This window comes from Lepisma saccharinum, chromosome 9, assembly GCF_977018435.1.
Source record: "Lepisma saccharinum chromosome 9, izLepSacc3.1, whole genome shotgun sequence".
Classification (NCBI taxonomy): domain Eukaryota; kingdom Metazoa; phylum Arthropoda; class Insecta; order Zygentoma; family Lepismatidae; genus Lepisma; species Lepisma saccharinum.
In genome coordinates, this window is record NC_139237.1 from 53493698 (window position 1) to 53637876 (window position 144179).

Sequence of the window (144179 nt, forward strand, 5' to 3'; positions counted from 1 at the left end):
GAATTAGTGTCAAAACTAAGCCAGCAAATCAAGTTTCTTAAAAAATAAAATTAATGTATATATTTCCGAAACTTGAGGGGTGGAATTAATTTTGTTTGCTAGTCGAGAAGTTTTCGTCAAACTCTATCCAACAAACCCATAATTATCATCCTAGCTCAATTAGGAGCCAAGAAAATTAATGTCTTAGAAAACGTCTTAAGATATTTGTCTTAAGAAAATTTTCTTGACAGACCGGAAGTAACATCTTGACAGACCGGAAGTCGACTTTCTTAATGATTAAGATATTTGTCTTAAAGACATTTTATAAGACGTTGAGTATCTCGACCCCTATGGGATCTAGAACCATGTAACTTTGGTCTATGTATATACTAGTGCTTTTCCAACATGTTTACCCACCTTAGAACCTTCACAGATAAAAAAAGTAAAGTTTCCCCTGTGAACATGTGTAAATTTAAACTCCAACCCACCAACATTTCCATTATCATATTGATTTCTTACCTTCCCAAAGCTTTTTTAGCACTCCATTCACACACCTCCACTGTAGACCTCATGGTAAGTGTATTGGGCAATAAAATTCAGTCAGTTTTTTTATTTGCACATAGCTGTTTTTTTGCTTATTTTTCTCCGTTTTTAGAGATATTCGATATTTCAAGTGACCAAAAAAAAAACAATAACAGAGCCATCTGTGGGCAAATGTTGGAACTCGATGAATGCTTGAGGGAGACAAGTCATTTTTTTCAGTACGTCAACATTTTAAACTTTTTTTTGCCACTGAATGGGTTAGGTGACTTGCAACGACGAAGACCTTCTAGCAATACGAACTTAGCTTATGCTGGCGTAATTCGCTAAAATATCTTTCAATTTGCATATTTCTCATAACGCCGTATCTTGTTCTATTAGACCTCTTCAAGAAAATTGCCAATTAGTGAAAATTAATTGAGCAACAACAGGAAAAGAGGTGCTAATAGGGGCAAGCATACAGTGATATGAGAATATACAAATGGTCGGTTTCTTCGATTCAGAGAGATGGATCGAATTGAAACTGGGATATTTTGCATTTTATTTATATGGTAGCTAAAAAACAGAGATATTGATTGGCTAATAATTTATACGTGGTGTTTTCTGATTGGTTTAAGTAAGCAAGATTTTTATTGGCTCTATAAATCTATATAAGTCAGAGCACAGTGTTGATTTCTCACCTCTGCTGGATCGGCAGAGTAACCGACATCGTGGGGGATAGAACCTGAACGGGCTCCACCAAAGTATAGGAGACTAGAAGCATATAATTTGGCGGAAAAACCGAAGTAAGGTTATAGAGTTTTCATAGGGAATAGTATTATCAGGTTGAATTTTAAGTTGGTGATATCCCATTAAATTTTAGATAAAAATTTTAAATTTTATATAAATAACATATCTGAAATTTCTATCGTTTGTTTGCTCATATTTTAAAGCATATATATAAAAAATGGAATCACCTACCTGTTTTACTCGTAAGAATGATAAGATTGAATGTGTCACTTGTGGGAAACTAATTTCAAAGAATAATTTATCGATACATAAGACAAGGTGTAACGGAGCAAATCGTTTGTTACCTTCTAAAACCTGTGCTCAATGTGGAAAAGAAATTAGCATTCCAAATCTAAGTAGACATTTGAAATTTGCAAACCATCGACCGGAAAAGGAACATTGAAAAGAAAAATTGATTATTCTGAAGCTGAAGCTTCTGCTCCAAAACAAATTGAATTAAATAATAAATATACACCAGTTAGGTCTGCATTTAATGGTCGACTTCAGGATTTATCATTTACGTCGGAAGCAGGCCGTGACATTCCTAGTTTCTTGCGTGAAGTGAAAACTTTTGTACTGAATACTTTGAAAAGTAATCTTGAAAATAATTCCATAAAAGTATACGTTGATTTATGTTCCGAATATGAGAAAGTCGATGGTACAACACACGTTTTTTTATCATCGTACCAAAAACCAGTCTCTTTATTTGGCAGATGTTGAAAATTTGGACGTCAAATGAGTTGATTATGAAACATGACACTTTCGAGGCTAAGGGGTCGGGATGGTCTTTATGTGGTAGTCCTCATACATTAACCGTTTACGTGAACAAATTCATGCCTTTTCTGCATCGAGTTACGTCCCTCTACCACCGAACATTCAAAGCAAGAAAGCAGTGTTAAATATTCAAAATAATGACTCAAGATGCTTTCTTTGGTGCATCTTGGCAGCTCTGTATCCTGTTCATTGGAAAAATCATCCAGAGCAAGTTTATCATTACAAGCAGTACGAGGCAGAGTTTGAAAATGTAATGTCTAGCATTGAATACCCCGTGGCAAAGTTCGAGTCGCGCGCACGAGATTCTGATGGAAAACGCATTGCTATTAATGTATATTCTTATACGTCAGAAAAACATCTTGTGCATCCCATCAGGATAAATGATATCAACGATAATAATGCTCATATAATTAAACTTCTTTTAATTTCAAACAACAATATTCACCATTACTGCCTTATTCGTTCACTATCACGACTAATCAGAAGTCAAGCAACGAAGTATGCAAATCACATCGAGGTTTGTCCAAGCTGTTTGACCACGTTTAATGATCGAAGAGAATTCAATCACCAAATATATACCGCACGGCAAATTGCTATTGAAAAACGTGTCGAACATGAAATATATTGCGGTGACAACAAACCAGTTGGAATGTTGATGCCCAAAAAGAACGAAGTCGAAGAATTCAAAATGTACAAGGCTTTGTTTGAACATCCAGCCATTATCGTCGCAGATTTTGAATAATTTCTGAAGCCACTGTCCTCCTGCAAACCAAATCCAGAAATTTCCTCCACAACGCCATACCAGCTTCATGAACCAAATAGTTTTGGTTACATTGTCGTACGACAAGATGAAATAAATATACCGTGGACCGAATGTTATCGAACACTTTTTTGAAAAGCTGGAAGAGGAGGTTGAGAAAATTGGCAGCTTCTTGCAAATATCCAAACCGATGAATTTGTTGACATCAGAGGAACAAAAATATTTGATGAAACTGTCGAGTGTCCAGTGTGCAATCAATACTTCACAAACGAGAATCGTAAAGTGTTTCACCATTCGCACACAGACGGTCGTTTCATCAGCGGAATCTGTAATGCTTGCAACCTCAAAATTCAAAGGCCCAATTTTGTCCCCATATTTTTTCATAATGGATCGAATTACGATTTTCATCTCTTAATTGGCAAACTTGGATATGACACACACAAAAAAGATATTCTTGCTCAAAATGAAGAACGATACATTTCTATAAGTAAGAAAGTTAAGATTTCGGGGACAAATGAAACCATAGAAATGAGGTTTCTTGACTCGTTCAGATTTCTCTCTGCACGTTTGGACGCTCTAGCAAGTAAACTTTGTGACGAACAATTCAAAATTACGAAAGCTAGTTTTCCCAACATAGATATAAAACTGATGAGAAGTAAAGAGATTTATCCGTATGAATATGTAAACAATGAATCTAAATTTAATGACGACACTCTCCCTCCTCAAAAAGAATTCTTCAGTCAACTGAGAAAAACAGGAATTACGGACATTTAATACGAACATGCACAACTGATGTGGGATAAACTAGAATGTAAAACATTCGGAGATTATCACAACGCATACTTGAAATTAGACGTAACAATACTTGCGGATGTTTTTCAAGCATTCAGGAAAACATCATTGTCTATTTACTAATTGGACCCTGCGCACTTCTTCAGCCTCCCAGGATTAGAGAGGGATCGAGGTGGGATGGTACAATGTGCACAGACATGCAGAAGCCAACAACATGCACATGGAAGAAAAATTTGATGCGAATAAACCATCGAATTAATTTTTTTCATCGAAGTTAATAATCTCTATGATATGCTATGGTACAGAAACTTCCTTATGGAGGTTTCGAAGGGATAGAACGAACTTCCATAAATATTATTGATTTTGACGATTGTGAATTTGGTATTTTTGCAGAAGTGGATATTGAATTTCCAGACAATTTGCATGATATTTTTTCCGATTTACCACCGGCACCCGAACTTAAATGTCCACCTAATTTTAATCAACGCAAGCTTTTATTAACTTTGGAGAAAAAAGAAAGACACGTTCTCCATTACAAAAGTCTAAAGTTTTTGTTTGAGATGGGTGTTAAAGTATTGGATATTAGAAGAGTCCTCAGGTTTAAACATTCCGAGTGGCTCAAACCATACATTGAAACAAACACACAACAGAGAACAGTTGCCACTTCCGATTTAGACAAAGATTTTTTTCAAATTGATGAACAATGGGGTATATGGCAAGACAATGGAGAACGTGAGAAATCGCGTGGACGTGAGATTGGTTTCAGATGAAGATAAATGCAGTAAGTGGGTGGCTAATCCTAGATTTAAATCACGAAAAATTTACAACGAGAATCTGTCACTTTTCAATCTAGATATAAAAGTAATAAAATTCCGAAAACCAATTTATGTGGGAACAAGAGTTTTAGATTTATCGAAACTTCACATGTTGTAATTTCACTACAATGTTATGCAACCTTTCTACAACGATAGCATTTCATTACTTTACATTTACACCGACAGTTTTATTTATAGCATTAAAACATCCAATCTATATGAAGATGTAAAAAATCCGTCCTTGCTTGATTATTATGATACTTCTTCCTACTTTCAACCGAACAGATTTGGAATTCCATCTAGTAACAAAAAAGTTCTAGGTAAATTAAAAAAAGAGTGTAACGGTGACATCATTCTCGAGTTTGTAGGTTTGAGTTCCAAAATGTATACATTAAGAACTGAGAGCAGCATCACGAAGAAAGCTAAAGGTGTTGGTAAAAATACTGTACAAAACAAGCTTTCATTTCAAAACTATATTGATTGTCTGAAGACATTGAAACCGGAGCTACGATTGGAAAAAAGAATCCAAAGAGTAGACCATGTGATTACAACAAACAAAGTTAGGAAAGTAGCATTAGATCCGCATAATGATAAAATATGTGTTTTTCTTGTGGGATCTACACGTTGCCTTGGGGGCACTATCGTTTAGATAGTAGTAAGAAATGCATACAATGCACTTAAAGAAAAAACATCGTACACATACAAAAAAATCAATTATTATATCATACAAAAAAACATTTATTTTTTACATGCAACTAACCTTACGGCTGGCAATATTTCTATCAACACAAGCCTATGAACCTGTTTGGCTTCAGGAAGCAAGCTATGGAGGTACCCATCCAAACTGCACCATCATTATCACCTCTGAACTTGGTCCTGTTGCCCTCCCTACTATCTAAACTCAACGGTTTGCTCATTATTCATCTCAACAGCATCCTGACCCAGTACGACGATGACGTGCACAAAACTTTCTATGTATTCAACAAGAACTTGAATTACTACCAGTTCCTCATCTCTGACAAACGTAAGTTCAACATGATTCCAGAGAACAAAGGGGAGGCCAAGGTTTCCTCAGGCAAGAACATCTATCGCATCAAGCATGATAGGATGGACAGCACCACTACGTACGATGTATCTGCTGGCGATCGCCTGTACGTGGAGCTGTTGGACGACTACGATAAACTCATCTTTCTTTTTATAGAGATGAAAATCACTTACCCTATAATAAATAACCATAGCAACAATGCCTAATGACATCTTTGGTCACACCAAGCGCGATGATCACGGCGACGAGCTACTCATGCTTGACGTCAGGGTGAAGAAGCTGAGAAGCGACCTGCAAGCTCTGCAGTCCACGCTCAACTCTAGCCTCCAGACCGAGATAGCCAGCCTGCAGTCTCAGTGCCTGGACCCCGTACTCAAAATTGACGCCGAGCTTAAATCGCTGCTGCAAAAATATACCGACTTTGCGTCAATAGACAACCTCGAGAACCTGGCACTGAGTATAGTATAGAACCTGACCCCTGCAAAAGCCTATCACCAATTTTTCTCGCTGGTAAACTTCAGTTCGTCAAGATTTCCTACTGGTCTTTGCCTCACGCAACCCACTACCCAACCATGACCGTGACGAACATCGGTGACGAGCCTAAAATAAGAGGAATGGAGTTGGTCGATTTCACCCACCCCGAAACTCGCGAGACTGCCTATGCCGAAGATGCCACTCAAATTATTGACATAGAAATAGGAGACAAACTGTACATAGAAAACCCAGCATTGTCTGCAGCCAGAAATGCCATCCAAGCTATATTTTAATTTTTGCGCAATGTCTAGGCAGGCTATTGTGAACGAGCTGCACAAACCTGCACGACGAAATTATAAACGATTGGCGGTAGTAACTAAAAGCATAGACGACTTCTGGCAAGTTGACCTTGTGGAAATGAGCAGTGGCAACTTAAAAAATTTACATAATATCAACAAGGGATACAAGTATCTTCTCACCGTTATAGACACATTTTCAAAATTTGCATGGGCTTTACCCCTCAAGGCAAAAACAGGAACCTGTGTAGTGGAAGCATTCAAAACTATTTTCGATAAAAGTGGCAGGCGACCTCGATTTCTTCAAACAAACAACGGAAAAGAATTCTACAACTCTGTCTTTCGGCAATTTATTCAAAAACAAAATATTCAACATTACTCCACCTTTAGTCACATCAAAGTGGAACGTTTCAACCGAACTCTCAAAACACGCATGTGGAAACGATTCACGCTTCAGGGGAATTACAAGTGGCTCGAGATGCTTCCGGAACTTGTTAACAGCTATAATGACAGTTTGCATCGCACGATAAACATGAAACCAGCTGACGTCAACAAATCTGACGAGCAGCGTTTAATTTCTATGGTTTATTGTCCAAAGTACAAATTTACAAGCAAGAAACCGAAATACAAAATTGGAGAACAGGTGAGAATCAGTAAATTTAAGCGTGCGTTTGAAAAAGCCTTCACTAAAAATTGGAGTGCGGAACTTTTCACCGTAGTTCGAGTTTTACCCGGAAACCGTCATAGGTATATAATAGAAGATAATCGCAACGAAATTCTGAAAGGAAGAATTTAAGAAGAGGAACTTTATAAAACAAAATACCCCGACACCTATCTTATTGAAAAAGTATTACGTAGAAAAGGTGACAAACTGTTGGTGAAATGGCTGGGAGTCGAGGAAAAAAGTTGGACAGACGCAAACGAGGTGACTGTGTAACAGGTGCTTGAGATGTGATACGGCGACTGACAAATTTTCCATCGGAACGTCAGGATAGGAAAAATGGCGAGCTTCTACCCGACAACATTCGTTGCCTCATTGTTGGACCTTCTGGATGTGGAAAAACAACGTTACTTATTGATAATTTTCTTCTTGCACCCAACTGGTTAAACTGGAAGAACAGACACCTGTATGTTTTCTTTAAAAGTTTGGAGCAACTGAAGTATCGCCAGCTGTCGAAACTGTACGAGGGACTAGGCATAGCTATATTTGCTTCTGAAGTGATACCAGTAGACTGCTGTCTCGAAAATTCGGTGGTAGTTTTTGACGATGTGATCCTGGAGAACCAGAACGAAATTTGCAATTTTTTTACTCAGGGTCGGCACAAAGGCATGGACTGCTTCTACCTTGCTTAGCCTTTTTACAAAATCCCCAAGCAACTACTCCGAGGTTTGTTTCGTCAAGACTACACCAATTTAAAACACGCTTACGATGATTATGTAGGTGGGGACATAAACTACAATCAGTTTTGCAAATTTTGCTCTTCATGCTGGAACCAAGATGATTTCGGATTTGTCACAATAGACATAACGAGGATACCCAATAACGGAAAATACAGAAACAAAATTAATAATTTTCTAAACGTTGCAACGTTACAAGAAACGTCTTGACCTATTATAAATAACTACATACAAAAAAAATGAAACGCGAACTTGCAAACGACAACCTGAAGCTGCGTAACTACCTGGCAAAACGGTTTAAGGGTTGGAAATCCGAGAATCGTGGAATTTACGAAGATAAAAGCGTCAGAACCAACCTATCATGGATGCCATCAGTGGACTTGGTAAAGAAATGAAAGATGTCACCGAGCAAAACAAAGAATTAATCAACGAGCTTGTGCCACTTACTGCTCGAAATTATACCATACCTACACCGATATCCAGCATTGACACTACTCCGTTCGAACTTGCTCCGGCTCCGAGACGTCAGGCCCTAGGCAGTACCTTTTCGGACAAGTTAGTCGAGCTGGGTCCGTTGGCGAGGGATTACCTAAGCACCGGGAAATTCGAAAAAGATGAGGTATTCGGATCGTACCCGACCAAGGAACATAACGAGGGTGTGGTTTGGAAGATTGGAAAGTCAAAAGTCACGTTGGAGGGCGGCGATGTAAAAGTTAATTTGGGCGAGAAGAACAGCTGGGCCAGGTATCCTGGCACGTTGGGACTGTGGGAACTTATCACTAAGAAGCAACGTAAAGATTATACAGACGAGGATTACCAAAGTTACACAGAAATTTTGATCATGACGGACACACTGTACCAAAACAACGATGCAACGCAGAATCGCGTGAAATCTAGCAGTGGCGAAAAGTACAGGAACCTCATCAAGCCAATATGAACCCAGATCAAGACTGGCAGCGGTGTCAAACTCTACAACACCTTGCCCAAGGAGTTTGTTTGGATAGACGACGTAAGGAAGCTTGTACATCGATTGCTGGTTATCGCAGGCGAAGAAAATGCAGGCAATCGCAACTTCCACAACGAGAAGGTGGGCATCATAGACATGATTAGCACCAAGCTTGCCAACTTCATTGTCAACGACAACAAAGGTATAGGTTACCTTATTAAAATCATCAACACCCTGCGTCCCAAAATTCTGAAATGTAGCCGAGGGTCGAGGTTTGGTGAACGATATTATCAACAAGCTACCCTTCGAGATGCACCTGCCAGGTTACCAGTACTGCGGTCCGGGTACGAAACTCGAAAAGCGACTGGAAAGAGGAGACAAGGGAGTGAACAGACTGGACGCAGCATGCAAGGACCACGAAATTTCCTACAATGCTCACACCGATCTTGACGAACGTCATGATGCTGAGAGAAAGATGGAGCATGTGGCTTAAGGGAGAATCGTCAGCAGAGTTGCCTCGCTAGGTAAATGGGTTGCCGCATTGGGTACGACCATCGCCATGAACACAAGACGAAAATTAGGGTGGGGATTGTAACTAAATAACCCTTGTGAAAAAAAGCAACTTGTATAACCAACCTACCATCACTTCATTGCATTAGGCAAAGCAGACATTTTTTCTTACGCTCTCACGATATATAAATAACATACTATCACCATGAAGCCCAAAGGTGTCGTTTACCAAATACCCTACGCAAACTTCAAGTCTCTCGGAACATTAGATGGAATGCTCACCAAAAAGCAGCGCGGGAAAGAAACATTCCTGCTTGGCAAAAGGTCATGGGATGAAATTGCTGCTCAGCATTCCTCAGTTGAGGAGGTTACAAGGTTCGCGAAAGCAGCAGAAGACTGGAGGTTTCATATCCAGCATCCCGGCTATCTTGGTAGCTTTGGGTGCTGTAGGCAGCTTGGCAGGAGGCAGTGCCGCCATTGCCAAGACCGTCATCGATGGAAAAAAGAACAAGGCCGAGTTAGAAGAGCAGAAACGCCACAACCTGGCTATGGAGAAGAAGGGGAAAGGTGTGAGCAAAAAGCGAAAAAACAACCTCGAAGCTTTGAAAAAGTTAAAAAAAAAAGAAGAGTCCCTGTCCAACTTCGATATTGAATCTTTGATCGAATCGTTGGGGATCAAGCACTTCAGGGTCGTTTTCATGTCTGATTCTCTACCCTTTGTTGTGAAGAAAAAAGAGAAAATCCAGGTACACATTGGATATGCTACCTCAAAGCCAACAACAACAAATCATTTGTTTTCGATTCATTCGGAGGCATGCCACCTGCTGGGTTGGTAAAGTATCTCAGTGTTGTCAACCTCTACTACAATGACGAACGCATCCTGGGTTTCAGCGATGTGAACTGTGGCCATCTCAGCGTTTCCATGCTTGTCTTCCTCTCGCAATTAAATAACCCAACAATCGAGGATTTCCAGAAAGCATTGAGGCACTTGAAGCACTATGGGAGTATTCCATCTCACAAGCGAGACTTCGCATCTGAAACTCGCATTGCATGACGATATCATCTATCCTAAATCTATTGCTCTTCGTGCTTTCTACAGCATGTACCTGATACCTAATGTGACGGTACACAACAATACCATCAAAATTGGCAGAAAAAAAAATCAGCATCACCCCTAGCCAGTACAATCTGTCTACCTTGCAGGCTCAATTGCCAAGAAGTGTACTGCTGTTGCAAAATTCTGTAACTCACAGGGTGGAATTCGTGTCTGCCACGGAAACCGTAGACCTGGGTACCATCGGAGAGCTTTTGGGATTCGAGAACATCACAAAGCTCGAACCTGGCATCAAGCACATCGGTGCTAACATTTATAAATTTCTAGCCATCGAGACTCTGAACATACATTGCAATGTGGCAGAAGGTATGATCACCAAATCCTAGGACGGCATCCCAGGGAGTCACAAGCAGACAAGTATTATCGCTACGTTTAAACCAAACTCTGAGTTCATGGAGCCAATTATTTACACACCCTCCCCACCGATATACTTTCATGTATCTCGTAATCGCATAGACAACATAGAATTGGCAATTACCAACGAGAAGGGAGAGGTGGTTGATTTTGCAGGAGCCACGACCACTGCCGTCGTGGTGATTCACATATAATAAATAACCATTATGAAGCAAATCGAAAGTTACGAGTTGCAGTCCTTCCCACCCAATCGTCGCATGTTTGCCAACCTCAATGAAGCGAATCGAGAGATAGAATACGACGTGGACGTCGGGGGCGGGTTCATTCACCCTCACAGAGCTGATTTGTATATCAAGTTTGATGTTGTGAAGAGAGACAACGGGGAAGCATTCCTTGCCAATGCAAATTTAAGACTTGTAGATAATTTTGTGTCGTACCTGTTCTCGCAGGTGGAAGTTAGAAAGCATGGCACCGTCATCGATAGGGTTGACTACCCCGGGATTACCTCTACAGCTGTGGGAACACTGAAACTCTCCAAGACCGATGCAGCATACTACCAGACAGAGGGATTCGAAGCAAGTACAAAAATCAAAACTCAAAGTCACACAGTACTGTTTCCCATGCGCCTGCTTCCTGGCTTCTTCTCCGACTAAACAGAGATTATGTGGAAGGGTGGTTTGCGCGTCACTTTTCGCAGAAGCGCCAACGACAACGATGCGCTGATGTGTTACAGCACCTTGAGTGCAGACGGTTCAGCTCTTCCCAACGCACTACCCGATCCTGCCAAGTGCATCATCCAGTCCATGGAGCTGCGCATGCCCGTAGTGGAATACGAAACTAACTACGCTCTCAAGTACAAGGCAGACATTTTGAAGTACCCATCCAATTTTACGGTTACCAGTGCGTGCAGAAACCTGCTTCCGGCAACCATTTTGAATTTGACGTGATCACACAGTAAATTATTTATTGACCTTTAGAATGTATACATTCATAACTTTATCATACATTTCATTGGATCACTACATTTTCACTACATCTCATTATAATATAATACTTTTTGAAACACATATACATATCTAAAGGGGGGAAACCTCCCGAAGTAGCCCTCCTCCACCCGCGTACTTTCGAGGGTATGCTCTTAATGTCCTGGTACCTTTAAATAAACCAGGACGTCAGTTTCCTGAATTTAAACGGTTCCCCCGCCTTTTTATCCTACTTCTTCTCGTCTTTATTTTCATACATAAAATACAAGTACAAAAAAAGAAAATGAAAATACGTGGAGATTCTATACATAGCTACATTTAATAATTTTTAGTTTGTATTATTTTAATAGACCGTTCTGGTGACCGGAACAAGTCTTAAAGATTTCTTGTAAATTTACTGTGCATTTGTATGATTGGTAATTAATTAAACTTGTTAATAGTAGTTATGGATTAATTTATGTTAGTTTATTGGTTAGTTTTAGTTATCGTACAGATAGTACGATAGGAAATGCTATCTACAGGAGGGACAACCATTCTGGTATCCAGAACTGTTTCAAGCTTGAGGGGAGAGTATGATGGGGTGAGAGTTTAGATTGGGGTGAATGATTGCTTGGATTAGTCTGCACGGACGCAAGTTCCCTGTCTGGTTTCCAGATCAGGCTTTATTGTAGTGTGTGGGGAGAATTTGCTATTTGGATAAAGTTAAATGCTGGGCTAGTTCATTAATTTAGTGGATGTCGATTCCTAATATACACTTTTGTAAGAGGTTATGTAGTTTCTTATTTATCTCGCCATTGTTGCATTTATGTGTTGAGGACACACGCCCGATAAAATACCGGCGTCAGCACTCCGTGTCAACTTGATTATGCGACACGAAGCTGACTCTGCATTCCACGCGAGCGACAGTGGCCGTGCGAGGTTCAATGTCCGTGCTGACTGGGGCTGCTATGAGATCTCAGAATGAAATCACAGCCGCAAAATTTAACGTGAATCAGTAATATAGGGTACTAAGTTTTGATAGCATGCTAATTATGCGGAAACTGTAATTGTTAGATATGTAATAGATAAATAAATATGACATAAAATACGCAAATAATTATATGTAGACTTGATAATAATAATAACAATAATAAAAATTAAAAAAGGGAAAAGATAAACAAACTTTTATATTAGATTATATTAATTAATAATAAGTATATAAATGTATGTTCATGGTTTTTACTACACTTACATTGTTAAGAAATTAATTAAATTTAATTTGTTTGTGTTTTCGAAATTTCCTTGTATATTAAGTCTCTTTGGTGCCTACTGGATTCCAGCATATTCCAGGTCTAGCAATTTTCAAGTTAAATTTCTAAGAGTTTATGGTCCCTCATATTGGATGTATTATTAAAGAAAATTTAGTCACGATTTAATGTGGGGTTCTGATATTACTTTTAAAGTTTTTTTTCGTTATTATGCTATTGTATTATTTTATCCCTAGAGATGGTTTTTAGGTCATTTTCATCTTCGACGACTTCTCTCCGGGCAACCTTCATGCCTCTCCCCAGGCTGATTGGACGGGCGTAACCCTCTCCTAGCGGCGGCTCCTCTTCTCCCAGTGGACACTCTGAAGTTTCTCCTTCGGGTTGACTCTTCCGGTGCCGACTCCTCTTCTTCCTCTGGTATCTGCTTCCGACGCGATTGTGACGGTCTCCGGGGAGGGGGTGTGGGGACTTGGTTTCGTATCCTGCTGCTTCTGCGGGGCTCCTGTTGAGGAGGGGGGGCTGGTGGGCACCGGGTTTCCGGTTCCATCAGGTACCTCCGCAACTCGATATTGGACACTAAGTCTGCGAGGTCGCATAACTTCTTTACATGTTCGCTCCTTATCAGTTCGAAGATGTTGTTATTTGGCAGGTCTCTTCTGGCCGATATTATCTGTTCATCAGAGGCGGGGCAGGAAAAAACTCTATGTTCTGGCGTGTCTCTTTCCATCCGGCAGTCTCGGTATACGTCGGTTTCCCTTTTACCTATTTTTGTGAGGTAACTTCCGTATGGTCCGTGCCCTGTTAGAAGATGTATCAGTCCTCTGGATGGCGTGACTTCCCTGTTAAAAACTTTCTCCTGCGTGCAGGGGAGGAAGTTATACAGTCTTCTACCCTTCTCGCACTCGTCCCATTCTCGCTGCCAGTCTCGATGAATCTTCGCCTTGATCTCCTGGACGGTGGGGAGGAATTCTCCCATTTGTTCGGTTATCTCCCTCTCGTTCCCACGTTTGAAGTGATAAGTCATTGCCCTCAGCTTAATTTGATAATCAATTGGCAAAGTTTGCATCATGACAAACAGCGCTTCCGACGAAGTAGTTTTAAAAGCCCCGGTAACTCTGAGAATTACTTTCCTGTAAGATGATCTTAGCTTACAAACGTACGTTATTTTATGCAATGACGACGAGGCCCACGCCGATGCCCCGTAAGTGATGACTGAAAAGTAGATGGACACTAGATAAGTTTTAATAACTGACGGAGGAAGTCTGTAGCTGTTGGATGCAATGGTAGCTATTTTGTTCATGAGAGCTTCCCCTTTGGAGGTTATGTTCTCAATGTGGCTTTTGAAAAGTAACCTTCTTCCAGCGTCACTCCCAAGTATTTAATCTCAGTTACCCTTTTTATTGATTTGCCTTTAATTCTTATTAATGGATTCCGATGTTGGTTAAATTTTCCTTTCAAAACTATGTATTTGGTATTTGTATCCGATAATTTTAATTTAGCTTTATCACACCATTGTGTCAATTTTTGTAACGCGGTGGTAGTATTTTTCTCAATTTCTGCTCTTGAGTTTCCTGTGGTGATAATTATCAGATGATCGGCGTAGGCTATGCACTTAACTACTTCCAGTGTTTCTTGCAAGGTCTTGATGCAAGGTTCGAAGTTTACGTTCCATAGATGGGGTCCCAAAACGGAACCCTGCGGGCAACCCTTTGTCATTGTTTTAGCGATATCTTGGTCCGGAATATGTAGGGTGACTTTTCTATCCCTGAAATAGTCCTCCAGAATTCTATACAGGGTGCCAGGGCATTTCATTTATCTGAGAGTACAGAGTAAGTGAGGCCACCACAGATTATCAAACGCCCCAGTTATAAGTTATATCCGCCACTGTTGCCACCACGTATTTGTTTTCGTTCGAAGCGACCGTGTTTAATAAAGTATTTACTGCATCCTCCGTGCGTCTCCCTTTTGTGAAGCCGTATTGGAGTCCTGTATTTGGTTTCAAAGCAAGGAATTCTAATAATCTTTTTGTTATCATTTTTTCAAAAACCTTTCCCAGAACATTTATGAGACAGATTGGGCGGTACGATCTCGACTGCGTTTCGTCGCGATCAGCATCCTTTTGTATTATAATAACGTTAGCCTCCTTCCAGGGCGTGGGAAATTTTTGAACTTCCAAGCATCTGTTAAAAAAGGACGTTAGGTTTGGAATGAGCTTCTGCGCCGCCATCTGGATTATTTCTGCTGGAATATTATCCGGACCCGGCGATTTTTTTCTTTTCAACGTCATTATCTGGAGAGCTACTTCTTCCTCCGCGAAAGGCAGAATTGGATCATTGTTGTAAGTCTCCTGGAGTTTCAATCTTGTATTTGTGTGGTAGTCGTCCTCATTCTCCATTGCATCGTCCGGCAGGAGTCCATGCAGTAATTGTTCTGCCGTTTCTCGCAAATCCATTGTGTGTGTTCCATCTTCCTTCTCTAGTGTTGAGAGAGCTTTTCCTAATTTAATTTTGCCAGATGCGATTTTATACGGCAGTCCCCATTTATCAATTGTTAATTTGTTTGTAACGAAATTTTTCCAGTGTTCACATTTGTAGGATCTTAGTTCATTTTCATATTTTTTTTGGCCGCCCTGTATAATTCCAAGTTTTTAATTGTCATTTCATTAATGTTTGTTTTTTGATAAATTTTCCGTGTTTTTCTCATGAATGCTCTGAGCTTAGTTAGCTTTTTGTTCCACGGCTTGTTGTTATGTTTAATCTGTTTTCTAGGGGTTGCAATTTCTATTGCGTTTTGTATCGTTTCTGTCACCACTCTTGCCCATTCGTTTATCGTTTTCGTGGAGTCCGCCTGTTGGGGGAGGTGTATTGATTCAATTAAAAGTTGTTGATTTGTTCTTCCCCAGTCATATCTTATTTTTGGTGATCTTTCTTCTTCCGTTGAATTTTTGGATATTTTAAAAGTAATCACATTGTGATCGCTAGTAGTTTTCATGTCATTCACTTTCCATTCTTTTACTTTTCCCAGTAATCTATTGCTGGACAAAGTTACGTCGATGTTACTGGATGCCCCCGCCCTGCCTCTATAAGTTGGAGGATTGTCTGGTAGATTCTCCACAAACAGATTATTTCCTGACACGAATTCCTTCACCAGCTCCCCGTTGGGATTCGTCTCACGCCCGTGCCACCACGGGGAGGAGGAATTCGCATCCATTGTTATTAGGAGACTTTTGTTGTTATAGACGTTGCACGCGTCGCCCATTTTTTCCAGAAACTGTTCGATATTATGGCTATATTGGTAATAGCAATTTATAATTATGAATGATAAATTTTCCAAGGATAATTCTACACAGTTAATGTGACTGGTAGAAAATTTAGCGATTTTAATTGGTACAATCTCTCTGTTTTGAATAACTATTGCAGATTTGGCATTTTGATGATGCATTATAATTCTCGCCCCTATCTGTGCAGATGGAATTTTGTTTTTAAAAATATATGGTTCCTGCAAGGCAAGAATATCCAGTTTTTTGTTTTTAGCGAAGTCAAAAATTTCCGCGGTTGACAGTTTTGCCCCCATTAGGTTTGCCTGTGCAACGCTTACGTACCTTTCCATTAAGGGTGTCTCGCTATCTGAAAGCACTGCGGCCATTCTGTTCTTGGGAGAAACACCACCCTCCCGTGAGCCCTCGCGAAGTCTGAGTAAATTTCGTTTATATCCAGGGAGACGCCTCGGCGAGCAAAAACTTTTTCCAGCAATGATGATAATTCCTCCGTTTCAGTAGGAATATTGTTAGACTTAAGAGTTATCATGTCGACCGCTTCCGGGTACGGGAAGGTGATAGATTTTCCCTTTTCGTGCTTATTTCTAATCAAAATCCTCAAAGCCGTGACCAAATTTTCTTTTTCCTCGAGCCTGCTTAGTCTCAGCGCTTCTTGAAAGTTGTAGATTTTTGCTGGATTTATTTTACATTTCTCTTCCACGACCAGACCCGAAGGCGGTTCAGCACTCGCCGGAGAGAATGGCGGATGAAGAGTCTGCGGTTTACTGAAATTACTATACTTGATCTCCGGATGAAAGGCACGGGCGTTCGGATTTAATTTTCGTCGTTTTCTTCTCTGACATATTAGTGTAAGTGGGGCCTGCGTCGCTCACTCCTGGATGTTGATCTCTCTCTGTGCTTGTTACTATTATTTCCTCTTGTATTCCACTTTCAATTTCGTTTTCAATTTCGTTATTGAGCGGGAAGAGTGGTTTGGGAACTACTGGGTATCTAAAGAGTCTTTCATTAGGAGGCGATTCTGGGGGGGGGGTTACAAAGGGGTTGTGCAGAGTTATGCCATCAGGTAAATAGGTAAAAACACTTGGGGGAAGGTTGGGTATTTTTGAGCTAAGTAGAGGCTGTGATGGTTGTACTGGTGCTTTAATGTGGTTCGAATCTAGATATATGGCGGACGAGATCGGTTGTGTGTAGTTTCGTGCGGAATTTCACCTCCACATTTCTCTGGCAAAAACTAATATCTGATTTTGTGCTATGAACTAAATTGTAGCCAGAGCCCCACTGACTCATGTGAGCAACAAACTCTCTCAAATTGGAGGCGGGGAACCACAAAAAGAAGCTGTTTTACAATTACGAGACATCGCATTTTCCCGAGGAACACTCTTCTCAAGCGGTGACCACGATCTTCCGACTCAGTGTTGCTACCTTCGGACGAGAATGACCTCCAAGAAGAAAAACAGCAGCAGCCTGGACAAGAGATGCAGCCTCTTGGAGGCAACTATCAGCAAGTTGGACTCCAAAGTGTCGGAAGCTTTGAAGTCCTTGCCACCTCCTCAGTCCACGGAAAAAACGGCCACAGCAGAGACAACTCCAAGCAGCACCATCTTGGAATTCCTCCAACAAGATATAAAGGAGCTTAAAGGCCAGATACTGGAGCTGCGTTCGGACATGAACAGCTTTCACAACAGAATGCTGTCTCAGGAGGAAGCAATAGACGCCGCTGAGCAGTACAGTAGAAGAAACTGCCTCCTCCTCCACGGCATCTCGGAAACGCCAGCCGAAGATACGATGAAGGTTGTCATGGACACTTTGTCCACGAAACTTGCCATCAGTGTCGGTGCCTCCGATGTGGATCGCCTGCACAGGTTGGGCCCCAAACGTACTCGTACGTCGGCCGAAGTTGTACAGCAGGGGCACCGTCCGATCATCGTGAAGTTCCTGAGATACCAAACTCGGGAGCACGTGTGGAGAGCCAAGAGGAAACTCAAAGGAAGCGGCCTCCTGATAACAGAATCCCTGACGGCAACGAGGCAGCAACTTCTCCACCGTGCCAAGGAGACGTTTGGGGTGAGGAGCTGCTGGACGTCCGATGGCCGGATCATCATCCAGGGCAGCAACGGCAGGACAAGCATCAACACAGCTCGCGAGTTCGAATCTCTCCTACAGCGCTAAGGTGAAGCAGCAAACTGCAACGACGGAAGCGAATGTACTGGATCTCTGAGTTTATGTACTGTGTTTGCATCCGTGTGTTCTTCTGTGTTTTCGTACTTAAGTGTATGTGTTTATGTGTGTGTGTGTATTTTAATCATATTTCAAGTGTTTATGTCGAGTGTGTGTGCGTTCATGTCAAATCTGTGCAAGTGTTAAAAGTAACATGGGGGTGTTCTCTAGTTTATTTTGGTCATCCACTTCAATACATGCAGCAAGAGAATCCTGGTTTCAGTACTGGTAAGTCCAATAACATATCTTATTTTCACTCCCGGACCAGCCTAGTTGTTTTTGTAACTATTTTAAAGAGATGGCAACACTAAGCCCAACCACGGCCTATTTTATGAAGCTATGCCAAATGGAAGTCGAGTCCAGCGCCCAACCCTCTGCCGACCCTCCCTCGCTTTCTCTTCCCAATTCCCACCCTGCTGTAACGGTACTAAAGGAGGAGCTATCCAAACACCCAAGGGCATTCCACCCAGCGCACGTCAACTGTCAGAGTCTTTTGTCCCATTACGACGAATTCCTAACTATTTTTGCCCCTCTTTCTTGTGATGCAATTCTAGTGTCGGAGAGCTGGCTTGTTTCATCGATCCCAGATCACCTGGTCAGCATGCAGGGATACAGGCTTTATCGTTGCGACAGGATAAACAAAAGAGGCGGAGGCTGTGCAATATATGTAAAAGAAAACATTCCCGTTAAAATCCTCTCTCGTTCGCAAGGAGAATACTCGAGTAGTTCGGAATATTTGATCCTTGAGCTAAATGTAAACAACCAAAAAATCCTCCTCAGCGGAGTGTATCGACCCCCGAAAACTGATTTTGAAAATTTCGAAAAAGAAATATCTAATTTTTTACCGATATACGAAAATTGTATTATCCTTGGTGACGTAAATTTCGACCTCTTGACCTCCAAACCGGAAGTACGAAATTACAAAGACACCATATCGTCTCTCAACCTATCAGCCTGTTCGTTAAAAGCCACACATCGTTCTCATCAAAGTGAAACGCTTATTGACCATATATTAACAACCAACCCACAAAAAATTCTAAATTTCGGACAATTTCCAGTCCCAGGCATATCGAAGCACGATCTTATTTTTCTTTCCTATTCTCTGAAAACATATAAATATAAACCAAAAGTAATCTCCTTCAGAGATTTTAAACGGCTTGATATTCGAGCCTGAATATTGAAGCAGGAAACATGCCATGGCACCTCGTGTCCTCTTTTCAAACAGTTGACGAGAAAGTGAATCTCTTAAACTCCCTCATCCTTCATATTTACAACAAGCACGCGCCCGTGAAAAGAAAAAGAGTTTCGAGACCTCCCAGCCCGTGGATCACCCCCGAGATTCTGCAGCTGATGTCCCGTAGGGATGCAGCTTACAGGCGGTATAAGTCCACACTCAAAGCAAACCTGGAATCAGTACACGATTATTTCGAAGAATACCGCATTCTTCGGAATCGGTGCACCCAGGAAATACGAAAGAGAAAGTTTTGCTTTGCGGGGCAACTATTAAACTACAGATCGCAGCCGAAATCGCTGTGGAATAAACTTAAAATGTTCGGCGTTGGGAAAAAATATGATAGTAATGAAATTGTTGGCATCTCCACAGAAGAACTAAATGGCCACTTCCAAAACGTATCAGGTATAAATCCTGAAATTAAGAAAAGTACAATCGACTCCATAAGTGTTCATAAAAGCAACAACAACAATAGTTTCGATTTCTCTTTTATAACGCATGAAAAGGTCCAAACTACAATTAATAAAATCAAATCCAATGCAACCGGAGCAGACGAAATTTCTATTAACATGTTAAAGTATATCGCTACCCACATCTCACCCGCAATTGCAGATATTTTCAACACATCCCTGTACACTGGCACATTCCCAAGCATTTGGAAACTCGCTCACATACGCCCCCTGGCTAAAAGCACCAACCCAGTAAGAGCTGAAGATTTTCGACCGATCAGTATTCTCCCAACTTTGTCAAAAATATTTGAAAACATCGTTCACGAGCAAATTTTTAACTATGTGCAGTCGAAAAAATTGTTAAACCCCTTCCAGTCCGGTTTCCGCCCACATCACAGCACCAGCACAGCGCTCATTAAAGTGGTGGATGATGTAAGGTCGGCGATGGATAAGAGATATTTGACAATGCTAGTTCTCCTCGATTACAGCAAAGCCTTCCAAACCGTAGACCACGATATCCTTCTGGCGAAATTGTCATTTTATTTCAACTTTTCCCAACCCGCTGTTGACTGGGCTCGCTCATATTTAGCAGTCAGACAGCAACGCACATTCGTTTCTGACAATAAGTCGTCGTGGCTGCCGACGAATTGCGGTGTACCCCAAGGTAGCGTCCTGTCTCCGCTGCTGTTCTCCATGTACGTAAATGATATATCTGGAAACTTTCAATCAACAAATTACCATCTGTACGCTGATGACGTCCAATGTTATTTGTCGTTCCCTAAAACAAGCATCAATATGGCCATCAAAGCCCTAAACGATGATATTATGAACGTCTGCAAGTGGTCTCAGGCAAACGGTCTGCGAGTAAATGCTGAGAAAACGAAATGTATTTTAATTGGCTCACGTCAGCTCATTTCCACAACAGAGAAGTCCTCCATCCCTGACATTCTTGTCGAAGGAAACCCCATTTCGTTGTCACTTTCGGTCAAAGATCTGGGAGTCGTTGTGGACGAAAACCTCACCTGGAGTGACATGTGAAGGCCATATGTAAAAAATCCTACGCAGCATTACACTCGCTGTACCGCCTTAAAAATATTTTACCACAAGAAGTAAAAAAAAACACTCGTGGAGTCCTTAGTTCTGTCTCATATAGACTACTGCGACTTGACATATATTGACCTCAACGGTGAACTAGCAAGACGTCTACAGCGAATACAAAATGCATGTGTGCGCTACATTTATAATATCAAATTTTTTGACCACCTGACCCCGGCTTTCAAGGACCTAGGCTGGTTCGACCTTTCCACTCGCCGTCGCTTTCACGCTCTTACAGCGCTCTACAAAATAGTAAACTCACGAGAGCCGTCCTACCTACTTTCTCGATTTCAACCCCTAAGTTCAGCACACACCTTTGCCACCCGTTCGAGAGACAACTCTCTGCTGGCCATCCCCTCCCACAAGACAACGTGTTATGGAAATTCCTTAACGGTCACTGTTACCAGAGCGTGGAACGACCTCCCCAACGACATAAGAAACTCTTCTTCTCTTCTCCAATTCAAATCAAAATTAACAAATCATCTTCTGGAGTCAACTTACCAGAACTGAAAACAGGGAAATAAAATTAAACCTTCATGTAAACTGGTAGGACCAACACCCACCGACTTTTTCTGTCATTTGAGTATGTTTGTTGTGTGTGTGTTTATGTTTTACGTGTTTTTTTTTTTTACTTTTCTTAGTGTGTATGTATTTTTGTCTTTATTTTTTATGTTTTTTGCGTCTTTCTCTTTTATTTTTTCTTGTGTTTTTCTTTTTTTTGGTATCTCAATGTTCTTAGTTTTTTATAGATTTCATTTCTTGGTATCTTAAATATTTAGTTTTTTATATATTTAACATAGAGTTTTAGCTATAAAAATAAATTTATAAAATGTAATGTAGAGATGGTTAAGTGGAAGAAAAGGCTTGTGCCTTAACTTCGCCATCCAAAACAAGGAATAAATAAATAAATAAATAAATAATTAAATATTTTGTTCTTTAATATGAAGTTTATGGTTCTTTCATTTCCCTGCGTCGTGAAGGCAGAAGATTCTATATGTTCGAAAAACGTTTCTGGTAGTTTTATGTTTTGATAATTGTCCATTTTATTCTTCTCAATTTTGGCTAGCAGTAGCTTAATTTCCTTTATTTTCCTTTCCCTGTAAGCTGCCGCTCTAGCCGCGTCACGGCGAAGACGGCTGGGAGTTTTCCTATTTTTGTTTTTCTTTGTCGTTCTAAAATTCACAGTCGATTTACAATCCATAATCTGTCCTCTCTATTAACCTTTGTAACTGTAACTTGTAAGTGGGGCAGTCCTTGCCATTACATTTTTTTTCTTTTCATGCAAGGAATGCATATCTTTGTACCATCTTTTTTAGGACATTGCTCCTCCTTAGAATGGCTTTCCAGGCCACACTGGGCGCAGATTTCCTTTCCTTTACAAAACCGGCTCAAATGTCCATAGTCGCAACATTTATTACACTTTGGGACGACAATGTAATCTTTAAGGGATAAGGACAGGAATGCGACGAAGATTTTTTCATTTTTCAAAAGGATTTTTCTTAAATCTGGAGCCACCTCGAAAACACAGTGGCAGGTTGCCCTATTTCGTGGACCAGTCTAGAACTTCAAGTGAAACTTTTTAATGAACTCCTCCCAGGTCATCTTGTCTTTTAAGTTTAATAAATATATCTCCTCGTACAGATCAGTTTCTTCCTTTTGTGCAGGGACTTCGTACAGTATTAATAGTGGGTTCCTTTTTTTGGGGAGCTCTGCCCTGATTTTATGTTTGGCTAGTTCCCCATGGTTAATTATTTTGTCCGCCTCCTCTTTTGTATCTGTCTCCACAATCAGCATTTTGTTTGTTTTTCTCATTTCTTTAATCCTTATCCCGTCTCTGATGGGATTTATCACTTTTGTGAATGTTTCTTGAACCTTTTTTGCATCTTTATTTCTGTTCTCATCTGAAATGAAGACAGTGTATTTCAAATTTTGAACAGTTTTTTTTTTAATTTGAGCTGCCCTTCCTGTTTGCACGATAGCTGGTGACGCCGCTGTTTGTGCGTAGGATGGTTTAGCGTTACCTTCTGTCTTTGCTGCACTTTGAAGTAAGTCGCAGGCGGTTTTTAACGATTTGTTTTCAGCCACCGTCTCTTGATGAACCTGACCCATTTTGGCTACTATTTCGAGGATTGTTGATTTATTTTCATGAGGAATGTTTCTATCTTAGCTATAATGGTATTTAATTCGAGGGACAGCTTGATAAACAAGCCCAGTTGGATATCAGCTGTATCTGGAATATTATCCATTGCAACGTTCATTTTATCTTGACCAGCAGGAGCACCAACACTTGGGGAAGGGGGAGGGGTCTGGGAGCCGTCACGCCTCACAAAGTTTTTTCTCTTCCTGGGATCCTCTAGAGTTTCTGGGGATCGTTTCCTTTTATCGTTCATCGCATTACACACGAGTAAGTTCAAACCGGATCGGTCCGAAACCGGACCTCCTATTACAAACGAGGGAGTGTCATCCTGTTGTGATTTCTGACTTTGGGATGTTTGATGCTTCGAGCCCCCTTCTTGGGGCATTTGCAGTTTTTTCACTTTAGTGAAATTCAGAATTTATCGTCCTGGTTCAATAAACCGTATAGCATAACAGCACGCGGCTGTTTTGCTGACTGTTCAAAGTGCTTCGCGTTAGCTTCCTCGAACGTGGGAAGATATGGAGGGCAGTTCACATAAGTAAAAAGTGTGTAAAAACACAGTACTTACCAGAATTCTCTGGGAGAGTATCCCTCCACTCTTCACCAACACACCAACACTCACACACACTCACATATACTCATTCCCAGTACACTTAAACGCATAAGTAGCCGTTATCTCGGAACGAAAAGGCGCAGAAACGCGGAGGTCGCGCACGTACGTCTGCTTTCCTTCGCGTCACTCTCGGAAATATTGACCACACAGTTTAACAGCATCCGGTACTATATGCCAGAGTTTGTGGTCTTGCTCTTCCAGACAGGGAAGGACAACAACCAAGAAAAATATTCGAGCCAGTTCGACAACTGCAAGATCAAGAACATCTATCTAAAAAATGGCAGGAACGAGATAATCTAGCGTGAGAACTACAACCTGAACATTACAAACAACGACTACCTGAAACTGTATGAGGCATACACAACTTACAAGAGAGTGACCTCCGGCAATGTGGACGTGTACTACAACCCCAATGAGTCCATAGCTCGCAGACCCATGTTCGTCATTAACACATCGAAGAGAAAGCAGGTGGTTGTTAACGATCGTACCAACATCAACATTGTGTGCGAGTTCCATGACGCCTTGCCTGCCCATACTCTATGCATCGTCATTCTTATTGCAGAGAAAACTTTTGTGTGATGTCAAGAATGAAAGAGTGACTGAACAGTTTTAGATACAAGAAAAGAAATTGGATAAATCTATAAAAATTACACTGACCTTAGATCCAAACATTCTTCACATATAAAAGAAAATCACTATACTATACAAATTTATGGCAATACTGAGTAGTGACAACTTCTATTTGTAGGTTAGCTTCGCCTGTGAAATATCATATGGTTAAATTTTAGGGGAGTAAGTTGGCAACACTGCGAGCCCCCACTGTGACCTCCAAAACTAGTGGGGCATTGAACCCATTGTAAAAAGGCCACGACATACATCGTAAAAAGGGGCTCACACATCATAAAAAATACATCGTAGCCGTTTACGCTGAGGACCCCCACCTACAAAAAAAATAAGGCCCCCAAATACATCGTAGACGTTTACGTTGAGGGCCCCACCTATAAAAATAAGGCCCCAAAATAAGATTGATCAAAAAATAGGGCTAGAACATCGTCAAATGCTATAAAATCAACAAAAAATACATCGTAGCCGTTTACGCTGAGAGCCCACCTACAAGAATAACAGAAACAACCGTTTTACACTTTGTAGATTATTTTAACCCGTAAAAGACTGTAAAAAAGTGAATAGGTTAAGTTATATCACGTAAGATCATGGCATACCTACAAAGATGAGGCTCCAAAATGAGATTGAGCAAAAAAGAGGGTTAGAACATCGTCGAACGCAATAAAATCCATAAAAAAATCATCAAAATATGCACAACTGAGGTTAAATACTAGGCATACCACAAGGATTGCGTAGAAACAATAGGTTTACACTACTATTATGTTACGGTGGCCCAGGCTCCACCTTGTCAAAGGATTCATGCTGTAGGATATCAACCCCAAAAAAATGAAAAATGAAAAATCCTTCAGTGCCGTTTATGTGCTCCGAAACGTTGGTATTTTAAAATTAACACAGTGGTTAAAAGTCCAAAAAGTAAGAAAGAATAACAAAGTATGGTGTCAACAGCATGGGCCTGTTGCAGTTCCTCCCCTAGTCTCCCACACATTCCTTATCATAGCGAGAATGGACGAGATTGATACTTCTTTATCGCCTGAACTGCTTTATCGCAGCAGTTCAGCTTACTCCTTATTTCCGATACATTCTTCAATGAAATACCTAACTCAACAACATAATTTAGATTTCACAATTTCTGGAAAAGTATACTTACCCGACAGTTCACAGGATCTTTAAAGAATATTATCTGTAGGTTTGTGAATCCTGAAATTCTGTCAAAGTACCAAAGCTCTCTGTTCCTTACTGCAGGTGTTTCAGATCTGAAAACAACATTACATAATGTGAAATTTTTCAAACAAAAATACCTTGTTTACTTATCTAATGAAAATCTCTACTTTGCAGTGGGGTTGGAAGTTAATTTCAGTTACACACAATGACACTATAGGATTATTCCATGATTTTGTGACACTTGCATTGATTTTCATGTTAACGGAACCATATCATGTTATATTTCATTGTAAAGCTTAAATTCTGCAATTTTTTAATATGGCAAATGTGTTCTATTCAAGATTGGAATATTGGACACTTGAGTTGCATCTTTTTTTTAAAATCAGGCAGAGACAATAAATACTTGTTTGGTACAAATTGAGCAATTAAAAGGGGAAAATGTAACCCTAAAAAATAATTGAAGGATACTCAGGATCAACTAGATGAATTAGATCAGTGTGGTCGCCGCAATACATAAGAAATATACGGTGTTCCTGAACAAATGAATGAAAATACGACGGAAGTAGTAAAAACTATTGGGTGAGCATTCGATATGGAAATCAAGGATGAAATGATTGACTGTTGTCATAGGTTGCGCAAACCCTCTAATCAATCTTCCAGTGGAATACTTGTAAAATTTGTAAGGCGAATGGACAAGGATGTATTTCTGCAGAGGAGGAAAGTAAAAATAAATTTAAATGCTGTTCGTCTAGGTTATACAAAAAATGAAACAATTTACGTTAACCAAAGCCTCACATCGTACCAAAAGCGCATTCTTGGGCAGGCAAGGAGAGTTAAAAATGAAAAAAAAAAACTATGCGCATTTGGTTGACCATGCGGGAGCTATTAAGTTAAGGAAGAAAAAGGATGACACCAACATTATATTATTGAAATCACTCGAAGATGTTACTCAATTAATATAATGGAAAAATGTAATGAACTATCTGTTTACTACCAGAATGTTAGAGTGTTATATACATAAACTATAGTCTAGTATATACCTCGAAAATTATGATGTAATTATACTAACGGAAACTTGGCTAAATGTAGGTGTATATGATGGAGAGTTCATAGATAAATGGTACAATGATTATCGTCAAGATTGGGTCAATATGGAAGGGCGAGGTGTCTTGATTGCTGTAGTAAACAAATATTCTGTTGAGGAATTTAAAATGAGTATAGAATATATTGAAATAATATGTATCAAACTTATATTTGAATATACAAGATACTTTTTATAACAGTATATTTCCAACCAAAATCACCAATTAAGAAGTATCAGGATTTTTTAGAATTTGTTAAGGGGGGTTGTTAACCGGCATAGCTTCCAAATAATTATTTTCGGTGATTTTAATATTACCACAATAATAGATGATCAATTTGATTTATTGGAAGGTGGACCTATAAGTACCTACCTCCCTTACTAGCTTTTTATCAATGGGCAATCTCAAATCAGTTAATCACGTAAAAATAAAAAAGGGAAAACCCTTGATTTATTGTTGAAAAATGTAAGGGATAGCATGGCTCTTATTAGAAATATACACTCGTTGCTTGAGGAAGACCATCGCCATCCATCACTACTTATCCAGGTCTTTGTAAACAAAAAAAATATGTGTGTTAAATCAAATCCAGTCATTCTATGCAATTATGCAAGGGCAACTTTCTAAAATATGTATAAACACTTGCGAAATTCAAAATGGGACAACGTGGCACCTTACAAGAATCCCAATGAAGCCTTAGACTATTTTTACAAGGTAATTAATGGTGTTATAAAAATATATGAACCGAAAATATCAATATGTAAAAAACGTTCTTATCCATGGTGGTTCACATCAGATATATAAAGAAAGTTAAAAGAATAATAAACATACAGAATAAAGATGAAATATTCACATTATTATCAAACTAAATTTACTGAATTACATAAAAAACTAAAAAGCATGATATATATAGCACATAAAACATATGTAACAGAAATAGAGAACAATTTAATAAACAACACTAAAACTTTTTGGAATTTTATAAGAAACAAAAAAAAATCAAATGCGAAACTAGCTCATATAATGTACAAGGGTAATAGAGGCTTGCAACGGTATTGGGAGGGGGTCACGAGTTCAAACTTCAGACGATTTCTGTTAATCTGCTAAGCAAAATACCAGATATAGGGCTATAATGTTGACTTGTAGGTAAGAATTAGAAGGTGTACTTGAAAACGAAACATTACGGAGACAGGATGTTCTCGTCGGTTTGGAATGCAGACCTTACAAATTCCATTACTTGTCTCATCCGTGGAAAGGTACCAGCCTGACAGACGGATATGAATCGACAGGTATTGGAATTTGTATAGCGAAGCAACCGAACCGATCTGAGAAGATCGGAAGGGAATTTCGAGATCAGTTTTGGATTTGGTTTTGGTGTGTGAACATCGAGGAAGACAGCGCAGGTATGTACCTGGATGACGGAGGCGTCACTCCGAACATAGAATGGTCTGAGCCTTGTTACTACACCTCTCGCTAGTACATTTTCTTACTTACACCCCGGTAATAAAATAATGAAATAAGGGAAGGAGGAAATATGATTGGAGGCACCGGCCTTTTTTGTAACATTTAGTTGTAGGTGCGAGTTCTTTATAGGAAATATGTGCTTCAGAACGCGGGTTAGGAATGCTAAGGAAAAATGAACACGAATTATAGTTATCTTTAACGAGGATTCAACAGCTGGCGGAACAAACGGTTCCGATTTCACCGTCTCGTCCCGTCACCAGGGCAAGGTCGCGATACATACAGCAATTTTCCACCAACACTGCACATTCCACGGACTGCGTTGCCATTATTCCTTCCACCGTTGTCAACAATACTGAAGTCATGGCATTGAACATACCAAATTTTATTCAACCTGAAAAGTTTTCAGGGGCAAAACCCTTAGAAGTTGATCAATTTTTCACAACTTTTGAAAATATGGCGGATGCATTAACTTGGATCCCTGCAAAAAGAAAAGATTTCTTGCCTTTATTCCTCACTGGAATCGCTTTAGATTTAATAACGGGAATAAAATCTCAACCAGATTATGCAAATAAGGAGTATCAAACGCTAAAAAGAGAAATTACCAACACTTTTAGGGACATTGGTCAACCTCTCCTGGTTGAGGATTTCTTAAAGGAACAAGTCCAACAAATTCAGGAAACCCCGCAAGCTTACATATTGCGTAAGCATGCCTTGATTCAGAAATATCTCCCCCAAGCATCCGTGGATCATGTAATTTATTACATTGTGAGGGGACTGCGTACGCAGTACCTTCAAGTAGCTACCGACAAGAATTTTAATTCGGTGAATGAACTTCTACGGTTCATCAACAACTTGCAAAGAAAACAAACCCTTTTGGAAGAGCAAGCGTACAGAGAAGCTAGGGAATTAGCGGCGCTTAAATATACTCAAGGTCTAGTTGCATCAACAAATCAGATAGGATTGCAAAACATAGTAACCCAACCTCCCATAAAAGAACCTCAAACTAGCTCAAATAATCAACAGGAAATAAACAGACAACTGCAAACAGAAAAAAACTTTGTAACACAAGATCAATTAAAAGATTTGGAAATTAAAATGAATGAACTCCAAATTAATCATTTTCAGAATAGTCCACAAACGTTCAGAAATAGATCACAGCCTACTAGAACTAATAATAGATGTCCTGCACGCCAAAGATATAACGGTAGGAATAGTTCACATTCCCAAAGAAGTAACAATTTTTATAGATCAAATAATTCAAACAATGATTACCAACGTGGGAACAGGGGACGTTCAAATTACCATAGAGGAGGTTATAGGCCATTCCAGGGACAACACCCTCAACAAGCTCAGAGATGGCAACCCTGCCAAAACTGTTGCCCTCAAAGTGAACAAAATACAGCCCAGCAATATAATCAAAAGTATATTACAATCAGACAGGTTCATCGGAACAACAATCACCTAATGCCTCTTTAAACTATTGAAACCCTATGAACGTGGGAACGGTCGTCAGGGGAAAAGTTCGCATACAGTTCCCATAATTAAACAGAATAATCTTAGTTTTCTAGAAGCAACAGTAAATAGGAAACCTTGTAAAGTACTTGTAGACATAGGTGCAAATTGTAGTATAATAAATGACAACTTCGTTCCAACAAATGCAAAAAGAATAAACATAAATTCAACCATAGCAGGAATAAGTGGAAATTCCATAACTGTCAGACAAATTGCCTTCATACGATTCCGAATCGGTGGGAAATTTTACTGTCACCCGTTAAAGAATAGCTAATACAAAATTCCAGTATGCAATTTTGGGCACAGATTTTTTAAATCTACAGAAAGCAAACATATCGTTAGGAGATAATACGATCTCATTGCAGAGATTAGGGTATTCACCAAAATGGCAATTTTTCAGTGACGAAAACAAAGTACACACCATTCCTGATCAAATATCTCAAATGCTAGATTTAAATCAAAGTTCAACATTTGTAGCAAAACATAAAATAACATTAAAACCGAAATCCTCAACTTATGTAAAACTAGGGCTAGAAAACATCCAGATTGGGACTAAATATAACACATTTGAACCGAATAAAGAATTGTTGGACTCATTAGATGTTTTAGCACCTTATGCATTAGTTAATGAAGAAGAACCCCACATTTTGCTAAGAAACACAAAAAATCATCCGTTATTAATACAGAAAAACACCCCAATTGGTTCAGCAGGAAGTAACCAAATAATTTCTGAAATTTATGTCACTAACGTCAATGCGAATGCAAATAGTGGTCATAAAGTACATCATTCATTCGAGCAAGGTGACGAAAATTTAGACCAGGAAACCTTGAAACGACTCACTAAACATAGGAAATTTTATGACGTTAAACAAATTGATAGAAATCCAGAACTAACAGAAGACCAAAAGCTCAAAATTCAAAATTTAATTTACAATTATGCGGATATGATGTATTGGAATCCTGAGTGCTTTTCTAAAACAAACGCAATGGAAGCACACATAGATGTTGCTGAACGTGTTCCTCCATTTGCTAGGCAAATTCCCATACCCATAAATTTAAGGGAAAAAATGAAAAATGAAATAGCAAGACTTCAAGAACAACAGATCATTGAACCTTGTAAAAACTCACCATTTCGTCATCGCATATTCTTAGTTAAGAAACCAAATGGAACCTACAGACTAGTTTCAGACTTTTCAGAAATTAATAAAGTGATACACAATGTTTCATATCCCACTCCAGATTGCAATGACATTTTAGCACGTCTTGCGGGTAAATTTTTTTACACTACACTGGACATGGCTCAAGCTTATTTTCAAATTCCAATATCAGAAGAATCACGTTCAGTTAGCAGCTTCGCAATTCCAGGTTGTGGCTCATTTCGTTATCAATGTTTACCTATGGGCATGAAGACATCCAGTAGTTTTATGAATAGACTAATGGGCATTGTATTTAGTGGTCTTCCCGACAATCAAGTTGCCACCTATTTAGATGATTTGTGCATAGCAACTTCCACTTTTGAAGAGAATTTCTCCCTAATTCAACAAATATTTGATAGGATTAGGAAAGCAAACATGACGGTTGGAATAAAGAAGTGTACGTTCGCATTTTCAGAAACCATCGTTTTGGGGCATCTTCTTTCTGCGAAAGGGATGAAAATTTCCGACAAAATCATTAATTCAATCAAGAATTTTCCAACACCTAGCAATAAGAAACACGTGAAGAGCTTCTTAGCACTTTGTTCTTACATTAGGAAATATGTGTCCGGATTCTCATTTTTAGCGGATAACATATATAAACTTTTGAAAAAGAACGTTCCGTTCACGTGGACAGAGCAGGACCAGAAAGAGTTCGATGTACTAAAGGATAATATTCTCAGTTCTCCCGTTCTCAAACCGTATTCTCAAAACAAGAAGACCTACCTCATCACCGATGCGTCTACAGTTGGCCTCGCAGCCAGTATTTGGCAAGATTCGGAAGACGGAAGCTCACGCCACCCAGTTGCCTTCGCGAGCCGCAGATTAACCGACACAGAGAAGAAGAAATCGATATTTGAACTAGAATTTCTCGCAGTGGTCTATGGAGTAAAAGCGTTTAGATATTATTTGCTAAACAGTCATTTTACTTTAATAACTGATAATCACTCCATATCATATTTACGACAAGCATCAAATTTGACAGGTCCGCTGGCACGTAGAGCACTGGAACTACAGCAGTTTTCCTTCGATGTGAAACATGTCAAGTCATCAGAAAATGCCCTTGTAGACATTTTAAGCCGCTATCCAGCAGAGGAAGTTCCTGCCGACAGTGAAGACAACCCTGAACTAATTTTCCACCTAGAGGACGAAAACTTCAGCATTCGACATCATCAAGAAGACCATCCATTATTGGGCCCTATCATTAAAGTCATCAACGACGATCCGATGCAAGATCCAGGAGTAGTACGAGCAGCACAGTATTACGTCATCAAAGACAACAAACTGTACAGACGTCATCGATACAACAAGACAGAGGAACTTCTCTTGTGCATTCCACACAAATTAAAAGATGAAATTTTCGAGAAGATTCATTGCAGTGAATACAATGCAGCTCATGCTTCACCATCTTCCACGTTTGAAAATTTCAGGAAAAGATTTTACTTCCCAGGATTAAAACGATGGGTGTACATGAAATCAAAAAGTTGCCTCGAATGCCAGATGTCGAAGAGAGATTTCGGACTAAAGAAGCTCACCCTTCAGACTTCCGAACCGATCGCCACCCCAGCCAGGAAGTGGGTCATCGACACGTGCGGTCCACTGCAGGCCACAGCCAACCACGGACATCGCTACGTTCTCATCTGCGTTGATCAAGCGACCAGGTACATGGTAACAACATCGATACCTTCAGTTGACGCCGAAACGATTGCCAATGCATTAATGGAACAGATCATTTTGCGATTTGGTGTGCCAGCCAACATTTACGCTCGATCGTGCACCAGCGCACACTTCAAAAATCATGGAACAATTGAGTCAAATATTGAACGTCAGACTCAGATTCGCAAACACAGATTTCCACGAAACAGTGAGACTCACTGAAAGACATATTCAGAAATTAAAGCAAAGGCTGAGACCGTATGTAATGAAAAAATGTGCACAGTGGTATCTGTATCTCTCAGCCATAACGTTTGCGATAAATTCAGAAGTACACACAGGAACAAGATGTTCTCCACATTACCTTATGTAAGGATACGAACCAAAGAATGCAATGGATTCATTGCTAGGAATAGATCCAAATTCGTTGCAGCACTCTAACAAGGAACGCCTAGACATATTGCAAGCGATGCGTGAACAAGCACAGGAAAATCTCCAGAAGAAATTCAAAACACAGAGAAAGTACTCAGACCAACACACACGACATGTTGAATTTCAACCTGGACAAAAAGTGCTAATTTTAGACACAGTACCGGGGACGGCGACAGGGGTGGGCACGGGTGGGCAAGCGCCCACCCAAAAATTCCTGTGCCCACCCGATTGCCCACCCAATCAAATTCAATAAGTAAGTACATATACTTGGGGATATATGAATGATTCAATAAATGAGTGTATTCTGGTGTTCATAACATGTATATTTTACTTGTGAATATTATCTATGCTGAAATGTTCACATAATATCAACCCATAAAAAGCAAATTTTGTCATTAGAAAGTGAAAGTAATTACTAGAGCTATTGAAACAAAAACTGGGATCAAATGAATACTTCCATGATTAAAAGCAGCTAGTAGGCTTAGGAGGCTCAAAATTATGCAGGGTATGATCAAGATTAGATCAGAATTTAGGGTGAACTTGAGGACTGCAGCTCCGGGCCTCCACATACGTATATATATATCCCGGCCTGGCTATGGTTAAAATAATCTCCAAATAAACAAATAAAAAAATCATCTTAGCGTTACTTCCTCCGGAACACAATAAATTATTTCGACTTTTTAATTATTATTAGAATAATTTAATCACGAAGACTTAGATGGGCAGGCCATGTGACGTGAATGACAGGGGAGAGAATAGTTTACAGGATTCTTGTTGGGAAACCTGATGGTAAGAGACCAGTAGGAAGGCCAAGACGAGGATGGAAGGATAACGTTGAGATGGACCTAAAAGAAATAGGTAAGGATAGGAAGGATTAGATTGATGTTGCCCCGAATAGGAACAGATGGAAGGTTTGTGTTGTTGCAGCCATAAACCTTCGGGTTTAAGTATGCTAGAGAGTATAATAAAAAAACAGTAATGTAAAGTGCTCCCCTGTGCTTTGCACCACGCCATGAAGTCGTATAGGGGGTGTAGACTTAGGGCCCCTTAATTTCTTGATTTCGGCCGAAGCTGGAGGTGATGTGTTCAGAGTATAATATAGTTTTAATTAGCTCTGCACTGAAATTCCAGAAGTGTCCCTTTTTTATTTCATTACAATTTTTATATACCTGTCATCTTCAAATATTAATATGGTATGCGAAATATCAATTTTATATTCGTTCTACTAATAAGTAGGAATCACAATAATCACTATAATACCAAAGAAAATAAATTTTAATAAACCAGTTATGTATGGAAAAAGCTACAGAATTATTCAATTGCTAATGAGTGGCTTATCCTATTTAGAAATCCTCGTTCCACACATAAATTTTGCCACATGAATCAGCCGAAAATGTCAACAGAATCTCTAGATGCAGCTGAAGTAAATAAAAAAAAAAGTTATGTCACGATGCATCCAGAAGACGACTTTGTTAAGTTTGTTTTTAAACCCACTTTTATGCTCAGATAGGCTAATCGGGACTAAGCCTACAGTTTAACGTGTAGTCCGAACCAGTGTGCATTGTGCCTCCATCAGAGAAGGGGGGAGTCGAACACAGGACCTCTTCATTTTTAATGCTACAGCGTTATGCCATTGGGGAATAAATATACAGAAAGAACTCGCACCAAACGTGTCATTTTATCACCACAGAAGATGCGTCCATTTTAAGAGGGTGATTGCCTGAGACAAATATTTGAGACTTTCGAAAAACAATGTCATTGTTCACGTAATTAGCTGCCTTGATCCACTAATGAAACGCTGTGCAATTGAAACTACCACCTCAACTTTCTAAGAGGTATAAACTAATGAAACTCCATTGATTTGTTTTATTTGAAGTAATTTTTCTGCTAATTTTGATAATGACGACGATAAGGTTCAATGGTGATTAGATGAAAGTAACGAAGGGGCGAAAACAAACACACGCTGACACTCAAGATACAAACCCTCATAAATTATTACTTTGACAGTGGTTCCTGGCGCCAGGAACTCGTTGCCCTGAAAGAATCAAGTTTCCAGGGTATGCTGCACAGGATAGAGGTTGATATTGTAGTGTGTTCGAAATGGTCATGCCATACAACCCAAGACATCTATGAAAAATAGATGAATTATTACTGGTACGGTGATCAACTTCAATGAATTCCTTGTGTCCTAAATCATTTTGTTACCTCAAAAAATATGTTCATGTAACCATACGTGTATTGTTTCTCCCGCATTAGTAACGTGACTGTTCAAAAAACGAATAACAACTTAGCTAATAATCTCTTCAATTCTGAACAGATTTTTCAATCTTACTTGTTTATTACTTATGACTGATATTTTGTCAAAATAGTCTTTCATTAGCCTATAAATACTTCATGGACAAGGAACAAAGAATTGGTTTTCCGCGTGTGTTTTAAATCATTCCTAATGAGACGTTTATTTTAATCCACACATTCAGTGGCGGTGATTAGGAGGAGCGGGAAGTAGGGGATGCAGTTCCCCCCGCCTCTTTTTGCCCCCGCACTATGGTCTCTTTATGCTAAGCCTTTTCTACCAAGAAAAACTGTTGGCACCCCTTCGCCGCTAGTACAAACATTCAGATAGATTTGTCAAACCTTGAATGCTAAGAAATGTGACCCCCAAGGAGTAAGAAAACTCTTTCAGTCAAAAACCCATACGATGAAAATACTATGCTCAGGAACATGCATTTAAATTACGAAGAACTTCACGATTGTGCCTTGTATTTGCAACACAAGCTTAAACCTAATTCACATTTATTTCACTGTATTATTATCCATGAAGGAATGTGATTAGAATGTATGGCTGCGCATGGGTAAACACCCTTGAAATAATTGTGTCCATCAGAGACAAAGCGAAAGGAAATGGAACAAGATGCGAGAATAGACTAGAAAATAATAAAGAGGAAAACAAGAAAAGGAAAGGAAAAAGAAGTAAGAGGAAAATCGGGAGTGTAAGAGAGAGGAGATACATACGTAACGTATATACTATATATAGTCTTACATTTATACTGCCCACCCTAATCTATCAATATGGAGCTTCTGCCCACCCGGTCGAAACTTTCTGGCGCCGCCTCTGCAGTATCGAAAAGAAATGTACCTAAGCACTTCGCAAATTACTTCAAAATACATGGTACAGTTATTGGTTGTTGTTGATTTGTTGTTTTAAGTCCACTTTATGCACAGTAAGGCTAATTGGGACTGGACCTACAGTTTAAAGTGGGATCCGAACCACTTGTGCCTCCACCGGGCATCGAACCCGGGACCCCTTGATTACAAGGCGACGACGGGTACAGTTATTGATATGGAAAATGCCAAAAGCGTACGAATAAGCTACAAGGACGGCTTAGGAAAGGATAAAATCGACACATTTTCCATAACAAGAGTCAAACCCTTCTTCGAAGAAAAGGAGAAAATACAACAAGAAAATGATAACATCGACGAAATGTCTGCAGAACAGTCAGAAACCGAAGAGACAGAAGTCAAAGGGACATAATTCCACAGAAAGTCCAATGGGACAGAACGTTGTCATTCCATTATTTCATTGTCATCGTCGCGATTAGTCAAAGGGGAAGAAAGTCGACGCTACAAAACAAGCAGTCCAATCGAAGAATCCATGTGTAATTAAAACCTAAAAGCATTTATTTTGTTAAATCTTATCAAAATATACAGGAACTGTCCTCTTCCAAAAATAGAATTTCGTGATAACCACGCCAAACTGTCCTTCGTTCAATAAACTGGTTTCTTTTCATGAAAATTGCAACACTCGCCTCCTCGACTTGGAAGAGAGCGATATCAACAAAACACATACATCTCCTATTACAGCGGCCAAGGAACGAAGTAGCGTGACGTCATCCTGAAAGTGACATTAAACGAACAACAAGCAACTAGCAGAAGTGACAGAGGTTTCGCATGTAAGCAGTTTCTTCAAAACTCACATCATCTGCATTCGAAGATTACAGTGAAACACGATTATGCAAGAAACTTATATAATAGAGACATTAGAACATTAAGAGAATAACGAGAATTAAGATATTCAGTGTAAATTCTCTACAACAATATACATACGTATATTGCAGAGTATAACTCCTATTATAATTTAAATGAAATAGTGCACAAGTTATATGTATGTATGAATTTACGCTCGCAATAATAATAATTCACTTAAGTTTAATGATGCTAGGGACAGGTTTTATCTTCATAGATAGCCATTTAAGTATAGTGCGCACTTGAGCGTATCTGATATCCCTTAGTACACAATTTCTGGAATTCTCGTAAATCCATATATATAACGAATTCCTCATAATACATATGAGTGAGAACAGTAAATGAATTAATTTTCATAAATATTGATATTTCTTGTGTTTCATTGCAATAATAATCATAATAATAATAATGCACTGCCCTTCGAAACTGCGTCTCATACAGCAACAGCGATATCTTTAATAATTGTAGGGACTATCTTATTTTTATTAATTACGGCATGTTTTGTTCGTAAAATTAAATCCTGTTTTTGTTGTCGTCCCCTTGCACAACAAACAACCAGTCGACAAAAACCTAACCCTCAAGCTCGCAGTATAAATGTCACAAATGAAGAACAAATAATTCCTGTAAGAATAGCACAAAATAGACATATCAGACCATCAACGGCACCACCCCCTATTCCTTCTTCTTCCAAAGCGCTGGCTAAACCATCTTGTATCGATATCCCATCACATCACTTTGACAGTATCTGTTAAGGCACATCACCACCGACTTGCACTTAGCCAATGGATTAGACACCCTGTCCAGCAGGCAGACAGTGAACTTCTAAAGCCGCCCTACATTTGGCTGAGTACATGTCGATTGGTGTATGTCCAATTACTACATTCCTATCCTTATTTTCTCTTTCTCCTTCCTTTCAATGGCTCAGACCACCTATAACAGGTACCTACAAAACAAGAGCATCGTCGACGATCGACAGAAGAAAACTCGAGGACCAACGCCGCCACATTGTCTTCCACCTTCTACAGAATACAACTCCAGATTTAAATAAAATTTTGGAGCAACCCCCCCAGATTTTGATGGACGATGGACTTGCCGTATTGGAGAATAGAAAGATGAAAGACAAGTCAAGAAGAATGTTCCCGGAGGCTACACTTTGTTTGGACAGGACAAAGAAGGAACAGCATCCATTGATTGTGTGTCTATTACATTCAAATTGATACTGCTAAGATAGGACAATGCATCCAAGTTGCGGAAGTTGAAGAAGTGTAAGAGGTTTCTCACCTAGGACAACATGTGATTCTTCCACTGTGATCTGATTCCCAGCTTACAACACCTTAGCATAGCAGGCAAGTATTTCACGAACTTGGAAATCCTTCCCAGCAGGACCGATTAGTAGCATTACATGTTCCAAATATCAATTCACCAGAGCATCCCAGCTGCCCAGGATGTCATCAATCATTACAAGTTGCAACAAGGTGTGAAAATGAAGAAGTTCGAAGAACTGGAAACGCCAAGTTCACCACTTCAATCCCTATTGAAGTCCCAATAGACTACATGAAGTACAGGAACTAGGTTCGTCTCAATTGTGCTACGAAGTCAGATACATTTCTTTGCATGGACAAACGTGAACAGTTCAGAACACGGGAAATCGAAATGATACTGATCTGCAATCATTGCGTGAATTCTTTTAGAAGAAACTGGTACCCTCAAGATGATAAAACAACGTGATTAAGTGAAAATATACACAATGATACGAAATAATGTCGTATTGAACCCTTAAGGTTTGCACACAATGTGTTTAAACAGTGAACATTCTCTAAGTGATTACATAGTGTCATTATGGCATACATTGTAAACTATGCCTTATCAAAAGTGAATATTATTTCATTCAGATTTGTAAATAATTATAAACTTTGGTTCCAGGATTTGACTATTTGGGTATTATAGTGTATAGTGCATCATGATTTACGTTTTCATTGGCGATGCAAAGAACACCAGTGATAAAGTAATATTAAAATAATCAATTTAAGGGACAAAAAACAATAATGTACTTGGGGAGTAAAGTGTCTCAGCCGAGGTCTGCGCCATTTGGTGTGGTTGCCGGTTGACTTAGGTCAGGCGCCACTCGCCCCGGCGAGCCCTCTGGAGGCAGGGATAGATCCTCTTTTAGACTGCACTTCTACCCTGAAGATATGAGTGACGCTAGCTCTCGAAAGCTTGGAATTATTTCCACAACTCACCTGATCGATAGCCCGAGAGAATCGTTTCGTCATTCGTCGCCAGGAAACCTTCAAGTCTTATTTTTGTCATTTTCAAGTTCTTCAGGTGACAGCCATTCATAGGAGCCAACGGAGAGAGCTTGCGTCATCACAGAGCAGTACAGGTTGTTCATCTCTGTGTAAAATATACAGGGTGGCGCACGAAATGATACCCCATTTGTTTTTAGTGTAAAAACTTTAGTAAGCAACATTTTTTTTAAAAAAATACATTGCAGTGAACATAGCAATGTGGAAAAATGTTTCAATGCAAAACATGCTCAATGTGACCACCATTGCACTGCACAACTAAAGTCAAACGAACAGTTAGGTTATTGATCACCCTCCGACACATGTCCTCTGTAATTTCAGTGAAAGCTTGCGTAATTAATGTTCTCAAATCCATGAGATTTTCTGGATGTTTTGGAAAAATCCTTTCCTTCATGAATCCCCACAGGAAATAGTAACAGGGATTAAGGTCTGGACTATTGGGAGGCCAATACTGACCACCATTAAAGCTTTCTGGAAACCTGTTTGAAATTACGCGGAAGTTGAAGATCTCGTGCAAGAAATCCAAGACCACATTGGCAGTATGCGGTCTTGCACCATCCTGCATAAACCATTGTGTGTTAAATGGAAAATCCTTCACAAGAAGCTGAAGAAAAAATTGATTACGAAGCATGTCCAGGTAACGCTCACTGTTAACATTTTCATCGAAAAATAATGGTCCAATGAGTCCATGCGTTGAAATAGCGGCCTACACTGTAATCCTGGGAGAATGGCTTTCCTTTTGATGGAGCACTTGCGGATTGTTGGTAGCCCATAATCGCATATTTTGTCTATTCACCACTCCGTCCAAGTGAAAGTGAGCCTCATCCGAAAACCACGTATTGTTGATAACATCCATATGTCCCTCAGCCCTTACAGCGAATACCAGTCTCCGCTGAATCTTTTCTGGTGTCAGTTTCTGCACAACTGTTATTTTATAGGGGTACAGGTGAAGATCATTTGAGAATTCTTTGCAGAGAGCGTCTCGATATACCCAGTTGGGTAGCTACTTTTCTACAGGACTTACTGGGGCTTCTTTGCATAGCGACCCGTACACTTTCGATGTTTTCCGGCGTACGGACACTATTCACTCGCGGCCATTTCGGTTCCAGTAATGTCCCTTGAACCCGCAATTGTTCATGTAGTATGTGAATTGTTCTCTTGCTTTGAGCCCAACGTGTGTTGAATTGGGCGCGGAAACGTCTCTGTGCACCAACAATGCTTTTGTTTTCCTCGAATAACAACACTATTTGTGCACGATGTTCTGGCGTGAGCCTTCCTTTGTCAGCCATGCCGCTACACTGGACTGCTAGCGCCACGGTGAAGATTCAGTGAACTACAGCCTCTGGCAGTAAATCTCCATGGATTAAGATTTCCTAGGAAAAAATATTTTAAAATTAATACATAAATATTAATTTCATTCAAAAAGTAAATGGGGTATCATTTCGTGCGCCACCCTGTACATTTCCTGGGATTGCCGGGGTCGTAGTGGGGTATGTAGAGGTTGTTCGTTCTGTATGTCGGAGTGGGCACTGGACAACACCTCGATTGGTAGCTTCGAGAAACATATATTTATTGAGCGATGTCCAACACAAGGCCGACCTCAGTTTGAGTATACAACAACATGGCCTGCCAGGATAAACCCATAAACCCGGCGTCGTGTACATGTACACGAGATCCAGCTCATATATGCCAAAGCAACGTTTCCGATAAGCCTCGAACACGTCGGCTAGCAAGGTGGTGCCCAACGTCAGATGCTGATCGTGATACTGGGCCATGTTTTTAAATTCCAAGACACGCCACACCTCACGAGCATGGGCATAGTGCTCCTCGCTACATTCGCGTTCATGGAATCGTCTGTCTGTCTGTCGCGATGGCAGCTGCGTGTCGTCAAACCTGGCAAAGGTGTCCAGGTACTTGTAAAGTTAAACACCTTTGCACCTCAACAGGGGTAGACGATCAGTGCCAAAATACTCCCTTGTGTATACAAGGTCGTCGTCTACCAGTTGGTCGACCAACGTGGCCAAGCTGCTGGATAGACACTGGTAGGAGTCGAGAACCCTGAGAGTGGCACGTGATCCATCATCGAATCGTATGTTTTTTCTCGATGCAGATATACTTCTCCCTGGTGCGGGGTATAATATTGATGTTCCCTCTTCGTATCCAAGCTCCAATATAAACAAGTGTGTGTGTTATACGTAGATTTGCATATTGTGGAAAAACGTGGGTTTGCTGATCTTCAGGTTGCAGTCATCGAAAAGGGGGCCGACGTAATTACCTGTGTAATGGTTGTGGTGGCAAACCTTCCTTAACCCGCGTGAACCATTAAAGGCCCTCCCCCACACTGTTCGCAATGTGTAGCCTCCTGTTCTGGCGCGAGTTGTCTCATCGGCTCCTCACTGCGTAATAGCGGGGCGAGACCCTTCATCCAGTCGCGAAGGCTTTCGATGTACAGTTTGGGGGCACCTTGCCTTGATAAAAGTATACACTGTAGATCTGGTTTGTATATGGATTCACCAGCTTCATCGCAAAACTACATGAAGCATGCTCGGACACATAGGTGGTATTCTGTTTTTGTGAATCAGGCAGACAGCAGGAAATAGGACAGGCCAGCGTTTCGAAGTCGGCATAGATCACAAAAGGGTGTTGCCCCAAGGCTGGGAAGCTATTAAACTTGGTGATCGAGAGGTGAGGAAACTTGTTGGTTGCAGCGGGATACCCATTGCAGTGTTTAATATGGTCCTACAATTGCTCTTTACTCTTCTTCATGCCTCGCCCGTCAAATGTCGTGAGGCAACGATCGCATATTTCTATTCTGTGGCCATGTGCTGTAACCTGCCTCGCAACCAGGTGAGCCAGATCCTGTATGAGGTAATAGTGCTGCTTATTTCGCATTTTCACGTGCAGCAAACGAATGATATGAGCATTGGGAAGAGGTGGGTGGTGTCTCAGCACATAGACGTTACACTGGTCACTTTTTTTCGTAACCGTAGACATGAACTGCTATGCAATGCCCCTTGTTCTGCTTGTATTGCCGTTCAAATTTGTCGATATCTGCTAGACCCATGGGATATTGGATACCCCTTATCGCCTTTTTAAACTCAGCGATATATTCAGGGCGCTGGTAATGACTTACGTGGTATTTATGGTTTTCAGCAGGATGGAAATGAGCAATCATGCACAAGAGAAAACACTTCTTATCGGCATTCCGGATATTCACCACAGTATTTCTGTTTGCCAGTTTCTTAGGCAGTTCCGTTTAACCCCTCGCACCAAATAGGAGATATTTTGCCATTTTGACACGAAGCTCGTGATTGTGACCGCAGAGGGACCACCCGGACCCGCACCCTTGGAACTCCTGTTGTTTTGCTTAAAGGGCTTGGGCTACATCGCTATAAATGTCATCCACTGGTGAGATGGAGAGCCTTGACACTGGTTTGGTGGTATAGCTCTCTGTAGAATTTTGACTTCTCTCTCGCTGAAAGTACGGAAGGTTTGGTTAATGTAAAAGCCGATGGATGGTACAATGCAGGTATTACGTCACTCAGTAGACCGATATCAGTGTAGGTATTCTGAATCACTTCACTCCAATTCCAGGTGGCACACGTTTAGCTCCTAGTCAAACCGGACACCCGACGTGATGGAAGGGTTCCACATGGGATTGAAATTAGTCGCACTTTTAATTTCTTTAGTAGATAAATTGCTTAACACTGTTTTGTTTAGTTTTTTGTACAATTAGTATTATAACATTGATTTTACTTGATGAGCTCTTACCCGAGTGATAGTCAATTCAGACAAATGGGGGGAAATCAACACAGAAATGATCACCGATAGTGCCTTATCCAATAAAGTACAATGTGGATTGATAATGATAGCCTCTAAAATAAACAGCAGAGAGAGAGAGAGAGAGAGAGTCAATTGTTATTTATAAACAATTTGATTATCATTGTTACATAAATTATCATGATGCTTAAATAAAGCATTAATCAATTATTGTGGAAGTTTACTGTAATTACTCTGTAACAGTTTATATATATATATATATATTTCCTTATTATTGTTGCAATACATTTATTAAACTTGATAAATAAACTGTCCAAAATTATCAAGTGCATTTCATATTTGATGAAAATAATTAATATACTTGTTAACTTAGTAACACGTATCTTTAGTATACCAGTTACGCTTCTTCATAGTTATCTTTCACCTGTATTTTCGGAAGGGTATTATGCATTCCAATTAAAACAAAAAATTTAAGATGATATTTCCGAACCAGATCAAGAAAGAAGGGGCTACACAAGTCAGAGCATGGTTCGATGTGACTAAGTCAAGTAATATTCGTTATTATAATTATAAACACTGGTATAAGAAGAATGTAAGAGTTTCATAGAAGTAATCCATTTGTTACGGTAAGTCAGATAGGGGCTCCTGATTGGCAACCCGGGATACGACCTCAAATGTCGTCCACATTTCAAAGACCGTTTCCAGTTGGTGAAGATCCATTAGATTTCACTTGCTTAGAGTGGTAGAACACAACAAGTAGAATGATACAATAAGTGATACTCAAGTGAAAACTGTAACTGATCTAATTGATCTTGGGCAGGATAATGCGAGTAGTACGCCTCTGATTATTAATCGTGAAGGTGATGCATGAGGAAATATGCCGTGTGTATTTGAAGGAAATGCATTGCAAAAGGTGTTCAAATAAAATCGCTTATGACACAGTGAATAATATGACACAGAAATAAATCTTCCGCTAATGCATAATCTAAACGCCAGGTCTTTTTTTGTATTTCTCTTTAAATTCCAACAAATTACTGAATTGAAAATCTATTTCCATTGCGTAATGTACTGGTTGCAGTAATGCCGAAGGTAATCATCAATTGTTAGAAATTTGGTTACAATTAATAATGAAGGAAACACTTGGGGTAACATGGTTGATTACATGTTAGATAAATATGTAAAATCATTAGGTAGGAATGAGTTGCTCGAAGAATTCGTACTTTGTAAGCAAAATGAAGATGAGGATGCACTTCAATTTTTGAAGGACAGGAAATGTGCTGCCCAACTGTTGCGCGTCGACTGGAACGAGCCGGAATTTGTTAGATTATTAGTAGACAGATTGGTTACTGAAAAATTCTTGTTTACTGAAACTTCAAATTCGTTGAGTATACTTAAGTTAAGATTAGAAAAGTTGCAATGTCATCAGTATGTGAAACGTGATATTTTTTGAAAAGAAAAATATAAGATAGTACAAAAATGTTCAGTTTCTCAGTAAAGTATCCTTTGGTAAGACACCAGTTTCGTCAAGATTTAATGATCCCAGGAAAGAAAATGTTTGGCGATATTACAATAAAACGTTGAATTCAGCTTTACCAGTAGTGAAAAGAACAGATTACAATAGTCAAGATGTAATTGCAGTATTCGCTGATTGTGAAATCAATAATAAGCATGTCAGTGCATGTTAGATACGGGAAGTATTTAAAATTTGATTAACAAACGTTTGTATAATGAACTGTGACAAGAAAGTAATATAAAAGAGAGATTTCAAGAAGTGACAATAACATTGGGTGCAGGACGTAGCTTAAAATTGAAGAAAGTACTAGTTGATTTAAGTATGAAACTGTGTAACATGTCTGGTCCATTAGTGCATTTGTCTGTGAAGGCTTACCTATTGACATTATTATAGGAGTTCAGTTAATTAAGGATAGACAATTTTTATTAAATTTTCACGACAAAACAATTACGTACATTCCCGTATTCTAGTGAAAAGGTACAAAGAAGTGGATTTAGGACAGTGTTATTATTACGAGACATTCATTTCAGGAAACATGTAAATTTAAAAGAACTAATGCTTGTGATGTTTCAAGTTCAAGGTCGCACTGGTAATCGAGAACTCCGCAAAGCTGGTCTGGTGGCTGGAGCAGAGTTTCGAAAGCAAGGAACACCTGAAGGCAACCTCGGAGTTTCAGAGCAACAGCTGGTAACTACAACATACTTGCAGCAGAAGATACCTCGATTCCTGACAATCCGTTTGTCTGTCTACCTGAACGAGAACAGCAACAACATCAAGGAACATCGCCAGAATACACGGAAAAACTAGATATGTTATTAAATTCATATACTGAAGTATGGTCTGATTAAGTTGGTGCATTTAATGGATTTGAATACACGATTCATCTGAAAGACAATATACCAGTGCGCAAACAACCTTGTGTACAGTCACGCGAAAAACAAAAGGAAGTAGACGATTGTGTGAAAGATCTTTTAGATCTTGATCATATTGAGAAATTGCAATCTGCTTATTCAGCTCCATGTTTCGTCGTACGAGTAAAAGGCTTGTTGTAAATTATCAAAACTAAATCAAAAGGTAATTTTTATGGTTTCCCATCAAATTTAATGCAAGAGTCATTAGGTAACCTTAGCAAGGGGTCTGTATTTTCTGTTATTGATGTTACAAAAGCGTATCATCAGGTATGATTAAGTGAAGCTTCTAGAGATTGTACTTCATTCTCGACATCAACCACAAGCTACAGATTCAAATCTGTACCCTTTGGAATCACAATTGGGAGTGCTTGTCTAGCTCGCATGATGCAAATAATGTTAGGAGATTTACGTGGCGAATTTGGTGAATATTTTTGCGATGATATAGCCATTGTTTCCAAAAATGAAAATTAACAGATACGTAGTGTATTGGATAGACTAAAAAAATAGTGTTACTATTTCCAAATCCAAAAGTAAATTTATGTTGAAAGAGATAAAATTTCTTGGTTATGTAATAAAAGACAAGCAAATGCATATTGATTCTGAAAGAATCAAAGCAATTCAATGTCTTCCTCGACCTAAAAATCGTAGATCATTAATGCGAATTTTAGGAGTAGTTAATTATTATAATTCATTCATCCGAGAATATGCTCAAATAATAGGACCATTAAATAAACTTATGAGTCCGAAGAATAAATTTCGTTGGACTGAATTTCATGAAAATGTCTTCCAAGAAATAAAAGGTAAATTTCTTGAGTATGTATTTCTAGCTCATCATTGAAGACCTATGGTGCTGTCTAATGCACATTCAAGAATGTACAGGTATTGGACAAAATAATGGAAACACCTGTGGAAGTTGGAACATCATTTACTAATACGGTGTTGGGCCACCTTTAGCATGCAATACAACTTGGATTCGGGACGGAATAGACCGATACAAGTCCTGAATGGTGGTGAGTGGAATTTTGAAGCCATTCTTCGTGCAGCACAGCCTCCAGCTCAGGTAGAGACGAAGGAGGTGGAAATCGACGCCAAACCCTGGATTCCAAAACAGCCAACAGAGGCTCGATGATATTCAGGTCTGGGGACTGGGTGGGCCAGGTAAGATGTTGAACCTCATCAGCATGCTCTGGAAACACTGTTGAACAGTGCCAGCAGTATGAATGGGGGCATTATCATCCTGGAAGATTGCATTCCGGTTTGGAAATAAGGTTTGCACCATTAGGTGGATCAGGTTTCCCAAGAGTTCTCTATACACTTGCTACGAACTTATGTAATGCCCTACGTTAGGAGCGCCACTATGCTACGCCCTTTGTGGGTACGTACTTAAATGTTATTTACCACGGCTACAGATATCTTAATCTCAGGGGGATAGGTTCTTTATTCGAGAATTCCAAATAAGAAAGCGTTTTATAGCCAAGAGGATATAGTTAAATGAGGATCTATATTCTGAAAAACTATACACAATACAGAGAAAATATATAGCGAAGCTTGTATATACATTGAAATATACGCTGATTCCAAATTTACGTCGGTTATATTCTTTTTGAAAGGAAATCTTCTTCTTCTTTCTTCTCGTAATTTCTGGCAAAAGGCTTCTTCTTCCTTCTTATCTTTGATTTGGAAAAATGCTTCTTCTTCTTTTCTTCCTTCTATTTTTGGAAAAGGCTTCTTCTTCTTTGATTATGAAAAAGGGTTCTTCTTCTTTGATTATGGAAAAGGCTTCTTCTTCTTTGATTATGGAAAAGCTCGTTCTTCTTTCATCAATTTCTTCTATAGGAAATAAAGGCTTCTTCTTCTTTCGTCAATTTCTTCTATGACAAAATATATGAATGGCTTCTTCTTTCTTCAATTTCCACTTCTTTTCTTTGGTAAAAGGATAATCTTCTTTTTCTTTCTTCTACCTTTTATGACAATCTCTTTCTACTATTTACAAAAGATAGTCATCCCCTTTTATTCATCGCTGGTTCTTATTTCCTCTATTCATATCAATTCTTATTTCTTCTTTCAGCAGCAATTCTTATTATCTTCTATATTCCGACGAGATATTCTTATATTCTCGATAAATTCTTTTATTTATGCTTTCCACAGCAAATTCTTATTTCTTCTATTCGTCTTTGCCACTGGAAAAAGTCTTATTTCTGTCATTTATCGCAAATATTTCTCTTTACCATATCTCTTCTCAATAATATAGACAAATCATTATGTTGCATTCCTTGTAGAGAATTGAACCAAAGCTATAGAGGATTTTTAGGGGCGTCTAATCTGACAATAGCGCCTCCTCCTAAAACAACAACCAAGGGAAATAACCAGGATCGCTAATAACAAGCGCTGCCGACAGTGCGACTAATAAAGAGTGCAACCGTAAAGTGCTTCGGGGCGTCTAATTTGACGCAACCAAAAACATGGCGACGTTCTCCTCGCCAGAGAATCAAAAAGAGATAGATTTCTGAATTCGTTTGCTCACTTAATAACTTTCCTAATTGTTTCATATATGAGCATGTTCTTAATTATCTTAATTTGCTATATACAACATTTTAATAACTCCTTCTATAATTTTTATACTCTTCCTTTATATATTTTTCATTTACTATAATATATATAATCGCTCTTCTCCGGTCCTAGTTTGTACAATGAGCTCTGCCCCTCTTTATATGGCGTGCTGCCATTGTGTCGTCGGAAGTGGCACGTTTGGTTTGATTGGTTTGCGTTGGTGTTTTAAGTCCACTTTATGCACAGTAAGGCTAATCGGGACTGGACCTACGGTTTAAAGTGGGATCCGAACCACTGTGCCATGTGCCTCCACCGGGTATCGAACCCGGGACCCCTCGACTACAAGGCGACGACGCTACCTTTGCGCCATCGGGGAGGTCCTGGAAGTGGCACGTGACACACTGCTTATGAGACCCGACTGTGTAATGAGACAAGGGGGGTGCCGAATACCATGATATAATGCCCCAGACCTTAATAAAGCCGCCTCCATGTTTGACAGTCGGGCGGTGACAATCCACATCGTATGCTGCCGAGGGTGTTCGCCATACAAACACGCGTCCAGTAGTGGGGAAGATGGTAAAGGTTGACTAGTCTGACCAAATGACATGTTTCCAGTCCTCCAACGTCCAAGTTTTGTGGTCATTGCATCATGCACGTCACATTCGAGCACTCGTCTCAGTTATTAGGGCCTTGGCAATAGCAACACGCCCATGGATACCCATTTGATGCAGTTCCCGCCTCACTGTTTTGCATGTCACGGGGTGTTTAGGTGCTGATTAGGTTCTGTAGTCACTTTGGAGGCCATTGTTTTCTTCTGATAAGTCACAATACGCTTCAAAGCCCGGCGATCCCTTTCCTGCAGCTTCGTCTTTCAACCACTATTGTGCTTAGCAGACCCTGTTTCACCGTGCACTGTGTATGCGGTCATGACTTTCGACACCATGCCTCGTGTTACACCGCATAACTTCGCTGTTTTGCTCACAGATGCTCCACTGAAACGGGCACCAACAATTCGACCTCTTTCAAACTCCGTCAGGTTGGCTATACTGGTCACTCACTACACCTGAGCAACGTGCAGTACCACACTGCCTCACTCTACTGTCAGTGCACAGTCCATACTACTTGCAACAAACAAGAGAAGGTTGATTTCCGCCGTGCTCAGTATTACCAGGCACATTGAAAATATGTCCCCCTTCTGACTCGTGTTTCCATTATTTTGTCCAATACCTGTATGATCATTCTCAGTACGATACCGATGATTTAGATAAAACTGAAAATGATTATGTTTGTTTAAATTTATGGGGTTTTCTACATTGTTAAATTCCATTTAGTATGAGCAAGATAAAGATGTTGATATAAATGTCACAAAAAAACAAAAGCAATGCCAAAGAACAAGTTCCTAATCATTGTGTGCGTAATGGAATTGATTACAAGAAAACTAGAAACAAAGGACAGCCATTCGAAGTACTAGTTCCCAAACACTTAATTGAACCGTTAATTCAATATTATCACACCAATGCCATAGGGGAGGACATTCAAATTGGTCCAAAACTTTGAGGAAATTTCAAAGAAATTTCACTTTAGAAAATATGGTCAACGTTGTAGAGGATAGAGTAATAAGTTGTAAATTGTGTCAATTAGTTAAGGAAAGACATAAAACTCCAATGGGTGTTTTGTCATCAGAAATCATTAAGAATCCCTTACAGAGAGTGAGTTGTGATATTTTGGGACCTTTGCCAAATTCAAATTATTTCAAGTATGTATTAGTGGTAGTAGATAATGCGAGTACATATGTTTGGTATCAAGCCTTACGATAAGTTTCGTTGAAAATAATAATTCAACATTTTGCAAAGATATTGTTCACATTTTGGATATTTTTCTCAATTTTTATTCAGATAACGCTAGTTATTATATTCAGTGATTTTTTGTACGGTATCGGTTGCAAACATATTACAATTAGTCCATGGAATCCAAAAACAAACTTGTGTGAAAGAATGATTGGAAATCTGAAACAAGCTTTAAGATGTTTTGTTCCACCAACCAATCTATGTGGTCAAAATACTTGTATTGCTTACAGTATTGTTTCAGTAACACTCATCATCAATTAATAGATTGTACCCCTGCAGAACTCTTCTTAGAAATCTTTTTGATCCATTGTTGCAAAATTGGCAATTGACTGATAATGAAATGTTATATTCTTCCCAAGGTAATCAAATAAAATGGTCTCGTCCATTAGAAAAATGAAGAGTGAGTGGCATAGGCGTGAAAGAAGTTACAAGAAAAAAAAATAGTAATGTGACGTATCAAATCAATGATAAAGTAGTTGTAAAGACTCATCCTAGGGCATCATTGCTGGATGGTGTTGCAAAATCATTAAGTATGTTGTATGACGGTCCAAATATAATAAAAAAAATAATGTTAAAAATTCCTCTATTGAAAAGCGTTGTCCTTTTGACGAGATAAAATTGTACAGAGTGTACAGGAAGTGAGTTAGTTTTTAAAAATACTTGTAATTTCATGTTCATCATCATACATATTCTTGGAAATGTTGTGTAAAATATGACTTGAGATATTGTTGCTTGTTTTGTATTGACAGGTATTCCTCAATGCCAAAAACACAATGTGCTGACCATGGCAGAATATATTTTATTTTAAAACATAAGGTAAACGTTGCGTTTCAACCCTCTAGCAAGCTCTTCTTCAGACTCTGTACAAAATACAAATGAAATAAGGTACAAAACAGGAAACACAAAAATCACTCCCCTCCAGACACAAGATTATTAGAAAGTTGTTTATCTGGAGCATTCCTTAACAGGTGCTCCAGCAGGTTGCTTTCTCCTGTCAACTGTTGTTTCATCTGACAGGCTATTTACATAAATATTTCTTTCATCTGGAACATGGTTGGACTCCTTGTCTCATGCTATTTTCCTTATCCCTTCTTTCTTAATGCCTCTTCCTTCTTTTCTCCTCCTTCGCTCTTGTATTTTCCTAATACTTTTTTCCATTCCTTGTTTATCTTCAATCCCCCATTCCAGTTCATTTTGTCTTCTTTACCTTTCTTCTCTATTTCCTTGGCCTCCTCCCATTTTCTCACTTGTACTCTCTTCTTCCTTCGTATCTGCTTAGCCTCATCCTACTCTATCTATGTTCTGTTTCTCTCGTGTGCTTAAATGTTGCTTTCTCTCTCTCTCTCTCTCTCTCTCTTAAGTCGTACATCATAACTATGTTCTTTCAACCTGTCTTTCAGCCTCTTTTTTCTCTCTCTTATGTACACACGATGACATTCTTTGCACTTCACTTCGTAGATAATCATCCCTTCCTCTTCCTCTTCTCTGTTTTCATTTTTCTTGTCTGCATTTTTCGCTATTCTTAAGATGCTTCGTCCTTCCTTCCTGTACGTTTTAATACCCGCTTTCCTAAGCACTTCGCATATATGTTCTGTGGTTTGAGTTTTTGGTTATCATGGAAACAAGGGTGTTATCATTTCTCTACGACGCGTATAGTAGCATATGTCTTTATCCACTACATTTGAGGTCAAACACCAATCAGTAACTTCCAACCTTCAACAGAACAGAGGTTAACAATATTACCTTGCTAATTGATTAACAAAATACAAATATGAAATAGAATCATAATTTTTGCAAAGTAACACCGCAGCGCTTTTAGTCTACTCTACATACAAGGTGTAACATATTTTGTAGTACTGTTTCCTTTAACAAATTTACATGTGCATAATTTGCTCCAGAATATTTTTGTTTTTACTCGACGAAAGTACCTTTAAGGCACATATTATAGTGTTTAAGAAATTATAACACATTGATGTACGATCACACTAAAGTATATTGTGTATTAGATACATTAAGATGACTTAGTCATAAATAGGTTACAACATGCTAAGCAATGCAGTCTAGACTGTACAAATAACAAATCTATATTTACATGTCTATAAATCAAAATTTTATAAGATATGCGATGGCTGAAATAATAACATTTGAAGAATATAACGTCAAATGTCAAATCTTATCTTTTCATTCGTAACTATACTTATGTCCATAATTAAGACAACAAACGGAAATTCTTGCCCGTGTGTCCATTTGACCACATAATACGATAAGGTGATAGTAATATTTATGATGTCATGGACAAGTGGTTTAAGATAGAAAATAAACTAACCTTAATGTGCCAGGATTTAACAACAAAAAATCACGATAGCAACAGATTAAACTTGGCAAATTTATAAAAAAAAATCACACGAGGAAAGGATTTCTGTTTGTTGCTTTAATTTTGGACACTAGTGTAGTTCTGGTTAAATTAGTTTGAGTAATCTTCCTTCATTCTAGCAACTAAACTTGCACAAAGTTCACTGTAATCACTTTAATATACTTGGAAATTGAATGAAGCTTGTTGTTAAAGTTTATAAGTTTAATATATTAATAAACTTATACTTATCTCAAGATGTATCCTTTCGTATTATTTTCCTTATGTATCCGCTTCAAGTCACATATTTTAAATTTTATATCATTTTCACCCTGGCTTACTTTTGCAGGTAAGATTTCATTATTAATACACCTTGAACCTTACACTTTTAGTATGAGGTACTTTTTGTCATAGTTATTTAGTTCTAAACAAGATGAATTCAGATTAAAAACAGATTCAGATTATCTCAATTCACACTCGTCCATTTTATCTTATCGATCACAATGTTACCAAAACCTTCCGTTTTTACCCATTTCACAGATTACCAAATCAGAAAGTATTCACTAGTGAGAATTTATACATATTTATTGTTAAATAGTTCTTGTATTACATAGCTTGCACAATAAATTACAATATTAGATATACTTTAATGTTTTATAATACCTTACGTTTTTTAAAATATTAAATAAAAATGTTTATATTTTGAGAATAAGGGATTTTCTTTTGCGAGATGTTTTTTCCCTTTAAGAGTTTTCCCCTCTATACCAGATTGCAATATTTCTTTACTTTACATAAATAGGATTACTGTTTAAGGCGCTTCTAACATTAAATTTCACAGTTCTATGCAAGTTTGGCTTTGAAACAACTTAATATTGCTTGAAAATGATCATGAATCATATGAAATTTGCGTGTGAATTCAGCTAAGCACAAAAATACCGGGTAAAAAGTTATTTATTAATGTTTTTCTGTTAGTAGTGATTTTACCGTAAGTACTATGCTGAATGAAGAAAAAAAATATTTTGCCAATCTGGAAAGTTTAGATCAGCTATACAGTTCAGAAGTGTACTCCTAGTCAATTCACTCTATTTAGCCTAAAGGGCCTAATTACGAAATTTCTGAAGAATAATAGTGCCTTGCATATTATGGTAAATTGCTTGAAATATTTATATATACATTTATAATGGTTGATAAACCACAACCGTTATACCTCGATGGTATAAAATGCGACAAACAACATCTAAATGGAATTATAACACCATTAAGCCTTGTTTCCATGATATGAAAAACTAAATATGCTGTCCAAGGCAGAAATTTATTTTATTATAAAAAATAAACTAAACGTAACGTTTCAACCTTCTAGCAAGGTCTTCTTCAGACTCTGCCCTGCTTTCTTGCTGTGAAGAACAGTGAACAAGTGGTGGACCTCATAAAAGGACTTAAGTTGAATGAGATGAAGACGACAATGTTTAGCTTAGACGTGAAAAGTATGTTCCTAAGCATCAAGAGGGGACACGTTTTGGACATTGTTAAAAATAGAATGGGACAAGAAACTATAGGAGAATGGAATAGTGAGAGGGTAGTGAAGGCGCTGGAAACCATTTGAAATAACGGTTTCAGCAAAATGGGGGATAAAATAATGTTGACGAGTGAAGGACTGAATATAGGTTCTAGCCTAAGCCCAGCATTGGCTGAATTGGTTATGAATGAATGGGAAAAGGAAGTGGTAGAAATGGGAGGTGACAAAATAATTCTGTTTTGCAGATATGTGGACGATTGTTTTGGCATATGAAAGGGAACGAAGAGGCAGCTCGACATATTTGCCAAAGAAATAGAAGATGAAGAAGGAGGGATATTGTTGGAACTCGAAATAGAAGAATAAGACAAGATAAGCTACCTAGATATATTGATGAAAAAGAAGCGAGGACAAGAAATTGAAACCGCTTGGCATCAGAAGAAGTGTGCAGCAGGGGTCTTCTGCCACAGAAGAAGTGATGTAAGTGAGGTGACAAAAATAAATTTTATAAAGAATATGGAGGACAGAATCAAGAAAATATGAACGAAAGAATGTGAAAAGGCAAAATAAATAGCCTATGGAAACAGCTGGAAAAGAATGGCTATGAGAAGGAGGGTAGACTGGACATAAACAGAAGAAGGAAGAAAATGGTAAGGGAGAAGAGGAACAGCAAGAAAATAGGAAGGTAAAGAAAAAGAAAGGTGGTTTGGAATAAGGAGCATGGGGAAGACCACAGAAAAGATATGCAAAGCGGGCATTAAAACTTACAGGAAGGGAGGGAGAAGCATCTTAAGAATAGCGAAGAATGCAAACAAGAAAAAAGGAAAACAGAGAAGAGGAAGAGAAAGAGATTATCTACGAAGTGAAATGTAAAGAATGTCAGAGTGTGTATATAGGAGAAACGAAAAAGAGGATGAAAGACAGGGTGAAACAACATAGGGATGATGCACGACTTGAGAGAGAGAGAGAGAGAGAGAGAGAGAGAGAGAGAGAGAGAGAGAGAGAGAGAGAGAGAGAGAGAGAGAGAGAGAGAGAGAGAGAGAAATGCGATATTTAAGCACACGATAGAAACAGGACATGACATAGAGTGGGATGAGGCTAAGCAGATAGGAAGGGAGAGGAAAATATTAGTGGGAAAATGGAAGGAGGCCAAGGAAGTAGAGAAGAAAGGTGAAGTAGACACAATGAACTGGAATGGGGGACTGAAGATAAACAAACAATGAAAGAAGGTGTTAGAAAGAGTGTAAAGGACAAGACAGAAAGAAGAGAGAAGAAGAATGAAGAGAAAAGGAAAAATAAGTGTGAGATAAAGAGTCCGAGATAAAGAGTCCAACCATCTTCCAGATGATAGGAAATGTTTAGCTAAATCGCCTGTCAGGTGAAAGTACAGTTGACAAGGGAAGGTCACCTGCTGGAATGGTCCAGGAAAACAACTTTCTAATAGTCTTGTGTCTGGAGGGCAGTAATTTTTGTGTATATATCGTCCTCTTTTGTAGCTTGTTTCATTTGTACATGGTACAGAGTCTGAAGAAGACCTTGCTAGAAGGTTGAAACGTTAGGTTTAGTTTATGTTTTATAATAAAATAAATTTCTGTCTTGGTCAGCATATTGAGTTTTTCATCTAAATGGAACTTGAATTCTAGTGAGTGAATGCTTGTGAGAAGCAACTATTGTATATAATTGTGTGTGTTGTTTCTGCAAATTTTAAGTAGTTTATATTGTTGTCAAAATTCTCCACAGTTAATGTTTCAAGTAATGGGGGAGGGTAATTTATAGCCCTGTGTAGAACTTTGACTTCTCTCTGACTGAAAGTAAGAAAGGGTCGGTTAATGTAAAAGCCAATAGATGGTACAGTGCAGGTATTACGACACTCAGTTTACTGATATCAGTGTAGGTATTCTGAATCACTTCACTCCACTTCCAGCTGGCACACTTTTAGCTCCTAGTCGAACCGGACACCCAACGTGATGGAAGGGTTTCATAAGGGATTGGAAGTAGTCGATAAATTGCTTAGCACTATTTTGTTTAGTTTTTTGTAGAACTAGTATTATTACATTGATTTTACTTGTTGAGCTCTTACACGAGTGATTCTCAATTCAGACAAATCGGGGGAAATCAACACAGAAATAATCACCAATAGTGCCTTATCCAATAAAGTACAATGGGGATTGATAATGATAGCCTCTAAAATAATCAGCAGAGAAGAGTCAATTGTTATTTATAAACAATTTGATTATCATTGTTACATGAATGTTTATGATGCTTTAAAAAAGCATTAATCTAATTATTGTGGAAGTTTAGTGTAATTATTCAGTGACAGTTTGTATATATATATATCTTTATTATTGTTGCAATACGTTTATTAAACTTGTTAAATAAACTGTCCACAATTATCCAGTGCATTTCATATTTGATGAAATTAATTAATATACTTTTTAACTTAGTAACACGTACCTTTTTGCTTGTTCATAGCTATCTTTCACCTGTATTGTCGGAAGGGTATTATGTAGCTCATTTAAAACAAATATCTTAAGATGTTATTTCCAAACCAGATCAAAAGAAGGGGCTATAGTGGTGATATTTTAGTATTTCCTCGCCAGGGTTTGTGTAGACTGCCGATATAATAAAATATATTTTGATGCAGTGCTGCTGGAGGACGCTGCGTATGCGATCTGTGATCACCCATTTCAGGCTACGAAGAATGATACGGTTCAGGTATTAAGCGTATGGCTACAAGGCTTGGTCTTCACGGCCAGAGAAAAATATAAATCATAAGCAGATGTATTCGTGTATAAACTTGCTGTACCATGATTCAATGTACTTGAATGTTTCGGACATAACGTCTGGTTTCTATTAAATATGTCAATTGTTCACCGTTTGGTTTTTATCTTGTGCAACTTATATTAATCTATATTACCATGGCATTCACTCCGAACCTATCAATTTAGCGCTGCAAACAGAGGACTGACAGTGAATAAAGGATTTTAAGGATTCTAATCGTATCGTCAGGATGACTTTATGACTTTATCGGCACGAGAGTATGACAAGCAAAATTTCATGTAGCAAATCAACAAGACGGTGTCTTACAGGTAATATTTAAGTTTGCTAATTTTGTTCACGCTTATGCAAAAACAAGTTTCAGTTACACATCGTAACTTTCATACATGCCAGTGATTTCTATCAGTTAATGTAATTTGAGGTTTCAACAACATGGCTCTCAACATTACATTCAGCTACTTTGTTGGAGACAATGAAGATATCGAAAATTATTTCATGCGTTTTGATCAACTCTGTGTTGCCCAGAATGTGGTAAATGAGAGAAAGGCAGCAGTTTTATTAGCAGTCATTGGTCCTAAGGCTTTCAAAGTACTTCGCAGTATTACGGCTCCTGAAATGCCATACAATCTATCATATGCTGTCATTCACGACAAACTGCTTCAGAACTTCAGGCCCAAAACCAACAAGTTTACGGAAAGATTCAAGTTTAGAAAATGTATTCAGTCTCAAGGTGAATCAATTACTCAATTCTTAGTGAGAATCAAGCAACAAGCAGCCAAATGTGTGTATGAGCAGTATTCAGATGAGGTACTTGTTGAACAATTCCTTGTTGGTATACAGTCAGACAGTACTCGAAAAAGATTATTATCTGAAAGTGATCTTTGCTTTGCTAAATGTCAAGAAATTGCTTTGCATTGTGAGTTATTAGAACGAGAAGTTAAATTATTCTCAAATAAGTACAATGCATATTCTGTGACTTTTGCCACCAACTCAAGAAATTTGATGCGGATGAATCCAGACCGCCACACAGACCCTTCGACGAGTTCACGCTCGGGCTAGATGAAGCAGAACAGCCGAAATCAACCTGAGAAATCAACAGATACCAGGCAAAATTCACACTTACAGTGAGGCAACTACACAAAGAATCACCCACAAGGTCTATGTCCGACAAGAAACGCAACCTGTACAGTGGGATCCATGAGTATTACCGTGCAAATTGTCCATGACTATTTTCATTATTTTTTCTCTTACATCCTATGTGTTTTTAAGCGATGAATTTTTATGTATGCTGGTGAAGAAGTTGTCAACAGCTTGTTTTGAGTTTTCTTTTAATTCTTGAAGCTGTTATTGGGTCAAATAAAGTGCACGAACATGGTGATGGACAATTTGCAAGGTAATACTCATGGATCCCACTGTACCTACTGCAAACGACAAGGCCATTGGAATATACGATGCAGAAAGAAGCAGAAAGATAGGGTCGTGAATAGAACGTCCAGTTCAACCTCACGGAGCAAAACATCCGATGAGTTGTCTACGTTCAGCTTCAACCATCTCAACACTGATGCGCTCAGTCATCATTCCACACTGGATACTTCTACTCAACACATTCTGGAGCAGCAATTCAGTTCGGATAGCTTCATAATAAATCTCCAAATCAATACGTGTATTGTTAAATGTGAAGTAGATACTGGGTCTGCTGTTACTGTTTTCAACGAAAAGTATCTTGACCAGTTGTTTCCAAACTACGTTAAATCTAATTCCAGCCTTCGATTACGAAGTTCTGTTACAGCACAAACATCCGTCAAACTATACTTAGACAATAGGGATTATACTTTCACTATCTTTCTCTGTCAGGAGAAACTTTTATATCCAAGGTTGGACATTATTCAACCATCTTAGAGGCGATTATTAGTTACAGCTAGTGTTCTTTCATCTAACACCGTACAAGGAACTATTACTAACGCTGGTGTCGACAACCTAAGGCGAGAAATTTCTTGTAGATACGAGAAAATCTTTGATGGTGATTTGACCACGCCCGTTGTCCCTTATTTTGTTGATATACCACTGAAATCCAACTCTGCACCGATATTTCGTAGACATTACACAGTTCCTTACGGTATTCGAGACCATGTTCAGGATTCTATTAAAAATCTAGTGAAAGTAGGGTTATGGGAACCGATCGAATATTCTGATTGGGCCTCACCACTTGTCGTTGTTACCAAGAAAGATGGCTCACTTTGTCTCTACACTGACTTCTCAGGAACGGTGAATAAAATGACTGAAAACGTCAAGTTTCCCATTGCTAGAGTCGAGGATATTTTCTCTAAGTTGGCCAGATGTAAATACTTTACGGTAATTGACCTTCAAATGACTTACGGACAGTTGGAACTTTCTGAAGTTGCCAAACGTATCACTGTCGTCAACACACCTTGGAGATTATATAAACCTCACAGACTACCTTTTGGCATAAACGTAAGTGGAGATCTGCCCGACCCTGTGGCCGAGTGGCTAGCACATCGCGCTGCGACGCCAAGGGTCCCGGGTTCGAATCCCGGTCGGGCTTGGTTGTTTGTGAATGTCCATTCATCAATTTCATCATTTCATCACTCATCCCCATCTTCGCAAATTAGCCAAGAGGCACAAAACGCGAAGTAAAATAAACTAAATTAAATAAAAAAAAGTAAGTGGAGATCTGTTTCAAATGGTCCTAGCGAAGATCCGAGATGACATTCCCGGGGTTTCCTTCTACTTTGATGACGTCATCATCGGAGGTGAAACACGTGTGATGTCCCGAGTCATCTGGCTAAACACAACGTAAAAGCGAGCGTCAGCAAAAGCCAATTCCTAACCTCATCTATCGAGTACCTAGGATACAAGATTGACGTCACTGGTATACGACCGTCAGACAAGAACTTGTAGGCCGTCCTAAATTCTTCACCACCTCAAAACAAATCACAATTACGTTCCTTCATCGGGATGATCTACTTTCATCGAAAATTTGTACCCAACGTAGCTTCGAAACTTCACTTTTTGCTTTCTTTACTCAAGACAAACGTCTCTTGGAACTGGGACAATAACTGTCAACATGAGTTCGACAGCATCATGGAGGAACTTCGACAGGTAAATCCTATTGTGCCTTTCGACTCAACAAAGCCAGTTGTATTAATCACCGATGGGTCACCTTTCGACTGTGGCGCGCAATTGTGTCATCGAGTTGATAACGGTCTACAGACCATCGCCTGCACTTCTAATACGTTCAGTGGGACGGAGCGGAGATACTCCCAGGTAGAGAGAGAAGCTCTAGCCATAGTTCACGGAATAAACAAATTTTTACTCGGATCCAAGTTCGAGATTGTTACAGACGCACGTGCTGTAAAGTTTATATTTTCTCCGGATCGAGCCATTTTAAAACATTCATCCAATAGATTGATAAGATGGGCTCTATTTTTATCTTCATAATGGTATAATATAATTCATTCCAGCAAGGTGGAAGTAGCTGACATGCTAAGCAAACACGAGACACAATACCAGCTGGAGAAGAAGAACTTGATGCATATTTCGGGTCCATTGAAGACGTTGTAGCTCCTCTTTCTCAAGACGCAATACAGAACGCCACTTCAGAAGACCCACTGCTCTCATTAGTTGTCTCCTGTGTAGTAAATAGTTGGCCAGATCATCTCGACACGTCTACCGAGCGGAAGAAGCTCGCACCTTTCTTCGAAAGAAGAGCTCACCTTGCGTACGAGCAGGGAACGCTCATGTGGTCGGGTAGACTGTTCATTCCCACAGTTAAACGGAATAAAGTTCTTAGAGCTTTACACGATGTACACATAGGTTCAACTCGTATGAAAGAGTTGTGTCTATCCAGATTTTGGTGGCCAGGCATGTCAGCAGATATTACGGATTTTGTAGCGAGCTGCAATACATTCCGAGCTAATGCTACTAAGGTCCGGAACGGACCCGATTCTTCATGGCCTCTCACTTCGTACGTGAACGAGAGATGGCATATAGACAACTTTTTCTTTGCAGGCTGTACGTTCCTACTAATAGTAGACGCCTTCAGCTAGTGGACAGAAGTACGGCCTGTACACACATTGAACACAAAGGAAACAATCTTACGCCACGCTAGGGATACCAAATACTATCGTATCCGACAACGGCCCAACGTTCACTTCTCTCGAATTTCGTAACTTTTGCCTTAAGAATGGCATCAAACATGTTACTTCACCGCCTTATCACAGCCCTAGCAACGGCTTAGCTGAACGATACGTTCGTACTGTCAAAACCGCTCTTGTGAATCTTATTACTGACAAACCCAATCTGAGCACGCTTGAACTTGATATGGGGATCGCCAACCTTCTTTACATCCTTCGGAATACGCGACTGGGTGGAAAATGAAGCCTACCAGCACTTTCGGTATTGAAACACCGACCCAGATTTTGGTGGGAACCAAACAATCTGCCTCTGTCGAGTGAATCTCTGTTCAAGTCGAGGAAGTCAGCAAAGTTTCAGAACGACTCTTCATTGAGATATGGTAGTTTCGCCATCAAGTCAGCAGTTTGGGTTCAATCGCCTAAACACGGTACTCCGAATTACACCCCAGGAGTTGTTATTCGTCGTATTGGGGATAGCATCCTCCACGAAATCATGCTAGAAGATGGAATCAAACGAGTGGTACAGTCATGGAAAAAAGTTCTTCCCCATAAGGCTTTAATAGGAGCAAGTAATGCAGGAGGGTAGGCAACACATATTGCACCCTTCGATGATCGGGTGATTTTGCCTGTCTTAACACCGAGAAATGTGTTCCACGCGAAGGTCAACATGACAGGAAAGCAAAGAGGGTCACGTGACTATTGGTTACGTGGAGTGTTGTGCTTCTCCACGTCCCCAGTTCTTGATCCACATTGCAGAAAAAGTAGAGCTGCATGCAATATATGAAAATAGGTTGTTTTCAACTACACGCTTAATTATGATTTTCCCAATTGTAAATCTATCAGACGTGTCTCCCGATTTAGTCGGGACAGTCTTTTACTTTGAATTCCTGTTTGTCATAGGCGTAACTTGACGGGAGCAGAAAGGGCATTTGTAACCCCCCCCAAAAAATCAGGTTTCTTAAAGCTGCTAAAACAGGAATTAAATACTATGATTTGACGCGTCCAAAAAAAGTATTATATTGAAAGATTTTTCCCAAATACGTAGATAGAAAGTGTCTCAGATTTGTTTATTGTCACAACTTAGTGTGGCACAGGTCTACTACAAAAGTGGAATTTCGTAACAGAAATATGAACCCATTCCTTTTATTTCGTAGCCGATTTCATCTTGAAACTGAAATTAAGAATATTAGTTAATAATGTCATTGGTAAACAATAAAAAAATGTATTAGACCCAATTCTTTAATACCTTATCATAATCTTTATCGCAAGTTGAAATTTTGTTGTAAGTCCACTGTATGCAAAAAAAAAAAAAAAAGGTAAAGTTCTCACCTGTGCTTGGCGCTACGCCATGAAGGCGTATAGGGGGTGTAGGGGTAACGCTCCACACTTTCTTGATTCGTTCGTGAGTGGGAGTGATGTGATCAGCATCACGCCGCCCCACACTTTCTTGATTCGTTCGTGAGTGGGGGTGATGTGATCAGCATCACGCCCCTGACCGCCTTTACCACCAGGGTTTCCCCCAGGTACCCATGTCATTCGACGCTGGGTGGGCGCTGGGGCCGCTTCCAACGTTAGAAAAGTTCCCGCGCTTGAACCGGCCGGGAATCGAACCCGGGACCTATAGCATGGTAGTCAGACGCGTTACCGACTGAGTCACCAGCACAGATAGACTAATCTGAAGTGCATACAGTTTAAAGTGGGATCCGAACCACTATGTGCGATCACCTGGTATCGTACCCCAGACCCCTTGATTACAAGGCCTTACCACTACGCCATCAGTGAGGCGCACACAATCTTTGTATTTTGACCTTTTTAAACCTATATGTATCATATAAGAGGTTGTTTAACGTTGCTATGCCTCTATGGATTATATTTAGCCAGTATTCGAGCACATAGCGTCAGGTTTCATAGAATATAAGCTTCTCTTCCATGTTTATGGTTTCCTGTCTGCAGTAGAAAAACTGGCAGGTTCCCATAGCTTTTCTTTCAATAGTCTTCCAATGGTTGCATATCATATCACTCAAATTTGATTCATTCGTTTCGAACACAATCCCCGATGGCGCAGTGGGATCGTGGGCGCCTTGTAATTAAGGGATCCCGGGTTCGATACTCGGTGGAGGAACATAGTGGTTCGGATCCCCCTTTAAATTATAGGTCCATTCACGATTAGCCTAACAGGACATAAAGTGGACTTAAGACACCAAATCAAGCAACTAACACAATCCCGTTATTGTCCAGATTATCGAATCCAGAACCTTCGTCGCGAATAACATAAGCAGGAAGACAACGTGAAATAACCGAACAGAAACAGAACCTAAAACCTACATCGGATAGATTGGATTAAGTCGACGATACAGCACGGGTTCTGAAATGAAAAAGAATACGAAAGTTGAAGGACCTCCATACGCACCCACTTTTCCTCCACTCAATGGGGAAGATATCCTTCTAGCTGAGAAGCCTTTACGTAGGAGTGCCCTGAGGGAACTTCAAGGCCACGACGATAAAGTGCAATGATGGGACCAAAACATACGGCAGATAGCTGTGTTCCTCCTTATTTCGTACGCCATTGATAACTGGAACACGTGACCTCGTCTTTGGTAGAGCAGAAGCCTGCTTGCTTGCCACCACCCTTTAGTTCAGTGACCTTCGCCCGTAGTCAGCAAGAGTGAATGACTCACCATATACTTGTCTGTGAGGCTACACAAGAATAGATATTTCGTTAGTGGCTGTAAGTATTGTTTCATCTGCAGTTATATCAGTTACCATTTCAATAGTTTCCTTCCTAATGGTTACTTTAGTGATAAACATGTAAATTAGTTCTCGAGAGTGAACGTTTTATCTATTTCAACGGGGGATTTTTATACAGCCTGCATGTATTATTTTTTCCTGAAACAAGAAGTAATTCGAAGACGCAAAAAGAGTTGTATAAGAGTAGTTAACAAAAGGAAAAAAGAAGAAGAAATCGAAAATGTAAATGCTGAAATAAATTATGGTAGAGTGATCGAGTGAATAACATTTTGTCATGGGGCCTCCTCGATGGCGTAGTGATAACGTCGTCGCCTTGTAATCAGTGGATCCCGGGTTTGATACACGGTGGATGCACGTAGTGGTTAGTATCCCAATTTAAACTGAAGGTCGAGTCCAGGTTAGCATATCTGTGCACCAAACCAAAACTAAGAAAGAAATTGTCACAGTGTAAGAAAATTTCATGTTCAACCACATACAAAACACAAGGGAATAATATATTGCAGTTTGGAGTTCACATCTGTAGCATCTAACCAGCACAATTATGAATCGCAACATATCGTATCAGATCCATTTTTATTATACATGTATGATAATATAAGAGAAGTAGAGGAAAGAGAAAACCAAGCGAAACACGGACGCCTTCTCCAGAATTTCAAATCTCGTTACATAAGGTTCTGGGTTGGAGTCCCGAACAGGCATGACTTTCTTGTTCTTGCCCTTTTATCTGCTTCATTTCATCATAATTCATCGTTATGGTTTACCTGCAGGGGAAGAATACTGGCAATAATTGCCAATACAAAGCCAATGACAAACAGAACAACTCGATTACGGAGGTGCCAAGAAGAAACGAGACTTGACAGTTTCTCCGTCTCTCGGTTTGTCGAATTGAAAATTGCTCTCCCGTTCTCGGTCTCGATTAGTTAAATATAGAAATCGAAAATGTATGTGAATGAATATACATGTATTTTATATATTCCGGTTTTGTAGGAGATTTCGTGAGAGATGAAATAAGTACTCTTCCATCGTATTTATTTTTATAATTTTTATTCCCTGTTCGATGATCGCGACGATAAGGACGAGTGACCATTACATGAAATTGATGACGAAATAGTCAAACACCCCCGACAAGGACGGTACTCAAACCCGGGAACTTTGGCGACGATATCGAATGTCAATCACTTAATGAGCTTGACCACCGAGCCTGCTTAATGTTGTTTCTGTCAGGTAATTCGTAATAATATCCCACATTCACTATCATTTGCTTCATAATTTATCTTATTGTTGTGATTAACCTGAATTCAAAGAATTAGTTGAAAGGCAAAAATGTAAGATTGAATGTCTCTGATGTTACTTCGTGCCGAATAATATGACGTAGTATTATGATATGAATTTATTAATCATATAATATGCCTATTCATTCCATTGATTGATCCCAATTGAGCACACAAAATATGCTATAATATCCACTCCATGGAGGAGTGGTTAGCACAGCGCGCTACGATACCATGGGTCCCTGGTTAGAATCTCGACTTGGGCGTGGGTGTCCTTGGTAAGTGTCCCTTCATCTATTTCATCATAGCATCACTCATCTTCATCGTCGCTATTTGCCAAAAGTGAAAGAATAGCAAATCTAAATAACAAACATCCAATCAAATCGAACATCTCTACCGATTTAATTCTATACGGTACCGAATTCCCACTTTATTACTGCATCTTAAGTCATTTTACAGCATCTCAATTGTTTTCCGATTCGAAAACATTTGGAATGTTGTTTTGTGCGGTTGATTGTGCATTGTTTCGTTGTTTGGATTGTTTAATTAACGTTGCATTAATTAGTTTAGACCAATCGTGACGGGGGAAGCAAGAGCACAAAGAAAGCAAAAAAGACAAGGAAGAGACCACGGCTTTCTTTAAAGATAGCATCCCGTGAATACAACTCAAGTGACTGCAGAATATTATGAATAAAATTTATTTCGCTTTTTCCTTTTATTTCTGTTTCAGTTATTTTACTTCGCTTTTCTTCTACCACTCGCGTTACTCGTGTCGGTGAGGAAGAATTATAAACTCGTGAAATGGACGATGGTACAAAAAAATATATGCCTCTCCCACGGTTCGAAACTGTCAGTACAAAATATTGTCTTATTTTTAAAATTTACGGGCAAATATGGTTTGTCACGTAGCAATTTTCGCTTATCTCTTTCTCAAGGGGTTCCATTGCCTCTCTGATGTCGTAGTGGTAACGTCCTCGCCATGTAATGAAAGGCTTCCGAATTCAATACCAAATAGAGAGGCATTTGGTTCGGATCCCATTTTAATCTGTGGGTCCAGTGCATGAACTGGACTTAAACAATTAACGTGTGGCATGTGGTCTGTGATGAGAACCATCATTTCAGCGAACCTCTTGACAATGACTCTAATATCACTTGAAATAATAGTATTTCTTTACGAGTAGGTCTTGTCAAGAAACCAGTTCCTGAAATTTTCTTCTGGAGGCATCGTAGCACCCAGCTGTTTGTTGTGGCTGGGGCACGAGTCATGTGACTCATGCTATCAAAGCTCAATCCTTCCCGAGAACTCAGAATCACCAGGCAAACTTAAGCGAATATTTTGTTATTTGGGTTGCATAAACCACAGGCTTTAAGACGTTACGAAATTCTACGTCCCGTGGCCCAGGTATTTTTTTTCTAAGACTGTACATCCCAGGTAGTTGAAGAGACGTGTTTCACTTGACACGGCAGATGGCGACGACTTCAACGTTACAATACCAAATGGAAATTCAGCCAACTCCGGTGGAACAGTACCAAACCCTACTACAGGCAGAGGCAGATACCCAGGACCAGGTCCTAACATTCCTCACTCATCTCCGAGAAGGTCTACCAGGATTCGCCACCCACCAGATCGATACGGTTATCAGCATACCTATTTTTTTTAATGGGACACCTGGAGGGATGATACGGTCCAGGTATTAAGCGTATGGCTACAAGGCTTGGTCTTCACGGCCAGAAAAAAGATAAATCATAAGCAGATGTATTCTGTGTATAATCTTCCTGTATCATGATGCAATGTACTTGAATGTTTCGGACATAACGTCAGGTTTGTCTTAAATTTGTTAATTGTTCACCGTTTGGTTTTTATCTTGTGCAACTTATATTAATCTACATTATCATGGCCTTCACTCCGAACCCATCAAAGATTTTGATATTGGGTTCGACGAGGTGAAGGTACGTTTAAACAATATATCATTATCATGATGCATTCGCAGTTTCTTGCTTGATGGTGGAGTGCTCATTTTGTTTGTCTTATATATGCCTGGTACAGGGTTAGGGAATGTATGGTATTTATATGCACTCTAGCAAACGTTTTATTGGTGAATATCAAGCTGAGGTAAACTGGTCCACTAACCTGTCAGATTTGATCCCCTGACGAGGTACCGGTGCCTTGTATAATTGTACTGTGTTCTTTCTCGAAAGTCAGGACAAGGCAGTTGCACTTCCTAGCGCAATACTCGGGCGAATAACCACACTCCCACGGGAAAAAAATGAGGCCATCATTGTTGGCCCTGTCCTCGGGGAGACCCGTAAACCATGTTACCGTCAGCCTCTATATAAACACACACGAACACACACACATCATATCAGGTCAATGGAGTTGCAATACTCGGCCAACCAACACACATTTATCCCCATCTCGAACACCAAGCATTTGCGATTTGCAGACACAGCTGAGAAGGGGGCTGTTTTAGGTTTTGAGGTGTCGAAAAATGGCGATCTTAGGCTGTAACATACCAATTTGGATAGTGTGAATTTTCTTTTCCTTCTTCGGTCGTTCCCTCGAGGCGCGACCAGTCATGCGTGAGATTGGACGAGGCATGTCATCGAAAGACAAAAACGACTGAAACGAACCTCATGGTTTTCTAAACATGGCTAGTTACGTTCGTATAGTCACAGTTGAAAAGGGCCTGTTTTGGGGTTTGTGGTGTTGGAAAACGGTGGTTTTTGGCTGTAACATTACAATTTAAAATTGAGATGTGGGAGTGGTGGCCGCAAACAAAATATTCAGTCCATCTATTTAATATTTGTTTTTCATTCCCGACTAATTTTCCATCTTTATCTTTGCAGATGTTTGTTCTTGGTTTAAACCCTTCCCTTATATTCTTTATTTCGATGCCATATGTGTATTTCTTTGTTTAAAGTCTTGATTAATTTGATTTATTTTCTATATTGCATATTAACCTTTCTTCCTGCGACATATATTATGTACTCTTTCTCCTAGCTCTTCCAGGTTATGTTTCTTTGCTCTTGTTAGTCTATCTAGCTATGGCTGATATACTGTATCTCATTCTTGGATGGCCTGTTTACGTTCTCCATAAAACAATTTCTTCCCTTCGTTGTACTGCATTGGTCCTAAAACAATTTTTGCTGTATCCTCAATATCTGATTTTATCCTCATCATATTTCTTCCATTTCTGCTTCTTCTGTTGCTTGCATGGTGGTTGTATGTACCTACTTGTTCTAGTTTGTGCACTAATTCGTTCTTAAACCTCTCACTAAGTTTATTTTCTGTCAGTTTTTTAATACAGTACTTCAAATTCGTTACTGTTTTGGGTAAAAATCTGCTATTCCCCGGACACCTATAACTTCTTCATTTTGTCAATTTTGACATTTGTACTTACCTATCTGCTTCGCGGAACATTCTAGTAGTTATAATTGCCCGCTTCTGCGCCTCCAAGTGAGCCACAGTGTTGCCAACTCACCCCAAGAAAATTTCACCATGTGATATTTTACAGGCGAAGCTAATTTATAAATGGGAGTTGGCAACACTGACTAGTTGCTTCACAAACTTTTTGATTTTTTAATTTTGCCATATGATATTTCACAGGCGAGGCTAACCTACAAATAGGAGTTGACAGCGTAATATTTTGTAGCCTTCTAAGATGATACGTATGCAGTAAGATGATGAAGAGTTGGCGACAAAATGACTACGCTAACTGGCAATAGTGGTGGTGGTGCAGTGTTAATGTCCCCCCTCTATCTTTCCTAGCATACTGATCTATTGCATGCTAACCAAAACTCTTAAGCAATATTGGGAGGCAGACTCTTGTAACGCCACGGACGGAAACATGTATGTATGTATGTAATGCGATTTGTGGGAAGAGGGGGCCAAATATTGAACTTACGGCTGGAAATGTTTCTATAACATGTTTTTTGTTCGAAACAAATTCATCGATATTGTTAATAAAGAAAAATAAATATTAATATTTTGCTATTAATTGTAAATATACTTATTGTATTGTAGCAATTAGTTTTTAGTATCGAAAGCGACTGTGCTCTCTCTGTTATCGTATTTGAAAATTATTTTTCTGTGGACATCTAGAAACTAGAATTTCGTTCCCCTGTGTGCTAACAATATTGACAGAATGAACAATAGGTAGGCCTTGGACAGCGGAAGTTTACTTCCTGGTTTTTCAGTAGCTGAACAATAGGTAGGTCTTGGACAGCGGAAGTAAACTTCCTGGTTTTTCAGTAGCTGAACAATAAAGATGGAATTCCTCACTGACGTATACAATTTGTTTGTTAATGTTTCAATACAGACGATGCTATGTAGGTTACAGCAGTTTTTTTTTACATCAGTCTTGGCAACTGTTGACATCACTAAAAACGGATAAAACTAAGAGCTCTAGTGTGGAAAGTTCTGTTTTATTTTAAACGTCGGTGAAGAACATTTCAGCAGGATTTCCAAAAAGTTAGTAACTTTGTTTCTTAGTTTGCATGGGTTGGCTTTGATTTATAAATATGGCGTTGGTTTTGTGAGTCGATTCTGAAAAACCAAACAGACGTAAGGGATTGTGGATGGGAGGTAACTTCCTGAAAAACCAAACAGCCTTTATGTATTGTGGAAGAAAATATACTCACAAAACATACAAAGAGAGAGAATATAGAAGTTTTTCGAGTGTGTTTCATGTCTCTCTCTGCTTTATATATATATTTGGGGCATGCTGAAAATTTAATGTAACTATTAGTAGTAGAATTGATGATAGAACCAGCACAGGAAAGGATGAGCCCCCTCAAGCAGATTTGCCTACACTTAAAACAGGCTCAACATGCCCATATGAGCTTTTTGCTCAAGTGCGGAACAATGTCTAATCCAAGATTTTTGTGAAAATGCCCTCGGGAAGTTCCCGTGAAATGATGACCCCCCTCAGATTGATTTGTCTACACTTATAAAAGGCACTTCTGTGAGGTTGTTGTCCATAAATTTGTCAAAAATATGCCCCTCTTGATATTTTTTTTTGCCACACCTAAAACTAGGCCAAACGTATTAACACCCACCCACACCCACCCACACCCACCCACACACCCACCCACACCCACACACCCACACATATTTACTTCCGGTCCACTTCCGGTCCACTTCCGGTCCACTTCCGGTCCACTTCCGGTTCACTTCCGGTCAACTTCCGGTTTGCCTACTTCCGGTCCACTTGTGGCCTATTTCTGGTTTATTTATATTGCATCATGTTTTGCAACAAATTATTAGACATGTGTTGTTTTCTGATTGGTTGGTTATGACATAAAGTGATGATGTGTTTTATTCTGATTGGCTTATTGTTTTAGATGTTTTCAATGCGGTCCGTGCTTAGGGTATATAAAGAGATTTTGCATTGCACATCAGCCAGTATTGTGAGAGTTGTTAAAGAGTGAGGGTGTGTTGTTGCAGTGCTGCTCATATTTTTTAAACACAAAAATATTGCAGATTTGTATAAATTGAATTACAAATCTATTTGATTTAATATATAGAATTTTTGACAACCTGTCATAGGTTTATTAAGTATAGAGTTTTGATTTGGACCCCAGGAAATTTTATATAAATACCAAAGCCAAAAATACACACACACACACACACACACACACACACACACACACAAAATATACAAAGCACACTGCTGAACCCAACTGATATTTTTTATTAAGCATAGAATTTTGATTTGAACCCCAAGAAATGTTATATAATAAACAACAACAAAAAATGTCAAATCAAAAATATTGTAATCAATTCAAAAAGAATATAACCAGCCCCAATTGGGCCAGGCATCAAAGGAATTGTAATACAGACAAATGCAGAACTCCCACAAAAATATGCCCTAAATGCCATAGAGAATATAGCATGCAATACTTCACATATACACATAAAGGTACTTGCTCTGCACAGTTATCAACATTGCCCCCTCAACCATCTACGTCTGGTCTGAAAAGGAAGCATGAAACACCTGTTAATGCTTCACCGGCAAAGCAGCCACGCTATGAACCCATCCATAGCAGTTTTAACGGCCAATTAAGGGATTACCGTTTTGTATCAGAGCAAAAATGTGGTATTAAGAATTTTTTGAACAGTGTAAATCCTGATGTGCAGGCAATTCTAAATGCACAAAATGGCTCTTATAAGCTGTCCCTCAAATTGTTTACACAATATAAGAAGCCAAATGGCACAAAATTTACACAGCCCCACATAACAGAAACTGTACCTGTATACTCAAATACAAATTCACACAAAATAATAAGCAGTTTGATAGATCAATTGAATATTAAACACTCTGAATTTGCAGCAAAAGAATCAGGATGGAGCCTATGCGGATCTCCACACAGGCTCCATGTTAATATTTCTGAATTCAACCCATTACAAGGTTCCACTTATGTGCCTTTACCTGCCAATATCAAAAACAAAACAGCCGTGGTTAATATAAAAAATAATGACCAGAAATGCTTTTTGTGGTGTATTTTAGCTGCTTTGTATCCAGTTTCAAGGAATCCTGATAGAATAACTTATTATAAACAGCATGAACACAATTTTGATGAGGCAATGGAGGGTTTATAATATCCAATGTCTGTTCAGAATATTGATAAATTTGAAAAAAAGGCCAGGCACATCAATGGCAAACAATTATCTATTAATGTATTTACGTGTTCCACTGGCCGTGACAATTGCTTGATAGATCCTCTCAGAATCAGTACACTTGATGATGAATCTGCTATTCCGATTGATCTGCTCTTAATTAAAGGGGATGGCATAAATCATTACACTCTGATACATAATCTTGAAGCTTTAGTCAGAACACAACAAGGCAAATTTAATAGAATATTCAAGTTGTGCAGAAGATGTTTGTCTGTATTTGATGGTCAAAAAATGGTGAATGGGGTTCGGGAAGAGAATACAGAAATTGCTAAAAACAAGTTAATTGAGCATCTGAAATACTGTGGGAATTATAAACCTGTTCATATGGTGATGCCAAAGCCAAGTGAAAATGCAAAATTCGAAAAGTTTGAAGCCTTGTTGGAACACCCAGCATATATAGTCTGTGATTTTGAATCAAATCTCAAACCTCTTGCATTCTGCAGCCCAGATCCTGAGGAATCTTCAATTACACCATACCAGTTACATGAACCTTCTAGTTTTTATTATGTGGTTGTACAGGATGGTGTTGTTAGTAAAGAATATTTATACATGGGAGCAGATGCCATCAAAGAATTTGCACATAGAATAGAAAATGAGTGCCATGACATAGCATCTAATATCTTATTAAAATCAAAACCCATGTTGCCTTAAACAGAGAAACAGATTGAAGATTTCAACAATGCAGAAAAATGCCCGGTATGTGATTCTGAATTTTCAGATGCAAATATCAAGATTCATCACCATTCTCATACAGATGGTAAATTCTTAATGGCCCTGTGTAATAGCTGCAATATTATGATTAAGAGACCAAAATTTGTCCCTATATTTTGCCATGGAGCATCCAATTATGATTTTCATCATTTGATCAGGTACGAGGGGTTTGACAAGCAGAATTTAAATATTTTAGCAGAAAATGATGAGAAATATATTGCCATTAGAAAAACAATTAAAGTTAATGGTGTTTCTATTCACTTAAGATTTCTTGATTCATACAGAATTTTATCGGCTAGCCTGGCTACACTGGCCACTCAATTATCTGATGATCAATTCAAAATCACATGTGCTTTGTTTCCAAATCAGGACCTGAAATTAATTAGGCGGAAGGGTGTATATCCATATGATTATGTTACAGATTTTTCTAAATTTGATGAGTGTTCTCTGCCACCACAACAACAGTTTTACAGCAAAATCAGAGCATCTGGAATCACTGATGAAGATTATCACCATGCCCAGTTGATGTGGAACAATTTAAAATGCCAGACATTTGGTGATTATCACAAGGCATATTTAAAACTTGATGTGACCCTCTTAGCTGATATACTGCAGGCATTCAGAAAATCTTCCATGGAAAATTATGAGCTGGATCCAATATATTTTTACAGTGCTCCGGGCCTAGCATGGTCTGCAATGTTTTTAAACACTAAAATACAATTGGATCTGATCAAGGATCAAGATATGTATCTGTTTATGGAACAATGTATAAGAGGAGGCATGGTGCAATGTTCTCAGAGATATGCAAGAGCAAATAACAAATATATTCCTGATTATGATCCAGCATTGCCATCAAATTATATACTGTATGTAGATGCAAACAGCCTCTATGGTTATGTCATGATGAAAAAACTTCCATATGCAGGGCTTGAGTGGGTTGAAAATTTCAATATTGAAGATCTTAAAGATTTTGATGACAGTGACTATGACCTGTTCTTAGAGGTTGATCTGACAATTCCTGATGATTTAAACAACACATTTTCTGATCTGCCCCCAATTCCCGAGGTTAAGTGTTCACCTGGCTCTAAACAGAAGAAATTGATGATGACTCTGGAGCCGAAACAGGATTATGTTATTTATTACAAAAACCTCCAGTTCCTGATGAATCATGGTGTTCAAGTGACCAAAGTTGGAAAAGTTTTGAGGTTTAGGCACTCAAGATGGTTGAAACCATATATTGATTCAAACACAGTGCTTCGAACATCTGCATTGAGCCAATTTGATAAGACCCTGTTTAAATTGATGGTCAATTCTGTGTATGGCAAAACAATTGAAAATGTCAGAAAACATACTGATGTTAAAATAATTACTGACCCCAGCCGGAGCAAAAAATTGATTGCAAAGCCCAACTTCAATTACAGAAGAATTTATGATGAAAATATGGCACTCTTCAACATGAAAAAAACAAATATTAAATTTGATAAGCCTATTTATGTAGGGGCTGTGATATTGGAATTGGCCAAATTACACATGTTAAAATTGTATTATGATGTGCTGAAGCCTTTTTATAAGGATCGTGTAAAGCTGATGTACATGGACACGGATAGTTTTGTTCTTGATATTCAGACAGAAGATGTTTATCAAGATATATCACAGCCTGAATTGCTTGAATATTTTGATACCACTGAACATTCAAAAATTAAACACCACAACAAAAAAGTGCCTGGCAAGTTAAAAGATGAGACACTTGGTGATGTTATTGTGGCATTTGCTGGGTTAAGGGCCAAGATGTACAGTTTTGAAACATGTAGTGGTGTTGTTGCCAAAAAAAGCCAAGGGCATTGGCAGAGTAATTGTTGACAAAGAGCTCCAATTTGAGGATTACAAAAATTGTCTCAAATCATGTAGCACAATCAGAACATCAGAAAATAGAATTCAGAGTGTGGATCACTTATTGACTAGCAATATTGTAAGAAAAGTGGCTCTGGACCCACATGATGATAAGAGATGTATTTTGTCATGTGGCATACATACTTTACCATGGGGGCATTGTGATTTGAAAAGTGGCAATCAATGCCCAATTACAGAGCATGATTTGAAATAAATAAACATGCCTATGAACTTATTTGGGTTCAAAAAACAGGCTATTATGGAGCTGCCAACACCACAACCCTCTTCTGATATGATATCTAAACTGAGTGCTTTGTTAATTATTCATCTGAACAGCATATTTACAGATGTTGATGATGAAACAGGTAAAACATTGTACATATTTAACAATAATTTAAATTATTACCAATTACCTGTGGGTGGTCAACTGCAATTTATTAGAACTCCTGAGGGTGATGTCAAAATTTCAGTGGGGAGAAATATTTATAGAATTAAGCACTCAAACATGATTTCTGGCACTGTATATACTGTTTCTGCTGGTGACTGCTTATATATTGAGGTCCCGGGATCATATGACAAGCTTATACCCTTTTTTATAGAATTAAGAATTAGATATTCAATAATAAATAACCACTAAAACAAAAATGCCTAATGATATATTTGGCTATACAAGGCATGAAGATCACAGTGATGAGATTCTGATGCTTGATGTCAGAGTCAAGAAATTAAGAAGTGATTTACAAGCTTTACAAACCACACTCAATCCAGTCTTCAACTAGAAATTACAAATTTGCAATCACAATGCATGGACCCTCTTCTTAAAATTGATTCTGAACTCAAAATACTGCTTCAAAAGTATACTGATTTGGCAACATTGGATAATTTTCAAAGTTTAGAAGAAGCTGTAGCAGCTCTTCAAGCCAAATTTAAGACCCAGGTTAACAACTCTGAGCAATTGAAACAGCAATTGGAAGAGCAGATAAATAATGTCCAGACACAGCTCCAAACAATTGTCAAAAGCATAAAATCACAAGAAGATTTTGATCTAGTGATTTCCACTCTAAAGGAACAGATTCAATCACTACAAATACCTAATCTGGACCCCTTGAACAATGCCATAGCCGAGGTTAAAGAAAAAATTGAGACACTTGAAAATTTTATGAACAACTTGCCATCTTCTGATGCTTTGAGTGCAATAAATCGGAGTGTTGCCAACATTAAGCTGCAACTTGAAACATATGAAGATTTTGGAAAAATTCAAAGTACCATAACCCATCTTGAGGGTACAATAGCAGCAGTGCAAAATGATTTGACAAATATACAAGAATCTCTAGAATCCCGCCTGCCCGGTATTGTAGATACCCTTGTAAGTGTCCAGGAACAGATCACAAAGCTTCAAAACCTCAACACTGAATCTGAACTATCTCATTTTCATCACTTGATCAATGATATCCAAACAAAACTTGAAATTTTACAACAATCTACACCCACTCAGGCAGATATAGCGCTGCTCCAAAATGCTATGCAAAATGTGGCTGATGCTTCTGAATTAAACAATGTAAAATTGGCACTTGAATCTTTGCAAAATACTGTATCAAATCTGCCTACTTCACAGGAACTTAAAAATATAAAAAGGGCAGTGAATCGCATATTGAAATCAGAAGATATCAAGAATATCCAGACAGAGATCAAACAACTCACTCAGACCGTGGCCACTCTACCAACTAATCAACATATTAATGAACTGCATGCCCTGTTTGAGGATATCAGAAGACAGGTCCATTATCTTACTGCTCAAAATTCAAAATTGGCAGTTGTTGAAAATTTACAGCAAATTGTAGCTAATATCAAGCAACAGCTAGGGACCATGGAATCCAATCAAGCAAATGCTCTGTCTGTTTTTGCCACCCAGCTTCAAGAGATTGTGCAACAATACAAGAAACTTGTTGTGGACATAAAAATCAAGCCAGGCCATGATGATGTTGTTAGGACCATCAATGAGCACCTTAAATCTGTAACAAGCAGATTGCTCACAGCAGAAAAAGAAATAACAGGCAAAATCGAGAATCCAAAACATACAGTAATTCTTGAATTGTACAGCATCCCCAACAAAGAATATGATTCACCATTTACACCAGGTGGCAAAATATATATGCTGTCCCCTGCACAATTTTATTACCAATTTTTTGTTGGGGGCACATTGAGACCAATCAAAATCAAATATTGGCTTCAACCACAGGCACACCACTACCCCACCTTATCAATAACAACTTTACCAAGTCCACCGATGGCATCGATGATAGGTTGGTCCTGACGCTTTTTCTCTTCGTAAATTCCACGATTCTCGGATTTCCAAATCTTAAACCGTTTTGCCAGGTAGCTACGCAGCTTCAGATTGTCGTCTGCAAGTTTGCGTTTCATTTTTTGTATGTAGTTATTTATAATAGGTCAAGACGTTTCTTGTAACGTTGCAACGTTTAGAAAATTATTAATTTTGTTTCTGTATTTTCCGTTATTGGGTTTCCTCGTGATGTCTAGTGTGACAAATCCGAAATCATCTTGGTTCCAGCATTAAGAGCAAAATTTGGAAAACTGATTGTAGTTTATGTCCACACCTACATAATCATCGTAAGGGTGGATTGGTGTAGTCTTGACGAAACAAACAAATAAAATTAGCATTGTCTCGGACTAGCTGCTTGGGGATTTTGGAAAAGGTCTGAGCAAGATAGAAGCAGTCCATGCCTCTGTGCCGACCCTGAGTAAAAAAATTGCGAATTTCGTTCTGGTTCTCCAGGATCACATCGTCAAAAACCACCACCGAATTTTCGAGACAGCAGTCTAGTGGTATCACTTCAGAAGCAAATATAGCTATGCCTAGTCCCTCGTACAGTTTCGACAGCTGGCGATACTTCAGTTGCTCCAAACTTTTGGAGAAAACATACAGGTGCCTGTTCTTCCAGTTTAACCAGTTGGGTGCAAGAAGAAAATTATCAATAAGTAACGTTATTTTTCCACATCCAGAAGGTCCAACAATGAGGCAGCAAATGTTGTCGGGTAGAAACTCGCCATTTTTCCTATCCTGACGTTCCGATGGAAAATCTGGCAGTCGCCGTACCACATCGCAAGCACCCGTTACAGAATCACCTCGTTTTCGTCTATCCAACTTTTTTCCTCGAGTCCCAGCTATTTCACCAACAGTCTTTCACCTTTTCCACGTAATACTTTTTCAATAAGATATGTGTCGGGGAATTTTGTTTTAGAAAGTTCCTCTTCGTAAAATCTTCCTTTCAGAATTTCGTCGCGATTATCTTTTATTATATACTTGTGACGGTTTCCGGGTAAGACTCGAACTACGGTGAAAAGTTCCGTACTCCAATTTTAAGTGAATCCTTTTTCAAACGCACGCTTAAATTTACTGATTCTCACCTGATCTCCAATTTTGTATTTCGGTTTCTTGCTTGTAAATTTGTACTTTGGACAATAAACCGTAGAAATTAAACGTCGTTCGTCAGATTTGTTGACGTCAGCTGGTTTCGTGTTTATCGTGCGATGCAAACTGTGATTATAGCTGTTAAGAAGTTCCGGAAGCATGTCGAGCCACTTGTAATTCCCCTGAAGCGTGAATTGTTTCCACATGCGTGTTTTGAGAGTTCGGTTGAAACGTTCCACTATGCTGGCTTTGATGTGACTAAAGGTGGAGTAATGTTGAATATTTTGTTTTTGAATAAATTTCTGAAAGACAGAGTTGTAGAATTCTTTTCCGTTGTCTGAAGAAATCGAGGTCGCCTGCCACTTTGATCGAAAATAGTTTTGGATGGTTCCACTACACAGGTTCCTGTTTTTGCCATGAGGGGTAAAGCCCACGCAAATTTTGAAAATGTGACTTTAACAGTGAGAAGATACTTGTATCCCTTGTTGAGTTTATGTAAATTTTTCAAGTTGCCACTGCTCATTTCCACAAGGTCAGCTTCCCACAGGTCGTCTATGCTTTAGGTTACTATCGCCAGTCGTTTGTAGTTTCGCCGTGCAGTTTTGTGCAGCTCGTTTACAATAGCCCGCCTAGACATTGCGCGAAAATAAGAATATAGCTTGGATGGGATTTTTGGCTGCAGACAATGCCGGGTTTTCTATGTACAGCTTGTCACCTATTTCTATTTCGATAATTTGAGTGGCATCTTCGGCATAGACAGTCTCGCGAGTCTCGCGAGTTTTGGGTTGGGTGAAATCGACCAACTCCACTCCTCTTATTTTAGGCTCGTCACTGATGTTCGTCACGGTCATGGTTGGGTAGTGGGTTGCGTGAGGGAAAGACCAGTATGAAACCTTGACGAACTGAAGTGTGCCAGCGATGAAAAACTGGTGATAGGCTTTGGCAGGAGTCAGCATGTAGAATTTGGTACCCGGATGGAAGAGCGAGGAAAATTCCCTGTTTGGAATGCTGTACAGTTCGATGACAACAGTGGACTTGAGATTGTCGATGCTGGCGTTCAGGGTGTTTACATTGGTTCGAAACTCGCTCTCCACATCCTCCAATTTACCGTTTATTGATTCCAGATGCTCCTCGATATCACGGACAACAGTGTCGTAATCGGGCTTGATCTTCACATCGACAATTAGCCTCTTGAATTTTTCCTTTAACTCATGTAGTTGGGTACTGAAATTGGTTATGGTCGATTCCTGGCTCGCCTCGATGTTGCCAATTTGCTCTTTCACATTGGCGATAATCTGCTGTAGTTTTTCCACGAGTGTCAACTTGGAGCTCTGGGTTGCGAGGTCGTGGACCTGGCTTCTAATTTCCGCAAACAAGCCATGTAGCTCGCTGATGTTCTGGTTGGTGGATAAAGTTGCAACAGACTCCCGAAGCAATTCAATTTCGGTTTGGATGTTTTTGATGTCGTCGGATGAGTATTCGGTTGAGAGCCCTCTTAACGCTTTTCAGTTCCTGCGAGGTAGGCAGGGTGGTCACCGTGTTTTGGAGCGATTCCAAAGCTTTTTTCACCGCATCCAACTCTGAGGCAGCAGCAGTAACGCGTATGCCTTCTTGTAATTGTGTTATGTCGTCCTGGGTGGGGGTGGATTGTTGCAAAGTTTCCAACTTAGCCTGTATGTCGTCGATCAAGTGATTGAAATGCGACAACTCTGATTCGGTGCTTAGATCTTCCAACTTGGTGATCTGCTGTTGGACGCTGGCCAGAGTATCCCTGATGCCAGGCAGTTTGGATTCCAGTGCTTCGTGTACGTTTGCCAGATCATTTTTGATGACAGCAAGAGCATCCTCAATATGGGCTATGGTACCTTGTAGCTTCCCGAAATCCTCGTAGGTCTCAAGTTGGAGTTTGATGTTGGCCACACTACAGGCAATAGCATTCATCTCGCTGGACGAAGGTAGATTGTCGATGAAGTCCTCTAGCGTTTGGAGTTTAGTTTTGACTTCGTTGATGGCTGCATGCAAAGCGTCTGTTTGAAGCTCAGCCTTGATGCTTTCCAACGTAGTAATTTCGAAAGATTGAAACTGTTCGTGCAATTTGGGAATACTGGCATTCACGCGATCGTAGTCATCTTGAGTCTTGATGCTCTGGATAATGTTTTGCAGTTCAGTCTAGATGGTGCTCGTTAGGTCCTGCAAGTGTCGCTTCAGCTGTTCCACATCGGAGGTCTGCGCTTGCTGCAACTTCAAAAATTCGTTCTGCAGCTTGCCCATGCTCAGCGCCAAGTTGTCGAAGTTGTCTATTGACGCGAGGTCGGTGTACTTTTGCAGCAGCGATTTAAGCTCGGCGTCGATCTTGGGTACGGGGTCCAGGCACTGAGACTGTAGACCAGCTATTTCTGCCTGGAGGCTGAAGTTGAGCGTGGACTGCAGGGCCTGCATTTCGCTTCGCTTCTTCTTGACTCTGACGTCGAGCATGAGAAGCTCGTCGCCGTGATCATCGCGCTTGGTGTGACCAAAAATATCGTTAGGCATTGTTACCACTGTGGTTATTTGTTATAGGCTAGGTGATTCGCATCTCCACAAAAAGAGGGATGAGTTTATCGTAGTCGTCCAAGAGCTCCACGTACAGGCGATCGCCAGCAGACACATCGTACGTAGTGGTACTGTCCATCCTATCATGCTTGATGCGATAGATGTTCTTGCCAGAGGAAACCTTGACCTCCCCTTTGTTCTCAGGGTTCATGTTGAACTGCAGTTTGCCGGAGATGAGAAACCGGTAATAATTCAAATTGTTGTTGAATACATAGAATGTTTTGCCCACATCCTCGTCGTACTGGGTCAAAATGCTATTCAAGTGTATAATTAACAGACCGTTAAGTTTAGATAGCATGGAAGGCAGGAGCTCGTTGAAGCTCGACGACGACGTAGGCTGGACGGGCACTTCCATAGCTTGATTCCTGAAGCCAAACAGATCATAGGCATGGTTTTTTTATAGAAACATTTCTAGCTGTAAGGTCAAAATTGGCCAGTGAGGAATTCCTTTTTTATTGTTCAACTACTGAGAAACCAGGAAGTAAACTTCCGCTGTCCAAGGCCTACCTATTGTTCATTCTGTCAATATTGTTAGCACACAGGGGAACGAAATTCTAGTTTCTAGATGTCCACAGAAAAATAATTTTCAAATACGATAACAGAGAGAGCACAGTCGCTTTCGATACTAAAAACTAATTGCTACAATACAATAAGTATATTTACAATTAATAGCAAAATATTAATATTTATTTTTCTTTATTAACAATATCGATGAATTTGTTTCGAACAAAAAACATGTTATAGAAACATTTCCAGCCGTAAGTTCAAAATTTGGCCCCCTCTTCCCACAAATCGCATTACATACATACATACATGTTTCCGTCCGTGGCGTTACAAGAGTCTGCCTCCCAATATTGCTTAAAAGTTTTGGTTAGCATGCAATAGATCAGTATGCTAGGAAAGATAGAGGGGGGACATTAACACTGCACCACCACCACTATTGCCAGTTAGCGTAGTCATTTTGTCGCCAACTCTTCATCATCTTACTGCATACGTATCATCTTAGAAGGCTACAAAATATTACGCTGTCAACTCCTATTTGTAGGTTAGCCTCGCCTGTGAAATATCATATGGCAAAATTAAAAAATCAAAAAGTTTGTGAAGCAACTAGTCAGTGTTGCCAACTCAAATTTATAAATTAGCTTCGCCTGTAAAATATCACATGGTGAAATTTTCTTGGGGTGAGTTGGCAACACTGTGGCTCACTTGGAGGCGCAGAAGTGGGCAATTATAACTACTCACTCTTTAAGGTGTATTCACATTTTTTTTATCAAAGTAATTGAAATGTTTCACTTTACGAGTACTTCTTTCTCGTAGTCTTTTTGCTTGCCTGATACACAATATGGCGCGTACACCTTCCTAGATAATCGCGCGTCGTGCTTGTATTTTGTCGATTTTCATTCGTTAAGCAGTGTTTCAATCTTCGGAACCCAAGAAATACCCGTGAACAAAGCTCATCTGATCCAATTTTTTAAAATTTTTTTCGTATTCTTTTACGAAGAAATTTGTAGTGTTTCGTGGCGCTATCTGTGAATGGTTTTTGGGTCTATTCGTCCCGGAATCGGTGGGAAATTTAAAGTAAAATTTATTTTCGTTTGAAATTCTTGAGTCCAACTTTCCCACAGATTACGGGCTCCGCCCCTGGGATAATGTACCTACCGCTCCCTACCGCTATCGTGGTCCCGCCTCCGCTCGCTCCGGCTACTCGGCTTTCTCTATAGAGTCTCTGTTAAAGACATGTTAGAAATTGGCAGGAGTCACCTGCCCCAAATGAGCCCCCAAACTTTTAAATGTGAAGAAATCCGTTTCCAGAATACGGAAAACTTGCCTGAATTTCACCACGCATCCACGAAACGTCATATTAGGCATATACCCACAGCCCATTCCTTCTAACTAGTAGCTTACATTCACTGCCACATTTTCGACATTTCTTTCCTTTCTTCACGATCCCGTGTTCAATTAAATTAAAAAATACACTGGATCCACACCCGGTACGAATTTCTCCACGCATCCACGACACGTCATTTTTCTAACTTTCGTTGCAAACACAGACAGTTCGAAACACTGGATACCCAATGAACATGAACAAAACACAATCACGACGCATAATGATGTACGCGCCAAACGCTATTGACCGTCGGAGAATTAATTTTCAACAAAGAACATGAATTTCCGCTATGAAACATTCCCACATCACACAAAACATCTTCCAGATGTTAGACAATGCTACAGGAACTTATTATCGTAAGTAGTTCCTTCTGTAAAAATGAAGAAATCTGTCTGTGGAATATCAGATTAGTACCCTGTTTTGTTTCTTGATGATTTTTGTTATTCGTTCTGTGAAGACTACTTTGACGAAGTAATGGTCTGTTCCGCAACTGGTTCCTCTGTATGATTGTATATTCATAATGCTTGTTGCTCTCTTTATATCTACAAAAATTTAGTGTATTTGATTGTTGGTTTTTCCATCAGGTGATCTCCATGTATATTCATGTATTTGTATTCAGGGGAACATTGTGGGGAACATTACGGGGAACATCATATTTTTACAAATTTACTAGGTTAATGAGTCTTTTACCATTAGCGTTGGAATTTCCATATAAGCTGTGCTTTCCAATTGCTTATTCATAAATTTCTTCTTTGTCTATCTGTGTGTCCAGGTCCCCCATTATTAGTTTCGCATCACTGCATGGTACACTGTCTCTTGTCTTTTCTAGTTTATCATAGAAGTCATCTCTCATTAGTTGTTATCTTTCTTCTGTAGGTTCATAGACATTCACAATCGTTACATTACAGAATTTACTTATCATTCTTATTTTACATATTCCCTCATCTGTATGTTTAAAATCAATTATATTGTTCTCTCTCATTCTTCTCTCTACTATGAAAGGCACCCCTGCCTATTTATTTTCTATCTGTTTATCACTACTGTACATAACATGTGTCTTTGTTTCCATATATATCATTAGTCCATCTTGTTTCTGTATATTATATTTAATCAGCTGGTACGTGACTATTTTCAGGGTCCCTGGTTTGAGAAGTGTTATGATGTTTCAAGTACCCATTTCTGAAACTGCTTTGCAAAAATTGAAAATTTTTAACATGGAGTTTAGTATGGTAGGCCTGTGTGAGAACTGTTTTTCCAAGATGTCTTTCTAACAAGGGAAGTATTAAGTATTTGGCATCAGTTCAAAATGCCTGCACATTACAAAGCGTATCTAAATCCTTAACCTTGTCCTGCAGTTGGCAATTGAGTTTGTTCAGGTTTTTAGTTATGACTAGCAAGAATGCATAATCCTGTAACCAGAGAGAATTTTAATTTGAGTGTACAGTTAACAAAGTTCTTTTTTAAAAAAAAAAACTCCACGAATGCAGGCAGCAATTCATTGAAACGTGCAGTTTATTGTAAACAGTGCTCGAAATGATGGTGGATGTGGGGGGGATAAATGTTTGCAAAGTATCCTCCAGTTGCATCATTGTCATAGGAGCATCTCACTAGCAAATTCCAAGGATCAATCAAGCATTCCTCCAGCTAACATTTTCCATTTCAGGCTCTGATTGCAAAGTTTATTGTTGCCAACTCTTCGAGAGCTACTGGAAATGACCCAACGATCTACTGGTAGCTCGCGATCGACGGTTCGGCGATCTCTGTCCTAGGGGATTATCAAAGCACACAAGCCCCACCAACAACTACAAAGTCTTGCAACCACTGGGTGGCGGTATATGAATACATGAGAATACAAAGGACACGGACGCATAAAAACACACTCGCACATTAAAGTATAAATGAGCTCAAAAGTTCACTAACCTTAATCCAACGACATTGTCTGTGACCATAGAATTGAATGTGTAACATAATCCAAGTTCCGTTAAGACATTACTACTTGTATTGCATGAAAACAACTTAATTTCGCTCCCTTTCACAACTGAAATCTTGAAGCTTTCACATCTCGGAACAACCTATAATGTAATGTAATCGTATATTATACAATGTAGATAAAATTAATACATCTCAATTGTGCTTCATGGAAAAACTTCAAAACTCCAAACTAATGTATCAATATGGGTAGATAAATTTATCATATACAGGGTGCTCGGAAATTCTGCTAGGGATAGTAGAGGGAACTGAGTAGACAATATTTGGAATAGGAACCCTTGTCCGAAAACGTGTCGTTTCCGTGATACAACCATGGCAATGTGTCGGATGTGCCTCTGTTGGTATGCAACCGAGTAGGCAGTATATGACGTCAGAATATCACCTGATGACCTAAAGTGTAATCATTTATTACTACCATGTGAAATGAGGTGTTACGTAAGGTACAGAAGTGAATGGCGTATGATCAGTCCATAATACAAACAATTTTTTGGTAACAATGCCAACGGAACAAAAAAGAAACGTACTATTCATTGATCACAATATCACCTGTGTCGACAGTGGAACGCAACAATTTGTTTATGTGTTCAGTAGTGTAAAATACAATAGGATGAGCACAAAAATCATACAAATGAAGAGCTCATATGATTAAACAGACTGATTTGGCTATACTTAAAACAATGTCAAGATGTCTATATGAATCAATTGGCCAAGTGTGCACACAGTTAAATCTAAAGAATCTTGAGCCCTAGTGTACAAATGAAGAATCACAGTGTGTACAAATGAAGAAGCCTCAACAGACTGATTTGGCCATGTGTGCAAAAGCTGAATCTGTCAGTCTGTTGTCTGTGAGCCTGCTAAAGATATCTAATACAATACAGGATTACCTTGGACAAAGGCAGGCTGCAAATTGAACTGTTACCTGTTTTCTTCCTAATCTTTGATCAGTTTTATGCCCGGGGCAGTAATTACTTAGCTCAGAAATACATTAGTCTGTCAGACAGTTTCGATCGGGAAGATTGATGCATTGCTTGACCTGGTAATTAATAATGCAACTTGGGGGCTTTTATATTCCATTTTGCTGGCACGCATGGGAGATAATCTACACAGAAAAATAATCTGAAAGGGGGCATTATTGATATTTCTTTGTAATTCTAGGGAAAATTCTTACTAAAAGAACATTACCCCCTTGCATGATAGCATGCAGGCCTGACACATGCTATTGACTCCAATTCACTGGAAAGGGCATGAAACTTTAATTGATATTTCTGTGTAATAGGGAAAATTCTTACTAAAAGGACATTGCCCCTTTGCATGAGAGCATGCAAACCTGACTCCAATTCCATAAGTCCATTCCCTGAAATAATATATACACATGTGAGACTTTGAGAATATTCACTGCACATCCAAAGTTGGACTTTGACTGTATTAGCTGATATCCAGCTCATAGCTCCTGGGTCTGATACTCAGTAGAGTGTGGGCCTAGCCCCATGGCTTATATGCCTTGTAATCAAGAGGCTGCTGGGTCTGATACTCAGTAGAGTGTGGGCCTAGCCCCATGGCTTATATGCCTTGTAATCAAAGGCTCCCGGGTTTGAGACCTCCCCGATGGTGAAGTGTTAATATTGCTGCCTTGTAATCAAGAGCTCCCGGGTCTAATACCTGGAAGAGTGTGTGGGCCTCCCTGATGGCAAAGTGTTGGTATTATTGCCTTGTAATCAAAGGCTCCCGGGTTTGAGGCCTGGTAGAGTGTGTGAGATTGAAATACATGTGGCAGAATAATATCCCCACACGTGAGACTTTGAGAATATTCACTGCAGTTTTAAAGTCCAACTTTGACTGTATTTAGCTGATATCCAGCTGATAGCTCCCGGGTTTGATACCTGGTAAAGTGTGTTATACAACAGCATAATAGAGCAAAACTACTCTATATTGGGGATCACCAGAGCCTAGTTATTGCTGTTGTCTGGGTATAAAAGCACCAGCTCAGCCACTAACTGCTGTTATAATTGTTTTGGCATACTATCCATAGTTCTGTTTTTTGGACCAAGAAATTTTATATAAATAAACAATAAAAATGCCAAACTTGAAATATTGCAATCAATGAAATAAAAATATATCTAGTTCTAATTGGGCTAGGCACCGGCATAATTGTGATCCTAAGAAATGCAGAAAGGCTACTAAATTGTGCCCAAAATGCCATAAAATATTAAGCAAAGCATATTACAATAGGCATAAGTGTACTTGTTATGTACAGTCATCAACATTGCCCCCACAACCATCTACATCTGGTCTGAAAAGGAAGCTTGAAACACCTGTTAATGCTAGAGCAGCAAAGCAGCCACGCTATGCACCACCTATCCATAGCAGTTTTAATGGCCAACTTAGGGATCACTGTTTTGTATCAGAGCCAAGATGTGACATTAAGAATTTTTTGAACAGTATAAATCCTGATGTGCAGGCAATTCTAAATGCACAAAATGGCTCTTATAAGCTGTCTCTCAAATTGTTTACACAATATAAGAAACCAAATGGCACAAAATTTACACAGCCCCACATAACAGAAACTGTAGCTATATATTCAAATACAAATTTAGACAAAATAATAAGCAGTTTGATAGATCAATTGAATATTAAACATTCTGAATTTGCTGCAAAAGAATCAGGATAGAGCCTATGTGGATCTCCACACAAGTTATATATTAATATTTCTGAATTCAGCCCACTACAAGGTTCCACATATCTGCCATTACCTGCCAATATTAAAAACAAGAAAGCCGTGGTTAACATAGAAAATAATGATGAGAAATGTTTTCTGTGGTGTATTTTAGCTGCTTTGTATCCAGTTTTAAGGAATCCTCAGAGAATAAGTTATTATAAACAAGATGAACATGATTTTCATGATGCTATGGAGGGCTTAGAATATCCAATGTCTGTTCAGAATATTGATAAATTTGAAAAAAAGGCCAGAGATATCAATGGTAAACAATTATCTATTAATGTATTTATTTGTTCTACTGGTGCTGGGAATTGTTTGATAGAACCTCTCAGAATCAGTACACTTAATGATGATTCTGCTGTCCCGATTGATCTGCTCTTAATTGAAGAGGATGGCACATATCATTACACTCTAATACACAGTCTTGAAGCTTTAGTCAGAAAACAACAAGGCAAATCCAATACAATATTCAAGTTGTGTAGAAGATGTTTGACTGTATTTGATGGTCAAAAAATAATAAATGGGGTTCGTGAAGTGAATGCAGAAATTGCTAAAAACAAGTTAATTGAGCATCTGAAATACTGTGGCAACGATAAACCTGTTCATATGGTGATGCCTAATCCAAGTGAAAATGCCAAATTCAAAAAATTTGAAGCCTTGTTGGAACACCCAGCATATATAGTTTGTGATTTTGAATCAAACCTCAAACCCCTTGCATTATGCAGCCCAGATCCTTATGAATCTTCAATTACATCATACCAGTTACATGAGCCTTCTAGTTTTTATTATGTTCTTGTACAGGATGGTGTTTTTAGTGAAGAATATTTATACATGGGACCAGATGCCATCAAAGAATTTGCACATAGAATAGAAAATGAGTGCCATGACATAGCATCTAATGTCTTATTAAAATCAAAACCTATGTTGCCTTTAACAGAGGATCAGATTGAAGATTTCAACAATGCAGAAAAATGCCCGGTATGTGATTCTGAATTTTCAGATACAAATATCAAGGTGCATCACCATTCTCATGCAGATGGTAAATTCAAAATGGCCCTGTGTAATAGCTGTAATATCAAGATCCAGAGACCAAAATTTGTCCCTATATTTTGCCATGGTGCATCCAATTATGATTTCCATCATCTGATCAGGTACGAGGGGTTTGACATGCAGAATTTAAATATTTTAGCAGAAAATGATGAGAAATATATAGCCATTAGCAAGATAATTAAAGTTAATGTTGTTCCCATTCACTTAAGATTTCTTGATTCCTACAGAATTCTGTCGGCTAGCCTGGCTACACTGGCCAGTCAATTATCTGATGATCAATTCAAAATCACATGTGCTTTGTTTCCAAATCAGGTCCTGAAATTAATTAGGCAGAAGGGTGTATACCCATATGACTATGTTACAGATTTTTCTAAATTTGATGAGTGTTCTCTGCCACCACAACAAGAGTTCTACAGCAAACTCAGAGCATCTGGAATCACTGATGAAGATTATCACCATGCCCAGTTGATGTGGAACAATTTAAAATGCCAGACATTTGGTGATTATCATAAGGCATATTTAAAACTTCATGTGACTCTCTTAGCTGATATACTTCAGGCATTTAGAAAATCATCGATGGAAAATTATAAGCTGGATCCAATGTATTTCTACAGTGCTCCAGGCCTAGCATGGTCTGGAATATTTTTAAACACTAAAATGCAATTGGATCTGATCCAAGATCAAGATATGTATCTGTTTATGGAACAATGTATAAGAGGAGGCATGGTGCAATGTTCTTAGCGATATGCCAGACCAAATAACAAGTATATTCCCAATTATGATCCAGCACTGCCATCAAATTATATACTTTATGTGGATGCCAACAGCTTGTATGGTTATGCTATGATGGATAAACTGCCATATGCAGGGCTTGAGTGGGTTGAAGATTTCAATATTGAAGATCTTCAGGATTTTGATGACAGTAACTATGGCCTGTTCTTAGAAGTTGATCTGACAATTCCTGATGATTTACACAACACATTTTCTGATCTGCCCCCAATTCCTGAGGTTGAGTGCTCACCCGGCTCTAAACAGAAGAAGCTAATGATGACTCTAGAGCCAAAACAGGGTTATGTCATATATTACAAAAACCTCCAGTTCCTAATGAATCATGGTGTTCAAGTAACCAAAGTTGGCAAAGTTTTGAGGTTCAGGCACTCAAGATGGTTGAAGCCATATATCGAACACAGAGCTTCGAACATCTGCAATGAGCCAATTTGATAAGACCTTGTTTAAATTGATGGTAAATTCAGTGTATGGCAAAACCATAGAAAATGTCAGAAAACATACTGATGTTAAATTAATTACTGACCCAAGCCTGAGCAAAAAATTGATAGCAAAGCCTAATTTCAACTACAGAAGAATTTATGATGCCAATATGGCACTCTTCAACATGAAAAAAACAAAGATTAAGTTTGATAAGCCTATTTATGTAGGGGCTGTGATATTGGAATTGGCCAAATCACACATGCTAGAGTTCTATTATGATGTGCTGAAGCCTATTTATGGTGATTGTGTAAAACTGATGTACATGGACACAGATAGCTTTATTCTTGATATTCAGACAGAAGATGTTTATCAAGATATATCACAGCCTGCATTGCTTGAATATTTTGATACCAGTGAACATACAAAGATTCAACCCCGCAACAAAAAGGTGCCTGCCAAGTTAAAAGATGAGACACTTGGTGATGTTATTGTGGCATTTGCTGGGTTAAGGGCCAAGATGTACAGTTTTGAAACATGTAGTGGTGCTGTTGCCAAAAAAGCCAAGGGCATTGGTAGAGTAACTGTGGACAAAGAGCTCCAATTTAAAGATTACAAAAATTGTCTCAAATCACAGAGTTTAATAAGAACATCAGAATGCAGAATTCAGAGTGTGGATCACTTGTTGACTACAAATGTTGTAAGAAAAGTGGCTCTGGACCCACATGATGATAAGAGATGTATTTTTTCATGTGGCATACATACTCTACCATGGGGTCATTGTGATTTGAAAAGTGGTAATCAATGCCCAATTACAGAGCATGATTTGAAATAAAGAAACATGCCAATGAACTTATTTGGGTTCAAAAAACAGGCTATTATGGACCTGCCAACACCAGCACCCTCTTCTGATATACAATCTATGATATCTAAACTAAGTGGTTTGTTAATTATTCATCTGAACAGCATACTTACAGATATTGATGACAAAACAGGTAAAACATTATACATATTTAACAATAATTTAAATCATTACCAATTACGTGTAGGTGTTCAATTACAATTTATTACAACTTCCGAGGGTAATGTCAAGGTTTCAGTAGGCAAAAATATTTACAGAATTAAGCACTCAAACATGGTTTCTGGCACTGTATATACTGTTTCTGCTGGTGATTGTTTATATATTGAGGTACCGGGATCCTATGACAAGCTTATACCTTTTTTTATAGAATTAAGAATTAGATATTTTATAATAAATAACCACTAAAACAAAAATGCCTAATGATATATTTGGCCATACAAGACATGAAGATCACAGTGATGAGATTCTGATGCTTGATGTCAGAGTCAAAAAATTAAGAAGTGATTTACAAGCTTTACAAACCACACTCAATGCCAGTCTTCAAATAGAAATTACAAATTTACAATCACAATGCATGGACCCTCTTCTTAAAATTGACTCAGAACTCAAATTGCTGCTTCAAAAATATACTGACTTGGCTAAATTAGATAATTTTCAAAATTTAGAGGAAGCTGTGGCAGCTCTTCAAGCCATATTTAAGACTCAGGCGACCAACTCTGAGCAATTGAAACAACAATTGGAAGAACAGATTAATAATGTCCAGGCACAGCTCCAAACAATTGTCAAAAGCATAAAGTCACAAGAAGATTTTGATCTAGTAATTTCCACTCTAAAGGAACAGATTCAATCACTACAGATACCTAATCTGAACCCCTTGAACAATGCCATAGCTGGTTAAAGAAAAAATTGAGACACTTGAAAATTTTATGAACAACCTACCATCTTCTGATGCTTTGAGTGCTATAACTCGCAGTGTAGCTAACATCAAACTGCAACTTGTAACATATGAAGATTTTGGAAAAATTCAGAGTACCATAACCCATCTTGAGGGTACAATAGCAGCAGTACAAGGTGATCTGACAAATGTACAAGAAACTCTAGAATCTCGCTTGCCTGGTATTGTAGACACACTTGTCAGTGTCCAGCAACAAATCACCAAACTTGAAAACCTCAACACTGAATCTGAGCTATCTCATTTTCATCACTTGATCGATGATATCCAAACAAAGCTTGAAATTTTACAACAATCAACACCTACTCAGGCAGACATAGCCCTGCTTCAAGATGCTATGCGAAGTGTGGCTGATGCTTCTGAATTAAATGATGTGAAATTGGCACTTGAATCTTTGCAAAATACTGTAGCAAATCTGCCTACATCACAGGAACTTAAAAATATTAAGAGAGCTGTGAATCGCATATTGAAATCAGAAGATATCAAGATTATCCAGACAGAGATCAAACAACTTACTCAGACAGTGGCCACTCTACCAACTAATCAACATATTAATGAACTTTATGCTTTGTTTGAGGATATCAGAAGACAAGTCCATGATCTTAATGCTCAAAATTCAAAATTGGCAGTTGTTGAAAATCTACAGCAAATTGTAGCTAATATCAAGCAACAGCTAGGGACCATGGAATCCAACCAAGCAAATGCTCTGTCTGTTTTTGCCACCCAGCTACAAGAGATTGTGCAACAATACAAAAAACTTGCTGTGGACATAAGAATCAAGCCAGGCCACGATGAGATTGTTAGGACTATCAATGAGCACCTTGAATCTGTAATGAGTAGATTGCTTACAGCAGAAAAAGAAATAACTGGCCTAATCGAGAATTCTAAACATACAGTAATTCTTGAATTGTACAGTATCCCCAACAAAGAATATGATTCACCATTTACACCAGGTGGCAAAATATATATGCTGTCTCCTGCACAATTTTATTACCATTTTTTTTGTTGGGGGCACACTTAGAGCAATCAAGATCAAATATTGGCTACAACCACAGGCACACCACTACCCTACCTTATCAATAACCAATGCTGACAACAAACCAAAGATCACCAGTGTAGATTTAGAGGATTTTACAAATCCCAATACATTAGAAACATCTTATGCTGAAGATGATGGTTCTCTTGAATTGAATATACAAATAGGTGACAAATTATATTTAGAAAATCCTGTAGTATCAGCTGCTGAACACCCTATAGTTGCAATATTCTTGTTTACATACTATGACTAGACAAATTATTGTTGATGAATTACACAGACAAGCCAGACATAATTATAAGAGACTGCCAGTGGTTACAAAAGGCATAGATGATTTATGGCAGTGTGACTTGGTTGAGATGGCAATTGGACAGCTGAAAAACTTAGACAAGTTCAACAAGGGCTACAAGTATCTACTCACTGTCATAGACACATTTTCAAAATATGCCTGGGCTGTGCCACTCAAATCCAAGACTGGAGCATGTGTTACAGAAGCCTTCAGGACAATCATCAATCAGAGTGGAAGATTACCGCGCTATCTACAAACAGATAAGGGCAAAGAATTCTATAATTTGGTGTTCCAACAATTGATTAAAAGCCAGTCAATACAACATTACTCGAGTTACAGTGATCTCAAGGCCTCTATTGTAGAAAGATTCAACAAAACCCTAAAAAATCATATGTATAAACAATTTACCCTCCAAGGTAATTATAAATGGCTCAGTATCCTACCAGAACTTTTAGATAGATATAACAACTCGGTCCATTCCACAATCAACATGAAGCCCTCTGAGGTAAATTCATCTGATGAGCAAAAATTGATCAGTACTGTTTATTATCCTAGATACCAGCCAACAACAAGAAAAGCCAAATACAAGGTAGGTGATCAAGTAAGAATCAGCAAATATAAGCACATATTCAAAAAAGGCTTTACCAGAAACTGGAGCACTGAATTATTTACAGTGGTTCAAGTTAAACCTGGGACCCGATACACATATATAATAAAAGACCACCGAGGAAAAATTCTCAAAGGCAGGTTTTATGAAGAAGAACTCAGCAAAACTAAGCAGCCTGACACATATCTCATAGAAAAAATCATCCGCAGAAAAGGCAACAAGATTCTGGTCAAATGGCTAGGTCTCCCAGAACACAGCTGGATCGAGGCAGACAAAGTGATACTATGAACACCTGGGATGTTATAAAGAGACTACCAGATCCTGAACAGCAGATTAAGAGAAATGGAAAGCTGCTGCCTGATAATATCAGATGTCTTATTGTTGGACCATCGGCTTGTGGTAAAACTACACTAACGATTGATAATTTTTTATTGGCACCCAACTGGTTAGATTGGGAAAACAGGCAGTTGTATGTCTTCTCTAAGAGCTTAGAACAATTAAAATATCAGCAGCTGATGAAGCTATATGATGGACTGGATATAGCCACTTTTGAATCAGATGTTAAGCCACTCCATGAATGTCTTGATAACTCTGTTGTTGTATTTGATGACATTATACTGGATAATCAAAACAAGGTTAGAAATTTCTTTACACAGGGGCGGCACAAAAACATAGATTGCTTCTACCTGGCACAGACTTTTTCTAAAATACCGAAGCAGCTAATCCGAGACAACAGCAATTTTATATGTGTGTTTCATCAAGATCATACCAACCTCAAAAACATACATGATGAATATGTAGGTGGTGACTTGAGCTACAATGATTTTTCCAAGTTTTGCAGTAGGTGCTGGAACCAGGACAGCTACGGGTTTGTCACAATTGATATGACAAGGAAACCCAATAGTGGCAAATACAGAAATAAAATCAACAATTTTCTACACATTGAAACATATATAAATAACCATGAAAAGGCCAATTATTGATGATCTTAAATTAAGAGATCATCTTGTAAAAAGATTTAAGGGATGGAAATCAGGGAACCGAGGAATCTATGAACAACACAAGCAAACAGAACAACCTATTATTGATGCTATTAGTGATTTAGGTAAAAATATCAAAACTGTTACAGAGCAAAATCAAAATTTGATCACAGAGCTTGTACCTGTAGCTGCTAGGAACATATTAGATTATCCAATCACCCCACTTTCTAGTATTCATACACCTAGTCCTGTTGCTCCTCGAAGAATTGAAGCTACTCAGGATCCTATTGAATTGGGTCTTCTTGCTCAAAAATATTTAAGCACACCTAAAGACAACAAAGATGAGGTTTTTGGCTTATATGCTGACACAGAGCGTGATGGTAGCATCATACATAGAATTGGCAATTTTAGAGTAACATTTATGGGAGATGATCTAATTGTATATTCAGAATCTCATCTTGGAGAAAGAGGTGGTTTTGTTAAGTATCCTGGCACACCTGGATTGTGGGAACTGATGACTGGGAAAAGGCCTGGCAGCTATACAGATCAAGACTATGAGCATTACAAAGAAATATTAATAAAATCAGATGCTCTATACCAGAACAATGATCCCACACAAAAAAGAGTCAAGTCTAGCAGTGGAGCAAACTACAACAACTTAATCAAGCCCATATGGTCACAGATCAAGACAGGTAGTGGAATCAAACAATACAACACCCTGCCTAAAGAATTTGTCTGGGTTGATGATGTCAGGAAACTTGTAGATAGGTTGCTGGTCATAGCTGGGGAAGAAAATGCTTGCAACCACAATTTTTACAATGAAAAGGTTGGAATTATGGACATGATAAGCACTAAATTGTCTAATTTTATAGTGAATGACACTAAGGGGATTGGATGTCTTATAAAAATTATTAATACTCTACCACCTAAATTTTGGAATATCTCCTGAGGGTCGGGGGCTGGTTAATGACATCATAAACAAGCTGCCATTTGAACTACACATACCAGGCTATCAGTATTGTGGTCCCGGTACAAAATTGGACCATAGACTAAACAGAGGTGATCCTGGTGTTAATCCTCTAGATGCTGCTTGCAGAGACCATGACATAGCATACAACACACATTCTGATCTTGATAGGCGACATGTTGCAGACAAGAAATTTGTAAGCAAAGATGCTTCTTTAAGTGAGAGAATAGCAGCATTGGGGACCACCATAGCTATGAACACCAAACAAAAACTGGAGTGGGATTTGTAATAGATTAAATAAATTTAAGCCTCTTAATTAAGCTATGTAAACCCAGAATATATATATAATAAACCTACAATGAAGGCCAAGGGTGTTATGTATCAGATACCTTATGCAGGTCTTAAATCTCTTAAAACTATTGATAGTCTTTTAACCTAAAAGCAGCGCAAGAAAACAATTCTTGTCTTGCCAAGGGCCATGGAATGAAATTATTACTTAGTACCCCTCAATTAAAAAAATTGCAGCATTCCAGGAAAAAATTGCATACAGGGGGCTTCATATTTAGTATCCCGGCCATCTGAGCAGCTTTGGGGGCTGTTGGGAGCTTGGCTGGGGGATCAGCTGCTATAGCAAAAACAGTAATAGATGCCAAGAAGAATAAGGCAGAATTAGATGAATTAAAGCGCCATAATCTGGCCATAGAGAAACAAGGCAAAGGTGTTAAGAGAGCCATGAATAAGTTTAAAAAAAACAAGAGCCGCTTACAAACCAAGATATTGAAGCTTTAATCAAGCCACTGGGCATCAAAAATTTTAGAGGTGTGTACATGTCTGATTCTATACCAGAACAACCACTCAACAAAGAGTGTAGCATAGTTAATTTAGATAAGTACAAAAATCAGGGCACTCACTGGATCTGTTATCTTAAATATTTAAACAATGAGGCATTTGTGTTTGATTCATTTGGAGGTATTCCACCTGAAAATTTAGTAAAATATCTAACATCAACTAATCTTTATTACAATAATGCCCGTGTTCAAAACTTCAAAGATGTTAATTGTGGACATCTGTGTTTATCTGTTCTTAGATATCTGTCTCAAATAAATAAACCATCAATTGAAGATTTTCAAAAAGCCTTGTGGTATCTGAAACATCATGGGAGTATTCCATTTCACCAGCCAAAATTCAATATTGAAACTCAGATTACATGATGATATTGTGTATCCCAAAACAATAGCTCTCAGAGCATTTTATGGCATGTACTTGATCCCTAATATTACACACCACAAAAACAAGATTGCAGTTGGTGATCAAAAAATTGTCATCACTCCAGGGTAATATAATCTATCTACTCTAAATGCTCAGTTACCCAGAGGTATAGTATTAACTCAAAATTCTGTCACTCACAGAGTAGAGATTGTGTCTGCTACAGAAACAGTGGATCTGGGTACTATAGGAGAGCTGTTAGGCTTTGAGAACAACACAAAACTTGAACCAACCATTAAACACACTGCTATTAATATACCTAAATTCTTAGCCATAGAGACTCTGAATATTCACTGTAATGTGGCCGAGGGTATGATCACCAAATCACATGGCATAGGCACTCTCAAACAAACTGGCATCATTGCAACATTCAAACCTAACGCTGAATTTATGGAGCCCATCATCTACACTCCATCACCAACATTATATTTTCCTGTGTGCCAAAATAGAATAGATTACATTGAGTTGATGGTCACTAATGAAAAAGAATAATTAGTTGATTTTGCTGGAGCCACAACAACTGCTATCATAGAAATTAATATTTAAATAAAAATACATACAAAAAAATGGCAAATATTGAGAGTTATGAGCTACAATCATTCCCCCCAAACAGGAGGACCTTTGCAAATTTAAATCAACCCAACACAGAGATTGAGGTTGATCTTGATGTAGGAGATGGCTTTATACACCCCCACAGAGCAGATCTATATATCAAGTTTGATGTTGTAAAGCTCGATGGTACAGATTATCCTGCTAACTCAAATATAAGATTGGTAGACAATTTTGTGCCACATCTGTTCTCTGAAATTGAGATTAGAAAACATGGTGTTGTTATAAACAGAGTAGATTACCCTGGTATTACCTCTACAGCTTTGGCCACACTAAACTTATCCAAAACCGAGGCTTCTTACTACAAAATAGGTGGATTTGAGGCTGGTGATAAAATTATATCTAAAAGCCACACAGTGCTGTTCCCCATGCGCCTGTTGCCAGGATTCTTCTCAGATTACAAAGATATTATGTGGAAGGGTGGTTTAAGAATTACATTTAGAAGAGCTGCCAATGATAATAATGCTTTGATGAGGTACAGTTCATTAAACTCTACTGGGGAAGCTCTGCCTAATACCCTACCTGATGAAGGCAAGTGCCTTATTCAGACTATGGAGCTAAGAATTCCAGTAGTTGAATACGAAGCCAGTTATGCTCTTAAATACAAAGCAGATATCCTAAAAAATCCACAGGTACCTTTACAATTTTATACATATCAATGTGTGCAGAAGCCTGCCACTGGTAGCTATTATGAATTTGATGCTACAAACTCATTCTCCAGTATACAATATGACATGCCAGATTTTGTGGTGGTACTGTTTCAGAGTGGAAGACACAATAATCAGGAAAACAATTCAAGAAAGTTTGATAGCTACAACATCAAGAACATATATCTTAAAAATGGCAGAAATGAGGTGTTTCCTAGAGAAAATTATAATTTAAACATGTCCAAGGATGATTTCCTCAAATTATATGAAGCATTTACAGCATACAAAAGGGTCACTACTGGCAATACTGACATGTATTACACACCAGATGGATTCAAAGCACAGAGACCCATGTTTGTCATCAACACCTCAAAAAGGAAACAAGTTGTGGTTAATGACAGGACAAACATTAAAATTATCTGTGAATTCCATGATACACTCCCTGATGACACCATATGTAGTGTTATTCTTATAGGTGAAAAATCATATGTTTATGATGTAAGAAATGAGAGAGTCACAGAGCAATTCTAGAAAGCCTCTGCATATTACATTGTCTTAGTACTAGATATGCAAGTTGGGCCTGGTGTCTAATTAAAATATTGAGCATATTCCAGGTAACATATTAACATAACAGCAACAAGTATTTAAGCATATATTACATTATACTACTGTGTAAGCAAAAGCTCTTATGAGCATTTTTGGCTTAGTTTTAAGTGTAGCCATAACAATATCAAGAATACTATATCTTTAGCAGGCTCACAGACAACAGACTGACAGATTCAGCTTTTGCACACATGGCCAAATCAGTCTGTTGAGGCTTCTTCATTTGTACACACTGTGATTCTTCATTTGTACACTAGGGCTCAAGATTCTTTAGATTTAACTGTGTGCACACTTGGCCAATTGATTCAAATAGACATCTTGACATTGTTTTAAGTATAGCCAAATCAGTCTGTTTAATCATATGAGCTCTTCATTTGTACACACTGTGATTCTTCATTTGTACACTAGGGCTCAAGATTCTTTAGATTTAACTGTGTGCACACTTGGCCAATTGATTCATATAGACATCTTGACATTGTTTTAAGTATAGCCAAATCAGTCTGTTTAATCATATGAGCTCTTCATTTGTATGATTTTTGTGCTCATCCTATTGTATTTTACACTACTGTGTTCTGCACTGGATGTGTCGGATACGGCACTGCTCAACTACAATAGTGGCTCGATGTGACGACCACCAACGTCGTTGCACATATTGTACCGACGAATCATGTTCCGGTACACTCTCTCCATCACACCTGCTGTCCCGTCAATTTCTTGTGCAGCGACCATAACTCGTGCCAGCAGTTACAGGAGTCTCGTACACCATACTCTTCATACGACCCCACAAGAAATAGTCCAATGGCCTTAAATCCGGCGAACGTTGGGGCCACACGGTTGGACCACCTCGGCCTATCCATCTTTGCCCGAAACTTCGGTTAAGATGTCTCCGAACGTCACGTGTAAAGATAGCCGGTGCGCCATCGTGCTGAAACCACAGTTCCTGACGGACGTTCAATGGCAGAGCATCCAAGAACAGGGCCAATACTTCCTGTAGGAAGATCAGGTACGCGGCACCCGTTAGCCTGGCTGGAAGAATGTACGGCCCGATCACATGGCTTTCCAGAATACCTGTCCACACATTGATAGCAAATCTGTGCTCGAATCTCCGGACATGCGTCGCAGGAGGGTTTTCGTCTGCCCAGACATGGCTGTTTCGAGAACTGAGAACAAACTCCCTGGTGAATTTACATCCATCTGTGAACAGAACTCGACGTGGAAACTGGGGCTCGTCGATGCAGCGGTGCAGAAACCACGTGCAGAAGTTAACACGTGGTACAAAATCGGCTGGTCTCAAAGCCTGTACCCTTTGGTGGTGGTAAGGATGTAGTTGTTGCTCATGCAGAACCTCCCACACGATGCTGCGAGAAACACCCATTGCACGCGCACTTGTTCGCTTACTTGTTGACGGATCCTGTTCAACGTGGTGCAGTACAGCCTCTTCCAATTCGGGCGTGCGGCGTCTCTTTGGAGCACTACAGTCCTTCTTGTCGGCGGTGAAGCTACCTCGTTCTCGGAACCGTTGCGTAATGCTGGCAAAAAGGATTTGCGATGGAGTCGCACGTTGTGGATACCGCTCTTGATACAGCCGACTATGGGGCTCCAGGCAGGATACCGCGGCAGGATAGACGTCACGTGCCATCAGGTGATCTTCTGACGTCATGTACTGCCTACTCGGTTGCATACGAACACAGGCACATCCGACACATTGCCATGGTTGTAGCACGGGCCACATATTGTCTAATCAATCCCCTCTACTAGCCCTAGGAGTTTGTAAGGGGAATTTCCGAGCACCCTGTATATAGAAAAGCATGAAATTACAGTGAACAAAACAGGTCATAAACTCTTTTTCTTTCAAAAATATTTTATTAATGGTAAACAATATAACTGCAGTCTCTCACAGCATAGACATTTCGGAAAACTTAATTTCTGCAAATTTAACAAGTTGCATACGCTCTTATAGTTCAATCGATAGAGATTATTTTTTAAAGTTTATTACCCTTTCTAGGATGTTTGTAATTTTGAAGTCAAATTCACACGAAGTGGGTGAGTAGAATGATTCCCCCTATCAATAGGTAGCTAATTAATGACTATTAGATTTAATTTAATTTTACTACTCATGTGAAAATGTATGACAGTTATCAAAATATTTCCTTATTCAAAATGTCAAATGGCAACTCCAAGATGGGTGGGAGACAGATAAAACATATCTTTCGCCGAAAAATGTCATTAAATATAGCCACCGAATTTTTCAAGAAGAGACACATTTTCTTTACCTGAAAGAATACCACAAACGATCTCGTTGTCATTACACTTAATCCTCAAAATCAAAGTAAAGCAGACCGGAATTGGTTGTGACGTTGGCTGGTTGTGACAAGCACTGTTCCGTGGAGTCTTTGTCTGTGGTATTAGTAATATTTGTTTGCTTTTGACGCTGGTGGCTCATTGGCATGGACATTAGTTGACCATGTTTGCCAATTGTGTTCTTCTCACCAGAGAAGAGCTAAGAAGGAGTTTTGTTTTAGTGGACTTTTTGTCAGCTAATTTCTCTAGTAAATATTATTTCTTCTCTACAGATTTTAATATAACCTCAAACAGCAGTAATATATCCTGAGAATTCTATCATTTATGATCAGTTTGTGAGAGGTTTTTGGTTCAAGTAAATGTAAATTTGAAGTTGGGATTGAAGGGTTAGAAGTGAAAAAGTACATATGGGGCTAGTTGTAGCAAGAGTAAGGGGCAAGTTGTCACAAGTAACCCCATTACGTATTTGAGCTAAGAAAATGGTGTTGTTCTGTTTTCCACCCCACAAGTTCCATCAATCACAACCTCTGGGCAGAGGAGTCTACCCTTCTTTGGAGAAATTTGTTTCGAATGCTAGTGACGGGTGGATGAAAATAATACTGGATGTACAATTTGGTTACGACATTCCATCCATTGTAAAAATAGCATTTCTTCTTGGTGCAAATGCAAGAAATAGTCAGGAGGGATTCCATTTCACAGGCATATATCCATTTAAAGGAGATAATATATTCACGGATAGTGATTTTATGTTATCCTATGTATCCGATCGTTTCGTGGACAATGCAAATTGTGATCACGTTATGAAGATTGTAGGAGACTTTGCTAAAGGTGTACAAGAACCATATCACTCATCCACGATGAAGTATGCTAGTCTGCAAAATGATTGACTTGTACAGTCACGGACACTGCCGGCTTGTAACGATTCCATTGAAAGTCACGGTATTTATTACAAGCCGGCAGTGTCTGTGACTGTACACCCAACGGCGTAAGAAACATTAGGCGAATTATCCACCACCAATTTCATTCATTACACAATGTGATGACAATGAATTGAAATAAATACATCAATAAACAGAGAACGATGCCAGTAGATGAGGGAACCCTTAGGAGCAATTAATCACCCTTTTCATTGACATTAATGGGTTTTTCATTATCGATGGGTGACGCTATTGTTAATTAATCAAGAGAAAGTGTAGGGGGAGGGGGAGGTAGATGAGTCATGGATGACTCATGCGCACGTGGGAGTTTGGAATTAATGGTTTTCTATTAGTGTACAAAAGACACTATTATGTATCCCGTTTTCACCCTAACCTAACCCTATTGTTGAACTTTATATATGCGTTACAGCCGGATATGGATGCCTCATGCACACATAGGAGCTGGATCTTAATGGTTTTCCATTAGTGTACAAAAGATACTATTATGTATCCCGTTTTTTACCCTAACCTAACCCTATTGTTGTACTTTATATATGTGTTCCAGCCGGGTATGAGCAACGGATGATTTATGCCGTCGAGGGAGCTCGGTTTTCCATTAGTGTACAAAAGATACTATTATGGAAGACGGTTCCGGCCTATTCTAACCCAATTCTTGTACTTTATATACGCGGTACAGCCGGATATGAGTCATGGATGATTTATGCACACGTGAGAGCTGGGTCTTCAGGGATTTCCATTAGGTCACAATAGAAACTATTATGGAACCCGTTTCCGGCCAATTCTAACCCAACTCAGTTACGGCCTATTCTAAGGCAGTTTATGTATGCTTTTCTTATACGTGAGGATGAGTCGCGGCTGATTTTTGATATTCTAAGCCAATTGATGGCGTCAGGCGAGGTTTGCAGGCGTCGATGGCGTCACGAGTTGTCATTTTGGCATCGGTGGCGACTCATATTAGGTATAATTAAGGCTCTGGATTTATCCGGATTCAACCGGCCCGAAGGGTTCTGGGATAGGAGATATTATAACACAATATATGGCGTTACCCTATGTTCGCTTTAAAGGCGAAGAAATTGAACGATGTAGCCTATATGAAAACGAAGTATACGGGCAGAATGCATGTTATTAATAATAACTGCTTTTAAAAAAGGCAAGAACGCGTCGAGTGCAGAGTCCCCTAGCGGACGAATATGCTTCAGAAAAGAAGAATATTTCCCCATTCACCCCGAACCGCGAGGGATCACTGCTGGCCGAAAGGAGAAAAGAGTCGATTGTTAGGTTCCAGCTCGGTCTCCTACCGGAACTGATAGGATAATAATTCATAATGGATGTCGCGTGCCGCCAATATTTTAACACGCTTGTATTGATTTTTTTTTGAGGATCCAATTTTGTTTTGCGGAAGTAACTTAGGTGGGTTTTCTTCCTCCTTTCGTAACATTGTAAAGACTATTTTACCTAATGCGTAAAGAATTTGGCTGAACTAGGAACAATCCGGCCCAGTACCCACAGGTTAAAGTGGATCCGATCCACTATTTGCCCATATTTCTATGTTTCGAACCACGGACCCTTTGATTATTGCTTTATAAGTTACAGGATGGTTATTAATGCTTATTATTTACGTAAGATTGACCATATTTTGACTCTTAGGGCCAATATTTCACATTTTTTGCCCATTTTTACTCAGAAAACGCTATTTAAACGATTCAAGCAAAAGTTTGTATTGCAATTTAGACACACAAACTGTGTCTCTTCAACTTTAACTGAAGTTTAGGCTTATTTTAACTCAAATAACACTATTTAAACGATTCAAGCAAGAGTTTCTATTGCAATTTGGACACACAAAAAGATTTTGTCAACTTTTAACTGTTTATTTTACAAGTTTATACCAATTTTTACTCAAATAACACTATTTATACTATTCAGGCAACATTTTTTATTAAATTTTACATTAGCAAAGATATTGTTTCAAATTTGGCTTATTATTTTACAAGTTTAGGCTTATTTTTACCCAAATAACACACGTTCACCTATTCTAGCAAGAGTTTTTAATATATTATGGGCTCACAAAGAGATTTCTTCAACATTTAACTTATTATTTACAAGTTTAGGCTTATCTTTTACTCTAATAACACAATTTCAATTTCAATTCTGCAATGGAGAAATCATATAAAACAAATAAAATAAATCTCTGGTAAAGCATCTGGAATTTGTAACTTAAAGAAACTTTCACATGCAAAGTATTTTCAAATATATGAACATGTTTTTAACTCTGTAGCTTCATTGTGTTTAACACACTTATAGAAAATTGAAAAACATGCTGCTTCAGTCATAAATTGACATGTTGTTCTTCCTTTATAAGTGCAAAAACAAATTAGGTTAAACAAAGAATCTGACCCACAACACTTTAAAAAGTGATAAACAAACAAAACACTATCAAGATCGACTTAGTTAATCAAAAGAATGCTCATTTTTACCAATTGCATTACATACACATAAGAATAACCATGGAAATTTCATATTGCAAAAAACCAAGAATTAATATGAACATTTATTCCAACTACTAGCTGCTTTAAGGTTGAGTTGGTTCTTTTGATAAGGAGTACTTGTTAGTCATTTATTAAGAAATATCTGACATCAGTAGTATGCATTAGCATTCAGAAGAAATTCAGTTCAAGTGTGCTGTTTTTCCAATGATCTTCTAAATCAAAGGAAATATGGTGTCAAGAATTAAACTACCTATACTTTGAGTCATGGAATGAATTCATAACATATTGATTCTCCAATATATACAAACTTACAATTCGATACAATTCACCAATTGGAAATTGTCTTGATTTTCCAATTGGATTCAGTTGAGATTCCGATTGAAACCAATACATTCCGATTGGTATATTAGGCATCCGATAGAATGTGATACATTCCAATTGAAATTAATTCAATCCAATTGAAATTTTAATTGTAACCTATAGAAAATTCCAGCTGGGTTGAGTAAACAAAAATACTAAATCAGAATTTTCCTCCCAGTCTGCCGCTATAGCAAAATCACAAACCTCCAAAACTGAACAGCGTCCGGCATCATATCTACCGGCATCAAAAGTGAAGAATATTCGTTAAAGAATGAAAGTATTAAATAAAAAAATAATTAAAAAATGCATTCACAATCATTGTCCACTTACAGAATGATTACTGGACACACTTGTGAATGCTATGCTCATTTTTGTTAATCTTGTAATCACAAACATTTTCTGTAGACATCCGTGGAGAAGTGGTTTACACATTTCGTTACGAGAACAGGGGTCCGCGTTCGAATCTCGGCCTGCGTATAGATGTTCTTTGTGAGTGCCCCTTCATCAATTTCATCATATCATCAATCTTCGTTCTCGTCGCGTTTAGTCAAAAGTGGCAGATAAGTGAAGCTACATTTCAAAAATCAAATCAAACAAATTAAATCAAAACTTATGTTTACAAATAATAATGAAAACAAATTAAGATATGAAATATTTCTGGTGTGTCATAATGTAGACTTTTTTACAATTCGTTATTATGCGATCCTTTCTGTGATACGAATACAATACTTACTCAGCAAATTATTTGGATATTCAATTTCTTTCGAGTGAATTACGACCATAGACTATTGAAAATATTTCATTTTTATCACCAATTGGTAGCCAAAGTGATAAGCTAAAGTCACTGTAACATTAATTCTTATTTTAAAAACTTGGGTGTAGTCACGGGCTGTTTTGCCACGGGTTATTATCATGTAAGCAAAGTGTAATACGAAATATTGCATCCGACAACATTCCAACAAGTCATTACGAGTATTGATCAAGTTATATATACGAAGAATCCATTCATTAATTATGTAGGGCAGAAACTGTAATTTGTTTGAATAAACCATGTTCACGAAAAATCCATTACATAGATATGGATACTCTATTGATGTGATAAGGAAATGAAGTGGAAATATTAATGGCCTTCTCATGAAAGAATCAATAATTTGCGAGAAACATGATTTCCTCTAATATAGAGTGGAAAGTCAGTAGTGCCAGGAAAACAAACTTAATCAACTGGAGTAGTGGTAGGAGAGTTTTTATTTCTTGTTTCATTGATAACACCATTAAGCTTTGTTTCCATGATAACCAAAAACTCAATATGCTGACCAAGACAGAATTTATTTTATTTAAAAAGAAAAAAAACAGAATGCAAGGTTTTATACTGTCGCAACAGAATATAGACATGTACTTCAAACCAATCTCCACAGCAAGAGTTTCGAATGATGCAGAACCAGGTCCTTCGGGCACATCATCATAATATGGGTATCGCGTATGTACGTACGTACTGCATTACTGCATTGTAGTATTGCCTTACATTTTACTGTACTGTATAGTGTATTTATGCCTATGTCCTTTAAATACACCATAATAAGCGTGTTTGGTTGCTATAAACGGAGTTTCAATGCACTTTCTACTGCTCTTTTAGGTTATTCAGTTAATCCGGACTTTCGTTAAACCGGTAGGCTTATACCCCATTAGTCCGGATTAACGAGGTTTTACTGTAAAAATGAAATAAGGTACAAACAAGGAAGATAGATATATATATACACAAAAATCAGTTCCCTCCAGACACAAGATTATTAGAAATTTGTTTATCTGGAACATTCCTTTCCAGGTGTTCCAACAGGTGGCTTCTCCTATCAACTATTGTTTCACGTGACAGGCGATTTAGAAAAACATTTCCTTTCATCTGGAACGTGGTTGGACTCCTTATCTCATGCTCTTTTTTCTTATCCTTTCTTTTTTCATTCCTCTTCCTTCTTTTCTCCTCCTACGCTCGTGTCCTTTCCACTCTTTCTAACATCTTCTTCCATTGTTCGTTTATCTTCATTTCCCCATTCCAGTTCATTGTGTCTTCTTCCCCTTTCTTCTCTATTTTCTTGGCCTCCTTCCATTTTCTCACTAGTACTCTCTAATCCCTTCCTATCTGCTTAACCTCATCCCACTCTATGTCATGTCCTGTTTCTCTCGTGTGCTTAAATATCTCATTTAATTCTCTCTCAAGTCGTACATCATCTTTATGAAAGACATCAACATGTCTTTCAGCCTCTTTTTTGTTTCTCCTATGTTTGTTTCACACTCTGGCATAATTTACACTTCGTAGATAATTCCTTCCTCTTCCTCTTCTCTGTTTTCCTTTTTCTTGTTTGCATTCTTCGCTATTATTAAGATGCTTCGTCCTCCCTTCCTGTAAATTTTAATCCCCGCTTTCCTAAGCACTTTGCATATCTTTTCTGTGGTCTTCCCCGTACTCCTTATGCCAAACCACCTCTCTTTTCCTTTCTCTTCCTCTTCTCCCCTGCCACTTTATATGGAGGACAGAATCAAGAAAATATGCACGAAGGAATGTGAAAAAGGAGGCAAAATAAGGAGTCTATGGAAACAGCTGGAAAAGAATGGCTACGAGAAGGAAGCAATGAATGATAGCCTAATCCGGTCATGGGAAACCTATAACAACGACTGGGGGTTCGTGATGCTGACCACACGTCACCCCTCACTCTGCTGAGGCATGTGTGAATGAGGCCGGTAGACGTTAGGTAGGCCTTGGCCCCCAAGGGCTGTTGCGCCACGAGTTATGTTATATTATGTTTATAAATTATGTTTTTCCCTAATGAATGATTCATTAGCAAAAGTTTCACGAAAGGACTAGTGTTCAATTCAGGATTCATCGCAGAAAATAAGTTTCAAGTTAATTTTCGACTCTCTCTCACCTGACACTAAATATTGTTGTCTGGCCATTGTATTCTTCATAAGATCAATATTGTATTACATTTCGACAAATAAAATGAGTTATCAGTTGAGCTGCAGTATATTGCGAAGGATGATCGGAAAAAAGTATACAAAGCCTGTACATTCTAGTAGGTATTTATTAGATGAATATAAACCGACCCACGTGAAGTTCTTCATGCACTACTTCTCAACATAGCTCCTTCCCGGTTCAGGCATTTATCGCAGCGCCTCACAAGGTTTATGATGCCTGTCTCGTAGAACTCAGTGTCCTGTTGTCGGAGCCAAGGCCTTACTTTGTGCTGCACAACATCATCTGAGTGAAACCAGCGTCCTCCGAAATTCTTCTTCAAAGGAGCAATGAGATGCTAATCACTCAGAGTGGTTCTGCTTCATGACAACGTGACTCCACACACGGCTCACAACACACGTGACGTCCTGGTGGCATGCTCGAATATCCACCATATATATATATATATATATATATATATATATATATATATATCCCGACCTTGCTCCTAGCGATTACAATCTCTTTGCTCCTTTCAAGAAGAATCTCGGAGGATGTCGGTTTCACTCAGATGATGCTGTGCAGCACGAAGTAAAGGCTCAGTTCTCAAAACAGTTCCCCGAGTTCTATGAGACAGGTTTCGTGAACCTAAAGAAGTGCTGCGATAAATGCCTGAATCGGGGAGGAGGCTATGTTGAAAAGTAGTGCATGAAGTATCCTTTCAGGTGAGTCGATTTGTATTCGTCTAATAAATACCTACTGGAATTTACAGGCTTTTAATTTTTTTTTCTCATCCCTCGTATTTTGAAAACAGCATAGCAATTAAATATTTGGACAAATCGTAATTCCATGACACACTATTTTGAAAAGAAAACAAAATATGTATCCAAATACAAATATAATTTCAGTTCTCTTGTCCTGGCATGATGAGTTTGTATTGAAATATTCTTCTTAGTATCAATATTTCAGACAAAAGTTCATAATTCACAGAAATTGGAAAATTTCAGCATGCACCTTCTGAGAAGATTTCCATGAAGGTAACTTCATCACATTATCTATCTAGTATATTCAGCTAATTCACATGGTGCGGAAGCTTGGAGTTTACTACATTGGCTCAATACATATTCGCACATCAAATCACATAATATTTTACAAATATTCAAGCAATTAGCTGCAAAATTCTTTATTGCCATTTACTCTATTTATATCCACACTGTAATGAAATTATGAAATGTAACAGCAATTAAAATAGCATAAAACCATAAATACTCAATAACTGCAAAATCTCATTTAAGTATCTTGGATGAGTATATTAAAAATAGTTATTTTTTTCTACATACCTGCATGTACATATCATGAAAGTTAATATTTTCGATATCCACAGTTGAACGATATTTCTGAAACCTAGACATATTTCCTGGGAGAACATGTAGAAGCTCAGATATGAAACCTTCTAGCTCTTCCCTAGTAGAGTTATCTATATTCTTGTATCTCCTACGTCGTTTCAAAAACAAGGAAATACATTATTAAAAAAAAACACGAATGTATGAACTTCAATCAATCAATTTAATAATAGATCATGAATAAAATAGAAATGAATTACTAAATGAATCACTTATCTAATCCATAAATGGAACATTCTTAAGAAACGTAAGATATATATTTACGAAGGTAGTGAAGAAGTAAAATAGAGCTGAAGCAAAGGGAAAAGAATGAAGGAAATAGAAAGAATCAGTACAGGAAACATTTAATAATAATAAAAATATGTTAATCATATTGATTGAAATATTAAATTAAATTCGTGAAATATCGAGAATCCCATATTTCCGCACTAAAGCCCCTAGCACACGGAACTGGATTTCCAGTAGGAATGCTCTAGTTGACGCTGAACTGGCTACCAATTTGCTAGTTTTCGATTCACACGATACTTGTTTCACCGTATTTGTCGATAGTCTTTTTTTTCACATAATGGCGGCCGCGTGAGATGTAAACAACGTATCAATTCATAATTTTAAAATACGATAACTATTCAACGGAGAGTAATATCGCTTCGTATTAAATGGTTTTAGGTAGAGAAGAATGGCGCTGATAAAATACATACTTTACAACGTTTACTGTACATGTATGGAAGAATATTTTAGCTTTTTCTATTGTAAACAGCGTGCAGTCACCATAGTCAACTCGATGTGCCTTTCGTGCACATTGGAATAGCTGAGCTAACCGAAATGATCCATGAAATGCTTTTGTGTACAACTGTAAAGTACCATCTACTATAAGATTTTTGGAAGCATTTACGTAGCATTTATGCTAGCAAAAATGTTAATGGAAATCCTTTCGTCTAAAGCCGGCTTAATGGTGAACGAGCAATTTGAAGAATGTTGTAGGAGAATTACTGCTTTGAGCTTTTATTAAAAAAGGAAAAGTACGAACTAGAGATTGGACCGGAAAAAAAATGGTAATCAATGCGTACCGAAAAAGCTTTTTAACTCGGGTATACATTATTCATACATGAGATTCGCAGGATTCATTCACAAAAAAGTCAAACATTTATTAATACACTTGTAATAATAAGGATTTTAATTTTCAGCTAATCATATTTGTCACGTACACATCTGATCGCTTTGCGTAAACACCTAAATATTAATGAACTGAACACGAATGCACTGCAAATCATCTCTTTACTTTTTTTAGGAGTGTGCGGGAACCCGAAAAGTCAGGACCGGGATCGGGAAAAAAATTCCTGTCCCGATCCCGACTTTTTTGGATCCCGAGTAGTCGGGAAATACCGAATGGCCATTTTAAAAAGTCATCGACGTTTTCTACATTGTAAATTTCTGGAACTTATCGGGAATTGTTATTTGTTATTGCAGAAATGCATAAACAATCACTTAAAGTGAAAATGAGGTGTGTAATTCGAGATTTTCAGAGTTTCGGGAAATTTAGGTCATTTCCGGTCCCGAAAATTTCCCGACTTTGTCGGGAAATTGCGAATATTTCCCGTCCCGAATGTCGGGATTGAAAAAATTTCCCTTCCCGATCCCGTCCCGACCAAAAAAATCTTTCCCGCACATCTTTACTTTTTTTTTATCGAGAAACGGAAAACAGCCAGCATTCCGAAACCACAGACAAAAAATGCTCCTTTGCAAACTCACAGATTATCTTCACATGGCCAAACTTTGCTCTGAGTGGCTGTTCTACAGAATCCAGTCGAAGAAAGCTAGTAGCAATTAGAACAACTGATGGGCATAATCGAGTTTTTTGAATAATCGAATTACAATCGATTGTTGGAGAAAATAATATATATGAATAATTGAACGATTTTGTGGAAATGAGTAATTTTGAAGCAAGTTATGGAATATAAATGATTTTAAAGCGATTATGGAATATGAGTGATTTTGAACTGAATGAATTGTTTGTGCTTGCGCATGCGCAGTGATCGAAATTATATAAGGAGCGGAATGGTGGGATGAAATCATTCGGATTAGATCATTACCAGTGCGTAGTTAGAGATCGGTTAGTTCATTGAACTCTCCAGCCTAATAATTGCCTATTTTGTGGGAGCAGGAAAAGGTTTATTATCCATTTGCCTTGACTCATCTCACTCAACAGGTCGCTAGGTGCCGTGGCTTGCCGCGAGTTGATAGCTTCCTGGAGATGAGGCCTTGCTCGAAAAGGTTTATTATCCATTATCTGATGAAATCATTCGAGTGGGTCGCTTCAGTGGTCGAGCCCAGGCACACGTGTGGATGTTCCCCACAATCGGTAAATCAGTTCCATGCAATCATCCTCGTCGTCACAATTTACCTAAAGTCGGAGCAAAACGACGTAAAGTAAATAACATTACTGGACCCAGCAGCGGCGATTACGGCAGTTTCCCCCACTCTTTGGACCGCACCATGGCCTCTCAAGCCTTTGAACACCAAGAGAAAGTGAACTGTCATTGACCCTCCCCCAGTGTTTGCACCCAATCACCGCTACTGACAAGACCCATAGGTCTTGATTTTTTCATATGACCGTGTAGCACAGTGATAGCAAGAGAAGAAAAAAGAGAGTAGGGGGAAATTGGCGATGAATTCTGGTAGTGTCAATAGAATCTTTGTGCATAGCTTGGGGACTTGATTCTACATGTGCATGCCTTGACGACCCGACTACAAAAAAGTGAAAAAAGTTGTTTTTTTTTTTGTTTAAAAGTTTTATTAGCCGACTTCCCGCTCCCCCAACGGATGTTCTTTGGTTCAAAATCCTTGAAAGAAAAAAAATTCCGGCTTGCTCCATCCGAATATAGATTACAGAATCACAGAGCAATGACAATACTAGTCTACAATTGCCCCCACACATGCAAAATACAACAGATATCCTTCCCACATAAATTGCGACGAGGCGCACAAAAGAACCGAAGGAGAGCACACCGTGTAGCAACCCACACGTAAATCTAGTTCAACCTCAACTGAATCGTTCACGAACATTTAACCGCTGTTTCTGGCCCTTATTCCATTTTGACATTAGGTTCATTTCTCTCCTTAACTGCATGGAAAATGAATCTTATGTACCTAATAGATTTGGACCATACGATTTCACTCATTCAAATCACTCGATTCGGTAACTGAATTAATCGTATAGTCTTTCTTTGCTGTAGCCGATTAAGATCAAACGATTAACAGGTTACAATTCGGCTACGGCAATTTGAAATGTTCTCAGAATAATCGAGGATTTATAAAAAAAATCGAATATCTCGAATTATTGAAATAAACAAATTAATCGATTATTTTAATCGATTATGCCCATTACTAGTTAGAACATGTCCTATTCCTCCAAACCAGTCAAGCAGTCAGCCAGGAGGCCATGATTTCTACCTAGAAAGTCAGTTCAGCGCCAACTAGGGCATTCCTGCTAGAAATACAGTTCCGTGTGATAGGGGCTTTACTGTGCTATATTTGTTAAGTAATTTAAATTATTATTGGGCTCTAATTATATTTGGAATATATTTTACTGAACTATAAATAAGATACTTTATACAATCGCATTGTAAGGAAGGAGAAATTGAGACTGCAATATACAACTGTCACTATAAATTTTTGTTGATCGTATATTTGAAAAGGTAAAATTCAAGAAGGTTTATTTTCTGCAAAAAAAAATCGCATTTTTCAATGCATAAACTAAATTTCAATCCTTTTGAAACGAATTTCATACCTAGTCATGGAATGTTATCATTAAGTTAGTACATGTGTTGAACGCTACAATTTTTAAAAAAATGTACATAAAAGAAAAATACACACATTTCCTCAAATTATCTTTCCTCCTATCAGATCATAGTCACTATAACTTGGCAGTGGGTTACCTTATTTGAAGTTTGAAAGCTTTTCGAAGGTCAATCTAAATTTTAAATTACGGGAATATAGGAATCGAGATGCGAAAACAAGATTACAAATTGTTAACATGATAAATCTCCCAATTGTTGAATTGAAAAGGTAATGTGTTTTCTGGTTCCATCACGGTAACTTGTTCGTGTGATTCGTATAACGTAAAATCGTTTCACTCAAAGCTAAGTTTTGGTTCTGGCTTCATATACCGTTCATCTTTATTGATTTGCATTATTGTACTTCGATGCAGTGACTGCCCGATTCTGGTCCTGTCATGGCTCTACCCGTGACTTGGTTCTCTGCTGTGAAAGTTTTCCATGGATAGTTGTACATAGGCTGCGTGCCTACTTGGTTCATGGTTTCGAATTCTACAAACCACAGCTTGAAAATATGATGTAGTAGGATTCAATATCTATCAAGTCAAATAACAGCGTCGATGAAACTCGATACGCTAAGCAACAAAATATTGTTTGGTAGACGTTATGCTTCAATGTCATTTCTGTGTGCTCCAAAGAAAATAACGTGCAAGACTACCCCCTTCCTTATGTGGTTGCGTATAACAGTGACTGATATAACTGAAAAATAGTCTTCGAACAGCAAAAAACGACTATCTTTTCTACATAAAATTGATTAATTTTCATTTTGTCTTCGCACTACATGATGTATTGTTGTTCTCCCGGTCTCTCTAAGTAGTAGCAAGGGCAAAACTCTTCCAACCTAGATGTTTCTGCTTTACGAGTAGAAATACAACTCTTTGCATTCACTAACGCTTTCAGTCAGTCAACACAAATATCAAATTATAAATGTTACTGCTAAAATAATATAATTTTTGCTGAAGTTTAGCAGTTACGAATAGAAAACGGTCCCAAATCCATACAGATTTTACTCAACTTATGCATCCTTTTTCAGCCAACCCACATATCAATTTCTAAATACTGTACCAGCGTATCGCCAATCTTGTTCCGCACATGTTAATGTGTCAGGTGGCGTGAATTATCAACATTAATAAAATGTTTGAGAAGTCTTGTAGTGTATGCCAAATCCACATAAACCAAAGTTTATTCAGTTCCCCCGTGAAGTTAGTGCACATGGACATACGACAAAATACTATTCAGTCAGCGGTACTTAGGATATTATTTCGGTAGGAGTTGGAATTGTAAAAGTGGATATCACATAGATGCGTTCTAAATGAAGGCGGGATACACATAAAATAATTATATATTTCGTAATTACGATTTAAAGCCTTCGTTTTAAAAACTTTTCAAAAACAAAAGTGACAATCGGGGGTAATTTGTTTTTCACCGACTTCTTTACTATTCTCATTCTCTCAAAATTTCACCAAGGGTTGTAGCTTCCTGAACATACGTACGCCATGCGTACGACCGTGGTTAGATACACCATATTCAGTTTCCTCTCTCGTCTACCTCCCGCATACATTTTAATTCACTCTCCTCATCCGTTTACCACTCTGCATTTCAACTGCCGCTGTTGGCGTTTAAAATTCCTTATTATTACCAAAGACATCACAATACGAACGTTGGTTACACGATCTCAACGTTTGTCATTATGTTAGTAGCGGATACGTATAAGATACGGAAAAATATGCGACAAACACACGCAAAGACAGAGAGAGGGAGTAGTACTTGTAGGACATTTGGCAAATATGCGTTTAGTATTTTCGCAGTTCGCCTTGATGTGCAAACGTGGAACGTAAAACGCACCACTTTGTGTAAATGTTTCAACAGATTAATTTCCACTGAACATTACATTCTTTCGTATCCTGTAATTGCCGACCTCCGTGCCACAGTGGTTAGCACAACGTGCTACGACGCTACGGGTCCTGAGTTCGAAGCCCGGTCTGAGCATGGGTGTTCTTTGTGAGTGTTCCTTCATAACTCTCATCACTCATCCTCATCTTTTCAATTAGCTAAAATTGGCAGAAAAGCGAAGTAAAATAAACCAAACCAATCAATCAATGATTCTGTAATTTTCAGGTATCAAACAGGCTGTCTAAGAGCAACATACTTTCATTCGGGGTTCCGAAAACTTTAGGACAAAGTTTTATCAACAATACTACAAGTAAAGAGTTTCTGGATTTTCCTACCTGTTTATGAAGAGGTTTATATCTTCAGAATATGCTGTGTATGGGCAAAAAAGCAATGCTGGTGCCGGATTTTTCCAGTAAACGTTGTCCACAGTTTCCACAATTACTAGAACTGGATTTGACTGAAAATTTTCCCAATACATCATCACTATCATTACACTGAAGGTCACACATGTTGTACCAGCGCATAGCCAAAGCAACCTGTATTTATATAAAATAAGAATTAATAAATTTCACACATTTAACAGTTATATTTAAAGCACATGAACAATGTTAATATGTACGATTATTAGTAGTTATAGAGGGGGCACGAGCGGCCACCCCCCCAAACCTAACAATTTCATAGTGAGCTCTCTTAGTGTAATTTAACTGAAAATCATGATTTTAGCTGATTTTCCAAGTGTAAAAAACTGAAAATTTGTTTTACGCAAGAGCTTAAGTTTCAATTTTATTGTATAAAAATTCTAAGATTTAGATCATTTCCCCTATGACATCCAATTTTTTAAAATTTCACTTTTTTTCAAATAACTAAAGCGAAATCTATTACTTTTTAACTGTAAAAAATAATTGACTCTCATGAGTCAATTTTAAAAATTTTTGCAAAATACCCCAGTATACATTCGGTCCATTTATATCTGAACCGAAGATACCGTACTTGCATATTCTCATATACTCCAAGTGTTAAAACTTTAAAAACAGATTTTTGATCAAAGTAAACAGAGAAGAGGTTTGTTAATTACCAAACAATATATAGTTGTATATACTAACATATAAAAAACAAATATTTATTACAGTAGTATATTTTTATATTTTCTTGTTTTTTAAATAACATATATTTTTTAATTATTTTAATTAAAAATGTCATCTTAAAAAATGTTTTTTGTATATATAAAACCAATCTCAAATTTTATAAATTTTTAAAATTAATTTAAGAAACCAAAAGAAAAAATGTATATTTAAAACTAATTCCAAAACTTAATTATAAAAATATGAATAATCAACATTTTTTAGATCATATTATATATCATAAATAATGAAGCATTAGATATTCCCCATTTTCTAACTAAACGTAAACCCCAAATTATCAATAAAATAAATAGTCAACTTACAATATGTTCTCTCAAAATAAATTTTATTTTATCATCAAACTATAGAAATTCTTCTAATAATCAACAAGACATTTTTTATCATTATACTCTTACAAAAATTCTACACTATAGTAACAAACATCAATTAGATGATATTTATGATAGCTTTTGTGAAGAACTTAAGTTAAAACATGAAAATTTTGAAAAAAGAAATTCAGGATGGTCACTTTGTGATACAGACCATAAACTTGAATTGAAAATAGCAAAATATCACCCTCTTGGAGGGAGAAGTGGATCTAGTTATTTTAGATTACCAGAATAGACCAGAAACAAAAAAGGTGTATAGAATATTCAAAATGACGACAATAAATGTTTTCTTTGGTGCATCATAGCACATTTTCATCCAGCTAAAGATCATAAATATAGTTTTTCCCAATATAAAAAATATGAAATAGAATTTAAAAAAGCTATGAAAGGAATAAAATATCCAGTAGACATCTTAGCTATCGACAAATTTGAAAAACAATACAAAGAACACAATAATCGACCGATAGTTGTTCATGTTTATGGTTGTAATGAAAAAAATGATGATATTTATGTACTCAAACAGAATTATTCATCACCACATGATATACACACTATAAACTTATTATATGTTAAAAAAATAACAAAAAACACTACTGTCTCATACAGGATCTCCAAAAATTGACAAAAAGTCAAGTAACACCACATCATGGTAAAATTACTATATGTGATAGATGTCTGAAAACATTTTATGGAAGGGGTAAAATATCAAGCAAACAACAACTAGAGCAACATATTAGAAATTGTAATACTCATTCTCATGTAACTTACAAATTTCCAAAGAAAAGTATAAATTTTTTTATGTTTAGGGCACTGCTAAAACATCCATTTATAATCTGTGCTGATTTGGAAACAATACAAAAGTTATAGCAAACAACTTTAACCAAAATTCAAGTACATCATATACAAGAACAATGTTCATATGTACGATTATTAGTAGTTATAGAGGGGGCACGAGCGGCTACCCACCCCCAAACCTAACAATTTCATAGTGAGCTCTCTTAGTGTAATTTAACTGAAAATCATGATTTTAGCTGATTTTCCAAGTGTAAAAAACTGAAAATTTGTAGTTTTGGACTAAAATTAATAAATACTTATGGCATCCAGATACCAGGTAACTTAAGAGAACCGTTTATATATCGAGGTGAAGATGCAGCCAAAAAATTTATTTAAACACTTCGAGAGTGGGTAAAAATTCTTGCTCCATTCTTACATACAGAAAAACCAATGAAGAAACTTACACCAGAACAACAACAGGAATATAATAATGCTATACGTTGTAAATACTGTAAAATTCATTTTGATTTAGATAATCGAAAAATTCTACACCATAACCATTTTAATGGAGAATATATTCATACGATTTGTAATTCATGTAACTTGAAAATACAAAAACCATTTTTTATTCCAGTAATTATTCACAATTCAAAAAATTTTGATACACATTTATTTATTAAAGAATTCGATTATGATGCAGAGAATATTAATATTATATCACAGACTAAAGAAAAATATATTAGTGTAGAGAAAACTATCAGATTAGAAAATAAAAGAACAGTTGTTCTTAAATTTTTGGAGTCATATCAGTTTCTTTCCAGCAGTTTAGCTACTCTGGTTATACAATTAACCGAAGACAAATTTATTTATACAAAAAAAGAATTTGGGCAATATGATATAAATTTGCTAATGAGAAAAGGAGTCTACCCTTAACATTACATGGATGATTTTGAAAAATTTGAAGAGAGACAGGTAGCACCGAGAGAAGCATTTTATAACCATCTTCAAGATAAAGAATGTAGCGAGGAAGATTATCAACTTGCACACAATTTGGGACATGCTAGGTTTTGAAACAATGGGAGATTATCATGATTATTATTTGAAATTAGATGTTCTCTTGTTGGCTGATGTGTTCGACACTTTTCGAAAAAATTGTTTTGAAAAATATAATTTGGATCCTGTTTTTATGTGTACAACACCTGGTTTATCTTGGGAAGCTATACTTTTAAATACTGGAGTTGAAATTGGTATTCTCGAAGATACTGAACAGTTTACATTTGTTGAATCTGATATACGTGGTGGTATAGTACAGTGTCCTTTGAGATATATAAAAGCAAACAATAAATATTATCTGATTATGATGCTAATAAAAAATTTAAATATATTCACTATATTGATATGAACAATTTATATGGGTATGTTATGACTCAATCACTCCCAATTGGTAATTACGAATGGATGACCCAGGAAGAACTTGATAAGAAGGATTTCTTAAATTGGCCTGAAGATTATTCTAAAGGTTGTTTATTGGAAGTTGATATGCTATACCCACCATGCTGTCATGAGAAACACCATGGATTAGCTATGGCACCAGTATCCCAAAATGTTCCAGGTACAGAAGAAACAAAATTAATGTTAACATTCGAAAATAAAAATAATTATGTACTTCATTATCGAATGTTACAATATTACGAAAAGCAAGGTATGTTAATAACAAAAATCCATAGTGGTTTAAAATTTGATCAAACAAAATGGTTAGCTCAATATATTGTGAAAATACAAACAATCGAATACAAACAAATTCTAAAGTTTTGAAAGATCTTTATAAATTAATAATTAATGCTATATATGGAAACTTTTTAGAGAACAAAAAAATCGATTGAGGTGTAGTTTGGCGACCAATTGGAAAAAAACTTTTGAAACTTATTGCTGATCCTACATACAAAAGTTTTAGAGAAATTACTGAAAATATGACTCTTATTGAAAGAAGGAACACCGATGTAGTGTGTGATGTGCCAATAGCTGTGGGTGTTACAATTCTTGAATTTTCTAAATTAGAAATGTATAAATTTCATTATGATGTGATGCAAGCTAGATACGAAAACATAAAAGTAGCATACATGGATACTGATAGTTTTATAGGTATATGAAATAGAAACAGAGGATTTGTACAAAGATTTACTAGATATGAAAGCACATTTTGATCTTAGTAACTATCCAAAAGATTGTTTATTATATAATTTATTATACAGTGTTGATAACAAGATGATCCCTGGGAAAATGAAAGATGAAGCAGCAGGATCTATAATATCAGAATTTGCTCGACTCAGAAAAAATGTATTGTATCAAAATAGATGAAAAAGAAGAAGAAATTAAAAAAGCTAAGGGTATAAAACGACCAAATATAGTAAAACTGACAATGGATGATTTTAAAAATTGTTTATTTGAAAAATAAATTGAAAAATTTGCAAAATGAAAAAAAACTTAATGTCTGCATATTATCTTACCAACAAAAATCATACTATTTATACTACAATAAAAAATAAAATAGCCCTCGATGGCCATGACAATAAATTAGAAATATTAGATTGTAACATCCATACTAGAGAATATGGACACTATGAAAATGTTGAGACAAAACATTGTAATAAATGTAAATTAAAAAGTTGATAAAAAATATTTATATTTAATTTTTTAATGTTATATATAATTATTCATATATTTTTATCAAACTTAAGGCTCTGAAGTAAATAATAAAACAATAAAATTCTATATTCTATTCTATTCTATTTAAAATTGTTCTATCACTCTCTCATTCTTTACATCATATACATATAACTTCTCTACAATTAATATTGCACTGCATATGGTATTTTCAGGTAAAGTTTCATGAAACTCACATATTTATTTAATATTTGTTCGATCATTAATAACTACCAATTTTCTTTTTGATGCATTTATTAAAAAGATTGGTCTGTGAACTATAAACTCATCTGGATTATAATACATGTCTATGTTACCTTCAGTTACTCGTTTAAAAGCACTAAATGCTTCATATAACTTCAAATAATCTTGTTCTGTAATGTGTAAATTATAATTTTCACGAGGGAACACCTCATTTCTGCCATTCTTCAGATAAACATTTTTAATTTTACAATTATCAAACTGGTTGCTCTCCTTTTCCTGATTGTCATCTCTCCCTGTCTGAAACAACACAGCTACGAATTCTGGCATATCGTATTGTAGAGATTGGAACTGATTAATAATGTCAATATAAAAAAAATTACCCTCCACAGGCTTCTGAATGCATTGATAAATATAAAACTGAATCGGAATTTGAGGATTTTTCAAAATGTTGGCTTTGTATTTGAGAGCATAATTGGACTCATATTCAACTATATGCATTCGTAACTCCATAGACTGGATCACACATTTCACAGCTTCGGGTAAACTAGCCTCATTAGCTGTTCCATCTGCATTTAAAGATTTGTATCTCATGATGGCATTATGATCATTGAGTGCTCTGCGAAATATGACACTCAAACCACCTTTCCACATAATTTCTTTATAATCAGAGAAAAATCCAAATAGCAATCTCATGGGGAACAGTACCGTGTGACTTTTTGCTTGAATTTTTGTTCCAGTTTCGAACCCACCTATTTTATAATATGCACTCTCTGATTTGAACAGTTTCAATGTCCCTACTGTAGTGGATGCAATTCCAGAGCAATCAATCCTGTCAATCACTGTACCATGCTTTCTGACTTCAATTTGAGAAAATAAGAATGGAACAAAATTATCTATAAGTTTTACATTAGCAGTAGCTGGATATTCTTCACCATTACTTTGTTTTGCAATATCAAATTTTATATACAGATCAGATCTATGTGGATGAATGAATCCGTCCCCCACCGTGATGTCATACTGTATCTCTTTATTGGGCTGATTCAAATTTGCAAATGTCCTCCTGTTTGGAGGGAAGGACTGTAATTCATAAATTTTAATATTTTCCATCTTGGTATTTATTAATATTTTTTAAATATTAATTTCTATTATCGCAGTGCTATTAGCACCGGCAAAATCGATGATCTCATTTTTCTCATTCGGAATTTTTATTTCTATGTAATTAACTTTACCAATAGAAACAGGGAAATAGACTGGTGAGATTGTGGAATAGAAGATAGGTTCCACAAATTCCGAATTCGGTTTGAATGTAGCAATAATACCTGTCTCCTTGTGACTGCCAATCGAATTTTCTTCTGCTTTGATAATCATACCTTTGGCAATGTTACAGTGAATATTCAATGTCTCAATAGCTAAGAATTTTGGTATAAATTTACCTACATGCCTAACACCTGGTTCTAATTTGCTATGGTTCTCGAATCCTAGAAGTTCCCTATGGTAGATAGGTCCACTGTTTCATTAATAGACACAATCTCCACTCTGTGTGTTACAGAATTTTGAGATAGTAATACAGTGTTTGGAAGTTCAGATTGTAAAGTAGATAAGTTATACTGTCCAGGAGGAATAATTAATTTTTCATTACCTACTAATATAGTATTGTTGTAGGTAGTTACATTTGGTACCAGATACATACTGTAGAATGCTCTTAGAGCTATGGATTTTGGATAGAAAATATCATCGTGAAGATGTAGTTTCAAAACCGAAGTCTCGCTGGAGAGATGAAAATTCCCATATTTAATATATAATACAGCTTTTTGAAAATCTTTTAATTTGATGTTTGGTATTTTATTTAAAATTCTGAGCATCGTAATGCAAACATGGCCACATATAATTTGATCGAAATCTTGAATACGATCGTCGTTGCAATAAATTTTAACATGTTTTAAGTAACGAATTAATTCTGTAAGGGGTACCCCTCCGAAAGAATCGAAAATAAAAGCATTGTCATTTTGTTTATAATAGCTTATCCAGTGAGTACCAACGTTTTTGGACTTGTCCAAATTCACCACGCCACATTCTCGAGAGTGAGGACTACCTTTAGGGAGAGAATCAGACATGAAAACAGCCCTGAAGTGTTTAATTTTAAATATTTTAATTAAAGATTCAATGTCTTGGTTGGTAAGAGCTTCTTATTTTTTTAATTTTCTGAGTGCTCTAGACTTCACACCTTTGCCTATTTTTTTCTCCATGGCAAGATTATGACGCTTCTGCTCTTCTAGTTTTGCCTTATTTTTTTTCGAATCAATTACAGTTTTGGCTATAGCAGCACTACCCCCAGCTAGGCTCCCAACTGCCCCCAAAGCTGCCAAGATGGCTGGAATGCTGAATATGAATCCACCACTATGTGTTTTCTTTCTTGTATTTTGAAATCTTTTTAATTGTGGCGTACTGAGTAATAATTTCATTCCATTTCCTTTAGCTATACATTGTCTCTTCTTTTCTTGTTGTTTTTTAGTTAATATTGAATTTATTTTTAAATTTTTAAGATTGTGATGTGGTATTTGGTACACAACTCCTTTTGGTTTCATGTTGTTGTTATTATTTATTATTATTATTTTTCAGGGTATTTATATTATATATTTAGTTATATTTCAAAACCCACCCTAATTTTTGTTTTGTATTCATAGCAATAGTTGTACCCAATGCTGTAATTCGTTCACCTAATGATGCATCTTTGCTGGTTAATCTTCCAAATACAGTCTCTCCTAATTTTTGATCAGCCACATGACGATCATCCAGATCTTTGTGTGTGTTGTATGCAATGTCATGTTCTTTACAAGCTGCATCGAGAGGATTAATACCCCTGTCTCCTCTTTCTAACCTTTTTTCAAGTTTTGTCCCCGGACCACAGTATTGGTAACCAGGTACGTGTAATTCGAATGGAAGTTTATTAATAATATCATTCACCAAACCTCGACCCTCTGATATATTCCAGAATTTAGGAGGTAAAGTATCGAAAATTTTAATTAAGTATCCTATACCTTTGGGATCGTTTACAATAAAATAAGCTAGTTTGTCACTAATCATGTTTACAATACCCATTTTCTCATTATGGAAGTTGTTGTTACCAGCATTTTCTTCCCCTGCTATAACCAGCAATCTATCTATGAGTTTTCTAACATCCTTCACCCACACAAATTCTTTAGGTAGAGTATTGTATTGCTTGATACCACTACCGGTTTTGAGTTGGTTCCAGATGGGTTTGATCAGATTTTTGTATTTATCAACACTGCTCGATTTCACTCGCTTTTGACTGGCATCATTATTTTGGTACAGAGCATCAGAGAGTGTCAAAATTTCAGAGAAACTTTGATAATAATCTTCTGTAATTTTTTTTTTTTTTTGTGGTAATGAGCTCCCATAGCCCTACGGTACCAGGATATCTGGACCAGCTGTTTCTCCCACCCAAATTAATTTTTATGTTGTCCCCTTCGAATGTAACTTTAGATTTGCCAATTTTCCATACTACGCCTTCATTTCCCTCCATAGTTGGATAGAATCCAAATACTTCATCTTTTTCGAATTTTCAAGTACTCAAATAATCCCTTGCCAGGGGACCCAACTCAATTTTCTCTGATTCTTCTATAGCTGCTTTAGCAGGTGGTTCCTTAAGTACCAGAGGAGTGTGGATGCTGGATAATGGCGTAGGAGGGAAATCTGCATAATTCTTAGCAGTAAGAGGTACCAATTCATTGATGAGGTTTTTATTTTGTTCTGTCACACCCTTAATCTCTTTACCAAGTCACTGATTGCATCGATAATAGGTTGGTTTTGACGCTTGTGTTGTTCGTAACAACCTCGATTCTCTGATTTCCAACCTTGAAACGTTTGGACAAGTACTCTCGTAATTTCGAATTATCTTCTATTTTGTGCTTTGTCATATTTATTTTTGATTAATGGTTATTTTAAAAAATCGTTGATTTTATTTCTGAATTTATCATTGTTATTTTTAAGAGTCATGTTGATAGTAACAAATCCAAAATCGTCGCTGTTCCAACAAGATGAACAAAATTTTGAAAATTGGTTGTAATTTAAGTCTCCTCCCACATAATCATCGTATACATGTTTCAAATTAGTATGATCTTGACGAAGCAAACAGATTAAGTTTATATTATCTCTTAGTAATTGTTTGGGAATTTTGGGATACGTTTGAGCTAAATAAAAGCAGTCTATTTCTTTGTGACGACCCTGTGTAAAAAAAATTCTGATTTCATTCTGATTTTCCAGAATAACATCATCAAACACCACAACAGAATTTTTCAAACATTGGTCGAGAGGTTTTATTGTTGATGCAAATGTAGCTATGCCCAGTCCCTTGTACAGCTTCATGAGTTGTTGGTATTTCAGTTCTTCTAAACTCTTTAAGAATACATACAAGTGTCTATTTTTCCAATCTAGCCAATTGGGGGCAAGCAAGAAATTATCAACCAGCAAAGTGGTTTTTCCACAACCTGATGGGCCTGCAATGAGGCATCTTATGTTATTAGGTAACAACTCTCCATTTTTTATTAGTTTCCACTACATCTGGTAAACGCTGTACCACATTCCATGTTGGAGTCAAAGAATCACCTGGTTTGCTTCTATCCAACTTTTGTCTGGCAGACCTAACCATTTCACATACAATTTATTATTTGTCTTCTTCAATAAATTCTCGATTAGATATGTATCTCGATATTTTATTTTACTGAGTTCTTCTTCATAGAATCTCTCTTTCAATATTTTGTTATGATTATCTTTTAGTTCATATGTATTTCTATTCCCTGATAAAACTTGAACCACTGAGAATAACTCCGTACTCCAATTTTTAGTAAAACCCTTCTCGAATAATTGTTTATATTTACTGACCCTTACCTGATCCCCTATTTTAAACTTTGGCTTTTTGGTAGTGTATTTATACTTTTTACAATCAACAGTAGAAATCAATCGTTGCTCATCGGATTTGGTTACCTCAGCAGGTTTCATGTGAATAGTACTGTGTACTGTATTGTTATAATCATGAACTAGCTCGGGTAAAATTTGTACCCACTTATAATTGCGTTGTAGAGTAAATTGTCTCCACATGCGATTTTTTAATGTTCTGTTGAATCGTTCCACTATACTAGCATTCAGATCACTGTATGTAGAATAATGTTTAATATTATGCTGTTGCATTAATTTAGCAAATGTAGAATTGTAAAATTATTTCCCTCTGTCTGTCTGTAAATATTTTGGTATCCTTCCCTCACTAAATATCAACTTAAAAGCTTCGGTAACACAAGTACCAGTCTTGGATTTTAGGGGAACACCCCATGCATATTTGCTAAAGGTATCAATAACTGTAAACATATATTTGTAACCATGATTTATCTTATACAATTTTTTTAAAGTCCCCCTTGGGGGGGGGGGCATCTCAATCAGATCAGCCTGAAACAAATCATTCACACCTTTCGTTACCACACTCAGTCGTTTGTAGTTACGACGAGCTGGTCTGTGTAATTCATTAACTATATCTTGTCTTGACATCGGATTCTATAAGAAAATATGACATAAAATGGATTATCCTCGGGGTATAATTGTTTCACTTCAAATAATAATTTGTCATTAGCTTGCACAGGAAAAACAGATAATTCTTGATCCTCATGTACTTTATATTTCTTTCCAGATTCATCCCAATATGAAACAGGTATCTGTAGTGCTCTGTAGATGCCATCTTTTCTCTGTATGGTGAAATTTGGTACTTCCACATGCTTTCCCTTCTTCACATAGCCAAATTTTAAAAATTTAATTTCGCCATCAAGGAAAAATTCATGAGACTGACTGTAACGGTACATTTTGTAAACATTTCCTGCATTAACATAAGTCCAATGCCCTCGTACATTTGGTACACTCTCAAGCCTAACTATCTCAACAGTGAAAAATTGACGTAATTCGAGATCGTCTAATCTGCTTAATACCGTTTCTTGATATTCGTTTATGGTGTTTACCACTTCATCGTAGCTGGGTTTGATTTTCACATCGACATACAATTGTTTAAATTGTTCTTTGAGATCGTGAAGTTCTGATGTGAAACCTGATAAAGCAGATTCCTGGCTTGTTTCGAAGGTAGCAATTTGTTCTCTAATGTTGGAAGTGATCTCCAGTAAACTTTCTACAAGTTTCAATTTAGTGCTCTGGTTTGTAAGATCTAATACCTGCCTTCTGATTTCTACAAACAAAGCATGTAATTCATTCACAATATGATTGGTAGGCAAAGTAGCAATAGTATCTTGAATTATGGCAATTTCCGCTTGAATATTCTTAATGTCCTCCGACTTCAATATTCTATTTACTGCTCTTTTTACAGATCTCATCTCCTGGGAAGTGGGTAAATTGGATACTGTGTTTTGAAGTGAGGTTAAAGCTTGCTTAACTACATCTAATTCTGTAGCAGATGCTACAATGGTTAAGGCATTTTTAAGTTGCTGTATGTCATCTTGCGTAGGGGTAGACTGTTGCAGTATTTGCAATTTGTTCTGTATGTCGTCTATGAGATGGTGAAAATGAGAGAGTTCAGATTCAGTGTTGAGATTCTCTAATTGTGATCTGTCGTTGAATTACATTTAAAGATTCGGTTATGCTTGGCAACTTAAATTCCAGAGTTTCCTGTACATTCGTCAATTCGTTTCTTATGGTTGCCAAAGTATCTTCAATATGAGCTATGGTACCCTGTATCTTTCCAAAATCTTGGTAAGTTTCTAATTGCAATTTGATGCTTGCAACACTGCGAGCAATGGCATTTAATTCGGAAGATGAAGGTAAATTATTGATAAAATCTTCTAATATTTGTAGTTTGGATTGAACTTCTGTTATGACTGCATGTATGTTTACGTTGTCCGATTTGCTGAAGAGGGATGTGGAAGCACCTTAGGTGATCATTGACGGTACGAAAATCCTGTTTATGAGCGTGGGGAAGCCGGACCCTGTGGCCGAGTGGTTAGCTTATCGCGTTGCGACGCCAAGGGTCGCGGGTTCGAATCCCGCTTGGGCTTGGTTGTTTGTGAATGTCCATTCATCAATTTCATCATTTCATCACTCATCCCCATCTTCGTGGGGCAAAATAGCCAAGAGGCACAAAACGCGAAGTAAAATAAACGAAATCAATCAATCAATCAATCAATGAGCGTGGGGAAGAAGTTACGCTTCCTGGACTCTTTGAACTACCTGCAGATGCCGCTGTCGAGTTTCTCCAAGACATTCGATTTGGAAGAGACAAAGGGATTCTACCCACATTTGTTCAACACCAAAGGAAACCGCAACTACAAGGTCCCTTTCCCAACGAGCGGTTTTTCGATCCGGACCACATGTCGCCGCAGCACCGCGAGAAATTCTACGAGTGGTAGAGCCGAGCATCGAAGGAGTTCGATCTGTACGACAACGACTGCGAGTGCTGCAAGTATTCCATTCAGGACGTCACCGTTCTTCGGAAGGGAGTGCTCAAATTTTGCCAGTACTTCCTAGACATTGCCCATGTGGACATTCTACAGGACTGCTTCACCATAGCATCGGCATGCTCCCTGGCGTACCGAAGACATTTCCTTTCGGACAACACCTTAGGTGTGATTCCCCGCGATGGCTACCGCAACATGGGCAATCAGAGTAAGATCGCTCTGAGATGGTTGCTGCACATGGAGAAGACGGAGAATATAGAGCTGAAGTATGCCGGTAAAGAAAGGGAGCATGTGGCTGTGAATGGGATTCCGGTGGAGGGTTACGACAAGACTACGAGGACCATATACCAGTTCCATGAGTGCTACTTCCATGGTTGCACATTCTGCTACAAGGAGCGATCGAGTCCCGTGTCGAAGAATATCCAAGCCGACCAAGCCGATACGATGGTTGCGCGTTACGAGCGAACCCAGAGGATGATACGGAATCTTCGAATATTGGGCTACACCGTGGTGGAAATGTGGGAGTGCTCGTTCCGAGAGTTTCTACGGGACCGACCGGATCTCGACCGTGAACTGCAACAACAACAGTTTTTCCCAAGTGCCCCGCTGGTGGTGAGGGATGCGCTGTAGGGAGGTAGAGTGGAGGTGTTTAAAATGCTGGGAGATTGGCACTGGAGAGGAGGAGGAGGAGGAGAAAATACGCTACTACGACATTACCTCGCTGTACCTGACGGTGAATAAGTTCGCCAAGACACCCGTAGGACACCCAGAGGTTCTTTTCTCGGTTCAACAGGTCCGACACCGGAACAGGTATTGGTTATGGCCGGCATACGTGCTTCTTCCAAGAAACCTGTACATCCCGGTGCTACCTATGAAGACTGGTGGGAAACTGTTGTTTCCCCTATGTTGGAGTTGCGCAAAGGGACTCCGGCAAGAAGGAGATTGCGACCACACGGAGGTGGAGAGAGCTAACACGGGAGCGTGGGTGCTGGACGAGGTTCGTCTTGCCGTCGAGAAGGGTTGCAAGATTCAGAATCTGTACGAGGTGTGGAAGTACAAAGTGAGCGTGTACAACTTGACGACAGGTGAAGGCGGATTGTTCGCTCAGTATGTGAACACGTTCCTGCAAATCAAGCAGGAGAATAGCGGTTTTCCAGAGTGGTGTACGGACGACGCGAAAAAGGAAGAGTACATTCGCACTTACAAAGATCACGAACAGTTCGAATTACGTAAGGAGCGTGTCGGCAAGAACCCAGGCAAGAACCATCGCAAAACTGTGCCTGAACTCTCTCTCTGGGGCAAATTTTCCCAAAAAACCAACAAACCACAGACGTCGATCATACGAGAACCAAGCCAGGTGTCGATGTCAAGCAGGTGATGTTTGTCACCGGATAAAGGACACTGTGATTGTGAGTTGGGACTACCTGAACGAGTGTGCACATCAAAACAACAAGGGGAACGGCGCGATAGCCGTACACATAACAACCTTCGCCAGGATTCGCCTGTGCAAACTGTTGGACGCTGTACGTGAAGATATATTGTATTGCGACACCGACAGCGTGATTTTTCGCAAGACCAGTAAATGACGAGGTAAACTACAGTTGGGCGACCATCTGGGCGATCTGACAGACGAAATAGCGGACTTCGGTAAAGTGCCTACATCAGGGAATTTGTGTTCGAAGGTCCAAACAATTATGCTCTGAAGGTGTGACGAAAGGAGTTCCATGTGGTGAAAATGAAAGGGATCCCGTTGGACCACGCCACGAGTTCGAAATTGAACTGTGAGCTGGTGAAAGATTTTGTGCTGCACATGAACGACAATAAGAAGTTGGTCATCCACTACCACAGAAGGATTGCGAGGAAATGTCGTTTCATGCTTGTTAAGGAACCACAGGAAAAAACGTACGAGGTAGGGAATAACAAACGTCGCATAAGAGATTCCACGATGAACATCCTACCGTACGGTTACCGCAGTGCCCAGCAGCAATAGAAAAAGCGGAGGGATCGTAGTGAGAGGGACAGTTAGCGGAATGGTTTTGCCGTGGATACAACCGTTCCGTTGCATTGTGGCCGGTCCTAGTGGTTGCGACAAATCAACGTGTTGAACCTATTGCGCAATAGTTGCGAACCCATCGACGGGGACTTGAAGAGGATCGTGTGGTGTACGGGATCCAATTTCGCACCAACGAAAGTGGACGGGGTGGAAAGATGTAACGGAATGCCAAATTACGACGACCTGAGGGGTCAACTCTCCATGCCTGGTGATCCTGGACGACCTTATGAACGATGCCCACGATGTGAACGAGGAGTCCGACCTGTTCACCAAAATGTATCATCACGATCGGATCAGCGTCATTCACCTGACTCAGAATATATTTCCAAGAGGTTCTCAGTCGCGGGATATCACCCTAAACGCCATATACATGGTGATCTTCAAGAACCCGAGGAACCATCTGCAGGTGCCAACGCTTGCGCGGCAAATATACCCAACGAAGTGGCGAAGCTTTGAAAAGGTATTTAACGATATCACCCGACATACAGTTATTGATTTTTTGGACTTCACGTAGGACACACCGGAGCCGCTGTGCATATGGTCTGAGTTGTTTCCAGAAACGTACAGGTATTGCTCCGTTCACGTTCCAGACCCCGATCGGTGTCTGGTTTACGACCGAGATGAGCAAATATATACGCTCCAATAAGTCGCTCTTACAGACACTCCGAACGTCGAACCCACGGATTCGCATGAGTATGTTCGATGCGCTGAAACACGAACCTCGCCAGAAGATGCGCTCCTACATCGACAACTTCATCAACGACATAGTCAATTTTTGGGAAACGAGTGTACCAAGAGGTGGTGGAGGAGCAGGGAGGTATAAATGTGGTAAGAAGAAAAAATTGCGTGGAGAGCGAGAAACGCGAGATAGCAGAGACCACTCCTTTAGTGTGTTTTTACCGATTCCGGAAGAACGGACAGTACCCACCTACGAGGACGAGGAGGAACCCCCGAACGTGGTACATGTGCCTGCGGAGGAGAATGGCGACGATCAAACAAACCACAACACAAAGAAAAGGAAGAAGAATGAGCCAAACGACTACCAGTATCGGTACAACGTCAAGGTGCTTTCCACGAGACACACAATCAACGTTGGTCGTAACGACCACATCCTGGAACTGCCTCCGCAACTGTACACCTCTCCGACCAAACTTTTGGCCAACATGTACAACCTACTGCCGGACAAGATGGATGCCGAAGATATAAAACCGATATGATCAACACAGCGATCGCTCTGAGCAACATCCTCGATCAGTTGGATGAAAAAGAGAGCAATCTTTCACGGTGTTCCACCCACGGTCACACCATTCAACAGTCAGCTGATCTTTGTGTATTGCGACGTTATCGAACACCAATTCACCGAAGACGTCAGATCCGGCCTGTTGCAATTGATTTATCAGGATTTCTCGGAGTTGGGTACCCGGAGCGTGGCACATCACAAGTTTGACAGAGTGTACTATCACCCGCTCGATACTTCTTCGAAACCATCGGAATCGAGTTCCGAAACGATAAAAACGACCCCGTACCGTTTCACACCAACAACAAAACATCCCGGGTGGTGCTTCACTTTCGATTAAGACAACGACAGAGAGATCCATAAAAGATCGAGACGCAAGTAGAATTGGACATTCGGAGGACGTCCCCCACGATGACCAATTCGATCGTCGACCGCTACACCTTCCAGGCTCAGACTGCTCGTGGCGTGGGTCCGTACTACCAAGGACGAAGGTACCAACGTGGGCACGGTATCTTGCAATCCTTTTTTTCCTGGTTGTTCCGTGCGGTGAAACCACTCGTGGTGTCTGGTGCTAAAGGTATGGGCAGGGAGGCCCTGCGTACAGGAGCGAATATTTTAGGCGACGTTGCCACGTCGCAAGGACCAGTCCGCGACATTGTACGGAAGCGACTGCACGAATCCAGAACGAATCTCCTGAACAAGGCGGAGGCAAAAGTGAAGCAGATGACTGGTTCGGGTAGCAAACGACGGCGGTCGAACAGTCAAGCAACCAAACCAAGCAGACGAGCACAGCACACAACCTACGTGGTTGGACAAGGAGCACGCAAGACGGCGCAGCGAAAGAAAAAAACATCATATCGGAAGAGAACAACCCGAGTGCAAAAAAAAACTACACAGATCTTTTCTCCGCGCCCTAGAAGAAAACCGTCGACGTCGAGCGGTTTGCGCTGAAGACAAACGCCCACCGTAGTCGTTGGGGAAAATGACATCGACTGCAGAACAATGCCTGCATACGATACATCTGATCTTAAGCTGCGGATGCTGGAACCCAAAGCAGTCGAAACAAACAATTGGGACTGTTTCGTGCACTCGCTCTAACCGAACAACACGTTGGTGGTTGGTTCGAACATCGACCCGATCCGTTATAAAAATACTGTCGTCAAGATGGAGTATCCAGTCGTGCGGTGTATCCTACCCGACGTGGATCGCGCTGAAGACGGAGCTGAAACAACAACGACAGCGACGACGACGAACGCCCACCGTAGACCATGGAGGAGATGACATCGACCCTGGATCTGTTCGAAGAATCATGCCTCCAGACAGGAATTGTAGGGAACCACGAGGAAATATGCTACACCATCTCGACGATGGACAATATGAGAATCCTGCAATTTCTGAGCAAAGGAGCTAGCAATTCCTACATACGGGTGCCGACAATACGTCTCGGTCTTACGTTACGGGTGACAAAACAGGACGGGTCGTTGTTGAAATACAACACAGCCGTAACAAGAGGGTGGGTGTGGTGAACAACCTGCTGCACTCGCTCTTGAGTCAATGCAGCGCCTAGCTGAACGATACGTTGGTGACCGGTTCGAGTACCAACTTCCACTACAAGTCGTATTTCACAAACCTGGTGAACTACGGAAAGGACGCTCACCCATCTCTCGTCGAGTTGTTTCTATCTGGACACTAAAAATGAAGCCGACACGACGACCAACGAAGGATTCAAGAAACACTGGGGGATCTTCCAAGGTGGGAGCACCGGAGACGCTGACACCGGCGATATCCAGGATAAGGTGGAAGTGATCTAGAGACTGAATGTGGACTTTTTCAATCAGGAGAAGTATCTTCTGAACAACGTGGACATGAAGGTGGTGCTGGCCAGGTCGAAGAACGATTTCTACCTTTGGGGAGATGCGACGACCTCACCTGTGAAAATTCAGATCCTGAAAGCGGCTCTCCATGTGATTCACCTTACTATCCATCCAGAATACCTGTTGGCGCACAGCATGGCATTAGAGAACAGCAATGCAAAATATTTCTTCAAACGTTCGGAACTAAAAACCTTCACTGCACTCTCGGGTGGAAATTCCTTGACGTTGAACAACAGCACCAACGGAACCATACCGACATTCCTGCTCTTCACGATGGTGCCTAACAACGCGTTCGTGGGGACCCCCAACACGAACCCATTTCATCTGGCGCCGGAGTCCCTCAAGTACTTTGCTCTCTATGTCAGAGAGCAGCTCGTGCAGACAACGCCGCTCGAACTCGATTTCGACCGTGGACAGCACGGAACGATCACCCGAGCCTACGAGACACTCTTCACGGGGACGGACATCAACCTCTCCGACAAAGGACACAGATCACCAGGGAGATGTTTGCAAACGGATACTTCATGCTGTGTTACCAGCTGACACCTGACCTAGCCGACGACAACAGCTGCAAAAGTCTTCCGGAAAAGGGTGAACTCCGCATCGAGGCACGATTCAAAAACGCCCTCGACAAGGCAACGACATGTCTAATCTACCTACTCTACGACGCATCGGTGGATATTACAAAAGAGAGACCGACGGTTAGTCACATGAGGAAGAGGAGGAATAAAAATGTGTTCACTCTCCACACGCCACCTAGTTCGACGAGTTGCATTCCAAGGACTGTACCCGAGCGACCTGCTGGCCGACGTCGTCGTCGTGAAGGGACCTGCCGTTTTCGTCGCCAACATCGACCATCCGGCGAAAAGGGTCAGCATTTGATCGCCATCCACGTGGATCACCGGGGTTATGAAAAGTACTTTGACTCCTACGGCGTTGTTCCCATCCGATCCACCTTCCGACGCTTTATGGATCGCAATTGCGTTCGGTGGTCGAATAATCCTTGCCAATTACAGGGTTTCCTCAGCACACTGTGCGGTCAGTACTGCTGCGTGTATCTACATTATGCATGCCTGTCACCGCCGGGACATCCCTTTTACACGCATTTCACCGATGCTTTGACGCAAAACGATGGGACCGTAGTGCAACTGTTTAACACATATTTCGTTCACCACCACTATGCACGTCGCAGTTAGCATGTTGCAACCAGCTCTGTCGTCCGTGGCTAGACCGCTACACACTACTTTGTGATGCAGCAGCAGCAGCAACGTGTAGCAGAAGATGACGTCGAGCAGTGAGTCCGACAAAGATGACGTCACCCCATCGATGACGTGGCGGCAGCAGCGGGAGCGGCTCCATAAATACAGGGAGCGAGACGAGTACTCAGCAGTGAGACGAGCCGAGGATGTCGGAGACAGAAGATCGCGATGTGACGCAGCAGAGGATAGAGATGGGTCGGCAGGCCAAAGACGAAGAAGATTTCGCCTACATCCAAGGGACAAAAAGGAGCGGGGTACGTTCCGACGGCGGAGACCATCTGTTCCTCCTACCATCCATCGAGTATCTCACACAGTCGCACACCAAATGAATCCTGGTCGGCTATCGATGTGTCCTCGTTGACAGTAGCTGGAAAGCAGGATACGAGCCTTGCGTGTTTCTTCGCTCCCACCATCTGGACATCGCAGTCGAATGGAGCGTGTTCCGAACGTTCCTGGCGCTCGATCCCGCCCCGATGGAGCGATACTTGAGACCGGGAGAGAGACACAGCGTCGACCTGAAACCGGACGTTGGCGTGGGCGAGGACGACGTCGAGAGCTGCATGACCATCAGCACCATGACGTTGATCTCCAAGCACCATCTCATGCTGATCGTGGGACATCGCAAGATCCATTGGAACGAGGGGGAATTCTACCGTTTCCTGAGCATCAGAGGTCTACTGTCAGCGTACATGACCTTCTACGAGCACCTCCACGACCAGGTCGCTTCGTGCGTGCAGCGCCACAAAGGAAAGATCGATGGCAGTCTTTTTCTTCTTCCCCCACCACCTCCACATCGATAAATACTCCAACGTTTCCACAACGACCTTCTGCGGATCGTACGTGCACAGCTGGAGAAACAGGAAGTTCTCGGTTCTTCGTCGGGGTGAGTGCACCATGGAGAGGGTCGTCTTCGTCGATCGACTTCAGCATCCAAGATGATCCTCGACACGGACAAATACATCGAGTTGGTGAAGATTCTGTTCCACGTTTGGATTGGAGAAGCGTCGTCGTCATCATCAACCCCACGTTCCGAGAGACTCCGTCCAGAACAGTGCTCATAACGATTTATTTCCGACAGTGAGAGAGAGACTGTACCAGAATTCCAACCTGTAGATGGATGACCTATAATGTACATTTTTATGTTTTGTACCGTTTGTGTGTGTGTGTTCAATAAACACATATTCGTATTCCAATGTATATTTGTGTTTTATTTCGAACAACCACTTCGTCGCTTCCAGACAGTGAAAGTGAGAGTGAAAAACGAAAAACGGCGCGCGCGCAGCCCAAAGCCAGGCCATTGGACACCCTTTGCAAAACATTACTATTTGGAACGCACATTCTATTTTGTGCACCATCTACACGCTCGCGAGGTGCTATTTCTCTCTCTGTCTCTCTCTCTGTCCTTCTATTATCTAAATTCCGGGTTCGACACTTGTAGCACGTATTTGTGTCTGTTATGGAGACAGAGAGAGAAATTGTCTCGCTCGACCGCATAGCAAACACACATACGTGCTACCTGTGGCGACTTTTTGGAGTGCACCCACACAGTAGTTACATTTCATCGACATATTGTCGGTAGTAGACTTATTCATTTTATTCCCAACAACAAATTAGTACACATATTAAACTCTGAGTCCTTCGGACTCTTTAGATTAATATGATATCCTCGGTCACACATTTCCTCTATAATATTGATTACGCAGATTGACTACTCAATATTAAAAGAAACTATAGTGCGACTCGAATCACTAATCAATGTACCGAGAATCGGACCCCGTTTTCTTAGCACAAAGCATTTAGTATTTCTAGATACATTTACAAATCATCTTTAACATTTCTCTTAAAGTTCGACGCTAATCTCTCTTGCATCATCAACAATTAGACCATAAAGAACCTACAAAACATAATTAGTATCTCTACTTTTGTAAGAGAGAAAAACAAACACCTGCAGTTGTCGGAATCAGTAGGAAAAATTTCAAGTCGTACGTGCTTTAACATGGGAAATCTAGAACACCTGCATGTGGCAACCGGATGCGATCTTCGTACCCCGTGGGAAGAAACGTGACTCAACTCAAAACATACACTCCAACATTGCACAAACACGTTCGTGTCGTGAACATCTGGATCGAAAATGATGAGTCGGCTTCCAGTGGAAACCAACGAAGGTCGAACGTGTCTCGTTTCCATCTTCTTGCACAGCCGACAAATACAGCTTCTCGGAATTCGTGGGAAACGTTTCAAGTCGTACATGCTTTAGCGTGGGAAACAACAATTGCTGAGCACGCACATTGTCACGCGATGGACACCTGGTCCCACGACTCTTCGACCCTAGCTGCAGATGCGTAGCTGACACGTCAGCGATCCCACACATTTTAGAACACCTGCATGTGGCAACCGGATGCAATCCTCGTAACCCGAGGGAAGAAACGTGACTCGACTCAAAACGTATACTACGACTTTGCGCAACATTCGTGTCGTGAACATATAGATCGAAAATGATGAGTCGGCTTCTCGTGGGAACGAAGGTCAAACGTGTCTCAGCTCCACCTTCTTGCACAACCGATACCTTGTACAACCAATCAATAACCATATTAGAAACGCAATTGTTTACCTGTCGCAACCCCCAAGTAACACATAAAAATAAATACCTGACCACGCCCTTTCATATCAATTAATACCGCAACCAACAACATATAATCATTCGATGACTTAATACGTAGCCACTACCTTTCATAACACCCAATCAATAACCATATTACAAACTCCATTTTTTACTTGTCGCTGCCCCAACCAACATATAAACAAATAAATACCTGATCACGACCTTTCATAACAATTAATACCACAACTACCAACATATAATCAATCGATGAAGACGTCATAGCGTGGGAGCATAGCGTGTGAAAAAACTTCATTATTTCCCCACGATGTACTCGGGAGCGTGGGAAAATATTCGATGACGTCATGGCGTGGAAACATAGCGTCGGGAAAAACTTCATTATTTTCCCACGATGTAAGGAAAAAATGCTGATTCGGCTGACTTATGGCCCCCACTTAACTACTCACGTTCACAAATCTAGTGCAAAAATATTTTTCCAAATATTCATCAAAACCGAGATAAGTTGAAATAGATATAGTTTCATTTTTTAGCGCGTGACTAGGAGGATGGGAGGGGGAGGAAAAATACAATCTTGCCCCTCCTCTTTGGTTTCATCACATCAGGCAATACTGAAAGCATTTGTGTGTATAGACGGAACAACTAAGGGAGGAACTTTTATTTATTGGCCACTTCGATATATTAAAAGTTTACTGTTTTCTTTAATCGTTAAACGTTATGTTCAGGGCTGATGGTTTAGTTTTAGACCTCAGAGAGAAGTAACACCATTCATTCTTATGTTCACGTGTGAGTTTTTTTTTCTTTACCGGTGCACATAGCACAGTGCCATGAAGGCACATTTAGGGTATGTGGGAGTAGAGCCCACACATTCTCGATCTCGGAGATTATGTGATCAGCACCATGCTCCGGCAGCATTTACCCACGGTTGTCCCCAGGAACCCGTTCATTTTAGGCTGGGTGAACCCCGGACCCGCTTTATGCGAGATAAGGTCGGAAAAATTCCGACCACAGGTCACTGACACCGGGAATCGAGCCCTGTTCTCCGCGTGGCAGTCAGACACTCTACCGACTAGTAGACTACAGCATTCGTCTATATTTTTTTCTACCTTTAACATTTAAGAGATTGAAAATTAAGCTGCTCTCTGCACCCTCCCCATCGGGGTACGCTGGGTTTATTGTTACACACCAACCGTACCTGTACTTACAATACCTGATAGATTCAAAGGAAAACTGGAAACCGAAGGGGCGAATTCGTGTGGGAATTTCACCTTAATCTTGATTTGCGGAGATGTGGTTGCGATTATTATCTGCTTATACATATTTCTGTTACGTACTTCTTTCTTGTTGGTAGCGAAAACTTGAGTCCACGTTCATTTAACTAATGCAAACATATTTTTATATTTTTTTCAAAAGAAAACGTAAGTTGAAAAAAATATAGTCTCATTTTTAGCACGTGACAGGGGGGCAAAAAGACTAACTTGCCCCCCTCGATGATGAGTAGGGTGGCAAGTCGCCTATCAAAGAACAAATTCCATGGTACATAATTATTCAAGGCCATGGATATTTAATAACGTATTTTGGACAACAGAAAAAGTGCCACTTATGTGACAGCACTGAACATTTGTTGACATTGTTTTCCAGACGAAAACAATCCAAAAATCTGGACTTAGGAGGTTTTCAAATATGTCGAAGCAATCCATAGATCGCCAACGGATATTGATGCTGCCTCACAACCACTGACATGTATGTGATCCTACAATTATTCGAGTTGCAACAACGTCGTAAGTACGTATAAAGAGGACATCCAAGAAACAAGCATGCAAAAGAGATGGAAAATACTGCCCAGAACACACTGGACAAAACATCAATCGAAGTTACATATGAGCAAGAAGACTTTCCATCTCACGTCGACTGAGGACCAAATTACTTCATGGGCAACCGCGGTCAAGCGTGAGGAAACTTCGAACAGTCACAACGTAACTTTTACAGTCACTAGCAGTTAACCAAGTCAACGGTCTGAAAGTGAAAGGATTAAATAAGCTGTCGACACCTCACCGCCTGACACATCATTTACCACAATGACCTTCAAGTTAGAAGATGGAAAAGTGAGCAAAAAGTGAGGCCGAATGACACGGAACTGGATATCCGGTTAGCGCTGAACTGGCTACCTGTCCGGATGTGATGGCTGTCTGCTTGACTGGTTAGGATGAATAGGACATGTTCTAATTGCTACTGGCTTTCATCGACTGAATTCTGTGGAACAGACAATCAGAGCAAAGTTTGGCAAAGTGAAGTTGATCTGTGAGTTTGCAAAGGAAAGTATTTTGTCTGTGGTTTCCGAGTATTGGCTGTACTTCTTAGTTTCTTGATAAAAAAAAGTAAAGAGATGACGTACAGTGCATTCGTGTTCAGTTCATTAATATTTAGGTGTTTATGCAAAGCGATGAGATGTGTACGTGACAAATATTATTAGCTGAAAATGAAAATCCTTATTATTACAAGTGTATTAAATGTCTGGCGTTTTTTTAAACGAATCCTGCGCATTTCATGTTCGAATATGCATACCCGAGTTCATCAAAAAGGTTGTTCGTACACATTGATACCATATTTTTTTGGAGCGAATTTCTAGTCCATACTTTTTTTTTAATTTTTAATAAAAGCACAAAGCAGTAATTCTTCAAATTGCTCGTCCATCTTTATAGATTGTCTGCTCTGCGCAATGTCTTATGGGAACAAAAGACTATCGACAAGTACGGTAACAAGTATCGTGTGAGGCGAAAACTACCAAATGGGTAGCCAGTCCAGCGCCAACTAGGTCATTCCAACTGAAAATCCAGTTCCATCTGATTCAGACTATAGACCCTGTCCGAAAGGTACAAAATACATAATTGAGGTATGGTCTTGGCGGAAGTGACGTCACCTAGTACAATTCGAAAGCGTCAAGTTCACGAGGTATCGAGACCACAGGGCAGAGCACGCCAAGTTTGTTTGAAATCGCTGAGGTAGAAAGCCAGCAAGTAGTTTGTTGCAGTTCATCTAATGTGTGGAAATGTATGTATAAGAACATTTACAAATGCTATGTGATTTCTGTGGTGAAAAATAAGTGTTTAAAACATGGAAAACCAACGTGTCCTCGGTTATACCTACTGATCGTATTTGGCGCTGCAGTTTAAATGCAGTTCGAAAGATTTTTACTTCGAGTCCACGACTTCAAGACCGCACTGCGAGACTATTCTCGAAGTATGCTCGCTAATTAGCGGGGGGGGGGTCGGACCCCTCCTACACTCAAAGCAATGACTACGAGTCAAATTCGTCGCTGCTTGGAAAGACGAAGACAAAGACAAAGAATTAGATATCTGAGAAATGACTTCTTCAATTGAAGGGCAAGGGGGAAAAACAAGAAATGTCAATTTTTTTTTCGATTTTGAGGTTTACAGCTCATTCTGTTGGTTGAAACTGGAACTAAACAATTGTACAAAAACCACTAGAATGAAATGAGAGACGTGTAAGAGAAGATCGAATATTTGAGGTACTGGGAAAGATCATAGGAAAGATTAGGATTAAAATGTTGTTTTCTCCAAAAACTGGTTTTGTGACATTCATTCCTTGTTCTTTCCCCTTACCCTTCAATTCTTGTCTATGTGAAGCACATCTGTTTCGCCTCGAAGTAATTCTCCGTTGCTGGACCAAGTAATCCCGTTGGGCCAAGACAACGCGTCCGCATGTCGTCTGTGCTGCAGACCAGTTTTCGTTTCGAAAATTCTTTGCCAAACCCTGCCCAATATTTTTCGTCTTTGTGTACTAATCTCTCTAGGGACCCCCGCAGACAAAGGTACTATCCATGGAAAACGCTACACGTTAGTCAGACAAAGTTCTTGGAATTTCAAGTGCGTAAGTTAATCTCCACTCCCCTTTGCAAATTAAACTTCATCAAGAGACACAATCATTGTTCAGAGAAGAATAGCCTGCATTCGAGTAGATATGTTTCGACAGCAGGAAACGCAAGGGAATGTTTGCATTCATTTTCAATGGAAAACATTTCCCGGAAGTACCATATATATCGAGAACGAAGCCACTCTGGAAGACCACTCCACTGATTTGTCGCTCTGATTAAGAATCAAGTCACTGGTAAGTTTTACTTATCTCCTTTCTATTTACGTTTCATCTGTGTTAAATGGACATATTGGCGTATTGAGGCTAGTGGCGGATTAACCAATTCTCTCGAGGGAAGAGGGTGTGGATGTAGGTCTCATTAGTTCCTTAGTTCTTATTTCAGACGTCAGATGGAGGTGTCGGCATATATTCTTACGTTCATCGAGATTTATTGTTAGTTGGGGAAGAGTGATCGACCGATCGTTGAAAGGTATGTAAAGTTGCGAGAGATGAAGAACAACACCGTACAGCTTCTGGCGCAACATAATTTTTTCGCATGAAACTAATTGGAAAGATAGCCTTTCATTCGGGTTTCCACTGCGATAACAGAAAATGCTTTCGTGACAGTGGTGGTGAGCAACTGATGTGAGCAATTAAACGATCTAACCGGGAGGTCGCGTTGTTTCCACCCTCCAAATTTGACGGACAGTACGGAAAACGGTAAATTTAGTTTGCGCACCAATTTTCATTAACAAATATACTGAAGTGAAATATTCTGATTAATTGAAATGTTTCGGTGTCCGAAATGGAACATGCCAACGAAAAGCAGCAGTAACGAAATTGATTTTATGATATTGGACAGAGGAAACTAAAGATTCCATTAGATCTAGTCGTCGCCAAATTTTGTATTTGACAACAAGCCTAGACATAATCGAACTAATACTCTCTATGAATATGTAATAATTTATTTACTAATATTAAATTTTAAGGGTACATATCAGAGTACAATTTAACATATAAAAAAGCTATTTAGGAGTAAAATTGTTGGGACCGGAGCATCGAGCTTTAAAAATCGAATTGGGCGAGCGCCGGGCTCACGGAGGTTGAGCACCACTGTTCTATATGATAAAACAAGACATAATATTGCTTTAGGGCCGGTTTTTCAATGTTCAGTTAAGGTTCATGTTAGCACGTAACTGGAAGTTAGCGAAAATTTCGGTTTTCAATGTACAGTTAGCTCGTAACTGGAACTCTGGTGGCGATTATCTTTACTGGTACTTCTTCTTGCAGTTACCAGCCTAACTGGAAGTTACGAAGCAACATGGATGCCTCGTGCAGCTATCGAAGTTCCACACTCGCAACTTCACTGTCAGATTAAACAAGATATGATTCATAAAACTTTTAAATTCGTACAGAAAAAGACTTATTTTGTTTGGCAGAGCTTACCAACGTCCATGCAAATATGGAAATTAAGCAGCGTAGTTGCTAGAATTCGCTTGGCAAGGTTGTGTTGGAGAATTTGTGGCCAGGATATTTGGTCTACCAGGCGGTACAATCTCCAAATAGTAATTTGGTGCAGTGGTTAGCAGCACCACCTTTCGGAGCGTTTTGTGTTTTGTAATACGAGTTCGAGTCCTGGTCACGGGTATTTTTTTTCTTGTCAATTATTTATTACGTGTGATGCATTCAATTCATGCTTTATTGTTGAATGATCTTCTCGTATAAATATTACCGTAAATTTTAAATTTTATTTTTACTCGTACCTTCATACTTTTAGAAGTTTACAAAGCATGCTTACTATTAACATGTTCATTCGCTCAACAACATGCATAGAGAGGTACAAAGCATGCAGTGAAATGTACAATATTTACATATTAATAATTATAATAATAGTGTTTATATCAACAAAAAAAGGTAAAGGTAAAGTGCTCCCCTGTGCATAGCACCACGCCATGAAGGCGTATAGGGGGTGTGGGGGTAACGCCCCACACTTTCTTGATCCGGTCATGAGTGGGGGGTGATGTGATCAGCATCACGCCCCTGACCGCCTTTACCCCCCAGGGTTTCCCCCAGGTACCCATGTTATTCGACGCTGGGTGGGCACCGGGGCAGCTTCCATCGTTAGAAAAGTTCCCGGAATTGAACTGGCCGGGGATCGAACCCGGGACCTTTAGCATGGTAGTCAGACGCGTTACCGACTGAGCCACCAAACAAACAGGTATTATTAATGTCTCGACTTTCGAGTTCTTCACGCTTCTTCTGCAAGAAAGTATCTGCGCTTGCGCCTCATTACATCATTTCTCCCACGTGGAATGGGCCTTTATTAGAAGAAAACCAAATTTGTAGTGCTGTATTTCGTTAATTTATTTCGTAACCATACAAAATGGATGCGCAGCCATTGTTCCTATCGTTTCAAATTGCAATAACGTGCTTTCGAGCGCGGCGCGCTTGTAGTTCTATATTTAAACGCCATGCTGTGTGCCAGTCGACGCGGTTTGAAACTATACTAGCAGATGGCGCGCAGATCGATTTGATGTAATTTCCGTGCTTCAGAATTGCCAACACACTGTTTCGGAGAACGAACCATGGTTTAGTTAACTAATAGTTACTTTCACATTGAAAAACCCGGTGCTGGTTAAGACTGACTGTTATCTCCAACTGGCAGTTAGTTAACAGAAAAATTAACAGGACATTGAAAAACTGGCCCTGTCTCCCACTATAATGATCAGCTAGGCTTAGTTTAACTTGTCGTGTGTGGGAAGAGGCCATATATATTTATGATGGCAGGCTATTAATCAAATGATCACAGATTTGTATTTATTAGTCAAAACTTGAATCAAAGTAATTAAAATGATAGCCTATGATATGTGAATTTAGTTCATTACTCTTCGAAAGTGTATTCTAACGATGCGAATAATTCGGTCCCAATAGAGTAAAATATTTTCATTCATTCCCACATTATTTTCAAAATAATTATTATGACAATTCATGAGAATATGGGGCCTCCCCGTGAGCGATGTGGTGACCTAGTCACCTTGAAATCAAAGGGTCCCAGGTTCGGCAATAGGTGGAGGCACATAGTGGTTCGGATCCAAGTTTAAACTGTAAGTCAAGTCCCGATTACACTATCTGTGCATAAATTGGACTTTTTCATGTAAAAACTCAAACTCTTCAGAATATGTTAGAGTTACACAAACCGTTCGAAATTTTTAAATTTTCTTTATGATTTCCTACAGAACAGAAGTAATTGTTTGGAGTTTTCAACTTGGTATTTTCTAAAGCTTCTCAGTGTGTGAATATGAGAGAAACCTTTAACCTACAAACCTTTCGATAATCCACAGAAAAAAATATTTTATCTAACTACGAGAACCGAAACTCGCATCAAAATAAGTTTGTTGTAGTACAAAATAAGAAAAGAAAACTTACCTCTCAGAAATGTGAAGATTATCCTCAAATATATATCTCAGTTGATCAAACGATGTGGTCAAGAAGAAATCCTTAATAAGTTTATATGTAGCAGTGATGCATTTTCAAGTTGTTTTCCTTTCAATCTTTGTCATTTTGCCATCATTTAAGCTATTCATGTTTACCCGACTGACAGAAACAGTGCATCAAACTCGAGTAGCATTATAACATCAATATTTGGAACATTATACAGGCAATTAATCACTTTTTCTTATTACATATTTGCGTTCTATTATCTAATATTATCATCTGCTTCTTATAAAGGGCACGCAAGCGCGCAATTTTATCGATAATGTTGTTATCATAATATATTGTAAAGGATTTCATCACGCAGTGCACTTTGGGAAAAAAACAGTATGAAGTCGGACAAGCAGATCCGCACGTGTCAAGGAAAATGTATGAGAAGTCTTCGTACAGCGATAAATTTAAGATATTTTAAACGTACACATGATCATGATAATCATGCCATGAAATCGCTTCGTCAAAGATCATACGCACAATGATAACCCGGAATGTTTTCAACGCAGGATCTGATATGTTTGCCCGAAATATTGCGAGGGATTTTGCCCAATGAATTGTGATGGAATTTCTTCGCTGAATATAATCTATTCCTTAGAAATCGCACTAATCCATTACCAATCACGAATATGCACGTGTATCCATAAATCTAGTATTTATGTCTAATAATGAAATTGGAGTCACTCTCGAAATTGATAAAACGAGTGCCACGTGTGTTATGATGTTACACATAACACGTGTGACATATTAGACGAATTCCTACAGAAACTACAACACTATTATCAGAGCGAGAAATGACTTCACGTATGGCGCAGTGGCCTTGTAATCAAGGGGTCCCTGGTTCGATGCCCGGTGAATGCACATGATGGTTCGGATCCCCCTTTAAACTGTAGGTCCAGTCCCGATTAGCTTCCTGTGCATAAAGCGGACTTAAAACATCAACCAATAAAGAGATAAATTGAAAACATCGTGCTAAAAATCTAATCCTTGTAAAGCCAAACATGCGTTATTTAAAATATACTACTAATGAGAATAAGGAGTAGTATCTGTTACAAGAACGTGTGAAAACAAATGTTTGAACTGGATATTTTTAATGGCACACGGAAACGGTATGTTATTGAATAGATTAATAATTGTATGAGAGGTTGAATAAAGTATAGTTTAGAGGCACATATCTTATTATGCCCTCAAAATTAAATTCTCATCTGCTTTTGGGTTTAGAACGCGAAAGAATGTAAAGGAATTTTATTAAATTAATTCACATTCATTTATTATTAGTAGGATGAATAATTCATTCATTTCCATCGACTGTTTAAGGAATTTGCT